This window comes from Poromitra crassiceps (genome assembly GCF_964638095.1).
Source record: "Poromitra crassiceps genome assembly, chromosome: 2".
In the NCBI taxonomy this organism is placed as follows: Eukaryota; Metazoa; Chordata; class Actinopteri; order Beryciformes; family Melamphaidae; genus Poromitra; species Poromitra crassiceps.
Window position 1 is genome coordinate 98360921 of NC_139624.1, and position 144179 is coordinate 98505099.

Below are 144179 nucleotides of genomic sequence, written 5' to 3' on the forward strand. Positions count from 1 at the left end.
GTTCTTACAGTATTATACTTACTCTGTGACTGTATGATGGAGCTTACAACACAACATGAAGGTCTTACAGTATTATACTTACTCTGTGACTGTATGATGGAGCTTACAGCACAACATGAAGGTCTTACAGTATTATACTTACTCTGTGACTGTATGATGGAGCTTACAACACAACATGAAGGTCTTACAGTATTATACTTACTCTGTGACTGTATGATGGAGCTTACAGCACAACATGAAGGTCTTACAGTATTATACTTACTCTGTGACTGTATGATGGAGCTTACAACACAACATGAAGGTCTTACAGTATTATACTTACTCTGTGACTGTATGATGGAGCTTACAACACAACATGAAGGTCTTACAGTATTATACTTACTCTGTGACTGTATGATGGAGCTTACAACACAACATGAAGGTCTTACAGTATTATACTTACTCTGTGACTGTATGATGGAGCTTACAACACAACATGAAGGTCTTACAGTATTATACTTACTCTGTGACTGTATGATGGAGCTTACAGCACAACATGAAGGTCTTACAGTATTATACTTACTCTGTGACTGTATGATGGAGCTTACAACACAACATGAAGGTCTTACAGTATTATACTTACTCTGTGACTGTATGATGGAGCTTACAACACAACATGAAGGTCTTACAGTATTATACTTACTCTGTGACTGTATGATGGAGCTTACAGCACAACATGAAGGTCTTACAGTATTATACTTACTCTGTGACTGTATGATGGAGCTTACAGCACAACATGAAGGTCTTACAGTATTATACTTACTCTGTGACTGTATGATGGAGCTTACAGCACAACATGAAGGTCTTACAGTATTATACTTACTCTGTGACTGTATGATGGAGCTTACAACACAACATGAAGGTCTTACAGTATTATACTTACTCTGTGACTGTATGATGGAGCTTACAACACAACATGAAGGTCTTACAGTATTATACTTACTCTGTGACTGTATGATGGAGCTTACAACACAACATGAAGGTCTTACAGTATTATACTTACTCTGTGACTGTATGATGGAGCTTACAACACAACATGAAGGTGTTACAGTATTATACTTACTCTGTGACTGTATGATGGAGCTTACAACACAACATGAAGGTCTTACAGTATTATACTTACTCTGTGACTGTATGATGGAGCTTACAGCACAACATGAAGGTCTTACAGTATTATACTTACTCTGTGACTGTATGATGGAGCTTACAACACAACATGAAGGTCTTACAGTATTATACTTACTCTGTGACTGTATGATGGAGCTTACAACACAACATGAAGGTGTTACAGTATTATACTTACTCTGTGACTGTATGATGGAGCTTACAACACAACATGAAGGTCTTACAGTATTATACTTACTCTGTGACTGTATGATGGAGCTTACAACACAACATGAAGGTCTTACAGTATTATACTTACTCTGTGACTGTATGATGGAGCTTACAGCACAACATTAAAGTTGTGCTGTACATTGATCGTAATCTACAGGACGAGCAACGAATCAAACAAGTTCTCTCATTGACTTATCGACCCTTAGCTGTCTGTTTTGGTGTGGTTGTGTGTGTGTGTGTGTGTGTGTGTGTGTATATGCAACTGAAAACACGCACACAAAAGTCCATAAATATATCCACCCCCCATGCCATTTCAATTTGAACCACAATAATTCTCTGGAATGCAATTCTTACATTTCACGCTTGATTTCATATTTCTCTCCACACTTATAGAAAAGCATTTGTGCTTGCTTACACAATTGACTTTAACAGCTCTGTAGATTCTTTTGCCGTGGCTAAGACAGCATAATGTGTGTGGGAAGGTGGTCTATAGAAACAGCTGTACTCATTGTTACAGGTCATCTAGCATCATTTCACCAGGGAGATGCCATACTGTGCATAGCATAAAGCAAGGTATTTTAATGACATGTCAACTTTCAAAACTATTACACTATCCAGTCTGTTCAACACTTTATTTATAACCATTAACACAGTTATGACCCCATGTCATTACACACTGAATGCATACAGCCTGTAGTACAGCTAATAATATTTCAATAAGACTACTACTAATAACAATAACAGGCATAATACTACTATTCCTTCTACAACAACAACTACTTCTACTACTAGAATAGAATAGCACTTTATTGTCCACTGCAGTTGAAATTTGCCTTTGGCTACAACACAAAACAAGACAAAACACAAAAACTCTATCAAAACATGTTCAGCAATGAGGAGGAATACTTAGGAGTTCAAGTTCTACCACTACTACTACTACTACTAATAAGAATCATTCCTCATTCCCATCTTGAATCTGCATTTATCCAGGGCATCTTACAATAAAAGCACCAGCAGATTAAGGTTAAATACTATATATCACCAACAAAAGCAACCAAGAGCACAGACTGCAGGAGTCATCAGAGCCACAGCGCCTTGGCAGTCCCTATAGTCAATATTCCTCTGTTCATAGAAGGATCGCGTGATGAGAGACAAGTGCCATCTGACTGGTCCACACACGCTGCCTGGGACGTCCAAGCTGTGTGGAGACTGCAGAAGGGCTGTTTGGGCTTTACCCAGCCAAATTGGATCTTTCCTCTTTTTTTAATGAGTGCTACGCCAACAACTTTAGAATTGATGTGCCCTTCCGAACGCGGTCTGGAGGTCAAGGCGCTTTGGTCCATATTGGCAGGGGCAAATTGACTTCTCTAATAACTTACAACCTGCCCTTTGGTGTCAAAGGTAAGGCGTAAAGTGAATCTGAGGATGACATTTATGGGTGGAACCTGCTGTAAATGACTGGAGGGCCTTTTGTCTTCATGGCTGGAGTTAATGGTTATGTCAGAAAGAAGGTGAGGCCATGTCTCAGAGGTGGAACAGATTGGGGGGGGGGTGTACTGTATGTGTATACTAGCAATAGGACAATATGTTACCTCAGTACATGAAAGGTTGACAATTAGATGATTAGATACAACCCATGATACAATGTAATCAATAAAAGTTCAGTGACAACGACTCGCTTATTCCTGAGCCACAAATCTTTCCAGCCAATGACATTAGCTTGCGTAAACAACAATTTAAAATGTCATTACAAAGTGCAAATATCATTTGGATGGAGAGCTTGTGATGGTCAAGTCGTCTCATTTGTGATTAGCAGAATAAACTGTAGCTAATATCCCTTTTTCGGACCCACGATGTTTAGTATTCTGAAACAGACTGCAGGAAATCAACACAAGGCAAGGGAGGCTATGACCTGTAGTTAGTGTATTCTTCAACCAAACATCACACGCACACACACCACGCGCATGTCCGCGCACGCACACGTGACAAATGTGCAGCTTTAATAAGTATTTTTGCCAACGTCCCAGCCGTATTTATTTAATTATAGATCATGGGCTCTATCGTCCCACTGGCCTTAAATTAGAGCTTAGCGCCAGGCGCAGCTTATATTAGTGGACGTGGACCGGCGCACTGCCTATTTTCGTGTTGGCGCTACACGCGGCCTTAAGCATTATAACCACGCCTTTTAAGTGCAGAATTTCACAACGTGCTCATTGGAGAAGTGCAGTAAACGAATCATAAGCTTCCCTTTTAAGCTCCAATTCCACGGAGCGATCCAGTCCGGTCAGAAAAGCCCGACCAAAGCGCTCTGAGCTCCCCCCTCCCTCTTTCATCCCCGTCTGTCTCCATATCTATTATTCCATATTATTATGCTTCTCAAACAAATCTCACTGCAGTTTAAATACTGCAAGCATGTAAATACGCTACACTATAGCAAGATCAAAGTGAAAAGAATGTTCTAAACGCATCGGCTAGAAAAATATAGCCTATCCCTGGATGTCATGATGAGATTAGATTGGTGAAAGTTTGGGCAGAATGATTTCTTCTCCCCCAAGTAAGATGATGCAACAGCCTCTGAATGACAGAGGCTCAAAACATACGGTATAACAACTTTTTTTTTCATCGGTCTAACACACGAGAGAGAGGGAGTAAGTGAGATGGCAGAGGAGAGCTGCGCGCAATTACGCACAGTAATATCACCGGCGCACTGAATAAGGCCTGGTTTTGAAAAGCGCTAAACGCTAAATTAACACCAGGGGGGAAGATAACGTTAGGCCGAAACGCCCATTCTGGCCTATTCTGGCACTGTGCCACGCCTCTTCGGCGTAAAGCGCATTTCGGGGCCTAAAAACATGATGCTATCTTCCCGAGGCAGGCGCAAATCGTGTTTTTTTGCGTTTAACGCCAGTTTAGCGCCTAAAGCTGGGTTCACACCGGCGACCCAAGCCTTGCCTATGCCTTGCCTTTACCCACGCTTTTAAATAGGCGTCCGTTTTAGTCAACGAGGCTGTGTACACCGGGCGCCTGAGCGTGAACCCTGCGTGTACCCACGCCTTGCCTGTGCCTTGCCGATTTTATCGTTTAGGCGTGAGTTCTATTTTCAAGCCGACAAGGCGCGTGCAGGCAGGCTTCTTCTGTCAAGCCATGAAAGAAAAACGCGACAATATCCGTGGGAAATGGCAAAGTCAACTGAATTTCAAAATAAAATGGAGTTACTACAACAGTGTTGAGCAGAGAGAGAGAGAGAGAGAGAGATTGACGGGTGGCTATCACGTGGGGCTTTCTCCCTGTCTGCAAACAAATCTTCATGAGAGAGAATAGCGACCGAAGAAGCAAGATGGACAATGTTGTTGTGCCAGCACATATTCTTGCAAAATCACCTCTCTAAAATGTCCGACTATAGTCAGACCTGGTTATACATATCCAGCATCAATAGAACATTAAATATATCCGATTTATTTTACCTATGATAATTCGGGACCACACATGAAAAAATACAGTCGGGAGAGAGGAGAGGCGCTTGTGACTCGGCTCAGGTGAACGTGGAATAGGCGTCCAGTGTGATCGCAAAAGCGTGTAATAGGTTCACGCCCAGCTCAAGGTCTGCAGGCGTAGGCGTGGGTTAAGGCAAGGCAAGGCGTAGGTTCTCTGTGTGAACTAAGCTTAGGGCCAGTGGGAAGATAGAGCCCCATGAGTTTGTGTGTAGTGTATAGCCTGGGTTGTGTTTGTTGGTGTCATTTTGGTTTGAATTTTGCTCATCCAGAAATGCAGTAAATAAGCTCTATTAAAAGGAAACATTCTGGACCTCACTCATTTCTACACCCTGGCTAATCACCATGGAAGAGGTCTTATAATACATCCATGGTATTATTAAAGCCCCAACAGTTTCTGAGCAGCAGCAACAGTGGCCTCTGCTGCCACAAGTGGTCATTACAGGATGCTAAATGATGCTACTACTTCCCTGTTTGTACGATCAGATATCAGCCTTATTTTACCTTCTCTGCTCTCCTCTGCTAGCCTCTCTGCAGATAACTCCGCTGAAAAAGATTGCTCCAAATATCCCAAAATGTTGTTGTGTCAACTTGTTTTATTGAAGAATTGCACCGCGCTTAACTCAAAGCAATAAACCCATTTCACTTCCTATATGTCCTTCACAATAAAAGCATCCCGTTAGTTTGCCGTTATTAATTTATGGATCCCACTCGTTTTCCATACAAGACCTGCCCTACTCTAACCATGCATCACCAGGCTCTCTCATAGGGCTTTCACACCGGCAGGGCTCCATGCCGGTTCCGGTTCCCAAACCCAAATTTGAACGTTCAGACCGAAAAAATAATTGGTTCGGAACCTGAAAAGTTGGTTCTCAGCGGAACTAAAAAATAGTTGTTTTTTCCTTTGGAACCGTGACATCATCAGTGGGCGTGTCTCATTCTAGGCTGTGAAAACGAGCAGGAAGGAGAAGAAGGCAGTGACAACATGGAGAAAAATAATTTGCAGTGGTCTCCTGAGGAAACCAAATGTTTAGTGACGATTTGGGCATCTACCGAATCTCAAGAGAAGCTAGAAAGCAGTACAAGAAAGAGCAAGTCGTATGCCGAACTTGCGGAAGAGATGGCCAAGGCTGTGTTCAATCGAACGTCAGACCAAATAATTAATAAACTTAAAAAACTGAAGAAGGACTACCGAATAATGTCCTCCCACTTTGGTTCCGCTTAAACTGGTGTGAACACGGGCTGGTTCGCCAGAAAGCACCAAGGTTCTGAGACTCCAGAACGGAGCCAGAGCCAGAACCGTGTGTGTCTGAAAGCGGTATCGGAGGGGAGAGAGCCTGGTATGCGTTACTACAGGCAGGATAAGACAGAAGAAGACCCGCCCCCGTCTTCCGGTGGCCTGTGCTGCAGTGTTTTCGTTCCCCCACAGAAATGCAACAGTATGCAGTCGCTACGAGTTAGAGAAAAAATAAGAAGCATGGACATACCAAACGAAGTGTTTGTTTTTAGCTAACGCTAGTTACTCGCGTCGCCCATGTTTTCTAAACGGAACGCAAGAATTGATCGGGATATTTTTCCTGGAGCACAGCACAGCCTTCCATAGCCGGAAAACTCGGAGCGAGGTTTTTCAATCAAGGCTAGCCGTACTCTGCCTCCGAATGCCCTACTCTGCCCTTGATTGGCTTACCGTGATATTCTTATCCTAACCCCAACCAATCATCACTCCTCATGCCTAAACTCAACCAATCACCACTCCTCATGCCTAAACCCAACATCTTTGTGCCTAAACCGAAACCAATCAGAGGCAGAGTATAGGGTCTTGTATGGAAAACGAGTGGGATCCATAATTGCGCGTTAGTTTGTCAGAGGAAAGTTTTTAATATGAAGGAGCTGCAGCAGGAAGTGGAGTTACATCCAGATAACTCTGATGCTCCGGCCCGCTCACCAAACTTACATAGTACAGTAACAGGCATTTGGGGAACAGAGAATAAGGCACCATTCTCCCTATTAGAATTCAGTGTACCATCAAAATTATTTTTTAGAAGCTGTTATTCACCTTATGTAAAAGAGGCAGTCTGGCTTGAGAGACTAACAGGAAGCGTTTACACTTCCTGTGACTCATAAACCTAGTCTGACTCATATGAAAGTCAAACTAGGTTTGAGGTGAGTCAGACTAGTTTGAGCAGGTAAAACAGCCAGCGTTTTGAACAGGAAGTCGTAACACAATGGGTCAATTGGGCGGGGCTACATAAGGTGAATATATTAAGGTATACTAGTTACATATTAGGGCTTTAAAATGGCAGTGGTTTGGATTTGAGGGACCCTACTGTAAGTTGCTTAAGGCTCCAATCCAAGGGGGGTACGGTGGTGCAGTGGTAAGCGCTGTCGCCTCACAGCTCGAAGGTCCTGGGTTCGATTCCCACCTGGGACGCTGTGAACACTGAAGGAATGCGTGCCCGTCCGCATGTCCTCGAGTGCCCACCGCCCCGGTGGGGTCGTCAAAAGGGCCTTTCTGTGTGGAGTTTGCATGTTCTCCCCGTGCCTCCCGGGGGTTTCCTTCATATAGGAACCCCCTTCACCAAAACATGCAATATCCTGGTCGCTAATGTGGTTCCTCCTCTGGTGGTTAAGGGCGCCTGTTCAGAGGGAGGGGAACTGGTTGGAATAGCGTGAACCTCCCACGTGCTATGTCCTACCGGTGAAGCTTCCTCTGTCAGGTGAAAAGAAGCGGCTGGCTAACTGCCCATGTCTCGGAGGAAGCATGGAGCCAGTTTCGGCTCTCCCCAGATCGGCAGAGGGTGGAGCAGCAACCAGGATAAATACATTAAATTTGCACTAATGGGGGAGAAAAATGGGAGAAAAAAATCAGGAGAAAAAGAAAAAAAAAGGCTCCAATCCAAAATGTTTCGAAAGAGCCCTGTGTAGACTTTTAAATTCTGGGCAGGTAGAGGTTGAGTTTCTTGCAGGACAGTTTGACAAGGCACATGGCTGTTGATGGCCATATTGACGGGTTATGGGGATTAAATATGTCAACCTTCAGTAAGGGGCTTCACTAACCATGGGGTCAACAGCCTAACCGCTGAAAAGACAGACCTTTATAGACCGCTGCCCTTTCCCACTCCATCATGATCGATTTGTCCAGGAGGCTTTGCTCCTGATTCAGTGAATATCAAGTAAATCTCTGTCCCTGAAATGAGACCGCTAATACACTTAATACACCTTTTAAAAAGAACCTGTTAATTACAAGTGATTAACACCTGTGATGCAGCAACGTCAATGGTTAGTGTGCTGCGTGAGCTTTAATAATATGCAGGCATAATTACTGTGAGAATGCAAGTTTACTGTGCACACATTTGGATGACTGCACCGCTGACTACTACTTTTAGATTTCACATTTTAATTAAAAAAACAATTGGAACGTAACGCTGGGAGGAAATCACTCCGAAATAAGACAGAAATTGTAAACAAAACATTATCTTAAAAATGTCAGCCCCCGGCGTCTGCTCGAGTTCATGCATGAGCATCTCTCACTCTGTGCTCTTTCTCTCTCTCTAAACACAGACACACACACACACGCGCACGCACTCACACACACACACACACACACACGCACACACACAACAGAACATTAGTCATTGCACAGCCCCTAGTTGGACTGACTGACTTACTACTTGAAGGAGCAGCGTGGCCCGAGGGGCCGTGATGCACTGAAGGTCACGTTACACTTCACTTACCACCGAGTCTCAAAAGTTAATTCAAAGTCAACACATTCATTCTTCAATAAATCATCCTCACCCCTAATGATTTTTCCCCTCTGCTCAGGTAGCACCTCCCATCCTCGTGTCCTCCTGGGACAGTAATGCTGCCCTAGTTAACAAACTCAAGTCTGTGTAAGTCTGTGATTAGCCCAATATGATATACGGAATATAATGAAATCTGTGCACACACAAATGATTCCTGGCAATTCCACAATACTGTTTTTTTAAACATGTTTTTTCTGATTTTTCTACCAATTTCTCCCCAATTGTACTTGGCCAATTTTCCCCGCAGTCCCGGTTGCCACTCTACCCCCTCTGCCGATCTGGGGAGAGTTGTAGACATACTTCCTCCAATACGTGCAGTCACCTCTTTCCATCTGACAGTGAGGAGTTTCACCAGACGTAGTGCATGGGAGGATCACGCTATTCCCTCCAGTTCCCCTCCCCCGAACAGGCGCCCCGACCAGGCGACCAACCAGAGGAGGCGTTAGTGCAGCGACCAGGACTCATACCCCACCGGCTTCCCACCCACAGACACGGCCAATTGTGTCTGTAGGAGCGTCTGACCAAGCCGGAAGTACCGCCACCGGGAATTGAACCCGGGTCTCAGTGGTATTCCTGGCAATTTGGAAGAGCCAGGTATGTAAGTTGAGCACAGGCTCGAGCCCTCTGCTGGAATAAGGAGAGTCATTACTGTCATGCATTATGAGCCCTGCAGGTGAGGATGAATTCACTCTGTCAGCTCTACCTCCAACACATCATTATTAATGGACACCTGTCTGTATTGATGGGCCTTGGTTCAAGGATGAGAGGTATATCTTAGTCATGATTTTCACTTAGGCAAAGCTTATGAAATCTATTTGATGGATTGAGATGCCAGAGCCGCCTCCTGACTCCTGCCTAGTCTTTTAGCACCACACTGTGGCTCACTTGGGCAGTACAGCAACAACCATTTAGGTGTGTGTGTGTGTGTTTGTTTGTTTGTGTGTGTGTGACATTTTGCTGATAATTTTTTTAACTGGCTATTTTTGGGGTGGAAGGTTTAGTGGTGAAGGTTAGGGTATGGGTTAGTTAGTGAATTAATTTATGTTCCTCACAAGTATATTTGTGTGTGTGTGTGTGTGTGTGTGTGTGTGTGTGTGTGTGTGTGTGTGTGTGTGTGTGTGTGTGTGTGTGTGTGTGTGTGTGTGTGTGTGTGTGTGTGTGTGTGTGTGTGTGTGTGTGACAAAAAGTGGGAGAAAGAGAGAAATGTAAAGAAATTACAACCAGCAGTAGGCTACCATGACTATGTAAATACTGACACACATGAGGACAGACTGGCCATCTGCTGCTCTCATGTGATGGGCCATCTTTTCCCTCTGCCAATGATGCTATCAGGGTGTGTTAGGCCTACATCCACCCCAAGACAGTATACATGTCATCAGGGTGTGTTAGGCCTACATCCACCCCAAGAAAGTAGACATGTCATCAGGGTGTGTTAGGCCTACATCCACCCCAAGACAGTATACATGTCATCAGGGTGTGTTAGGCCTACATCCACCCCAAGACAGTATACATGTCATCAGGGTGTGTTAGGCCTACATCCACCCCAAGAAAGTAGACATGTCATCTGCTATCAGGGTGTGTTAGGCCTACATCCACCCCAAGAAAGTATACATGTCATCAGGGTGTGTTAGGCCTACATCCACCCCAAGACAGTATACATGTCATCAGGGTGTGTTAGGCCTACATCCACCCCAAGAAAGTAGACATGTCATCTGCTATCAGGGTGTGTTAGGCCTACATCCACCCCAAGAAAGTATACATGTCATCAGGGTGTGTTAGGCCTACATCCACCCCAAGACAGTATACATGTCATCAGGGTGTGTTAGGCCTACATCCACCCCAAGAAAGTAGACATGTCATCTGCTATCAGGGTGTGTTAGGCCTACATCCACCCCAAGAAAGTATACATGTCATCAGGGTGTGTTAGGCCTACATCCACCCCAAGACAGTATACATGTCATCAGGGTGTGTTAGGCCTACATCCACCCCAAGAAAGTAGACATGTCATCTGCATTATGCTATCAGGGTGTGTTAGGCCTACATCCACCCCAAGAAAGTAGACATGTCATCTGCATTATGCTATCAGGGTGTGTTAGGCCTACATCCACCCCAAGAAAGTAGACATGTCATCTGCATTTTTTGTTCTATTGAGCTCCTGCCTTCAATTTCATGGGTGGCTGTCCTCTGTGAGAAGGGGAGACACTTTCAGGAGGCCCCAAGCAAGAGCATTCCTATTGACCTTATTCCCATGGTGGCCATTTTTAATTGACGTCACACTGAGTGGGAAGCTCTACTCAAAGGACTGGCATATAGAGCTATGGAAGTAGTGCTACTTCAACACGAGTGAGGACCTCTGATAGAACAGTTAGCTGGTCATCTTGGGAGGAACAATGCTTGAATTCAACAAGGAGGCTAATAGCTTCCTTTGCTTCTAGCTGTATAGGCTCGATTCAAGTATTTGGTCAAACATCCAGGCTTCCATTCATTCAGTAACACTTGACTTTACAATAAGGGTACCTGTTTGCCCTGTTATTAATGATTTCTGGGTCAAAGTGTGATACCATATTTGAAAAAGATTGACCCTTGACCCTATCTCCTGCATTCTGGGACTACATACGGCAGCATTAAACCTGGATTTCAGACTCAGCTCCAACAGTTGTGCAGTGGATTGGGAGTCCAAAAAAGAAAAGAAAAATACAGTGCACCTGAACGCAACATGCAAGGCACCCGCTGAATAAGTGTCCAAATGTTCATGTCATCCTGGCCAATACTCCACTTCTGTTATAACATTTCAGTCTGGAATATGGAATAGCTTTCAATAATCTTTATGACTAAAAGGCAAAAAGTAATCTCATGTGTAAAAAATTACTGTTCTACATTGAAGTAAAAATTTAAATAATTAACTTGTTGGTTTTGGTTGGTTTGGTTTTATTTAGCTTCAAGAGTGCATTTTTGTTCTTGTGTGACCCTCAACAGGTTTTGAGAATCCCCGGCCACTTACTGATACTTATGCTTAAATTAACGAACTAATATTCTGGTTTATTTCAAGAAAAACATTTTGGCTAGTGGAAATTCTAATTGGCTGGTAACTTTGAAATCTAGCAGCCATATTGGCAGGTGGTCAAAAAAGTTAATTTCAAGCCCTGCAGGGAGAGCAGGTGGTGACATAGGAGTGAGAAAAGGATTAAATATTGGTGGTTAAGACTGAATAATGACATGGTAAATGGCCTGCATTTATATAGTGCTTTTATCCAAAGCGCTTTACAATCAGTAGATAGTCTACATCACAACTGTTCATTTAAAATGAGTTATTCCTCTAAACCTGCCTCAAAATACTCAGAAATTTTCGCCATTCGGCCCCCAGCCCTCGGCCCTCTGTAACCCCTGTGTTAAGGTATTGTGGTTGTGTTGAGGCATGAAGTCGCTGTCTGAGGTTAAGGTTAGAGCAAGCTTATGGTCAATGCTGTTAATTAAGGGTTAGTTATGGCTTATTAGGCATAAGGAATTAACTTAATGTTACTTAATGTAGGCTACTCTTATTGTAAAGTGTGACCGATACTAGCCTACTTATGTCTTTATTATTCTTGTATTAATCTCTTTGAATTGCCAATGTGTATGAAATGTGCTTTAAACTTGCCTTGCCTTATTCCTCCAGCAGGTCATGTCTCAGCTGCCTCCTCTTCTCTTCCCGGCACAGTTTTGCACTCTTGTGATGGAAATTCAAAATGGCTGCCATGGGAATAAGGTCTAACACCTTGTCAGGAGGTTGGAACCTGCTGTGCACCTCTGTTGATAAGGGCCTTGGCAGCCAGCGGGATTGGACCGAATAGTGGGATGTGTTCAAAGTTGCTACAGGGCTTCTTCCCAGATCAGCAGAGGGTGGAGCAGCGACCGGGCCAGCAGGGGGATCAAAGTTGGCCAAGTACAATTGGGGAGAAAATTGGGGGGAAATCAAAAAATTGCTACAGCCCTAATTGGACGAAAAGTTTCCAGAGGGTGAAGTACTGCTTTAATTGGTTCAAAGCTGCATGTGATATCTTCCATACCCTGCCAGCCTCACTTCTTACAATGTGCTGCCCTTGATTTTTGTCCTCCCATTGAATCCTATATTCACTGTTGTTTCAGTCCCTCACAAATATTATGCCAGTCTATATTCACTGAAGCTCATGTACATTTTCTGCAATCCATCATCCACGCCATATTAATCACAGACTGGCTGCCATCACACTCCGAATTAGCTTTGCCGAATGCACCCCCTCTGAGATAATCACTTTTTCATCAGCGGGACGTGACCTGACAAATTCATCTTTAGATGGAATGTGTAAAACAAAGGACAGATGTGTGTGGAATAAGTCTCTTCTTTTAGAGCCACGGGAAATATCATTCCATGGGTGCTGCTTTTGCCATTTGTGGCCCCATTATATCCAGGAGCAGGATGATTGGTGCATCAAGCTTTTCCTAACCCGTGCTGCCCTGTGTGGTTTAACCCGTGCTGCCCTGTGTGGTGTGTGGTTTAACCCGTGCTGCCCTGTGTGGTTTAACCCATGCTGCTCTGTGTGGTTTAACCCATGCTGCCCTGTGTGGTTTAACCCATGCTGCCCTGTGTGGTTTAACCCGTGCTGCCCTGTGTGGTTTAACCCGTGCTGCCCTGTGTGGTTTAACCCATGCTGCCCTGTGTGGTTTAACCCATGCTGCCCTGTGTGGTTTAACCCATGCTGCCCTGTGTGGTTTAACCCATGCTGCCCTGTGTGGTTTAACCCGTGCTGCCCTGTGTGGTTTAACCCGTGCTGCCCTGTGTGGTTTAACCCGTGCTGCCCTGTGTGGTTTAACCCGTGCTGCCCTGTGTGGTTTAACCCATGCTGCCCTGTGTGGTTTAACCCGTGCTGCCCTGTGTGGTTTAACCCGTGCTGCCCTGTGTGGTTTAACCCATGCTGCCCTGTGTGGTTTAACCCGTGCTGCCCTGTGTGGTTTAACCCGTGCTGCCCTGTGTGGTTTAACCCGTGCTGCCCTGTGTGGTTTGTATTCCCTCTGCTGGCTGGATGAATGACTGTGAGACTGATAGCATCTGAGGCAAATTAGATTAGGCAGCCTTTTAATGCATGTCTGAATAGCAATTGCCAACATTTGAATATTTCCTAATATGAGTCTTTGCACTCTGATCCTCCTGACTGGAGAGAAATGATATCTGTGTGTGTGTGTGTGTGTGTGTGTGTGTGTGTGTGTGTGTGTGTGTGTGTGTGTGTGTGTGTGTGTGTGTGTGTGTGTGTGTGTGTGTGTGTGTGTGTGTGTGTGTGCGTGCGTGCGTGCGTGCGTGCGCGCATGTGTGTGTGTGTGTGCATGTGTGTGTGCGTGTGTCTGTGTCTGTGTCTGTGTGTCTGTGTGTGTGTGTGCGTGCGTGCGCGCATGTGTGTGTGCATGTGTGTGCGCGTGTGTGTGTGTGTGTGTGTTGGCAACGGAGAGCAGAAAATACTGGGAAGAAACACGTGCCTTTAGAGATTCAATAGAGCATAAGAAATAATACAGTACTAGTAATGAGGAGCATTTCCACCTTTTGTTACAGTTGGATTAACATTTCTCTGATAAACCAACCTTCTTTTAAATGTATCCTTAAAATCAGATTTACAAAAAAGTTGAGCTATGTAGCAAGATAACACTCATTATAATGGGGGCGGTGTCATTTGAATTGAATGGTGTAAAGAAAGACATCCAATTAACACTAGAAGTGCCAGAATTCCATAACTAGAAGTGCAGTAAGCGGTAATTTTGACCGCTATAGAAACACTATAATCTCTCATGATAAAAAAATACCCAATTGAGAGATTAATGCATTTATCCTGGATATCTAAAGCGCGCGCGCGCACACACACACACACACACACACACACACACTCACACACACACACACACACACACACACACACACACACACACACACACACACACACACACACACACACACACACACACACACACACACACTCACACTCACACACACACAAAATAACTCCAAAATGTGCAATTTAACAAGTTTAATTATACATATATACAATATGTAATATGACTGAAATGGGTAAGAAATTATCATATTTTCTTTGCCTTTTGTGCAATATAAAAATTAATTTAAATTTAAATACAGACACTTTTAGGAAAAGTCAGGTACCAGCAGGATTGTATTTTTTTATTCAACAAACGATCTGGGGAGAGCCGTAGACTAGCACATGCTTCCTCCATCCGATACATGTGCAGTCACCATCTGCTTCTTTTCACCTGACAGCGAGGAGTTTCACCGGCAGGACGTAGCGCATGGGAGGATCACGCTATTCCCCCCAGTTGCCCTCCCCCTAAACAGGCACCCCAACTGACCAGAGGAGGCGCTAGTGCAGGGGACACACCCTTAATCCGACTTCCCACCCGGAGACACGGCCAATTCTGCCTGTATGGATGCCCGACCAAGAAGGCGTTAACACAGGGGCTCGAACCTGCGACCCTCGTGTTGGTACTAACTCAGATTCTTTCCTGTCCATATAATAGCATTCAAAGACTTGTATTACTTCTCTTGGAGAGTTCAAAGCGTGAGTTAAGGCTATAGTAGTCTCGCTTGCCAGACTCTCCCAGCAAAGGGGCTGGGAGAGTCTGGCTGGGGACGCTTTCTATTGTGGACTAGAGGGGAAAAAGGCTGTTTACAGCCATCCACCGAAAGTACCATGCAGGCTGCTTCATTACATAATCCACATCAATCGTTTTCAGCGTGTAGCAACGAGCTAGCAACTAGCGCTGCTGTTGTTATTGTTTCAAAGGCAGCAGTGCAGGCATTTGAGCTCGGCAGATTCAACACGTACAGCAGCAGAGACATACAGATTCAACACGGGGGCGTGGAAAGTAAATCCAAATATGGTCGCAGCCACAGTCAGAGCGGGTCGGAGCCAATGCAGAGCTTGCAGGGAGCGGAATGGGATTTCCATCCGGCACCGACTGAAATGGTCGGCACCAATGAGAGAGCTAAGTCCACCATGCTGCTTCCACCCAATCAGACTAAGACTATAGAAGTCTGTTGGAAGTTGTCGTCCATTGGAATGTGTTGCTTTCTTTCTGACAGTCGCACTGCTCTAAAGCTCTCCAAGTGGAGATTATGTTATCTTGATGTGTGCTGCTATCTTCTTGGCCATGTCTCCCTTGAAAGAGAAATTGGATCTCAGCAGAAGTGCAAAAAAAATAAAAGATCTTTATTTTTATTTTATGGGGGGCAGCTGCCCCCACCCTCTGGAACGCCCTCCCCAGCCATATCCGTCAAGCAGACACTCTGTCATCATTTAAACACGCCCTCAAAACCCACCTTTTCACCCTTGCTTTCAACCCATGAACTCCTTCCTCTCTCACCTTTTATTTAATTTCTTAATTTTTTTCTTCTCTATTCTTAAGTTATGGTATTATATTGTTTTGTATTGTGAAGCGTCTTTGAGCATTTGGAAAAGCGCTATATAAATCCGATGTATTATTATTATTATTATTATTTATGCCAAAATGTGTGTATTGATGGAGTAAAGATTGGTTTTGAGTGAGATGATGGATGACCTGTTACATTTGTCTTTAGTCTGTCATATGATTTTGCTCAAATGCAGATTGACATTCGATGTTGAGACAGAGTCTGTCTCAACATCGAATGTCAATCTGCATTTGAGCAAAATCATATCATGTGTTGCAATGAGCACACACTGCAGGTATGTGATAGTGTGGTGGTGTGTGACATGATACTGTCACCCAGTGGTGTGACCCATGAGGTGACCACATTAATAACTGATCATTTATCATGTAGGCTACACACCATGGACAGGTTCTGCAGACAGGGATTAATCCAAAAGACTAATTCATGGGAGACATCCATTGAAAAACATTATTGGTCTAGGACTAGGCTTGATAACCTGATGCTGCCAGATGGTTTCTTCTCACATAACCATCTGGGAATGAGTCACTCGGGAAACTGTTTCAAAGGGTAGGTACCTTCAAAAAATACCTTGCAGGTGATTGGATGAACCATCTGTCTCTCATTGGCTCGCTCTCGTCACCTCTAACACTGAATAATTGTTCAGATATACTATGAGCGATGTTCAATACTCTCGCATCATCATGTTTGAAGGTGGAGTTGTGCGCGAAGCGTAGCAGAAATAGAGCCAATCAAGCGACATGCCGCTCAGCCTGTTCGGTGACCCACGGAGCAGGTTAGGACAGCTCATTTGGAAAAACTGAAACTATCTGATGTTCACTCGCTTGCTCATCCACATCGCTGCCTCGCAAGGTTGTAGGCAGGGGCGTTTCTACGGGTGGGCCTGGGTAGGCACAGGCCCACCCACTTCTTGCCCTGGCCCACACAAAAAAAAATAAAAAAAATTATTGGTTGTTTTCTAGAGACAAACTTGCTGCTGCCTTGCTAGCTAATGGTTTTGTAGCTTAAAAACGCAGGGCACATCATCTCCAGAGTCTAATGCATGACGACTGCGTGCAAAATTTCGTCATGCAATTGCCCCACCAATTTTATCCAGGCCCACCCAATTTTATCCAGGCCCACCCATAATTGAATTTCTGCCTACGCCCCTGGTTATAGGCTTGATCCATGTCCACGCTCAGGGAGAGCAATTGCAGCAACAGGCATTGTTTGTTCCAACCATTAGTAACAGAATATATGACTATTTTGGTCATGGGTTTCACACATTCTGTAATCAAACATTTAAAAGTGTGATGCCTCTCCCGCTCTCCTTGCCCTGTCTTGCAGTAGCCTGGTGTTGGGATCATTGGGCCTATTTCTAGCGGCCATGATGCCTATGGGTGCTTCTTCCGGTGTGATCCTCCCAGCCTTGTTGCTGACAGCTTGACACCCGTCTGTAATGTTTCAAAGCTGCAGGCGAACGGAGCAAATCACTAATCAGGTCCAGCTTGTCAAAAATCTTGTTGATAAATATCCCTTTAAGAGCGCAATGCATCATGTGTAATCGCCTAATGTTAGCGGCTAGCTAGCTATGTTACATGGCAATAAAACGCCACTGAATGACCAAATTGATATAACTTTTAACCATTTCGAGTAACACTGTTTCCATATGGATTTTTTTTTTTTATGTCGATTTTATTCTCTTCTTTTATTCTTTTATTTTCCTGTCAACCATTTTATGTGAAGCACTTTGAATTGCCTCTGTGTATGAAATGTGCTATACAAATAAACTTGACTTGACTTGACTTGACGAAGGCATGCGTTTCCCAAAAGCTTCTTAGCGCTAAGAAGCTTCTTTGACCCTTTTAAGGCTCCCGTAAGAAGCCAACGAAGCCAATGCGTTTCCCGATTGCTTCTTAGCCTAAAATTATCTTCCGTTAAGAAGGCTGCGTTTCCCAAAAGCTTCTTAGCGCTAAGATGATCTTTCGTTAAGAAGATTTTGTAAGAAGGGTCTGGGGCATTCTTAACACCTTCTTAATGACGAAACACTGGCAGATCCAGCCGCGTCAGGCAAAAGGAGATACTCCTGTCCACTGTTCCTCTTGTGTTTTTCCCTTTTTCCTTTCTTTCATGCACCCTTTAGTGTTTAAAATTGGGGAACACTTGAAAATCTCCCCTGTATGTATGGTTACTTGTGTTTTAAATCTTTTACCGTAGGCTATATTCCTCTAATCAGAATGGATTCCTTTTATAATAAGAATGTTGTGGATTTATATAGCACCTTTCACAGAACCCAAGGTCGCTTAAATTCTGTAGTGTTTCTCGCAATTTTGTTGTACTGTATGCTGTGTATATAAAGCAATTTGAACTGCAGTCCACGTCTGAAATAAATAATGTTTAATAGAAGAAGTTCTTGTTTAACATGACCACGATTAGGTTATTCTACAACAGTGTTTCTCAACCACTGGGTCGTGGCCCACTGGTGGGCTCAGAGTGCCATCTAGTGGGCCGCAGAGGACCTCTCACATCGAGATGGTGGACAGCTCCAGTTAAGATGCTTCTTAAGAGCTTTTTTTTTTTCTCTCTCTCTCTCTTCTGTTAAGAAGGCGTTTGGGAAACACTTCTTTGGAGCCTTCTTAACTCCTTAAGAAGCTTCTTAACTCTTAAGAAGCTTCTTTGTTGGGAAACTCAGCCATTACTGTTTGTTTTATTTGGTATGTTACATACTTATCGGCCAAGTTATGTTAGTTAAATGGGCTAGGAATTCAGCCAGGGTACAAGGGAGTATAGGCGGCCATCTTGCCTGCAGAGTTTTCAAATCAAGTAGAATAATTATTTTACAGCGGGGCATTCGAAAATAAGGTGGATAGACCAGAACTGCGCCGCGTCTTCAAGCGTCCACCGCCAAGGCCGTGCCCCTTTTTAGGGGAAACCCACCATAGTAAAAGACTGCACAAGAAGCCGAAACCACTTCAAACAAACTATTTAAAATGGTTTAATTTTTAGAGATATGCCGAAGAGTTGCTGTGTTGTTAGTTTCACTAACAATAAATAAATAAAAACCGGATCTGTGATATATATTTTTAATAGAGTAGGGGTGACACAGTCAATGTGGACGATGCATGTAACTTGGTGGAAACTGGATACAGCGTTCATATAAATCATATATTATTGCACATTCTATGGCCGGCCGAGTTGAAATATATTGTCATGTCATGGTGTCTTTGGGTCATTTATAAACTAAATTAATTCTGTTATTTTTCTATTGATTTTTGTTTTACTGCTATTTTACATTGAAGTCAACGCGAGTGGTTTGTGTTGTCCCCTAAAAAGGGGCGCGGCCTTCATGTTTTGCAAATTACCCGGATGTGCTGGTCTGGTCTATACAGGGATCAGCTGAGCTGCATTTTGGTAAACAACTGGGTGGCAACGGCTCTCTAGCTGGCTGACGCTGTAAAAACTGCGACAGTTCACACAACCTTAACACGAAATGCATAATACATCAAACTCTTGAGCTAATTCTGCTCTCACTCAGAATGTCAAAATATAAGCGAATTGCTTGCACTGGGGTCCTCATGACTACCCTACACCACTGGCATAGTTACAAAAAAAGACTAAAAAAGCTATGACGTTTTCACAAGTTCCCTATTATATTTGATTTGATCATCTTTATTTTGAACTTGTAAAAGAAGTAAAAAAACAAACAAAAGCAAAAACAGATCAAAACTAAAGAATACAATAAACAAATTCTCATAAAATACACGAATCAAATATTAAGCTACATGTAGGCCTATTTATATAATAAACTGTAAACATGTAGAGTACACATTTACAATATTCCCATAAATGTGCTCAGTTGTGTATTTGTGTAAGTTACATTGTAACATGCTTGTCCACTCTCAGTTGTGTATTTTGTGTATTACAGTTACATTGTATTGTAATGTGCTTGTCCATTCTCATTACATTGTAACAGTCTTGTCCACTCTCAGTTGTGTTGTGTACAGTTACATTATAACATTACAGTTTTTCTGCGGAGTGAAAGCAGGGGTTTCCTTTGCAGGTGACGTAACCGCTGATCTGGATTACGCATACGGGTATCATTGGTTAACACCGACGCACAAGGCCTACAGTTTGAAAGCTCTCGGGGCCCAGGCGAGCTGTAACGCTAGCTACTTTGCGAATAAAGTTCTAATATTTTGATATACATTAAATGAATACTTGTTTGGCCATTTGACCCTAAAAGGCGCGTTCTGTTTTCCTTGACAATGCGGTTGCCAAAAGGAGCACCAATTCGACAGGATACGTGGGAGCAGATGTGTTTTTGAATGGCATTGTTTTATTGCATCTAACCGGAGTTGACTTGAACTCCTCCACGCAAGGAGAAAGAAGGCTAGCTGGCTAAACTGCTAGCCGCTAGCTAGCGGTGGCTATCCAGTCAACTCGCGTGCTAGTCACTTCCTTGTTGCACACATTGGAGTGTGATGGAAGGCGTGAAGAAGTTGATGGGGATGAGAAATAGTTTTTTCCTCCTACTTTAACTTTATTTGGCGAATGGATTTAAATGTTTACGTGAACTGCAACATTTCGAAAGAACTGGCTTTTAAAAGTGGAGGCTCTTTCAGGCCTGTGCTTTGAGCATGAAATGGAATGCGACTGTCTAGCAGGGCACTAGCCACAGCGACGGCTAGCTGGCTACATTGACTAGCATTAGCTAGCAAATCTGGGAGATGTTCAGCCCGGGAATACAATGGTTGATTATGGGTTTGCACCGTAACTAAACACTTTATTGTGGATTTAATCGGACCGTGGACCTTGGTGGATGCGGAGTGTGATGGATTATCATCGGGAATAACACACTTCAGATGGTTAGTGACGAGCCTCCAGCGAGTTAGCTTTGGAATGCTAACGTTAGGCTCGTGATTTAGCTAACGTTAGCTGGCTGGCAATGTAATTGTGCAATTGCTGTGACGTTAGCTAACTAGCTTGCTACCGACTACCGAGCTAGCCAAATGTTTTGTACTACAGTGCAACAGCAACATATATAAGGTAAATATCGCTCCTAAACGTGGCTTTATTTGACATTTCATAGATAAATGCCTAATTCAGAGGTGCTTCGCGAGGGTCGGGGAAGGAGTCCCAATGCACAGAGAAATGCTAATAGACAGGACAGGCGCAGTAAACCTGGAAGCGGTGCTGTTCAGCGAGAGAGACACCGTGACAAGAGGCGGTCATCGGTGAATCGTAAAAAGAGAGGCCGGGGACGGGCCAGGCAAAGAGACAAGTGGCACACCGGTGCGCCAGGCCAGCCTGGTGAACGAAAAGGCACTTTTGAAAGAGAGGGGGAACTTCGGACTTTGGTAGAGTATGATGACGTGAGCTCCCAGTCAGAGCGCTTTTCTGGGAGCCCCTCTCCTAAACTTGACCCACATGCTGATAGGCTCTCGGTGGACCGACTCAGTGATGTTGACTTGGGCGAATACAACGGACCAGCATCCCCAGTCAGAGGTCACCCGAGGGATCGGGGTGTAGTGCACCCCACGAAGGATGAGCAAACCAGGGGACCATCAGAGAGGAGCAGGCAGGAGAAGGAACCAAGAAAAAAGGACCGTCAGAGTCGAGAGAGAGACTCGTCGAAAGCTCGGAGTGGAGGTAGTATAAGTGGCTCTAAAAACAACCGGGACACTACAAGGAGCAATGACAGAAATGGCAAAAAGACTCCTGCAGCTCAGCCCCCGGTGTCTGTGGATAAAAGGGATTCAAAAAGCCACAGAAGTAAAACCAGATCTGAGAGATCTGACAAAGAGCCCCCATCTGCATACAGAGATGCTCCACAATCTTACAGAGAGGACCGTGAAGACCTCAGGGCATACAGGAGGAGTCCTGGTTTGAAAGCAGAAAGTCCCTATGGGACATCATATCCATACAACTATCAGTCTCCTGGTGGTTATAACCAGCTGCTACCTAGAAGAAGCCCGACTTATGGGAGCAAAAGACTGTCTCCTAGTTCAACATATTACGGCCGGGATGCAGAGCTTTATGGGGCCTACAACGTTTCAAAGTCACCCAGTTCATACTCAAGTAACAAAAGAAAGCGGTCCCCTGTCAGCCCAGTGAATTGGCGCAGGTCACCGAGTTATGGCCGACATAGTCCATATGAACAAGGGGAGGTTGCTTCAAGTCCTTATGCAAACCGCAGGAGATCAAGAAGTCCATACAGGAAGTCACTAAGCCCAAGTCCAGATGTCAGGTGAGTTCTTATCATAAAACAAGACTTGTGTGTTTCATCTGTTGGCTATTCTAATTGCTGTATTCACATAATTTGCTAATAACTAAGGCTTACTTGAGATTTGTGTGCCTCGTATATTATAATCAAATTCAAGACAAATTTGTGATTTTGGAAAATTGCCTGGCTGGTTATAGCATTGATTTTCTACATCACTGGCTAATTGTGCGACCAAAACGAGGATAAAGTCAAATAACATTTGTATGAATGAGGCTTGTATGTTTGCTTGCAATATTGCTGGCATGCTTTTCCAAAAGTCTCAGACCAGATGGTCTGTTTAGCTTAAAAAATCTTTGCACGTGATGTGTTACTCAATTCGATGGTGTAATGCTTGCCTTGCTTGATATGCTTATGTTGCCCTTATGTTCTCAGTTCAGGGCACCAGAGACTTCACTGCCTCTATTTTAGTATTCAGTCAGCCGATATAGACATTAGATATCTAGCAATTACATTTTTAACACGAGGCATGGGCAAGTAAACTAAACTGAGACTGAATGCTGTGACTTGATTTGTGATATGATATAGAAACAAAATCTAAAAAGGTATATGGTTGTCTTTCCTGTCCAGGCGATCCGCCAGGTCACGTAGCAAAAGTCCATACTCATCGACAAGGCATTCACGTTCTCACAGCCGCCACCGCCACTCTCGCTCCCGCAGTCGCCCCTCGAGCCTTTCGCCGAGCACCATCACCTTCAAAAACAGTCTCGCCGCTGAGCTCAGCAAGCAGAAGAAGGCTAAAGCTGCCGAAGCCGCTGCCGCTGCCAAGGCCAAGGGCTCCAGCAACACCTCTACTCCCACCAAGGGCTCCTCATCTGCTCACCAGGCCAGTCCCAAGTCTAATCACACATCCAGGAAGGGCCGCCCACCCTCTCCACCGTCACAACCCGAGAAGGGTCCCAGAACCCCCACAGCCAGCCAGCCTCACTCCCCCTCTGACCGGCCCCCCAAGAGGACCGCTGAGCACCAGCCGAGCAGGGACAGAGAAAGAGATGCAAAGGGGAAGGACAACTCTGTACATCGAGACAAGAGGAAAGCAGCAGCGTCTGGACAGGGAAAAGACAAGGAGCGAGCCCCTGGCCCTGTCCTCTCTACACTACCAACTCTACCATTGCCCCCGACAGTTCTAGAGCACATAGAAAAAGGAGAAAGGTATGGCTGCACTGTCATTTGAATGTGCATTTTCCTTTAGACTTGACTGCTGGGGATTAGTCTCACTCTGTTTTGCCTTCTCTCCTCCCCCACCACCACCATCATCAGCCTGAAGGACAGCTCGCTCTCAGGGAAGAAAAAGCCAGAGCGAAAAGCCCGTCAACTTCTGACTGACTTGCCCCTCCCCCCTGAGCTTCCTGGTTGCACAGCGTCTTCCCCGCACAGCCCACCTGAGGAGAAAAAGACCCAAACACTTCGCCGCAGGCCTAAGTATGTCTGTGGTGCATTTTGTGCCATTTCATACTTTTATACTGATGTTACACTCTGTCACTGATTGTTGTTTGGTTACTGTGCGTCCTTTGATCTGGTGTTTTGTTTTTATCCATAATCCCCAGAATTTGCGGGCCGCGGTTTGGTGAGATTAAGGAGACGGAGATCGACTGGGGCAAACGCTGTGTGGACAAGTTTGAGATCATTGGAATCACGGGGGAGGGAACGTACGGTCAGGTGTACAAGGCTAAAGACAAAGACACTGGTGAGTGTGTTAACCCATTGATACCCGACGCAGCATTTGTGTGTGTATCCCTTTAAGACCGCAAACCGCGTCTTAAAGGGATACGCACACAAATGAGGGATATACACGCAAATGCTGCATCAGGTATCAATGGGTTAAAGGATAAATCTGCTTATTTTGAACCTTGGCCTTATTTTCCTAGATGTTGTCATGATTGTGTTCAAACTTTCAACACTTGATTCACTGTAGAGTTTCACCTTTTACCTCAAATTTGCAGGCAGTGCTATCAAATCAATCTCCAACAATTGAAGGAAAACAGCCATTAAACCACATGTGTATTTCAACACACAGCGACACTCATACTACAATGAGACGGTCCTACATCTGATTTTCTCATTTCTACATTGCCTGATGCATTCATGTCATATCTGATTTTCAGTGAATACTAACTGAAACCGATACCCCCCCTTCCCCCTGGTCACAAATCTTCAGAAGTCTTTCAATACAAGCAGTAAACATAGCAGAGAATCCACTGATGTTGGTTGTAATAAAAATCTAAAGTTCAGTTATATTGACACAAATAAAATCTACCATAAAGCAAGTATTTGCAGTAATTTAAGATTTTTAAACATGAGTAAAACAAATTAATGCTTTCAAGCCGAAGCAACAGAATCACGTTTTTCTGCTTCTGTTTCCTATACGATGTGAATACGACGTGAACGCGGCAGAAGACAGGCAGCCAACAAAGTAAACAAGCAAGTGTGTGAGCAAGAGCAAGGCTAAAAAGTATCAAATGGACTAAAACTCAGTCACAGCTATTTAATCACGTGGCATGGCTGTGTGTGGGTGTGTGTTCACTTTTTGCATTGGACTGTTGTAGATTGCTTTGGCCCTCCGGGTGTGTGTATTGTAAAGCACCACGACCTGCAAACTTGTGTTATGTAATGCTACAGTGAAGCAAGTGATGACATTTTTAACACAATCAATTGTCATGATGGCAAAGAGTAGGAGTTGGCATGAATGAGAATCTGTTAAAGACCAGATCATTCCATGATCTATTCTTGACATTCGGTTCCTTCTTCTATCCTGCAGCTGAAATGGTTGCTTTGAAGAAGGTTCGACTGGACAATGAAAAGGAGGGATTCCCAATCACAGCCATCAGAGAGATCAAGATTTTGCGACAACTCAACCACAAGAGCATCATAAACATGAAGGAGATTGTCACAGACAAGGAGGATGCTCTGGACTTCAAGACCGACAAAGGTATGTGCTTTTCCCTACGAGTAAGACACTCAGTGGCTCTTATGCCTGTGTGATCACGACGCACCATACAGTGCTCAGGGCTTTTCCTCCATAGAGGACATTTTGTCACAATCTAAAGAGGTTTTAGCCACCCCCCAAAGGCCCAAGATCAAAAAATCCTGACAATGACTGATATATCTGAGATCAGGGCAACGGACTACACAGTACACACCAACTCAAAAGCAAGCATTTTTTGAGAATTTCAAAGTTCTCACATGTGTACCATCAAATGGTTACCTTTCTGAAACATGGGGTGCTGTGAAAACACATTGCTCCATAAGTTCTGACAATGACTGATTTTGTTCAGGATAACCTCGATTATAATCCAAAAGACAAATGTATCCATAACAGTGTGTAGTCACCCCCCAAAGGCCCATTCTGACTAGGATGGGAATTTTGACTAATTTCCCGCCGACTAGTCTCAAATTGTATTTGCGACTAGTCTATAAGCAAGAAAACTCGCAATTTAATATACATATTAAATTAAAAGTTTAAAACGCAAATGTTTTGTGTATTTAGGAGCTATTTTAGCCCAAACATTCAGTACAAGCTGTTACCGTAATTTAAATTATATTGATGTAACAACAACTGACTGAATAAAGGTGAACAAATTAAAGAGAAATACATTTCTGATAAGTTTGCCAATGCAATGCATGGCATTTATTATGAATAATGTTGTAGGACGGAGTTCCAGCGTGTCTTGCATGATTGTGTAAGCTATTTTTATGAAGGTGCTATATAATTTATGTTTACGTTCTAGACAGCCAATGCACTGTAGGCTCTTATGCTGAAGACAGGAAACGGAAGTGTGTGTGTTGTTGTGGGGGCGCTTGACGCTAGGTTATGCTGGAAGCAGAAGAATAATAGTGCTGGCGTCTCATGCTGAGATTGTTCAAGATTGGAGTTGCCCCGTTTATTGGTTTTTATATCAAAGTATTCACCTTATGTTCAGACCTTACAGTGGGCCAAATTCTTCCGGGTCCTTTTAAGACTTCCGGCGGTCACGGCGCAAAATAAGAGAGTTGTTTTTGGAGCGGACAGTGAAGGGGGTAAAATAAAGAACGTAGCCTACTACTTTGAGCCGGTACACAGCAAGCAAGCGAGTATCCACTGTTAGCCAGGTCAGATAACGTTATCGTCGACAATGACGAGCATTTTCTTGTGAAACATACCTGGACGACAACAAAGAAAGCTTCAGATAGTTTTCTCTCCTCCGAGTTGCGCTCGAGCCACTAACGTCAATAAGACCCGCAGACGTTAATGTAATTCCCTGGAATGCGAGACTTAACGAGCCAGTTACATGGCGTTGCATTCTTACACATTGCCGTTTGCTTTTATTTGGTATGTTACATACAATTGGCTAAATTATTAGTTAATTCAGAGTTAGATGCTGCTCAGCCTGTTTACAACGAGGCGGAGGCGTGAAGAACAAGATGCAGCGTTTAACCGACTAGTAAAATACTAAAGGGTTAATAAATGAGTAGGCGGTTAAACGATTAAACGACTCGTCGCGCACATCCCTAATTCTGACCCAGGCAAAACCCTGCAACTGTCGAAAAGAAAAGAAAATCAACATTTTGTATAACGATACATATTCTTTCTGATAACTAATTTACATCTTTATTCCTTCCATCCCAGGTGCTTTCTATCTTGTATTTGAATACATGGACCACGACCTGATGGGTTTGCTGGAGTCTGGCCTGGTCCACTTCAACGAGACCCACATCAAGTCTTTCATGAGACAGTTGCTGGAGGGTCTTGATTACTGCCACAAGAAGAACTTTCTGCATAGAGATATCAAGTGCTCCAACATCCTGCTCAACAACAAGTGAGTCAACAAGTGAATCCTTCACAACATCAAACAATGCTGCAATGCCTCTTTATTATAGAGTGACAGAAATGTTTCCTCGCCAGATGTGATGGGCTAAATGTTTTTTTTCTTCTTCCTCACCAGGGGTCAGATAAAGCTTGCAGATTTTGGCCTGGCTCGACTATATAACTCGGAAGAGAGGTGAGCCGTCCTATAGGCTATAGACCTGATAGATTTGACTACTGTACTTTAGTGCTGCAATGATTACTTGATTAGGTGTCAACTATTCAATTAATTGGCAACTATTTGAGTTCATCGGTTTGAGTTATTATTTATCTATTTATTTTATGTTTTAACTCCAACTTCTCTGATTCCAGTTTCTTAAATGTGAATATTTTCTGGTTTCTTTACTTCTCTGTGACAGTAAACTGAATATCTTTGGGTTGTAGACAAAACAAGACATCTGACAACGTCATGTTGGGCTTTGGGAAACACTGATTGACATTTTTCACCATTTTATAGACCAAACAACGAATCTATGAATTGAGAGAATAATCATCATTAATCGACAATGAAAATAATCATTAATTGCAGCTCTACTGTACTTTTCCTTAATGTACTACAACTGTAAGCTCTTTTGCCTCATCAAAGATCCATGTACAGCATTATTTGCATTCTTCTGTATGATTGTACTGATGGACAGATTTCCCCTGTGTTCTCCTTTTCAGTCGACCATACACCAATAAGGTGATCACACTATGGTACCGTCCTCCAGAGTTGCTCCTGGGAGAAGAGAGGTACACACCTGCTATTGACGTGTGGAGCTGCGGGTAAGAGCAAGACCGAAATTAACACGGCTTCACTGTGCGTTACTTTATTTTCCATTCTGTGCCATTTTTTGAGAGTGTAATCATAAATGGCATGAATGTTTGATCCATCCTAGATGCATTCTGGGAGAGCTGTTCACAAAGAAACCCATCTTTCAAGCAAATCAGGAGCTGGCCCAATTAGAGCTGATCAGGTAAGTTGAAGCGTTGTAAAGCAGGAAAAATGAGCCAAAACAAGAGGGCAGTTTTGGTGATCTTGTATGTTGCAAAAGCAATCCAGGAGCACATTATTTGGAGTGAGGATGTAATAGAATCTACCACCCTATCCATGAAGCACTGTGCAAGCACTGGTTGTGTGTCGCACACACACAAGTTGTGTGTGTGTGTGAGAGAGAGTGAGTTAGTGATGGCCATACGGCAGGCAGACACAAACAAGCACAGCAGGCAAATGTGTGCCATTACAGTAGACTGAGCCATTAACTAATAACACAATACTTTCCGTACAGCACAATTTTGACACAATTTGCACGGGAACAGGTTTTCCGCTCCATTCCAAACATATGAAAATAAAATAAAAATCACAGTTGTATAATTAGCAAGAGTGCCAGCAGAATCCCATTTTCACAAACGGAATGGTAAAAGTGATAAATTAATTGAAAGGGTATCATTGATTTAGTCATAATCTCATTCTGAAGCAACTGTAACCTCAACGTTTATAAACTATTGCTGGTCATTTTATGTACTGTTATATTCTGCTTATTATTGAATATCTCTCTCCTTTAGCCGAATCTGCGGTAGCCCCTGTCCTGCTGTCTGGCCAGATGTAATAAAGCTTCCCTTCTTCAACACCATGAAACCAAAGAAACAGTACCGGAGGCGATTACGGGAGGAGTATTCTTTGTAAGTTTATGTACAAGCTGTTTGATAACAACAGAGCTCATTCGTTGTATTAAGGACTGGGCAGTTCATTGTTCTAAGATTTTGTGTTTCTGTCATTGGTCAGTATCCCTCCATTAGCCCTGGACCTGTTTGACCACATGCTAAACCTGGACCCCAGCAAACGCTGCACAGCTGAACAAGCACTGGGCAGCGATTTCCTCAAGGACGTGGACCCAGACAAGATGGCACCACCAGAGTATGTTACAGTTCATGTTGTGTCACCATGCTGAGCCTGGTCACCATGTCACCATGCTGAGCCTGGTCACCATGTCACCATGCTAAGCCTGGTCACCATGTCACCATGCTGAGCCTGGTCACCATGTCACCATGCTGAGCCTGTTCACCATGTCACCATGCTGAGCCTGGTCACCATGTCACCATGCTGAGCCTGGTCACCATGTCACCATGCTGAGCCTGGTCACCATGTCACCATGCTGAGCCTGGTCACCATGTCACCATGCTGAGCCTGGTCACCATGTCACCATGCTGAGCCTGGTCACCATGTCACCATGCTGAGCCTGGTCACCATGCTGAGCCTGGTCACCATGTCACCATGCTGAGCCTGTTCACCATGTCACCATGCTGAGCCTGGTCACCATGTCACCATGCTGAGCCTGGTCACCATGTCACCATGCTGAGCCTGGTCACCATGTCACCATGCTGAGCCTGGTCACCATGTCACCATGCTGAGCCTGGTCACCATGTCACCATGCTGAGCCTGGTCACCATGTCACCATGCTGAGCCTGGTCACTATGTCACCATGCTGAGCCTGGTCACCATGTCACCATGCTGAGCCTGGTCACCATGTCACCATGCTGAGCCTGGTCACTATGTCACCATGCCCTGGTCACCATGTCACCATGCTGAGCCTGGTCACCATGTCACCATGCTGAGCCTGGTCACTATGTCACCATGCGAGCCTGGTCACTATGTCACCATGATGAGCCTGGTCACCATGTCACCATGCTGAGCCTGGTCACCATGTCACCATGCTGAGCCTGGTCACCATGTCACCATGCTGAGCCTGGTCACCATGTCACCATGCTGAGCCTGGTCACCATGTCACCATGCTGAGCCTGGTCACTATGTCACCATGCTGAGCCTGGTCACCATGTCACCATGCTGAGCCTGGTCACCATGTCACCATGCTGAGCCTGGTCACTATGTCACCATGCGAGCCTGGTCACTATGTCACCATGCCCTGGTCACCATGTCACCATGCTGAGCCTGGTCACCATGTCACCATGCTGAGCCTGGTCACTATGTCACCATGCGAGCCTGGTCACTATGTCACCATGCTGAGCCTGGTCACCATGTCACCATGCTGAGCCTGGTCACCATGTCACCATGCTGAGCCTGGTCACCATGCTGAGCCTGGTCACCATGTCACCATGCTGAGCCTGTTCACCATGTCACCATGCTGAGCCTGGTCACCATGTCACCATGCTGAGCCTGGTCACCATGTCACCATGCTGAGCCTGGTCACCATGTCACCATGCTGAGCCTGGTCACCATGTCACCATGCTGAGCCTGGTCACCATGTCACCATGCTGAGCCTGGTCACCATGTCACCATGCTGAGCCTGGTCACTATGTCACCATGCGAGCCTGGTCACTATGTCACCATGCCCTGGTCACCATGTCACCATGCTGAGCCTGGTCACCATGTCACCATGCTGAGCCTGGTCACTATGTCACCATGCGAGCCTGGTCACTATGTCACCATGATGAGCCTGGTCACCATGTCACCATGCTGAGCCTGGTCACTATGTCACCATGCTGAGCCTGGTCACTATGTCACCATGCGAGCCTGGTCACTATGTCACCATGCTGAGCCTGGTCACCATGTCACCATGCTGAGCCTGGTCACCATGTCACCATGCTGAGCCTGGTCACCATGTCACCATGCTGAGCCTGGTCACTATGTCACCATGCTGAGCCTGGTCACTATGTCAGCATGTCACCATGCTGAGCCTGGTCACTATGTCACCATGCTGAGCCTGGTCACCATGTCACCATGCTGAGCCTGGTCACTATGTCACCATGCTGAGCCTGGTCACTATGTCACCATGCTGAGCCTGGTCACTATGTCACCATGCTGAGCCTGGTCACCATGTCACCATGCTGAGCCTGGTCACTATGTCACCATGCTGAGCCTGGTCACCATGTCACCATGCTGAGCCTGGTCACTATGTCACCATGCTGAGCCTGGTCACTATGTCACCATGCTGAGCCTGGTCACCATGTCACCATGCTGAGCCTGGTCACTATGTCACCATGCTGAGCCTGGTCACTATGTCACCATGCTGAGCCTGGTCACTATGTCATCATGCTGAGCCTGGTCACTATGTCACCATGCTGAGCCTGGGGCTCTTATGGTCAACGTATCAAAGCTACCAAATGCCAACATGTTCTCTGTTCTCTGTAGCCTTCCCCTGTGGCAGGACTGTCACGAGTTGTGGAGTAAGAAACGTCGGCGACAGAAGCAGATGCCAGAGGAGATGGCAGCACCTAAGGCTCCCCGTAAAGAGCTGGGCCTTGATGACAGCCGCAGCAACACTCCTCAGGGCTTCCCTGCTCCTGGAGGCACCAAAGCCCAGACTGTGGCTGCTTCTGCACTGCTGGGTGAGTGGAGATCTAGTCTGCCACATATCTATGTTGGTCAGGGGCCGGTTGCACCAACTGGTCTTACACTGGTCTTAAGCTAAGTTGGTCATAACTTTACGACCTAACAGCTACACCGGTTGCACCAAGACGGCTTAAGCCTTATTTTCACTACGACCTACGCCTGGTCAGGAGGAGGCGTAGAGCCTGCCTGTAACAGAGATCTCCGCGGAGACCTTTTTGACCGTCATCGTCGTAACACCGCCAGTTCGCCGTCTTTGAAAGCACGACGTTAGATTATAACTAACTAGTTGTGTGGCTTAGCCTTCCAAAATGTTGCCGTTAATTTTTTAGAATGTAATACATAGAATTGGGAACGTTACATTCAATTTAATTCAGACTGTCTTTCTGGCTCAATCGCTGCCATTTTTCCCCCGGAGCGAGGGAGGGTGGGAGGAGGGAGGGTGTTTTACAGTAGTGGCTGAGAGAGCGTAGTGGCTCAGTGCTCCAAGCAGGTCGCGAGGCACATTTTTTGCAACATCATCCAATCAGGGTGCATTCCCTGGCAATTCACATTGCACACATTCGCATTGCTACGACCAGCATAGTTAAGACCAGACATAAGCCGTGTTGGTGCAACAGGCGTAAGTCCATGGTCTTAACTAAGACCGACGTAGGAGTTACGACCAGGCATAGTTAAGACCAGTTGGTGCAACCGGCCCCAGGTTTTCATTTGACATATTGTGGAAACAAATCTTCTACAGTCACAGGTCCATGCAAGTTTCTTTTTAAGATGATTGTTTTGGGGCATTGTCACCTTTATTTGACAGGGCAGTAGGTAGGCAGGAAAGATAAGCGAGAGAGATCAAAGGGCCACGGGTTGGTTTCAAACCCGGGCTGGTCGTGGGAAGGACTAAGGCCTTTGTGGTACGCACTTTACCAGGTGATCGCCCACTCACCCATGAGAGTTTCTTTAATAAAACCAAGCATTCGGTCAAGTAGACCTTCTGGGCATACAATACTGAATTGGGCAAGAATACATGTCCCAGCAGTGTAATCAATAGTAATCTAATGTAGAATGGATGTGCTGCACCATTCTTGTGGCATCCACCATATCAGAGAGGGAAGTGTAGTTCTTTGTTGTTAATGTGTAGTCATTTTAGATATCCATCCATCCTTTAGTCCAATACATGGGGCTATATCAAAGAGTGTAGTGTGAAAAGATCAAACACATTCAAATGTTATTTCCCAGACTACACACACTGACTCATAACATGACTCTGCATTACAATAACCTATTTGTGTCTTTGTGCAGACGCAAAGGGTCCCAACTCTCAGCTGACCCAGGAGCAGCTGACTCTCCTGCTGAACTTCCTTGGCCAGCCCAAGGGTGCAGTCAACACGCCCCAGTTTGTCCAGGCTATGAGCACCAAGGTCAACCAGGAGACCCTGCAGCAGCTCTCCAAAGCCCTCGCTCCCACTGAGCCAGAAAGGCTTGCCGAGCCGCCGCCTCAGCCCGCACCCGCGCCCACCAAGCCTCCCCAGCCCGCCGCTCCAGCTGGGGTACCCCGCACGCCCCCCATGCCCAAGCCTCCTTCTCCTCTGTCTGCCGTCTCTGCACCAACAGGTGTTCCAGACGGAGAGGCTGCAGCCGCCACCCACACAGCCATGACCATGCTGCTGGCTCAGCTGCTGCAGGCTCAGAGGCCGGAGCCCAGTGACATTGCAGAGGGAGCGGAGACCACCATCCCTGCAGCCCCAGGACCACCGCTTCTGCCTCCCGAGGGCAAACAGCCCCCAGAGCCCAGCCCGGTATCGCCAGGTAACTAGAACATACAAACCACGGCTGCAACGAACGTTTATGTTTTAATATCGATGAATCTGTCGTAGGGCTGCTCGATTATGGCAAAATCACGATTATTTTGACTGATAATAAGATCACGATTATTTAACGCGATTACTCATTGACTTTGGCAACATCATGCATTTATTTAACTTGAAAAGATTTCTCTCCTTAATACTGGATGTCTTTGAACGTTCTTTGAATGTATTGGAAGTATTATTGTTTTTAGATAGGCTAACTAAAATAAATAATATGTAACAAATAATAATTGTTTGATCTCGATTGTCTTGTTTTCATAATTGTGGGAATCCAAAATTGTAATTGAGATTAAAATCCGATTAAATGAGCAGCCCTAATCTGTCGGTTATTTTCTCGACTAATTGATTTGTCGTTTGGTCTATAAAATGTCACAAAATGGTGAAAAATGTCAATCACTTTTTCTCCAAAGGCCAAGATGACATCCTCAAATGTCTTCTTTTGTCCTGACCAACAGTCCACAACCCAAGACAATCAGTTTAGTGTCATAGAAGACTAAAAAACCCTGAAAATATTCACATTTAAGAAGCTGAAACGGGATATTTTTTTTCTTTAAAACTAGTCTAAACGATTAACCGATTATAAAAAATGTTTGGTGATTAATTTTCTGTATTTTCTTAATGACAGTCGAAATCTTAGGTATTGCTCTGAAACAGAAATTCAAAATTCGTAAAAAATTGTTTTACTTATTCCTTCTCAAACTACTTATTAATATTACATGTTACTTATTCCTTCTCAAACTACTTTCTACATGATGCTACTGTAGTCCATCAAAATGTCTTAGCTGACATTGATTATGTTGCATAGTTGTTTTCTGTTCTGTTGACAAAATGTGATATTGTAAATCGCTTTGGACAAAAGCGTCTGCTAAATGACGTAATGCAATGTAAAATTCAACTTTGAATCAAAACTGGATTCCACCCATTTTATATCAACCAGTAACCATGATCATATTTCTCTGTCTTTCAGTGTCGGAGGTAAGTGGAGTGTCCATCCTCCCTCCAGACCAGAGACCTCCTGAGCCTCCAGAGCCACCTCCGCATGCCGACCTGGACTACCGACAGCCCCCAACTGAGCCCAAAACGGGCCACGCGCCCCCCATCGCATCTACAAGCGGAGGCGACGGAGGGAGACCCCCAGAGCCAGACTACCCACCTCTCCCCACCGCAGAAGGGCCGGGATATGGAGGAGATTATAGCCATCCGCCTCTTCCCCCCTTCAGCGCTGCAGGGTTTGGGGACAGCTACATGGGTCACATGTTAGGGGGAGGCCTCCCACCTCATGCCCTGAGAGAGGTGTTCAGCGGTCCCGGCCAGGCCGCTGGCTCCTCCTCGGGCCCCTCACACCAGGACCCCTACCCCCCAGGAGCCGCCGGGCCCAGCAGCATGGTGTTCAGCGGGGACAAGGACCACCGGTTTGAGTACAATCACAGCCCCTTACCTGTGGAGGGACAGCCCAACCCCAATGCTATCCACATGTACAACCACGCTATGGGGAGAAAGGACGGTGGACCCCCTCCCCCACCCATCCCGGCACCAGGCCAGTCCTGGGGTTCCCCTCCCCAGGTGGGCGGTCCGCCGCTTCCCCTTGGCTTCGTCCCGCATGTGAACTCAACAGCAGCGATCAGGGGGCGAGGCCTGCCCTACTGATAGACTGTGGAAACGGGATTTGGCAGTTTGTGCCAATGGGCGTAAACTGGAGGACTCCAAATGTTGAGCCCAAAGCCTCTCAGGCCAGACCGGGGGGTCTGGAGATGCACATTCAATTTGTAATAACTTAAATCTGTGTAAGGCAATGTATTCCTCGTCTATCTGGATTATTTTGCTGAAGGACGGCAAAAAGGAGAAAAGGAGCTTTTCTTGCTCATACCATTTTCATATTTTTTGTAATCTATTCTGCTGTCTTTTAAATTAAACTTTTACCTTTTTTGAGTGTACAGTACATTTATCAGGCCAGGTACATTTTAAATCTCTACCTTAGCCTTTCTGTAATTGCTCCAGGGCAGACTAGTATTAATGTTTTGCACTACTGACTCAAGTAGGCGGAAACTATTTTAGCTATGAAAGAAAATGAATCATGTGCTTTATATGCACAATTAGGAATATGACCAGTAATGTAGTTGACACTTTTTTGGCCAAGAATATGTTGAAATAATATTGCTTGCCTCCGTTGATTGGGTTGATGGCTTAGGGTAACAGGATGGGGAGGTGTCTGGTGAAAAGGACTGTGGGTCCCAGAGACTGGTATCACTTGGATGACTGCAGTAAAACTGACGCTACTGAATGACTTGATGGAGAAAGGCTGTTTCACTTTAAATTCCACATGCCTTTTTGCCAATAGCCATTGTAAAATCATAAGCAAAACAAACACATAACCCCAGTTAAAAAAGGAGACCAACAAACGTCTTTTTTTGTACTAAAATGATTTTGTCCCCTCCCCTCCACCCCTTTGGCAAATGTTTATTAAAGAAATGCCAACAACATATTGTAGAAGTGTCTTTCTTTCATTACTGCTATAGTGAAAATAAATTACCCTTTTTCCTGGCCATCCTCTGGAACCACCTCAAGGTTCCCAGACCCCACTTTAAAAAGCACTGTGCCAAACCATTATGTGTGGCATGCTATTTCCACAGTGTATTGTAAACACATTACAGGTCTAACCTGTGTTGTAGAACAAAACCAGGTCAAACTGATTGCCTCCATAGACTGCTTTGTTTATGGTGCGGTCTAATTTCTTGGGCAGTCTTTGGATATAAAGATTCAGCAGCCTATGAATTAAGGGAAGGACAACAAACGAGAGAGCATTGCTTTGATGTATGCAGGATAAAAGTGACATGAACACTTGGCTAATGTAAAATTGTAAAAAATGTAGCGCCCCCATGTGGCCAATATTGCAAAAGAAGCACTGTCATTTTACAATTTTATGTTTCTAGAAAGTGCAATATCACTAAAAAAAACAAGACCCCAACTTCTGAAAAAAAAAAATATATATTATTAAAAACTCCAGGACCTTAATAAAGCCTATTCAGCTACAAGCACACTACAGCAGAAGCTTCCTTCTATCTCAAAATTCAAGAGGTTAGGTTTGGGCATTTATGGCAATCACTTATTTTGAGTCTTGAATTGTGAGATAGAAGGAAGCTTCTGAGCAATTCTGAAGTTCCAAATTTGAATTCCTCATCAGAAGAAATGTATGATTTGACAACAAGATCATCCATATCAGAGATCAGACTAGTCTCCATAACTTTATTGCAGTTACACTTTCCATATGCTGCCAGTCTGGCCACAAAAGATGGGCACCCTCCAAATTCATGATGCCCCCATATCAAACTGTTTTTGGAATGCCTTTGGCTATAAGTGTACCAAATTATATGCTTTTATTGCAAGATGCACAATTGTTATGCTTAACTTCCCCACTAGGTTGCCAGCACAACTCAAGGGAAAAGCAGTCACCAGTCATCAGTTGTGCTGTACTGAAGTCAATGGTGACTGGATTTCTCTCTAGCTGTGCTGCCAACCTCTCTGTTATATGGACAAATTTCACCTGCGTTTCAACTGGCATGAGGGGGAGTAGATGACAGCTTTTTCTTTAACCGTTCCTTTAAGTTGAGACACAACTCTTAACATAAGGACTATTTGAATAGCTTTAGAAAATGTTATTAGTAGTATCAACTTTATTTGATTTCATTTCCAAATAGCTCACAAAAATGAATTGAAATGTATGTTTAATTTCTTGCAGTCACAAATAGTTAGGCTACATTAGTGGTTACGTTTAAAATAAGTAAACATGAAGGAAATAAATGTAACTGATGGCATACATACAACCATCCAATCAGACATAGATATCTATTTTATTCTGAGGGTGTTTACATAAAAAGGTAAAACAAGAATACCCCCAAAGAAAACAAAAATAAGAAAGTGTGCTCATGGCTCACACAAACATCACAAATTGTTGCTGACAACTCTTTAAATATCACACATTTAATCCTGCTGCAAACATTTGGGCCATCAAGTCCATAACCTACACATGGAAAGAAAGAAAAAGTAGGATGATTCTGAATAGTAAATTTGTGTGATTGCTAAATAATACATATTAGAACAAGAATTAGAGTTAAGCCGGTGTTAGAATAAGCAAGAACCATGGCGGTCACCATGAATATAGCCTCAACACTCAAAAATTCACACACACATAGTATTCATCGAATATCCTTAAGCTAGGCAAGGTATGCTATACCATACAAGACTCTTCTCACACTGTATCTCATTTTTGCCATTTTTACTTCCAGCCATTTAAATCATGGTGTACTGTAGGTTAGCCCTTAAAATATATTAAACCAAACAACTTTCTGAACTTGTCTACAATTGTGCATTCTGTTGATTCCGCACAGGCCATCATGTATACATGACATTGCGGGTTCGAGTCCGGCTCAGTCACAACCTGTCATATATCAAACCACCTCTCATTCTCCCACCTCTAAACACTTTCTCGCTCTCACTGTGTGCTATTTAATGAAGCAGAAATGCCATGAAACATTCCTTTGAATTCATATCATTTTGTAGTGTCGGGGAGTGCAATTAAGACCTTGAATTATATTTGACAAAAACTGTTAACGTATCAGTTCAAAGAATCAATGCAACAGTTTAAAATATGTTGATTGAAGTATATTCAAACGTGGCTCATAACAATCTTTGAATAATGTCGTTTTCTATGCTGTTGACAAATTACCGGCATTCAGGTTTAAGTGCTTCTACACTCAAAAGGATACAAAAACAGTGTCACAGACTTAGAAATAATTTTTGCATAGTCTACAGTGTTTTGCATCCTATTGGTTGAAGAAATCCTACGTAAAGTAAATGGACTTTGAAATGTGGACTTTTGCCCTTGGCAGTATGCACCACATTCACCCTAGAGCAATGAACAAAAAAAAACAAAAAAGAGTACAAGGCAACTCTTTGATGAAGATATTTTTTTGTGATGGGTTTTAAAACTACTGGAACGATGAAAATTAATTATTTGAAGGGTTTTCTGTGGTGAAGACAGCTATATGAGTGGCTCAGACACACACACACACAAAAGTTAATGACGAATGTAGGGAGACTTCACAGTGTGCTTTGGTCTATGTATTTAAGCTGTAATCATGTATTGCATTCTCATCTTGCAGATTTCTTACGTTGCTTTAATTGCCACACTTGACTGTAAAATCACTCAACCATGACAGCAAGATCAAATAAACCAACCAGATATTTCAATAAGTTGTGTTATTACAGCGGTATTACACAGGGCAACTTTGCAGTTACGTATAACAAAGCATTAACAAAGCATTATGTCAGTGACCTCTGAAATGTGCATATCATTGGCAATCTAAGAGCACAGACAACTGGGATGAGAAGGGGAGGTTATTCACATTCACAATGGACAGAGCGGCAATAGTGAGCTAGACACTGTACAAGAATAACTAAAGCCCTCTGTATTCATTCCCAGGCTGCATTGAGAATTAAATCCTTTCGCTTCTATTGACTTCCACTGCCATCATCAATCTAGAGGAAAGGACAGCTTTTAGACAAAGTCCTGGGTTGCACTAAAAAGATGCATTGTAGTGCACTCTTCAAGTTAAATAGAGTGAGATGTCATCCGCCTTAACTATGCTATGTTGGCAAAGTGGGCAGTCTTTTGCACTATATAGCATTTTTCTTTGGTGATTAAGTACAACCACATTATACAGCAACCACCTTACTTTTACTTTGATATCGCCCATATCCATCTATCATTTTTGCTCCAAAATGAATCTACCCATTAAATTATTCCCACTTCAATCCCCATAAAAAAAACACTTAAATAAAAAGGGGGCATGCAAGGTTAGTGATTAACGGTCTGAGCCATTGAAAATAAAATTGGGAGAAAAAACATATTTTCTTAAATTACCGGAATCATGATCTATTCCGAGATGCATTGCTTTTCTTCGTCATTTCATCTAAAGATACAGTCTCCACTCACAATAAGCCCGAATAGACTTGTGTGGACTGGAGTTTGAACTCGCTCCGTTCTCTCTCTCTCGGCAGCGAAGAGTCGGCAGATGCGAAGGATTTAGTGTTATGGAATCACATTTTTTAAGAGCACCAGGGATTCCTTTGACAAAAAGCAATGAAAATATTTAACCAAGTGAGGTAAAACTTTTGAAATGTTAGAATGAAATATTTCAAGTGTTGCATGATCCCTCGCAGATTTAAGGGCAACGATAAACGCAGCTTGTGCAAATTGAGAAGGACTCAAAAAGGGTGACTCAAAGAAACATTAGTGCGCTTATCTTACACTGGTTGATATCCTAGTGGAAGAGACAAAATAAAGAACAGCTTGAATTCACAATAAAAGTGTGTTGTTCATATCCTAACACACAATAAAATTGATGTGTAAAACAACAAATAGGAATGGTGTCAAATTTCCAGCCCTGGCTTAAATTATACAATTATGTTTCAATTCAAAATGCTTATCAAGATTCACCAGTGCAAAGTACTGTAAGCTTCCTGGGTGGCACTCAAAGCATTATGGGTTGACATTACACTGCTGAGTCTAATATTAACTTACAATTCCCCCCCCCAAAAGATGAACTAGACTTATGGATTTGGGGCCCTGCAACATCTTCCCCCACGTAAACCTTGGCTTTACATTTCTCTTATCCGTTTAACTTCTGCACAGTCGTCTGAAGGTATCATACACATCGAACTCTACAATGAAGGGTTTTTGTAACATCACCGGGCTTTAGCCTCATCTCAAGCTTAGGCCTAAATTAAAACACCATCCATGTATTACTGAGTGAGAGATCGAGAGAGAAAGAAAGAGGGAGAGAGAGAGAATGTACAATCGTTATTTGGAGTGTCAGCACATAAAAAGTTAAATTGAGCTATAAATGGTGTATGAAGTGCCACCTTACTATTCCTGATGCATGGTCAGATGTCCTGGGAACCAGAACAGAAAGTCATGGACAGGTTTGGGCACAAAATAAATGCAAAAAAGTCTGAGAAATGTATATGTACACAAGCAGTCATCCTGCTCTCTTCTGCCACTATAAAATACAGCATCTCTCTCTAATTCTCTTGGCCAAACTTTTACTCTTCTTCTTTCCATTTTTCTCTTTGCTGTCCTCCATTTTCCTCGCCCGGATCTCTCTCATCAGGTCAAAGAACACCTGTAAAAAATGTTGTGTTCAATTTTGACAAAGCGGTTTCACATTTCTGCATTTGAGCTCAAGTCAACTCTTATCTTCAGCCAAGCAGACTAACCTTGTCAACATTGGCACGGGTTTTGGCAGAAGTCTCCACATAGCACACACCCCACTGCTCGGCACGCGCCTTGGCCTCATCTGCGCTAACCTGCCGCCGGTCCTCCAAGTCCGACTTGTTACCGACCAGGAGGAAGGGAACGTTCTCATCCTCCTTCACTCGCAAGATCTGCTCCCTGCAAAACAGGAAATCTCATTCATCCATGAATTGTGCAAATTAACTCATTGAGTGCCAATGACGACTTTAGTCGTCAATTCGGATAGTAACGTTGAGTGCCAATGACGACTAAAGTCGTCAATTGCGTTTTTTGACGGTGGGACGTGGATCAAAGCCAGATCCATCTCCTGTGAAAGTATGGTGCATGTTGAATGTGTAAATGCTATTTTAGGGACCCATTAGGTGGCGACAGTGCTCTCCAGATTAGAGAAAGGCGAGGAAAAAAGAGAGAAGAAGTCATGGGGAAACGGAAATCGCATCGATCTGCATGAAGCATAACGTTAGCTGTGCCTGTGAACAGCAGTCAATCTGCTGCCACAATTGAGGTCCTCCGTCTCCGCTGCAATAGCCCCTCCATATGATTTAGTTGCCAACACCAGCGTCTTTCTGAAAAGTTACATTATTCTCAGCTGGGAGCCGGGGACACGCTGTGAAAAAGCGGGGGGATGCAGCGCACTTTTCAGTGCAGACAGAGCAAACGCAGAGCAAACGCAGCAGAGCCCCAGAGACACTCCCACGGAGGAGGAGGAGGGGGGTGGGGCACGCAGGGCAGTATACAACCATTGACAGTAAACACAGACCCAGACAGCAGCAGGCTCGATAGACAGAGAGACAGGCAAACAAGCTAGAATATCTGATGCCCACCAGCAGTAAATCAAGACCAGCAAGAAGGTGTAGGGTCTGCGCACGCAGGGGCCAGCGCTGCTGGTTGCAGCTAAAAAATATTATTTGGCCAAACAAAATTCCTTTGTTTTCACTGTTTTATTGAAGGAAATTATTTTTGAGGTGTCATTACATCAGAAAATATTAGCTTCAGAGTCAATGATGTGCTTGAAATGCTTCATTTCACAAAAGGCGGAATATCTCAGCTTCTAAATTGAAACGTGTGTTTTTGCTAAAATCAACCTATCTTCTCCGGCTGATAACTAAAGAACGGAAAATGATATCAATAAACTTTTTTTTTGCAGATGATAGAAGAGAGTCTCATCGTTCTTTGTGCGTGTTCGGGGTTTACATAGTAATATCACACAATATTCTGTGGGCCTCGAGAAATCACTGAAAACGCTCTGAAACTCTGGCACTGGGAGCGTCCGTTCTCCAAAAGTGGCTGGCACTCAATGAGTTAATGGGACCACTGCGTGCAAAAAGTAAATTAATTTGAATTAATCTCAATCAAATGCTATTTTATGTGGCCAAAACAAGTGGCAGAAGTAGGAGAAATCTAAACGATAAAAAAACAAGGCACTCTGTTTGCAGGTACAAAGACTAAAAAGCCTGTATTGCAGTCTCTCCATAGTAAACGGTAATTTTATATGAAGCCACAGCCACTACTATATAGGGTTTTTATGCCGCGTTCCATTTGCAATGGGAACTCGTCTAATTTCCCAGTTGACAGACGGGAACACTCCCCCGGTGACATCACCTGAACTTGGATTTCCTACTTTGAAAGTCGGGAGAACCTCACAAACTCCGACCTCAAAATCCAAGATGGCACGTCACGCAGCAACAATAATGAAAGCTGTAGCAAAGACAATGGGATTTCAAGCAAAACTAACCAACTTCAACTAATTTCCTGTCATTTTGGCACATGGGTTTTTCTCATGGCTTTCCACAGACACGGCCACTAAGATATTTTTTCAGACAGACAGATCAGGAGGAAATTAAACTTGTTCAAGACCTGTATCTATCTCAGCAACACACTCTCGCGAGATTTGGCAACAGGAACTCATGTTAGCAGGGAGCGATTAGCTAAAGCTACATGCAAAGTTTGTTGATGTAGTAGCTAAATCTGTGGCTAGAAAAATATATTTTTGGGATATCTTAGTTTCAACTGTAATGAGCTAATAACGGGCAGCTTTTATGTGTCGTTTGTGCGGAGTTTGGGAACTCAAAATCTCCATTTCAAGTTAGCTTGCTAGGTCAGCACTAACCTCGCTTAAAGCCTGCTTGAAGAAGAAAACAAGTGGGGGCGGAGGGGGGAAAATAACGAGACTTGGAGAGAGGTGACCATGTGACCATTTGCATTTAAGAGACTTGCTGCTACCAGTTGTTAGAATTGGCGGAGTCTGCGGTGAACCATCTGTAATAGAAGATCTATGGCTGTAATGCATTGTTTATTAGCACTTCTGTCTTCCTTATTTGTGTCTCATTGAATCGGTTGTGAACACAGTACTTTCTAACGTCTGTGGACATGTTGCTACGGTGTTTGTATGTGCAAAATACCACGTAATGCATTGTTATCAACCGTTATTGCTAACAATGGCTAGAGCGAACCCTGGCTGGTTTTGCGACTGTTTCACTGGAACACGGACATCTAGGGTGTGACGTCATTCTCAGCTGGAATTTTTAAGTTCCAAGGCAAATGGAATGCAGTTACTCTTTAGCCGTTTTCCCACATGCGTACCTGAAAATTACCTGTAAGTCAATATCGGACATTTCCCGGAATTTCCCTTCACACCTCAGCGCGGGCATGTGGGAATCTAGGAGCTAAATTGCCTGTATGTTGGGGGGCGGGGGAGGGGGGAGCTTATTTGGGGGGTCGGGTTTAGATCAATAAGGTGTTTTCGGGTTGTCCTTGGGCTGCAAACTCATTTAAAGTATGCAAATCGAAGTTGTTTCTGACAAGAATAATGTCACGTTACTCCGGGACTGCTCAACCCATGACAGAGCCACTCTCCCCGGCTTGGCAGAGTGAAGAGCTCCGCCCGCGCGTTCCCGCTGCCTGGAGCACAGCGGCTCGTGCTCGCGCTCTAAAAGGCAGGCTCCCACACGCTGCTGTCTGGCCAGCAGAAAGTGCTCCAGACTCGGTGTGATAATCCTGTAACAGCATTTGAGCTTATTCAGGTAAGATATTAATAATGTAATGACACATTCAGCGATAAACTGTCTACAATGAAGACATGTGTCAAATATGACAACGTGGTGTTCAGTATTTTAAGAGCACGGGTTTTTTTTCATTTCCTGAAAAGTTGGCGATTTGGAGATAAGTGGCTTTCATTGCACAGCGACGAAATGCACGAAGCGAAATGTGGAAGTAGTTTGCTTTGATGTGCGCGAATGACTACCGTAAATTCCGGACTATAAGACGCACCGGTCTATAAGCCGCACCTTCAAAGGTGACTATTTTTTTCTTCTATAAGCCGCACCGGTCTATAAGCCGCGGGTGTTTTGATGTTTAATTACCATATGTAAGGCTTCGTGCACAGAGGGGATTGTCGGGATCGATGGCTGTTTGGGGAAGCTCCCATTTATTAACATTTCAACAAAACAAAAGTCAGGTCACTAATCCCCAGACAAAATCACACATTGTGGTATTTTTTGTTTTTTTTACAGTGCACACAGTGTCCGCGGTGTGGTGAAAAGAGGGCAAGAGAGGAAATTAAAACAGAAGTGGATTTATAGTTAGAAAGAGTGCTAAAGAAGAGAGAATTCCGTTTTTTATTTTTTTATTTTAGTTACTCACAGTACTATTGACCAGTCCAACTCAAAAGATATTCGGCAGTTTCACTTTGAGCTCTTGTTCCGCCGCTGGGCACACAGTGTCCGCGGTGTGGTGAAAAGAGGGCAAGAGAGGAAATTAAAACAGAAGTGGATTTATAGTTAGAAAGAGTGCTAAAGATAGTCCGGTCTGGTTATGACGAGTCTCGCTGGGTACAGTACGCCAAAGCGATATCCATTGACTCGATGATGCTGTTGTATGTTGCGCGTTTCTGTTGCACCAACGCGGAGAGGTCCTGCCGGACGAAAAAGCGAAAAAGCTGCTTCTTCCCCGCAGCCTGGAGGATGAGTTGACGGTCGGGCCAGCGGAGTAGGCAGATGAAGATGGCCCTCGGTGGCAGGCCGGGGTCTGGACGTGGCCGAGGCGCCCGGTGTGCGGGAGAAAGGAGGAGGAGGAGAAACCGCCACCTCCACAGCCAGCCACCTCACACACCCCAACTGTTTAATAGTGCCCGGCTCGCATGCCTCTCGGTCGGCTGGCCGGACAATATGCACCCCGCTGCAGCAGCAGCTTCGGGAGGTTTTCTCACTGTGTTCGGGACTTCGGCTCTAACTCGGCCAGATGGCTGGACACGAGTGAAACTCTTCACGGTTGCATTATTTTCTTTAGTGAGTGAGTGGATGGACTTCTGCACGTTTTCAAACTTGTTTTCAAGCTGCTCAAAACCTCTGAGCGATGTCGGACTTAATCGATAGTGTTTCACGGAGTAAAAGTTTAGCCCAAGCGGTGTATCTCCAGCCTCCAGCAGGTGAGTCATTTCCTCATTCATGGCGTGATTGCTTCGTCTTTTTCTTTCTGCTTACCTGTGTTGTGTTATGTTATGTTATGTTATGTTGTTAAAAGAGGGCAAGAGAGGAAATTAAAACAGAAGTGGATTTATAGTTAGAAAGAGTGCTAAAAAAGAGAGATTTTTTTTTTTTTTTGGAAAAAATCCATAGATAAGACGCACCGTTATATAAGCCGCAGGGGGCAAAAAAGGCCAAAAAACGGGAAAAAAGCCGCGGCTTATAGTCCGGAATTTACGGTAGATGATGCAAGCTGGAAGTGAACGTTAAGCAACGTGTGTACACCTCGCCCATGATGAGAGAAGGACCGGTGTCACGGAAAATGACTGGACCCCTTTCTCACTTCTGTGCCTATCGCGGCATACCGCTCTTCTGACTGGCTCGAAACTGGTGAAATCACCGCGACGACGGGGCCGCGCTTATACCGGCACGACGACTTTCTCACATGCAGGCATTAGACCACGTTCCGGTCATTTAGCGGTACAAAGCGCATGTGGGAAAACGGCTTTGTACGTGCAAACGGAGTGCCCCTTTTTTTTCTTTGGGGGGTGGGGGGGTATATTACTTCCTCCCCCCCCCCCCCCCCCCCCAACCCCCAACCCCCACTGGTCATCTCCTGCAAGTTGTTTTGGTTACTGAGAAACCCATTCTCCAATAAGAATGTGTTTGCCCACATATTGACCAGCTCCAAGCACCTACTTCATCTTTTTCCTGCCATTTCTTTTTTATATTTAACCAGTCAAAGTGTACAAATAGACGTGCCTTTTTGGCATTCCTACATGTCAAAAACACAGGTAAACATTGTTTTTAGGAGGGGGAGAACAGGCTGGCATGGGTAGGCGTTTCACGAAAACCAACTTTACCTGAAGTCTACCGTTGCTGCAAATGATTCCAGTTCTGTGATGGAGAACACACAGAGGAAGCCCTCGCCGCTGCGGAAGTAGTTATCCCGGATGGCTGCGTAGTCTTCTTGTCCGGCTGTGTCGAGGATATCGATCTGTACCTCCTCTCCATCCAGCACCACTTTCTTCCTGTAACTGTCTGCTTTGGTGGGCTCATAGTCTTCCACAAACTATGGAGGTCAAGGGAAAAAATTATGAGAAACTAATCATTAGGGCAAAAATAGTCTGGTAAAAGCATCCTGATAAAGGTCTCATTATGCTTTCCGCATCAGCGAGGAACGCGAGTGTCCGCGTGGAAAAGTGACATCAAATCAGCAGACACGCCCCTCCGCAAGGCTCCGTGCGGACGGTTTTCGACCGGCCGTGCGCATGCCGAATTTTGTAACTACGCGGACGCGGCTAAAGTGGAGTTTTCAAGACTCGCGCTCAATTCCGCCTGCAGAAACCCACACAGAGTATAAAAGCACCACACGTTTCCTCGTCAGGATTCCGTGTCTCTCATTTCCGTGCGGCCGGCCAAAGCGTCAAGCATAATCCAGGCTTAAGTCTGGACTCCAATCCGTCCACAGCGACATCAGTGGGTACTTGCCTTGACAGACAACTCCTTCAGCCAATCAGCATCACCAAGTTCAATCCATTCTTGTTGAATTGTTATCGAGTCTATTTCTGCAATAATGCACTTATGGCTGTGTTTAATCTAATAATTTTAACATTACCGCTCATTGCTTCAGGAACCACCATTACCGCTTTGCCAGCCGGTTGCCCGGTTACGTTGTCAACTACGAGGCAAGTCCCTGATTGGCCCAGGGACTTTGTGATTTCTGGCAATCGCTAGGGGCGGGGCCAAACTGATCCGGAGGACAAAACACTTTTACCAGGCGAGACAAAAACAGTGTGTGTGAACAACCTTGGTCAACTTCCACATCCATTATCCCAATGAGAAAAGATGGCACAGCTCAAAAGTAAGAGCCTCTGTCTATTCTGTGTTTTACAACATAATCAAATCACATATTCATTTGACTTGACTGCGATGTCAATTATTGAAAGCGCACACACACACACACACACACACGCACACACGCTCACCTCATCATACATGAACTGGAGAGTGAGGGCCGACTTCCCCACTCCCCCACTGCCCACCATAATCACTTTGTGAAGGGCTAGAGAGTTCTGTCCTTTTGGCTTTGCAGCTGCCATGGCTCGACGCACCGACTGGTCCACACGTGAGAGGAAGAAATGTCAAGGTGGAGGAGTTGGAAGAGGAAAAGGAGGATTGTGAAATGAAGACAGTAAATTGTAGCACAGATCCCAGCTGGAGTGAGAGGCAGAGTTATTATTCCTGGTGGGAAAAAAAAGAGAAAGGAAATTACAAGATGGCCTTATCGGCATTCCATTTCTGTACATTGCATGGTTATCATTATGTCCCATAGGCATAAATTCCATCGTCATCTATTCACCTTATTCTTTGCCCACACATGGATGCTTCGGCATTACGTCATTTCGTAATAGTATTTCCGTTTTAGAACTGAATGTAGATTATTTGTTCGACCTTTATTTTTTAGACTTGCCAAAAAGCTGCCAAAAACCCCGCAGGCAAGATGGCCGCCCACACGCCCCTCCTAAGCTGCAGAATTACTCCCCCATAAACTAACATTATCTTGGCCAATAAGTATGTAACATACAAAATAAAACAACCCCTAATATCTTAATTTTATGTAGAATGCAGAGGACATGTAACTGTTTAGTTAAATTTGCATTCCAGGAATATTGTACTCTAAAGATGACGTTAGTGGCTCGAGACTGTTTCGTCCTGAAACCCACACGTTTTGCACCAGCGTAACCTATGTGGGATTCGAAATAACGCATCCGAGATAGAAAACGTTATGAATATAGCCACGTTATAAACAACAAACAACAAAAATCAATTTGGTCAGTCAGTGGCATTTTACTGCCATATAACATAACTAACTAGCGGCTAATATTAGCCACAGAAGGCATTACCCATAGATGCACTGGTCTTAAAGGGCTCGCACCGCGTGAACTAGTCAAAATGACCGCCAACTAGCGCTGAACCGGAAGAACAAATACGTTTGCGTCGAACGCGGAAGAGAGAAAAAGTGGGCGTGGTGAATAAGGTGAATAGACAACATTGCATAACTAAGAGACACTGCCATCGCACTAAGATTTTCTGTAACTGGCCTACTGGCATTATATATTGATGAATGTGAACTGCATTTTAATCAGCTTTTTCATTAGTATTCCTCCCTACTCTTTTAGATGTGTATGCAAAAAGGTTCCATATTGAACCAACAGAATAACATCACTGGGGCTTATACTGGAACAAATTTGTACTTTACATTTTGGCATTTGAATGTGTCATCACAAATAATTTCACAGGAGCAGCTTGTATTACTGGAAAAATGTCCTACTCATGGCATTTTAAGCAAGTTCAGTGGCATATGGATAAGCATGCTTCAACATATGACACAGCAGCTAAAGTTCAGTGACTCAGCCAGGAGAAACCTGTGAAAGACATTTTGCAGGGGAAGTAAAATACATTCAAAAGTTTGATTTGTTTGGGGGGGGGGGGAGGTTATTGACATATCAAGGCCTACTACTTGACTGAAGGCCTACAGAGAGCTATGGGGATAGGGAAGTTGCACATTACAAATAATCCTATTACCATTGCTGCGTCATGTTATTGGCTAGCGTTGATAACAGTCACGACAAGAACACAATAACCTGGTCTGGTTAACAGCTGGCTCAAATCACCTTACAGCAGACAGGATCGACATCTATATAGACATTGAATGACGTACAAAACACTAATAACCATGTTAACCTTTTAGCAAGCTGGTGACATGACAGCTGTTTAGTCAACTTACTATAACGTTAAAGGTTAGCTAAGCTGACCACAGAGACGTTATGGCCAACAACAAGACAACCTGTCTAACGCTAGTTAGCCAATTAACAAAGTTCATGACGAAGATCATGGTGCAAACTACTAAAACCAAGCCTAAAAATCTGATACATGGCAACAGATGTTTCGTCGATCGTTTGACACTCAGCAGCTGGGCTGCCTCAGATGCTATTTCGCTAGCAAGCTAGGATGCTAGGAAGCCAGCTAGCGTTAACCAGCAGCTAATCACAACTAGCGTTAGCTAAATGATGCGATGAGGAGTGACCAAACGAGACCAATCATGACCAGCAGCAACCACGGTAACGTTGACATTATGTAAACAATACGAACTAGCGTCAAATAAAAAAGATGCTCACCTTGTCAGTTGGCACAACGTTTGACGAAGGCTGAATAATGTGGCAAAATGACAATACTTTAGCTAGCTACTTGTTAGCTCATGGCTAGTTTCCCTGCTCACTCCAGAGACTGGGCTCGCCTCTCCTCGCAGCTCAGAGGCAGACTGCGCATGTCCGGTGGGCTTGGCTCGTCTGGCTGATTTGACAACGCCCGCCTGCCTGGGACAACAACCACACAAACATAATAGTGTGATGAAATGCGGGGGAGGGACTCTCTCTCGGTGCAGACATTAGCGGGGAGGAGCCCTCACGTACCGGGAGAACTGATTGCGCTGATGACTCTCACCTGTGTTGGGTGGGGGGGGAGAAAACGCCGAGACAATAAAGACAGACAGTATGCGGGCGTCCTGTTGCGTGAGACTGAACTGAACTGCCCGTGGCAGTCATTGAGGCTGGAGCATTCCTGGGGGGAGGGTGCTGTTCGCAACTTACAGTGTTGCCGGCAGTGAAGACAGCAGACAGGCAAGTGTTTCAGTCCCCTGATAGGGAGGAGAGGCCAGACTCTCCTTAGACAGAAAGGGACTGGGAACTAGGGCCACTCACACCGGCAGCGCTATAGCTGGTACGCCTCCGCACGCCATTCCACCACAAGCCGTCCCGTTTCTACACGGCTACAGCAGCGAGCTTCTCTACTGGACAGTCCCATGTTCGATCCCCACGGGGGGGTCTTGTCAGCCCAGGGCGAGCTAAGTTTTAATTCACCCAAGACTTTAATGTTCAAATGTTGTTTTGTTTGTTTGCTTTGTTTATTTGTTGGTTTGGTTAAATGTTGTTTTGTTTGTTTGCTTTGTTTATTTGTTGGTTTGGTTAATTGTTTATTTGCTTATTCATTTCTGCTCATGTCATTCCAGCGGGAGCTCATTTAGAGGCAACGCTGGTAGCTAGAGGGGTTCTCTGCCTCCCAGTATTAGTGAACGTGGGTTAGAGCCAGCCCATAGTTTTGAGTGGTCCTGCTTAAATTGCGTGCAGGGGTTTGCTGTGCTCCTTGTTGATTGCCATACTCTTTTTGATACTGTTTTATTGTGTGCAGTGGTTTGCTGTGTTCCTTCTTGATTGCCATACTCTTTTTGATACTGTTTTATTAGTGTGCAGTGGTTTGCTGTGCTCCTTGTTGATGGCCCTACATTTTTATACGGTTCTATAATGTGCAGTGGGTTGCCGTGCTTTGTACTGTGTGCAGTGTTCTGATGGGCTGTGTCATCTTAACTCACGGGCAGTACTGGCTATTGGGAGGAAGGGGGGCCGCTGGGCTTACTGAGAGTTGACCTCTGGGTGGGGACTTTTGTTGGGGTGTTTTAATTAATTAGTGCCTTAATAAAAACTATATTATTGTACCGTTATCTGTTTCCCGCTTGCATTCTCTTCATCTGACACCGGACCAGACCGGGTAAAAAAAGGTGGTGGCAGCATTACGCTATCTTGACAATACAACAAACCAGGTTTATTACACTGGTGGCAGCGGTGGGATCCAGATAAAATAAAAATGTCAGACGAAGAAGAGAATGTTTTGGCCCAGCTGGCAGAGCTGGGTGCACAGCTGATAAATGAAAACCCCCCTTTAGCTTCAGGTTCTGGTAGTATGGCTGCCCCGATAATGCCAGCCAGGTCAATTTCTCGCCCAGTGTTTATGCCAGCCGTTTTTACTGGGGTGGGTCGGGACTGGTCTGACTGGGTGGAACAATTCGAGCTAGCTGCTAATGTCAATGACTGGGGTGAGCCTGTGAAACTCCAATTTATGTCCCTGTTGCTGTCCGGGCATGCTCGTGATATGTATAATGGGATTTCTGTTGACAATAAAGGGAATTATGCCCGGCTGAAAGTAGCTATGACCAGATGTCTGGAACCTTGTCATAGCGATGAGTGGAGTAGGGTTGCTTTTTCAGAAAGGAGGAGGTTGCCTAATGAGACTGCTCAGGAGTTTGGAAATGCTCTGCGTAGACTGGTGGCTAAAGCTTACCCCACTGTAGATGACCAGACCCAAGACATGTTGGCCAGAGATCAATTTGTGACCCATTTTACGACAGGAGACTTCCGCATTAGCCTTCGGGCAGCAAAACCTAAAACACTAGAGTCTGCCATCCATTTGGCTGTTGAAATGGAGCTCCTTAGGAGCCTGGAACAAGCTCCCACTGTCCCTGATGCCAGAGTAAGGGAGGTCACAGAAAGCACTAATATAACTGATGGACGTTTTGAGGCTTTATTAGGAGCAGTAGAGGGTTTACGCCAGGAGGTCAAGTCTATACAGTCTGCAGTACAGGTATTACAAGTGCCTTCTCAGACAGCAGGTTCTCCCCGTTTCTCCTCAAGTTTCCCCAGGAACCCCCAGATGCCCCCTAGGACACCAGGCCCTCACAGTTTCTCCTCAAGTTTTCCAAGGGACCCCCAAATGCCTCCTAGGACATCAGGCCCGCCTAGTTTTTCCTCAAGTTACTATAGGAACCCCAATGTCGACTCTGGGGCACCCCCTAGTGATATCCCCAGGCGTATTCCTCGCAACCAGACTGGTACCTGTTGGGAGTGTGGGTGTGACAGACACCTGCGTCGTGACTGCCCTTATGTGCAGGGAAACTAGAGGGGGTGGGTACAGCAGGCCAATTGCCTGCCCCCTCATTTGTGACTCAGACTGTGGCCTCTACTAATAGAAAGGGCAGCCATGTTGCTGCCAAAGTGGGGGGGATGGATTTCTTGGTACTAGTGGATAGTGGAGCGGATCGGTCAGTCATCCCCAAGAAATTGTGGATGACTATTACAAAGGGGGCGTGTCAACTGACCGAGCATTCCGGAAATGTGTCCGCCGCTAATGGGGGGGGCATGTGCATAACAGGAGTGTGGCAGACAGTCTGTCAGTTTGACTCACTAGCACTAGTAGCAGAGTTTCTAGTGGCTGATGTTCCCTCCTGCGAGATCCTACTAGGTTTCGATTTTTTGTCTAAGTATGGAGCAGTCATTGACTATAAGAAGAGAGTCTTTACCGTGATGGGAAAAGTCCTACCTCTGCTGTTCCAAGAAGATCCTGTGAAGCCCCGTATTGTGGTCATACAATCGGACACTGTAGTCCCACCCCGAAGTGAGGCTATTCTCCCTGGTGTAGTCACAAGCCCATACAGCCAGTGTATAGAAGGTATGCTGGAACCCTCGTCATCACTGTCGGATCATTGCAATGTCCTGGTGGCCCGGGTTGTTTGTCAGGTAAAACAGGGGGTTGTCCCAGTCCGGGTGATTAACAGTACAGATGATGAGCTGTTATTGAGGGAGGGCATGAAGGTTGGGACCTTACACACAGACATTGAGGTGGGGGGAGTCCTGGAGGAGGGGAATGGGGGCCCCAAACCCTCCTGGTCTGTAGATTCCCTGGTGAAAAAGTTGGGGCTGGATCAGAGGGGGCTGGGGATTTCAGAACAGAGAGCTGTCTATGATCTGTTGTATAAACATTTGTCAGTGTTTAGTACAGGTGACACAGATCTAGGGAGGACCCCCTTTGCAAAGCACAAAATTGATACTGGGGAGGCCCAGCCTGTTAAGTTACATCCCCGCCGTGTTCCTCTGCATTTACAGGGAGAGTGTGCCGATCATATAAAACAGATGCAAGCAAGCGGTATTATTCAACCCTCATGTAGCCCCTGGGGTGCCCCGGTGGTCCTTGTGCGGAAGCGAGATGGGGGGCTTCGTTTCTGTGTTGATTATCGTAGGCTTAATGATCTCACCAGAAAGGATGCCTACCCCCTCCCCAGAATTGATGATGCCCTGGACAGCCTGCATGGGGCTTGCTGGTTTTCAACGCTTGACCTTGCCAGTGGGTACTGGCAGGTCGAGATTGACCCCAATGACAGACATAAGACAGCATTTGTAACTCGTCAAGGGCTGTTTGAGTTCAATGTGTTGAGTTTTGGCCTGTGTAACGCACCTAGCACATTTCAGAGGCTCATGGATGTGGTTTTGGCCGACTTACAATGGACCACTTGTTTGGTCTATCTAGACGATATCATTGTGTTCGGCCGCACATTTATGGAGCATTTGTCACGCCTAGATGAAGTGTTGCTAAAGTTACGTCAGGCCAATCTCAAGGTCAAACCCTCTAAGTGCAACCTGTTTTCTGCTGAGGTGCAATACCTTGGTCATATTATTTCAGCAGAGGGGGTCGGAGCAGATCCAGCCAAAGTGCAGGTAGTAAAAGAGTGGCCCGCACCAAAAAATCAAACTGAGGTGAGAAGTTTTGTAGGGCTAGCATCTTATTATAGACGCTTTGTAAAGGGTTTTGCTGAGATAGCACGCCCCCTACATCAGCTGACTGAGAAGGGTAAACATTTTAAGTGGTCAGAAGCTTGCCAAAAGGCTTTCGAGCAGCTGAAATCCAGGCTAATATCTTCCCCAGTGCTAGCCTACCCTGACCCTACTAAGCCTTTTATTTTGGACACGGATGCAAGCGATGTAGGCATCGGTGCAGTGCTGTCACAGGAGTGTAATGGTGGTGAATGTGTGGTAGCATATGCAAGCAGAGCTCTAATAAAGGAGGAAAGGAAGTACGCCACCACTAAGAAGGAGTTGCTAAGTATGGTGACATACACAAAATACTTTAAGCACTACTTGTTGGGGAAAGAGTTCATGCTGCGTACTGACCACAACTCTCTCAGGTGGCTGCACAATTTCCAGGGCTTGGAAGGTCAGCTGGCTAGGTGGGTGGAGCAGCTGGCTAATTTCCAATATAAAATAGTCCATAGGCCAGGAAAAACACATGCCAATGCAGACGCACTTTCTAGATTACCGGCTTTTGTCGATAAAGCCCCGGGGGTCAGGTGGACAGGAGTTTCCACTGGGGGGCAGTCTCTCCAAAATTCTAGAGTGTGTGCTGTGCAGGAGGAGGGGTCTGGAATACAGGCAGGTCAGGAGTCTGCTGATGAAATAGCAAAAGCCCAGAGTGAGGATGTTGAATTGCAGCAGTTGATTCACCATAAAAAGAGGGGTCTGGCCCTCCCGGAAGATTCTGTTCTGCAGAAGTATTCTCCAGTGTGGGCGCAATTGCAGATGAGGGATTCACGTTTGGTGAGGGTCCCCCCCGCAAACTCAGATGCGGCATCGCAGGTCCAGATTATCCTTCCCCGTGCTCTAGTCCCTAAAGTTTTAGCTCAGCTTCATAATTCCCCTACTGGTGGCCACTTAGGCATACAGAAGTTACAGGGAAAGGTTAAGGACCGTTTTTACTGGCTGGGCTGGTTTGGTGATGTGAAACAGTGGTGCAGGCAATGTACAGATTGTGCCTCTAGAAAAATGCATGGTCGTCTTCCTTGTGCTCCACTCCAAACATCAATTGTATCCAGACCATATGAAAGGGTGGCCCTTGACATTTTGGGCCCTTTGCCAGAGACTGTTGGCAAAAATAAATATATTTTGGTCATAGGAGACTATTTCTCAAAATGGACAGAATCATTCCCCCTGCCCAATCAGGAGGCCTACACCATTGCAAAGGTGCTAGTGGAGCAGTGGGTTTGCAGGTTTGGGGCCCCACGTACCATTCATTCTGACCAGGGGCGGAATTTTGAGTCCACTCTGTTCAGGGAATTATGTCACCTGTTAAACATTCACAAAACAAGAACGTCCCCGTACCATCCTCAGTCAGATGGTCTCATTGAGCGATTTAACCGCACATTGCTGTCCATGTTGTCCCTCTTTGTGGAAGAGAACCAGTCTAATTGGGACACCTTGTTGCCATATGTAATGATGGCATATCGCAGCAGTGTACATGCGAGTACAGGTTTTACACCATATAAGGTACTGTTTGGACAAGAGATGGTCCTCCCAGTGGACATCATGCTGAATGTGGGGGCTGGGGAGGCATTTCCTTCAGTAAGCGCATATGTCAGTCATTTAGTGGAGACATTGTCCACTGTAGTGGAAGCGGTGAAGAAGCATCAGGCTAAGGCCACTAGTCAACAAAAGACCAACTTTGATTTCAGAGTGAAGTTTCAGTATTACTCTGAGGGCGAGTTTGTGTGGGTCTTAAACAAGGCTAGGAGAAGAGGATTGTGTCCCAAGCTTCAGAGGCGGTTTAAGGGCCCCTATAAGATAGTAGAGAGGGTCACAGAAGTTTTATATCGTGTGGCACCAGTAGGAGGGGGGACAGAGACTGTGTTACATTTCAATCGTCTTAAACCCTATTTGTCCCCCTGTCCAGTACCGTTATCTGCCCAGGACGATGGTGTATCAGCCCCGTTAATACAGCCAGAGGGTGTCCCATGCCAAGGCCAAAACGGTGACCCCTGGCAGCAGCGGCCACCCTTGCCAGATGGTGCTACACCTGTCCTGCAGTCTGCAGCGCAGAGGAGGCCATCACCGGGCCAGGCTGGCCGTGTACCTGAACCGCCAACGCCGCTGGTTGGGGTTCCAGACCGGAGCAGAGACGGGAGCGCGCCTGATACCCTCCGGCAGCGGCAACCTTTGCCACTAGATGGTGCTACACCTGTCCTGCAGTCTACAGCGCAGAGGAGGCCATCATCGGCCCGGGCTGGCCGTGTACCTGAATCGCCAACGCCGCTGGTTGGGGTTCCAGGCCGGAGCAGAGACGGGAGCCTGCCTGATACCCTCCGGCAGCGGCAACCTTTGCCACCGGATTGTGCTACGCCTGCCCTGGAGCCACACTATGGGCCAGGCCGGACTCCACCGGGAGGGCGTCCTGTGCGGGAGAGGAGGGCACCCGGGTGGTCACGTGACTATGATTTTTCATCCTAACTCGAGGACGAGTTCTCTCCGCCAGGGGAGGAAGGAGTGTGATGAAATGCGGGGGAGGGACTCTCTCTCGGTGCAGACATTAGCGGGGAGGAGCCCTCACGTACCGGGAGAACTGATTGCGCTGATGACTCTCACCTGTGTTGGGTGGGGGGGGAGAAAACGCCGAGACAATAAAGACAGACAGTATGCGGGCGTCCTGTTGCGTGAGACTGAACTGAACTGCCCGTGGCAGTCATTGAGGCTGGAGCATTCCTGGGGGGAGGGTGCTGTTCGCAACTTACAGTGTTGCCGGCAGTGAAGACAGCAGACAGGCAAGTGTTTCAGTCCCCTGATAGGGAGGAGAGGCCAGACTCTCCTTAGACAGAAAGGGACTGGGAACTAGGGCCACTCACACCGGCAGCGCTATAGCTGGTACGCCTCCGCACGCCATTCCACCACAAGCCGTCCCGTTTCTACACGGCTACAGCAGCGAGCTTCTCTACTGGACAGTCCCATGTTCGATCCCCACGGGGGGGTCTTGTCAGCCCAGGGCGAGCTAAGTTTTAATTCACCCAAGACTTTAATGTTCAAATGTTGTTTTGTTTGTTTGCTTTGTTTATTTGTTGGTTTGGTTAAATGTTGTTTTGTTTGTTTGCTTTGTTTATTTGTTGGTTTGGTTAATTGTTTATTTGCTTATTCATTTCTGCTCATGTCATTCCAGCGGGAGCTCATTTAGAGGCAACGCTGGTAGCTAGAGGGGTTCTCTGCCTCCCAGTATTAGTGAACGTGGGTTAGAGCCAGCCCATAGTTTTGAGTGGTCCTGCTTAAATTGCGTGCAGGGGTTTGCTGTGCTCCTTGTTGATTGCCATACTCTTTTTGATACTGTTTTATTGTGTGCAGTGGTTTGCTGTGTTCCTTCTTGATTGCCATACTCTTTTTGATACTGTTTTATTAGTGTGCAGTGGTTTGCTGTGCTCCTTGTTGATGGCCCTACATTTTTATACGGTTCTATAATGTGCAGTGGGTTGCCGTGCTTTGTACTGTGTGCAGTGTTCTGATGGGCTGTGTCATCTTAACTCACGGGCAGTACTGGCTATTGGGAGGAAGGGGGGCCGCTGGGCTTACTGAGAGTTGACCTCTGGGTGGGGACTTTTGTTGGGGTGTTTTAATTAATTAGTGCCTTAATAAAAACTATATTATTGTACCGTTATCTGTTTCCCGCTTGCATTCTCTTCATCTGACACCGGACCAGACCGGGTAAAAAAAGGTGGTGGCAGCATTACGCTATCTTGACAATACAACAAACCAGGTTTATTACAATAGGCTACTCTAACCACTGCGTACTTTTTCTGCTGCTTATTAAGAATTCTCATTGACACCATTTCAGTGCAAAAAAAAATACTAATTGAGTTTTAGTAATGATATTCATCTTGTGATGATTGAACATAAACTGCTTGCCTTAAATTTAGCCAGCCAAACTATCGGCAAGCATGTTCAAACAATTACCCTTAATCATTCATGGTAATTGTTTAAATGTGCTAATTGGCTATTCCACAGGTTAAATGTTGGCACGTTTGTTCAGGCGACCCTTTGTCAAGAACTGCGCGAGAAAAATGGAATTTCGGAGGCCAGGTAAAGTTCTAGAGCAGGCTATATGTTTTTGATGTAGGCCTACAAAATCAAGATCAACTTAAATGAATGTGGACTGCAAACATTGTGATTATTAAGAGATGCAATCATGCAAGTAGGCTACATTTTGTGAAATTAGGCTGACCTATCACATACCTACACATTTGTGTGAGGCCCAACAAGAGCCTGATACATGTGATCTGCTTTGTGTGATGTGATGTTGCCTACAAACGTATATTGTTAACTGTAGCTATAGCTACTTTAAGTCAGTGGCTAATGAGTTTAGTTGTCAAATAGTTTGATCTTTGTTTGCATTAGAGTTCATCTCAGACCTGCACTTGAAATTTGCAGACAAGAGCTGGAATGACACCTTTCAGCTTGTCCGTAAATGCATGGTAAGACATAAATGCATGGTAAGACACATTAGCCTATCTGATTATCATCTCCCCAAAACTGAAACCTAAAGATGTTTGCCTGTAAGATCAGAATTGCTGTGTAACATCCCCCAATGGGGACCCCCCATCTTGTCACACAGTAGCCTAATAATTATGTTTTACCACTGTTTGACCATCAGTTTTTATTAACAACTTCATCCCCTTTAATACCACACTGCAAATTATGAAGATCACACAAAACCTACTAAGCAAAATCAGGGTGATTTGAATGTAACTAATTCATTTACAAAATGTCCCTTACTTGTTCTTCATGCAGACAAGAGATGAATCGCATGAATAAGTCATTAGAAAGAATTAGTGAATGGTTTCTCTGCTGTGGTGATGTGCTTTGAATAAGCAAACTGGTGCATGGTGAGGCATTGAGAATGAGATCATCATTACTATCCTGGAACACTTAAGTCTTTGTCCGATAAACACTTAATGCTTATTTGACCGTTATTGATCATCTGATTCATTTCTACTGCTGGGCCTATGATGGGTAAAATAGAATCAAAATGGACAGATGTCTTCCGTTATCTTACTGCTGCCTTCAATCGGACCTCTCTTGATTCCTTTGCTGGACACTGTCCTGTTTTAGAAAGACATTGCATTCAATTGTTTGGTTTTGCTATATGTCAATGCACAAATGAATGCCTTTAAGCCCCATTCTTTGTAAGATAGCCCTTTAGCAGATGCTACCGTTGGTTCCAAGTTTCCCAAAACTAGTAATGCCTCTCATTTGTTTTACTTTCAACAGACTGAGGCTAGAAAGTGTGTGACACTGAACTATCCATTGGGGAGGTTTTAGTTTTTTATTTGTCATGGGTGGAGCAGGATGGATACTTTGGCTTAATAAGGAGTTGAGCTTGGCAGGCCTGCCCTGCTTGAGGAACGGGTTTACTCGGTATAGTGGTGTGTGGGCCAAGGGGAGAAGGGAAGGCAGCTGGGGTTATGTAGCTTTTTGCCAGCAGTGATGCTCAAAGGGAGTTTTTGTCAGACTGAGCTTGTCAAGAAGTGGGTAATGAGGGCAAAGCTCTGAGCTTTCCCGACGGTAGCCTACTTTCAATGCACACATTATTTTCAGTGGGCCAGGTGCATAAAGATGGTGTCCCTCTGGTTTTAACAGTATTCCCCTGTCCCTTAGTGCAAAATGTCCACATGACAACATCAGTGCAGACATTACAGCATGCTTGTGTGTTGCACAGAGGGATGAGCCAGGCCAAGGACAGGCTACACAGCTGCTTCATTGTCTTTTGTTTGTTTTTTTGTAGGAGAAATCCAGAGATGACTCTAAACCCCGTGAGTCACTGGTTAGATGCCTGGAAAGGCTCCATGAAGCTCTGAATGGTAAACAAGCAATATATAAATGATTTTAGATTTTCTTCCCCCCCCAACATGTATAGCCTAAGCATTTATATATTCTCTGTTATCAACGTTGTCTTTATGAATTCATTAAATGTTCATATAACAAGACTAGTCATTTAGTTTTCATAACTTGACTTGTTTCGACTGCTGACTTCCTGCAGATCTTCCTCAGAAGTATCACACGTCACATGATGTTGCTGTGACTTGTCCCTTCAGCTGATTTATATAGGTTTGGCCATCCTACCTGGAGTGGTAGGATAACCACCCCCCTGTTGACCGATAGTTTATTAGGGACTGCATCCCAGGTATGAGACAACATGTAGGCCCCCCTCATTACAGTCCCCCGGGCACATTTCTGGATCTCTACTGCCTCCCTGAACAAACAGTGGTATCTGTTGTTTTCCCATCGAATGACCATGGCCCTCTCCCAGGCCATGATGTGGTTCTCTCTTTTGCAGTGATCTGAGATGGCCGATTTCAAATTCTCCTGCTCCGCTTTCTGTTTGATTGCACGTGTGCGCGCACCGCTCCAGATGTTTCCTTTTCACATTCTTTCTTGAGTTCTTTCTTTCGTGTGCCAAACACTCTTTCTCCAATGTAAGTTTTATTGCATGATAGGCATGAGATCTCATATATCACATCACACTTTTTCTCTGCGTCGATTCGGTCCTTAGGATGCACCAGCTCCTGTACCTGGGATGCGATCGGTCAACAGGGGGGCATGGTCATCCTACCACTCTAGGTACTAGGTAGGGTTAGCCTGGGTAAACCCATCCCCCACGTGACCTGCTCTCAGACCTGTTCTCAGTCACTAGTGACTGGGAACTGAGAGAGCAGGTCACGTGGGGGATGGGTTTACCCAGGCTAAGGTAGGGTGACCAAACCTATATAAATCAGCTGACAGGACCCGTCATAACAACATTATGTCACTCTTTTGAGGAAGACTGCAGGAAGTCAGCAGTCGAAACATGTCCAGGTACAAAAACTAAATGACTATATTAACATTTAATAAATAGTTAATCAAGTTTAGACTAAATTAACCTTTTTGGATAGTCTATTGACTATTGTCTTTATGTGCTGAGGATATTTGCAGTTTAAGATTATATCTTGAAAGTACTTGTGAATAAATCCAAATCTTGATGTTTCAGGATCATCTATGAATTTGATGATGTCACGCCTGGAAGTGATTGCTAAACACAGAGGGTAAAGAGGTCTGATTCTGACCCACAGCTGCATTTGTTCCCTCCCCAACATTTGTGTCATTGAAAGCTTTTAATATTTGACGGTTTTGATTTCTTGTTTCTTCTTTTTTAATTACCTACACCTGCCTCTACCTTATCAGCTACAGGGTCTTGATTTAAAGCAGTATTTAATTTTTGCAGAACATTTTCACTTTATGATCAGGGAGCGAATGGGACAACCATAGATCAATATTGTCTGATTGTGCTGTCTGTAGTGTAGTGATGACACTGACTTGCTTCAGTATCCACCTGTCCTCCCTGTAGGATGGGCTTTCACTTCACTGAGGCCACATGCTACCTGACAGCCGACCTGTTCTACCTGGAGGTGGTGTTGCTGCCAGGTGGCGGGGTGGAGGCGGTCAAAGTGGCACTGCACGGCGAAGTGCCTGTGGTAAGGAGACAAGTCTGTTTTCCAGCCATTCCAGTCATCCCCACACCACAAATTATTCTTATTATATTGACAAAATGAAACGTTGTTTTGCAGTCCAGCGAGTCCCTTCTTCAGTTGCTGAGGTCAGTTTATGTTTTGGACATTTTGCTTCACACTGCAGCAAATGGTGACAATGGAGACAAAGTGACAGTGTTATTTGATTCAATTAAGATTTCAGGTGCGTTTCTGCTTATTAACACAGGTCAAACAAATTTGCGGAGTTCTCTATGAAGTTGGCGGGCCTCTGGACCCATTACAACATCCCTGGAGACAAGTGCTGCCTGTAACGTTTGTTAGCCTTCAAGATTTTGGATCTCTTGTAGCCATTACTTGTAGCTAATTCTGTCTTCTTTTTTTCAGTGACGTTAAAATCAAATTGTTTACATCTCTACAGCACCTGGCGAAAGATTTGCAGAAAATGTCACTTTTGCCAAGGTGTGTGACATTAAATGACCAGGCCTAAAAAACCCTGTTGTGTAGCTGTGAAGCAACACTTTGTTCTTCTGGTTTTTTAGGGCAGTAAAGGAGTATGATGCCCGAGTGGACATGATTCTCAATGGCAGGATTGGGTGTCTGATAGCTGGAAAAGAAGGTGCATTATAAGAAGGAAAAATATCAAAAATGCATTCAGTGTTTTGCTCAAACGCTTTAATGGTATACTGAAAAGGAAATGTATATATTTCTCACGCCAGATTGCCCACTGACCATCCAGTTCTATATCAGCCCCACTGATGTTAAGAAAACCTCTGATTCAAGTAAGGTGCTACTTCTCTTAAGCAGCAACAAATGCTGATATTTGTTAAGCCACGGTTGGACGAGTCTCCGAAATGCAGACCGATCCTGAACTGAAATGGCTGGCTAATATTCAGTATACTAATATAGATCATTTTCTTAGTGAGTGTTTGGGTGCAGACTCTGGACTCAGGCCTTCAGGGCTTCGTTAGTGGCAGACCACTTGCTATTTTGTGACTGAAAATGAGGTGGATTTCCATATGCAAATTAAGTCCTAGAGAATGTGAAGCTGGCCTTCAAAATGTTCAGATTTGGAAAAGCTCTTGTGTTTGAAGAGATTGCAGACATGGAGCCAGTTGTCCAGGCGGCCCAGTTGATTGTGGGACTCAGTGATGCGACTCACATGCTGCAGATGACGTCTCTGATCCCACAGCCTCCTCAGTTTGATCCCCAGGGGTAAGTGTCTCCCTGCTGGGGCAACATGTGTTACTGAGCTAACAGGACACCACATTCATATTGGATTCCATAATTAATTTGAAAGTCAATGTTGATGTTTGGTGTTTTTGTCTTGTGACAGTCACCCCATGTTTATTCCTGTGAGTGAGGTGCAGCATGAGACTTTGTCAGCCTGCTTCCTGCTCAAACTCCAGCCAGCGCTGCCAATGTTCTCCTCTTTTGTCAACAAGCTAAGCCAAGTTACAGGTCTGGAAACATTGCACAGAAAATACTTCTACTCAATGAAATTGGATATGCTTGGGCTTGGCTATTCTTCTTTAGCTCACACAGGATGGAAGGGTTAACACAGGGGTTCCCAACCTTTTTTGTGCCAAGGACCGGTAGATGCATGGAAAAAAAAGTTGCGGACCGGTTGTCAATTTTAATGGTTTTAGTTACATATATATTTACTCACCAGGTGGCGACAAAGGGTAAATAACAGCCTTTTGTGTTGTACTGTATGCAGCCTACAGTATTTATGTTTTTGTTTCAACTACAAACATAAATAAATGTCAACTTGAAACTATGTTTCAACTACCACACACAGCCTATAATATTTTGATCGGGCTTGCAGCCCGGTACCAAATGCGTGGTGGCCCGGTACCGGTCCGCGGCCCGGTGGTTGGGGACCACTGGGTTAACACATATTTTACACACTTTCCTTTGGGCCGCTAAATGCCACAGTTTTGTTTTGTTGCCTTGGCTGGACAACTCCAGAGAAGCATTGTGAATTACAATGACGCTTTGCAGCACTTTAAAGGCTATTTAAGGATAGGAGGCTGTTTTTTATTCACTCCCATGGTTTTCTTCTATTTGAACATGCATCCTACAGGCAGGTATTTATGTCCTACCACATGCTCGTCTTTCCTTGCCTGCTGATATTTCCCATAGATGTTACTATACCAGATGTTGACCTGCAGTGGGCACCCTTTCCCAAGATTCTGATGAGAAGTTCACTGAGCACAAACGGTTGTGGGGAGACATTTGATGAGCAGGATACCATGTTTATAGTGGTATGTACAATGTGTCTTGACTGGAGGGGGGGGGGGGGTGGAGACTGGCATCTTTCCAACAACACAGCAACAGTCCTGCTGTAGCTGACCAGCAACACACTTTTTTTAGATACCTCCAAATAAGAAACTATATTGGGACTCACCACATTATGAAAATATACCTGAACATACCATATTCGACAGCCTTGTTCGTCATGACCCTAACATTACGGGATCAATCTCCTTTCTATATTCATTCTTGCATGCCCATGTTGTATTGTCTGATGCTAAATTTAGGAACGTGTGGGCAGAAGAGTTGGGTACTGAAATCACTGGCGATACATGGAGGGACATTCTAACTGAGATACACGACCGGTCACAATGTCATGATCATGTTTGAAGTAATGGACATCCTTGTCTGGTTCAGCTCGACGCACAAAGTGAACAGCCGTAGTTTCATGTTATTATGTAAACCCGTGAGACGAAAGGATTGAACTCTTCTTTTCTTTCTGTCCAGCCTCTTGGTGAAGTGACACACAGTTATGTCTTCCCTGGTGCCGCATGGGAGGCGCCTGCCCAGAGAGGAGCTGTGGTGGACAGTGTTCCCCTCACACACCCCGCCCACGTCCCCGCCCTGCTGCAGCTGCTGCGTCACCAGTGTGCCATCAACACACTGCTGAGCAGCTGTGTCACCTCCGAGGGGGACGCTCCAGGTAAGCTGCTCTACACCATGACTTCTGACCGCTATAGATGATTTTATGATTTTTATGATTTGTGTATGCCATTTTAATGTGTCTGTGTCCTCATGTACTGTGTTGTACAACAAATTGCCTCCTTCGAGGACGTTAAAGTTTTCTACTACTACTACTACTTACATTAGAAAATAGGTTATTATGGAGTACGGCCATCCTATTGTTTTGACATGTTATTAATTATACTTCATTAGTCACCCATTCTGTAATGCTAATTTTTGCTTATCAATCCTGTTGTCAGGCTTAGTTTATGATCTGCACTTTGAAGTCCTGCCGGAGTCTGACACCAGCCTGTCTGTGACCTTCCACCGACCCGACATCGACTCCCTCGCTGTTTGTGAGCATTTGCTGGAGAGAAGTTTTATTGAAGTTAACATGTCATTGCTGATGGATCAAAACCTTATGCACCCAAATGTAGGAAAAATAGCCCTATTTTTAGCTTGACTAGCATGTCTTTTTTTAGTTTATCTAATTGGTTTTGAAAAGGTTTGATAAACCCAATGGTTGTATAATTTTCTCAATCAATAGTTTTCACCCAACAGTGACATTATGCCAAAGTTCTGTCTTAATAGTGTGTTCCTGTCTGCAGTGCTGGTGAACGTTTCTGGCTCTCGTCAGCTTACCTGCAGGCTTTTTGCAGCAGGAGCAGAGGATCCCTCTATGGATGAATACATATCCAGTGTTATGAATAGGTATGGTTTCTTTGTGTACATCCTGTCCTTGTCCCACCACTAGACACTTTAATAGTGTACAGTACACACGTGTAGGTAAACACTGCAGGAGTGTTCAGGGAATGTGTGACCTGTTATCTGGACATCCTTGACACTTTGAAGCATGTTTCCGATTGGTCAGTGAGGATGTGCTTGTCCCACCACAAAGCCGGCATATGCACGATTGCTGTCCTCCAGTACTTTTTAGTCGGGTTCCCACGCTTTTGAAAGTTATCTTTTATTATTAAATTATAGCACCCAAATTCATTAATATGCCGCAGCTCTCTGGACCTCTCCTCGTCCGAGAATCAACACTTCACATCCTGAGGAGAATGATGGATGTTTGTGTGGAAATAGCAGCATTTTTTCTGCCGACGATAGCCGGGCCGGAGCCCGGCTATCGTCCTTCCGATGTTTATTAACACGCGATCTCAGGAACGCCTTCACGGAATTTCCTCAAATTTCGCTCAAACTTCCACTTGGACTCAACGATGAACTGATTTAGATTTTGGTGTTCAAAGTTCAAGGTCACTGTGACCTCACGAATGTCATTTTCATGCACGTTAACGCGATATCTCAGGAACACTTTGACATAATTGTTTCGAATTTGGCTCAAACGTCCACTTGGACTCAAGGATGATCTGATTAGATTTTGGTGGTCAAAGTTCAAGGTCACTGACCTCAAGACTGACATTTTCAAGCTTGTTAACGCGATATCTCAGGAACGCCTTGATGGAATTTCTTCAAATTTGGCTCAAACCTCCACTTGGACGCAAAAGGATGAACTGATTTGATTTTGGTGGTCAAAGTTCAAAGCCACTGTGACTTCATGAACGCTATTTTCATGCTCGTTATGGCGATATCTCGTCAAAGTCAGTGTGGATCCCATCTTTGCATTCTGCACTCAGAACCGCCTTTCTTCTAACTCACGCATCATGTTGTAATGACTCAGGTGCATGTCCATTCCTGTGACCATGAGGGCGTTGTACGATAAACTGGAGAAGATCCCCTCTCCCTCACTTCCTCCTGTGTGTGTGGCCACCACAGAGGCTGGAGCATGGGCTGGAGATGACCACCCAGCTCCCCCTGCTGGCCCTGCGTCTTCCGACCACGAAAACGCTGCTGTCACAGAGTCCAACGGTGTTCCCGCTCCTCCCTCGACCACCTTCTCCCAGAGTGCAACAGGGCCAGGAGACAGCTCCACAGTTCCTGGTTCAGCCTGCTATGCCATGTCTGTAGCCACATCTGAGCTTTTTCGTGAAATAAACGCAAGTCCTCCAGTCAACCCGTACCCAGTTACCGCTGCGGGTGTGTTTTCACATTGGATAACCGGTAACAGCCATTATCCAGAGCTTATCTGACGTTAAGTACATTAAATGTGATTTGAAGTCCTTAAGCCTTAAATTGTTGTATTACTGTTTTTAGAATCAAATAAATATATTGGCAAAGCAGTTGTGGTGTTCATGCATCAGATCAGTATAAATCTATTTGTAATGTAATTCATGTACTGTAATGATTTTGTGTACAGTTGTTACGGCTCAAATTCAGGCTCATTCTTTCCATTTAAAGTTGGTTGTAGTTTTCTTAGTTGGAAAATTGACACACCTTCCATTTAAACTATACCGGTTTTGAATCATGCCCCTTTTTTATAAGCGGTCTAACTTATTTTAGCTAATTTTCAGACTGTGGTCAATGACACAACTGCAGCAGTGTGAGTTTAGCAAACTATATCTCTATTTGTTAATTCACGTATTATGCTCCCATGCATCAATAAAAGTCCTAAACGCAGGATGCAGAACACTTTGTTGGTGTGCATTCCAGTGTGGCAGCCATGTTTGGCTGCAAAGGGGTTTGAGGCTTGGCATTTGACCTCTCTCAGACAGCCAAGAGCCCAGTTGATTGGTACCATGCGATCCAATCAAACATTGTTAAAGTATATGATGCATTTTGGATGGCTCCCATGAGAATGAACCAGAAATCAACACACTGCAAATTTAAATGAGTTTAAATAGTTATGTTGGATACAAGAACATGAGATCAATGTATATTTAGAATAGGACTTTAGGCCCCAAACTTTTGGTAAAAAAAAAAAATCTACAGTTGTATTATAGCAGTTTGTTTTAAATGCAATTCTCACTTGTTTGTATGCATAGCATTTTTACCGCGGCGCTGGACCAGCGGTCCTGCATGGGGTCATGAGATGGAGAAGTCATGACAGTCAGTCACTCGTGGACGTTTAGTGGGGAAATGGCCGTAGCTCAGGATAGGAAGGTGCTAGAGAGTCGGGATTTGAGGTGTTATTACGAAACCCACCGTGATTCTGGCAAAACCACGCCCTGTGCCCGCCTACGCAGGAGTCAAGCGGCGGGATTGGCCAGGAGCGAGTCTTTTGTCTTCTTTTGACAGCTCGAATCTGGCACACCACAAACACTGCACGGCACGCAGCCCAGCGATTTCATGAACCAACTGAATTGCTCTTGATAGTGGACATTGAAATTAATTATGGTCACATACCTTCCTTAGTGTAATATATTAACGCTAATGAAAACGTAACACACAAGCTTTTAACACACAATCGATTTTTAAACATATTTATTTTAAAACATTGTAAAATTCAGGGCTTTAGCCAAAGCTTCAATAATAGAGCTCAGCTGACATTAAATTGATATTCAGTTAAAAATACAATAGGCTACAGCACATAGGCCTAGCCTCTTCTTTTCTTTTGGCACAGCTGTCTGTCTGTCCTTCGCGCATCTCCAGAACCTTTGGTCGGATCGACTTGAAACCCGGGGAGTGCGCTGATTGTGACCCGATGGAGTGCAGTGCCCTGTTTTCGTGCGATTCGGACACGAAACACGATATTTGAATATTTGTCTTCAGTTCTGCTCCTTCAAGCCCTAAGCCCCAGACCCAGCTTTAAGTAGGGTCGTTGACAGTAAGTAATAAGTAAACACTGCTGTTCTGTTTTGTTCAGAAAATTGTAAAATAAAATATTGGAAAAAAAAAGTAAACTGCTGTGAGTACAGTCGTTGAGGGTGAATGGCCTGTAAGTAGAGTCGTTGATAATGAATGGTCGAGAATGAGGGAGGGGGTCTGTCATGAATAAAAGGAGCAGAGAAGGAGAACATGTATTTGTAAGCTGAATAAGAAGCATTCATATTCAAGTCTGTCATGAATAAATTCAAGGGGAAATAATCAGTAGAGCTCAGTGATCTTAGTTAAGTGATATTTCTAAGAGATTTCTACATGGCTATAATGGTAAGATATAATGAGTCACGACTTCAGAAATAATATCCTCTAGGGCAGTGGTTCTCAAATGGGGGTCCGCGGACCCCCAGGGGTCCGTGGCACTTTGCCAGGGGGTCCGCGAAAAGTTTTCAAGTAAAAAAAAAAAAAAGTGTTTTTTTTTTTTTTTTTTTTTTTTTTTTTAAATAAAATGCTACATGTTACTTATTCCTTCTCAAACTACTTCCTACATGGTGCTAGTCTATCAAAATATCTTGGCTGTCATTGATTGTGTTGCATAGTGGTTTTCTGTACTGTTGACAAATTATGATATTGTAAGTCGCTTTGGATAAAACAAAAGTGTCTGCTAAATGACGTAATGTAAATGTAATGTAATAAAAAAAAAAAAAATTATTTTGCAAAATCTTCATAGTTCAACGAAAATAGTTTATGCTTTAAATCTAAAATGGTTCATGGATTACATTCTAATAACAAACCTATCAAATTAAAAGTCAAGCACGTTACCGTGGAAACAATTAAGCTTAGCCCAAAATCACAAATCAGAATGAGGGGGTCCCCGGTATATTTTCTATCTTGTAAGGGGTCCTTGGCTGAAAAACATTTGAGAACCTCTGCTCTAGGGTAGTGATATTCAACTTGCGGCCCTCGGCCAGATGCGGCCCGCGATAGGGTGCAGAGTGGCCCCCTGACAATTTCCTAATTCACAATGAAAACTAAGGTTAAATAAAATTTGACTGAGCTCCAGCTAAATTGTCAAATATGGCTGTCTGCTCGCCACCCAGGCACTTACAGTATATGTATTAACTATGCAAAAGAATGTCAGACTAAACTCACTCTGCTACAGAAAAATTAATATTAATGTTTATTGACTGGCCCCTTGCCTCCTGTCATTTTGCAAAAGTGTCCCCCAGGCAAAGCAAGTTGAGTATCCATGCTCTAGGGCCACGCCACTTCCGGGAACCCCCATCCTGTGAAAGTAGGGTTCCCAGAGTAAAACCTGGCTATTTCCACAACTGCTTATGGATGAGCATCATCTGCTGCATGCCATCGAGAACCGTTAGTCGGATCGACTTCAAACTCTGGGAGTGTGCCCTATTGTGCAGTGCAGTGCCCTGTTTTCATGCAATTCGGCATAGCGCCACCTACTGGCAACATAACAAATGCTGTTTATCTCAAGAACCGTTCGTCTGATCGACTTCCACTTTGGGGAGTGCGCTTAGGGGGACTGAAGGGAGTGCAGTGCCCTGTTTTTGTGCAATTCGGCATAGCGCCACCTACTGGCAACACAAAAAGTGGTTTATCTTGAGAACCGTTCATCCGATTGACTTCAAACTTGGGGAGTGTGCTCGTGGGAACTTGAAGTAGTGCGCCGCTGAATTTCTTGCAATTTGACATAGTGCCACCTTCTGGCCACACAAAAAGCAGTTTATCTCGAGAAACAGTTGTCCGATTGTGACTTCAAACTTTGGGAGTGCGCTGCTCGGACCCCGATGGAGTGCGGTGCCGCATTTCATGCAATTTGGACTTATTCCAGGACTGTCTGTATGTCTGTCGTTCACGTATCTCGAGAACCGTTTGTCGGATTGACTTCAAACTTGCGCTTAGGGGGACCTGACAGAGTGCAGTGTGTGTGCGGGGGGGAAGCGCCCACGGGGTGGTGCAGGGGGGAACGGGCACTGCACTAGTCTATTCACCTTATGTTCAGACCTTACAGTGGGCCAAATTCTTCCGGGTCCTTTTAACACTTCCGGCGGTCACGGCGCAAAATAAAGTGTTGTTTTTGGAGCGGACAGTTGAAGGGGTAAAATAAAGAACGTAGCCTACTACTTTGAGCCGGTACACAGCAAGCAAGCGAGTATCCACTGTTAGCCAGGTCAGATAACGTTATCGTCGACAATGACGAGCACTTTCTTGTAAAACATACCTGCACTCCAACAAAGAAAGCTTCAGATGGTTTTCTCTCCTCCGAGGCAGCGTGAGCCACTTACGCCTATAAGACCCGCAGACGTTAACGTAATTCCCTGGAATGCGAGACTTAACAAGCCAGTTACATGGCGTTGCATTCTTAGACATTGCGTTTGCTTTTATTTGGTATGTTACATACAATTGGTTAAATTATTAGTTAATTCAGAGTTAGATGATATTGGAGCAGCGCAGCTATTTTTTATTTTATTTTATTATTATTTTTAGCCGGAAGTTTTGATACAGCCACACAACCAGGTCAAATGGGCGTGGCTACATAAGGTGAATACTATAATGACGATAGCATCTGTCTGTCTCTCTCTCTCTCTGTCCTTCGCGTATCTCCAGAACCGTTGGTTGGATCGACTTGAAACTCAGGGGGTGCGCTGATGGCGACCCGACGGGGTGCAGTGACCTGTTTCCGTGCGATTCGGAAGCGAAACACGTTCGATATTAATAGATTTGTGTTCAATCAAGCGTGTGGTCCTTCAAGCCCTGGCTGTTCTGGGCTAAGTGAGAAGTGTCAACACTGCTGTGAGTACAGTCGTTGAGAGAGTGAATGGTGCTGTAAGTAGGGTCATTCAGAGTGATTGGTCGAGAAGGAGGGGGGTAAAGTAAACACTGGAGAGAGGGCAGCATGAAAGCAGCAGAGAATAGTAGGAGAACATGTATTTGTAAGATGAATAAGCAGCATTAATATTAAAGTCTGTCATGAATAAAATCAAGGGGAAATAATCAGTAGAGCTCAGTGATCTTAGTTAAGTGAGATTTCTAAGAGATTTTTACGTGGCTATAATGGTAGGCTATAATGAGTCACGCATTCAGAAATAATATCCTCTAGGGCCACGCCACTTCCGGGAACCCCAATCCTGTGTAAGTAGGGTTCCCAGAGTAAAACCTGGCCATTTCCACCACTGCTTATGGATGAGCATCATCTGCTGCATGCCATCGAGAATGTTGGTCAGATCGACTTCAAACTTTGGGAGTGTGCCCTATTGTGCAGTGCAGTGCCCTGTTCTCGTACAATTCGGCATAGTGCCACCTACTGGCAACATAAAAAATTTGGTTTATCTCAAGAACCATTCGTCCGATCGACTTCAACTTTGGGGAGTGCGCTGTTGGGAACTCGACACAGTGCAGTGCCAAATTTTGTGCAATTCGGCACAGCGACACCTACTGGCCACACAAAAAGTGGTTTATCTTGAGAACCGTTCGTCCGATCAACTTCAAACTTGAGGAATGCGCTGCCATAGGGAGACTCAAGGGAGTGCAGGGAGCTGAATTCCATGCAATTTGGCATAGCGCCACCTACTGGCAACACAAAAAGCGCTTTATCTCCATAGCCATTCATCTGATCGACTTAAAACTTAAAATGTGGGGAGTGCGCTTAGGGGGACTCAACAGAGTGCAGGGAGCTGAATTCCGTGCAATTTGGCACAGTGCCACCTACTGGCAACACAAAAAGTGGTTTATCTTGAGAACTGTTCATCCGATTGACTTCAAACTTGGAGAGTGTGCTCCTCTGAACTCAAAGTAGTGCAGTGATGAATTTCTTGCAATTTGACATAGCGCCACCTGCTGGCAACACAAAAAGCAGTTTATCTCGAGAAACATTTGTCCGATTGACTTCAAACTTGGGGAGTCCGCTGCCGCATTTCATGCAATTTGGACTTATTCCAGGACTGTCTGTATGTCTGTCCTTCGCGTATCTCGAGAACCGTTTGTCGGATCAACTTCAAACTTGCACTTAGGGGGACCTGACAGAGTGCAGTGTGTGTGCGGGAGGGGAAGCGCCCATGGGGTGGTGCATGGGGGAACGGGCACTGCACTAGTTTTAAAAACTGTGATAATTGACACAACTTTAACACGACATGCATAGCCTAGGCTCTCACTCAGAATGCCAAAATATAAGTGATGTGATGTAGCTTATAGTTTTTGAGATATTAACATTTGTTTGGCACAACTGAGTTAACTGCCGCGGGGTTCCGCATGTCTGGGTGCAGTGACGTCACGCTGATTGGTCCTATTGGCTGAGTCTCAGTAAATTTAGTCACACTTGTGATGGCATAAAAAAAATGCAACCTCTTTGTCAAGCTGAGTAGAAGCTATACTGTAGTTTATTATAGGCCTACGCCTTATGGAGATGTTTATAATGTACAAAGTAGGCAGCCTACTACGCCACTCATTTCGTGCCCAACTTCACGGCCTCCCCTGTTTTATTATTTTTTTAATCCACATCTCTCTCCTTGGTCTGCGGGCTCTTTAAATCCAAATCCACTGGCCGACTGCTCTGCGTCCTCCAGAAAGTTGCTTGGCCGCTGTGACTGGCCGCACTCAACCTGATAAACAGCTGCTTACCATTTAGGGCAGTTGAGAAAGTTTTCTCCATAGCCTGCTCCGCTCTGCTCTGGGCTTTTGTGAACAACGCTCAGCCCGCTCGGGATGTTGAGATACGAGTCTACATTGTTGGGAGCTGAAGTCTGGATTCTAGGTTTGCGTAATCTCGAGGCGTTCTCTGTGCGCAACATCTGGATTAACTATTTGGAGTCAGAGTCAGCGGCCCAGCACAAAACTCTGCATGTCTAGCCTCTCTCCTCCTGGAACGACTGTCTGTTACTTTGGAATTTAACTGCTTTTGATAACCCGAGGTTTGCGCATAGATTATGTATTCTTTACAATGGGTGCGAACAATGGAAAACAGTATGGGAGCGAGGGTAAGTGCTGTAATTATCACTAAAACATCTGTTTGCTTTTGTATTCATCTTTTAAAGAAGGGTTTGCATATAAATCCATTTGGATTGACCAGTGGTCTTCGTGTGTAAAATATGCGGCGAGTCCGCTTGGTTTGGACAAAATTGAAAATGGCAACGGCAGTAGGCTATATTACATTTCGTTGGGTCTGATAACGTTACTTCAGTTTTTGCTCTTGGATATTATTAGGAAGCTAGTAGGAAGCTATCGACGCTGCTATCAAATTTCTTTATTATTAGCCAGCCTATGATTCTCACTAAAACTTGAACTTCCTACATATTTTCAGCTGGAGACGCCGTTCCAAAAAAAATATTACAGCTTTCTATGATAAGTGCTGACGCGTTAAACTTTTGTTACTCAACTTTTTATAACGTTACTTTTTATAGATATACTATGCGTCTATAGACAATTTCCCCCAATAGAGTTGAATGCTGTAGAGCGAATAGTGACATCTGGTGGTCAACGGTTCAAGAACTCTTTCTAACAAATTCGTCTTTTCAAGATGAAGCAAAATTTCAGCTCGCCCACACTTTATGCAGGAAGTTGACCTTATTGTCCCAGGCAATTATAGTTTCCTCAGTGTCCGAAAATATATTAAATGTATTGTCAAGGCAACACTATAGTAGGCTAAACATTATTTGACTCGTATAGCCCCTTAATAGCACCTATGTTTTGACCAGTAGCCTAGCAGTTAAATAGAAAAAGTGAAGTTTGGTAAAACACTTTATAGGCTATCTCACACATTTACTAACAATATTTTATTCATAATAGTCAACAAAAATTACCATATTCATTAGCTGGGTTAAAGGACATGACCAGTGTGTCATCATCACCATCAATCATTCTTATCTTGATATGAGCTCATTAGGCTACAGAGATTTTTGTCCAAACTCCTTGACAATTAGTTTGATTTGGTAGCCATCTTGTGCTCATTATTCTCTGCCATATGCTATGTTTAGACTCCTTGAAAACACACAAAACGACTACATTATTAATAAAAGTAGTAATAATAATAATAATAATAAAATAACCTGAGAGGTGTCATTCAGAAACATTGTGGTTCTTCAGCTCCGCCTATTGAGGTCTAACTAAATAAATCATTTCAGTCTCCACATTAGAAATGTTTGTATAAATAAAGCTCCAATCTGCTCTCTTCCAGGCCAACTAGAGAGCAAAGATTGGAACCAAGATATAAAATCTGGACTTGCTCCTTCTGGGCCTGACACATTTTCCGCTTCGGAATTTATATTACAATGGAATTAAGCCAATTTAGAAAAAGTCATTGAAAAAAATAATAGAAAAAAGTTATTTCTCCATTTTCTGCTGAGCAGCTCCAGATGGGCCTTACCCAGACTTCATTCATAGCAACTTGGAACTCATGAATTTGTGACGACTGATCTCGGACCAGTGAGCTCCTTTACGTTCAAGCATTAGGTGGAGAGAAAAAAAGTGCTATGGGGCTTTTTTGGTTTGTTGCTGAACAATAGTCGCCTTGCAAGATCTTGACTGCTGCTAGCACAGCAAAGATAACAGATGATTTATAGTTGGCACTTGGCAAGTTTGCACCTCTTGGCACAGTCTTCATCCTACAGATATAGTGCAGACAGCTCTAAAAGCAAACAGCTCACTCCAAGTCATGCTGTTTGTTGATGTGGCATCACTTCACCATGGCGTTAAGATGTGGATATCAGCTCTAAACTAACTTCCCCGCTTGAAACTCGTAGTTTTTGTGTCCACCAAATAACTAATTTAATCTTCTGGGTTTAGTGTAAAGATTTATATAAGTCAACAACAAATATTGACTGGAGTAGCATATCATACACCGTACAACTTTGCAGGGGGGGGGGGGGGGGGGTGACACCTCAGGTGTGAGTGTGTCTTCTTCATCATATGGGGGGACTTTGGGGGGTTTCAAGGTAGGACAGTAGACTGCAGACCTATGGCTGTGATAAAATACCACAACATGGCTACTGGATATCTCAATACTGGAGGAAGATGCTAACCAATATCTGATGTATCAACTCCTGTCTATAAATAACATGTATTTGGACTGCTGTCCATGCCAATAACCTGAAGTGTTTGCATGCATTCTCAAAATAACATAGTGCATAGTCATCATGTTACAGACATCTTGATGTCTGATACCAGTGTATCAAGAGCAAAATACTGCAGTCCATCTGTCCACATCTGTTTTCAAGTCCCACTCCACAATTAATTACACATTGGTCACAAATATGCAGCAACTCTCCTCCAACACATTATATAAGCATAAGACAGGAAGCAAGATATATAAGCATCAGACAGGAAGCAAGAGCTTTTCTGAAAGTTGTTTTTCCATTAAAGACCGCAAACAATTCTGAGGCCCCTCCCCCAGATCTCCATGTGTCAGACCAAAGGCCCGGAGAGGAATCCTGAAAGCATCAAAACATTTGGTCTCAGCTCAAATATTGATGGAAGACTTTCTCTCAAGTGAACATCTGCAAGCTCCTCGTGCAGCCATGAATATCTGACTCATTTCTGAGGACTGTAGTGGAAGCCGGAGCAGATGTGCTGGCTCAGTGATGTCACCACAACATGTCCTTTATACCATACTCATACCATATGAGCTGCTTTGGTTTTAAATCATTCTGTGTGTGTGTGTGTGTGTGTGTGTGTGTGTGTGTGTGTGTGTGTGTGTGTGTGTGTGTGTGTGTGTGTGTGTGTGTGTGTGTGTCTGTGTCTGTGTCTGTGTGTGTGTGTGTGTGTGTGTGTGTTTTGGGGGTTGAGTGTGCATATCGGCCAGCAAGACAGGGTTAAACTTGAAATGTATCAGTCTTGATCAAGTCTTTGGGGTATTTTTCTCCCAAATTGTACTTGACCAATTCCCCCTTCTGTTGTTGCTCCATCCCTATGCTGATCCTGGGAGAGCCGTAGACTAGCACATGCTTCCTCCGATAAAAGTGCAGTCGCAGCCACTTCTTTTCACCTGACAGTGAGGAGTTTCACTGGCAGGATGTAGTTGGAGGAAAAGGTCATGCTTTAGAACAGGGGTTCCCAACCTTTTTTGTGCCAAGGACCGGTAGATACATGGAAAAAAAAGTCGCGGACCGGTTGTCAATTTGAATGGTTTTAGTTACATATATATTTACTCACCAGGTGGCGACAAAGGGTAAATAACAGCCTTTTGTGTTGTACTGTATGTAGCATACAGTATTTATGTTTTTGTTTTAACTACAAACATAAATAAACGTCAACTTGAAACTATGTTTCAACTACCACACAGCCTATAATATTATAGCCTAGGTTTCTTATTATTTTATTTATTTTTTGGACCGGCTCGCGGCCCGGTACCAAATGCGTTGCGGCCCGGTACCGGTCCACGGCCCGGTGGTTGGGGACCACTGCTTTAGAATATAGCCCGCAACTTACAGGGTAAGTACAGGGTAACACAATCCGACAAAATCTCTACTTACAGGGTAAGTAGCCTACAGGGTACGACATCTGCACTTATAGGGTAAGTACAGGGTACAAGAAGTGAATTTACTGCGCCCCTGTAGTTACACTGTAGTTACTATGTAACTACGAGGCAGCTAACGCTGCTTTAGAATACAACCCATGCCCATGTAGTTACCATGTAGTTACTATGTAACTAGGGGAGATTAACACTGCTTTAGAATACAGCCCGTGCCCCTGTAGTTACCATGTAGTTACAGGTGTTAAGATGAAGATGGTGATGCTTCTTGGTAACGCTTTAGAATACAAAAAAAAACATCTTAACATCTTCATCTTAACATCTGTAACTACATGGTAACTACAGGGGCGCGGGCAGTATTCTAAAGCAGTGTTAATTCCCAGTTACATAATAACTACATGGTAACTACAGGGGCGCGGGCTGTATTCTTACCCTGTAAGTACAGATGTTGTACCCTGTACTTACCCTGTAAGTAAAGATTTTGTTACCCTGTACTGTAGGCCTACTTACCCTGTAAGTACAGATTTTGTAAGTACAGATTTTGTTACCCAAGTTGCTGGCTGTATTCTAAAGCGGTACCGAGGAAAACGCTATTCCCCCCAGGTCCCCTCCGAACAGGCGCTCTGAATGACCGACCAGAGGAGGCGCTAGTGCAGCAACCAGGATTCATACCCCACCGGCTTCCCACCCTCAGACACGACCAATGGTGTTTGTAGGAGCGTCTGACCAGGCCGAGGGTGCCGCTGCTGGGAATTGAACCCGGGTGTCCGCGGTGTCTACTCTACCCAGACGCCCCCTGTCAGTCTCGTAACCTTTAGATTATTTGAACTGTTACCAACTCAAATGTATAGCATTTTCTTGGACACATATTATTATATAAGCTGGCTCAGACTGCTTTCTCCTTCACAAGCTTTCATATTTACTACTGTTTTTGGCAGCTGTCGACTCTGTTTAGATGGCTGCACTTGACGTGCATGTGGGTGTGACTGTTTGACTGTTTGAGAATACCTCTCAGCCTGTCCTGCTGGGTAAAAGGCACATACTTAGTCTCAGGAAAGCCACAAAGCCGCATTTATGATCTGACAGAGGAATGAAGTGCAATAAACAACTGCTCCACAGGCAGCTAGCCTGCAGTCCCCATAGCTATCAAGACGACGTTACTCTAGCAGCAAAGACGCGCACACTGAAAGGACATCTTGTTGAAATCCCGCACTCCTATACAAGGTCACCAGTGTTCGCCTATATCTTTAGTTGTAATACTCTGCCTGCGTAGATATAAAGGACTGAAATGGATTAATGCAAGCACAGCTCAAAGTCAAAGTTGTAAATCAATGTAAAGGCAATAAAAGGCACTTTTGAGTGGTTGTTGCAGGCTGAACGACCGGAGAAGTATGCTGTGGATGACACATCTAACTAATCATATGGAGCGATTACTTGTACCTCACTCCGGTGTTTCCTCATTGGTTCCCCGTGGAAGTGAAGGCTAAAGGGGATTTCTGGAACCTTTTCTTCTTCATCCAAATATCAAGAAGGGACACTTACTCAAACAAACCAGCAGAGACTTTGTGCACGTGCCAAGGCTAACTATTCATCCAAAATCGAGGAACATAAAAGTCATGAAAGGAGAGAGCGATGGGGCTTATTTTTTCTTACACTTCATACCTCCTAACCATACTAAAACATCATCAAAGTGAGCTTCCACCTCTTTCAAGTGTAAATATCTCTGCACACAAAGAAATCTTCAGGAATTAAGAAAGGTTGACATGCATTTCTGAAAAATTGCTTTTCAGATGCTCTACGCCGGTAACTAGACCCTTCAGCATGAAGTGCTGTGCAAATGTTCAATTCAAGCAAAGAAAAACAAAATATGACATATCAATCTCAAGTTTGCTATCCTGTGTCACCCTGGTTTTTGTTTTTTCTTGACATGTGCTCCACAGGTAAAGGGAGCTCAAGCATCTCTTCTGACATAAGTTCGAGTACAGATCACACAACAACGAAAGCTCCAAAGAATGTGGCTACCACCGAAGGTAAGGCATCTGGTGCTCATTAACCAAACTCCCCTCCCTTCTTTCCCTCCTTTTTACTCCCGCCCCCTCCCCTCATCCACTCTCTGTACTGCCTATTTTTGGAGAAACCTGTGTGTTCCTGGGATAACCCGAAATCGAAAACAAACTCACAAGCTCCCAATCAGACCCGAGAAACCAAAGGCATTTCTCCTGGCTTCTCATGGTGGAAGAATGCTTATCTAAACTGTGGTAATATCGTAAGTGTTGCCAGCGAGGGAGGTATGTGTGTGAAGAGAGAGGAGAGAGGGGGAGAGTGAGAGAGGGAGCTTGAGTCAAAACTTCACCTTCCAGTTAGACATTGTTGTTCCTGGTCTCCACCGCCCTGCCCAGGCAATCCTCCAACCTGGCAGCCTCCCTACAGGCAACTGCTTGTCTTTGTGAGGCGCGTATGTGTTGCGAATGTAAACTTGATCCGGTAATAGTTCAAAAATACTTTGCGGTTGACAGATGCCTTTTGAAGCCTCTTGTCAACAGCTGTCTTGAATGAGGATCTCTGGTATATTTTTTAACAGCGTGTCAATCAAAGGAGCGTATTTCTCGACAGAACAAAACAAACCATAAAGAATCGTGTTTTCTTGAGTTGGTGCTATGCTTCGTACAACTCTTCAAGGCCTGATCAGCTTTCATAGTCATAGCTCAGAAAGGACTGTAATGCCAGGTGATATATCATCAGTGCAGCCTCTTGGCCAGGTCTCCCCCTGCAGGTGATATATCATCAGTGCAGCCTCTTGGCCAGGTCTTCCCCTGCAGGTGATATATCATCAGTGCAGCCTCTTGGCCAGGTCTCCCCCTGCAGGTGATATATCATCATGCAGCCTCTTGGCCAGGTCTCCCCCTGCAGGTGATATATCATCAGTGCAACCTCTTGGCCAGGTCTCTCCCTGTAAAAGAGACATTGCTTCTCAATGGGACTTCCTGGTAAAATAAATAAATAAAAGAACCCCAGGGTCTTGCAAAACCCTTATATCTCTCGGTAAACTTCTCAGCAGAACATAGCTGATTTTGTCATCAGATCTTCAACGGCTTGGCTTTGAAAATTGCAGTAGGACAGGTAAGACATGACAATATACAACTTATCTCACATTTCTATCACTTTTAAGTTTTACAAGAGCAGTCGAATGTGCAGCTAATCCCAGTTAGCATGCTCAGATTTTAGATTTGTTTAAAAATCCAATTAAATTGGTACAGAAAACATTAATATAAGTTGTTTACCAATGGTGGAACACTTAAAGGGCCATTGAGTAATATATGACTTTTATCAACTTCTATCAGCAACCAGGTGGTTCAGTGGTTAGTGCTGCTGCCTCACAGCAAGAAGGTCCCGGGTTCAAACCCCAGTCCCTTTCTGTGTGGAGTTTGCATGTTCTCCCTGTGTTAGTGTGGGTTTCCTCACACCATCAAAGACATGTATGTTTGGAGTTAATACTCCTAACATCCTAATAACATCTAAGCTTGTGGTCCCCAGGAAGAATAGCTGCTGCAATGCTGTAGCTAATGGTGATCCTAATAAAACTTAAACTTAAACCAAGCAATTGCAACAACAACAACAACAACAACAACAACAACAACAACAACAACAACAACAACAACAACAACAACAACAACAACAACAACAACAACAACAACAACAACAACAACAACAACAACAACAACAACAACAGCAGCTGTTTGGTACAGTTTACGGTGGCCTGTAATTAACATAATAACAACATAATAGTCACATTTTCACAACGGAGACAAATAAGGCAGCTAATCAGAGCAGAGATTCAACAGAAATGTCTAGTGAAGAGGGTAATAATACAAATATATACTATATATACACACACAGGCCTCTCATGCATAGTAACACCAATCTTAAATACATCACAAAATATATACAATACAATACAATACAATACAATACAATACATACAAAAGGCTGTAATAATAATGTTGCTTTGTCATTAGCTTTTTTTGGCTTGAGAAATGACAACCCTATCAACAACCTACAAATATATTATGGTGATTTTGTGATGGGATGGGACATAGAAATCTGTACTTATTGCACCTTTAAAGCAGTGGTTCTCAAACGTTTTCATATAAAAAAAAAACCTAAACTGACACAAATTAGACCACGGACTCACATTTGATCAAATGTTGTCCCAGGGTCCCCCATGTGATACGATTGTTACCTTTAGATATTTTATTACAGAAAGTGTATGAAACCCATGACCAAAATAGTCATACATTCTGTCAATATGTTACGTATGGATGGCATTATAGTGAAAATAAATTGTTCCTCTTTTTGCTGGGGACCCCTGGAACCCCTCCAATGACCTCTAGGTGTCCCCGGACCCCACTTTGAGAACCACTGCTTTAAAGCATATAATAAACTTAGAATATAGTGAAGTAGCTTCTCTGTCTTCCACTGAGATTACCAGCAAAAGCTGAGATGGATATCTTGCCAGCTGGCACTCGTTTTTAGTATTAAAAAAAGAACGCAGCATGCTGCATTCAGTTCTGCACTTATTCAACTATAGTGCACAGCGTTTCCACTCAAGGTTTTCATCAGGTATCTACACAGGTAGAAAAGAGTTGTCCATTTGTAGTCAATCACCCATCATCACTTCCTGACTCAGAAAGTTCTTCCATTGATTTGATACAATACAAACAGATTACAGTTGACACCATACAATCCCAGAATATATATCAACATTATCCAGTGTGGTGGAGAAATCACAATACAGTGTAAACAAATATCAAATGTCTTTTTGAGAGACACAGAACCCTCTCGCCGCTCAGAAAGTTATGAAATTCAGACACACATATCTATCTATATATACACACACACACACACACACACACACACACACACACACACACACACACACACACACACACACACACACACACACACACACACACACACACACACACGCCTCTCATGCATAGTCATCACCGATCTTACATTTGCTTTGAGCTTGATGAATGAGGTATTCCTGTGGTTTACAGCTGACCGCAAGAAAACAAATAGCAGCCATAGCCTGTAGTTGTAGCTGCCAGTCAGCTGGAGATTTCAAGGTGTTGCTTTAGAGAGAACAGAATGGAGCAGAGAGAAGAATGCGTCAGGCAAATTCCTCATATAACATCAGAAGCAATTGTGGTTTCATGCAAAATGTGCGTGAATTAGTATGTTTGCTTTTCCATATGAAGAAGCAGCCGCATGCTGCCACTGGATCAACATCTGCCAAACCCCCGTCTCCACATTTAGTCAGGTTAACTCACTGATGAACAATCCAATTAGCTGTTAGCTGCTGGTCAGTTGAGCTCAGAGTGTGCTTCTTCCAGACAAGGGAGGTTATTGTTTCTCGCGCGGCTCAGTTGAACTGGCGGAAATTAAATGCTGACTCACCGGGACTTCGCCATCGAAAGAGCTGCTGGAACTCGGAGCGGGGGATTATGAGAAATTGATAATTGTCCTGTCTGCCTGGAGGACAACCTGTGTGGATAGATATAGAGTACAGGACTAGTAGACCAGTGGCTACCCTACCATAATTTCCCTCCTGTGTTATGACCGAAATGGTTTTTTTCTTCTTCTCCCTGCTAAGTGGGGGTAATTACATGGTCTGGAACCGCCACAGCCACAGTCAAATCCCCCCTCCTTAAACAGGCACACACACACACATGGATGCACGCACACGCACACAAACACAGATACACACACAGACTGACAGATCATACACTCTGTGCCCACCCAGTCCTGTGGTCCACTAAACTAATCAGGAAGCAGTCTGGTCTGTATCCCCCCACCACACATGGGCAGTATTCAGATTAGGACAGAGGGCTAGCACAATGTTCTGCTCTTCATACTGGAGTATTGTCTTTCTGCTAGAATGAATATTGATGGTCTGGGAGAGTGAATTTGACAAAGTAAGTGTTTTGTAGGAATATGTCTTGTTGCATCAGTATCAATGTATATAGTTAAGACTCATTTGCATCAGTATACAGATGGACAAAAGTAGATCATTGCCCCTCTTCGCTGGCCTGACATGTTCCCCCCCCCCCCCACACCATCAAAACGAGAAAAGATATTCTTATTGGTCCTCATCGCAAAGTTTGAAAACAAGAAAGAGCCGGGGCCGTCATCTGCCATGCTTTCTCAATGTGTCTCTGTTATCATGTATTTATTGTGCAGAAGGGCCTGTGGTGGCCTGACCCAGTTCAGATGATTATTAGCTGCAGACTATAACGCTCAGGACTGTACAGTCAATGGTTCCTGTGGGGACAGAGCTGAGCGTGTCGCAGCAGGGGTTAAACTATGACCCCGCAGTGTCTGGGCCTCCGGGCTTTGCTTTGGCACACCCACACTCAGGGGTACCTCAGGAATGTGCCTCAGACATGGCAAGAGCAGAAGTAACAACAGCCTTCGATGCGTGCCGCCTCTATTTTGTAACCTTTGATCCGGCTGTATCAGCTGGCGTTGGTGTCAAGCTTCGGCCTGCGATGTAACGCAGACTCACAGGGACGTTGATCATGTCAGAGCAGCCACGCTACGGGGTTAAACTCCTTCGGTCATTTGTCACGGCACCAGGAAGGTAGCTGAGAAACAGGCAGTGCTGGGAACAATGCACACGCCTATTTCCTTTCTGTCTGCCAATGAAAGAAGCAAGATAAGAGTGAAGGGGGGATACTTACTCTCTGTCTGCACACCAGAAAACACTGTCAAGAGGATGAGATTACCGCGTCAACATGTCACTATGCAAATTCCAATTAGGTTGAAGGTTAGGCTATAAATCATATGGATCCTAAATATCTGCAGATCTCTGTTCATTTTATGCTTAGAATCAAATACAGTCTATAAGCCCGATGAATCTAATTAGCATTATGTTTTGATTAGCTGGAGCTGCTTTACTAATGAGGGCTATAGAATCACAGACTCAAATCTATTCACCTTATGTAGAAGAGACCAACTGGCTTCAGAGACTAACAGGAAGTGTAAACACAATTGGAAGTTCCGATTGTATTTACACTTCCTGTGACTCATAAACCTAGTCTGACTCATAATGTGAGTCAGACTAGGTTTGACCAGGTGAGTCAGACTAGTTTGAGCAGGTAAAACAGACGGCGTTTTGAACAGGAAGTCATGATACAATGGGTCAAGTGGGCGGGGCTGCATAAGGTCAATAGTAATAATAAATACCCTGCCGTAGGGCTGGGCGATATGGATGAAATGTATTTTTAGGCTGAATGGTGCAAAGCTCGGTATGAAGTGGGCTAAATGTTCAGTTGTAAGCATTTATTAATACACAGGACAAGCTGTTACTATCCCTTGTGCCAAAATGCGAGGTAAAACACATTTAGAAGCCCAATCCAGATGGAAAACTAACAAACAACAAACAAGCTAACAGCAAGCTAACGAACATACAAATCACCAGTTACCTACCCTAGCCAGCAACAGCAGTATGAAGCATGTCATTGGGGTTTTCGAGTGGGCACCTTCCTTCACCAATGTTTAGTCAAAGCCACATGTGAGATGTTGTAAGCACTTTAATTAAAACTATATGGCCAAAACGAACAAATTCAAAAACTGTATCACAATATTTTTGACCAAATACCTCTATAGATATTGCAACAATATTGTACTTTCACAAAGTATTTACACAAGATTTTTTTATAAATACCGTAAATTTCGGACTATAAGCCGCGGCTTTTCCCCCGTTTTTTGGCCCTGCGGCTTATATAACGGTGCGGCTTATCTATGGATTTTATCAGCTAACGGCCGCTCGGGGACCTCCAAAATCTATGGATGTTGGTATGAGGCAGAACGAGAGCAAGACAGACATTACGAGAGCGAGACCCTGATTGGATGATGTTGCAAAAAATGTGCCTCGCGACCTGATTGGAGCACTGTGCCACTACGCTCTCTCAGCCACTACAGTAAAACACCCTCCCTCCTCCCTCGCTCCGGGGGGAAAATGGCAGCGATTGAGCCTGAAAGACAGTCTGAATGAAATTGAATGTAACATTCCCAATTCTATGTATTACATTCTAAAAAACTAACGGCAACATTTTGGAAGGCTAAGCCACACAACTAGCTCGTTGTAATCTAACATCATGCTTCAAAAGATGGAGAACTGGCTGTGTTACGACGATGGCGGCGAGAAGAAGAAGGAAAGAAGGAAATCGAGCAGCAGCACGTAACCTTGGCATCAGGGTGTTGACACAGAGAGCAGACGGCCGAGGTGTGTCCACCGTTCAGATCCGACTGAAGGCTCAAGTTTGCCAGTGGATCCTGACAGCGTGGAGGAGTGTCAAAACATCCACGATAACCAACGGGTTCCGAAAGGCTGGACTGCTGCGTGATGAAGAGGAGGACGCCGCCACAGCTGAGGGCCTTCCGAGGCTGTTCGATTCCGACAGTGACGAAGAGGAGTTCGTTGGTTTTGAGAGCGACAACGAAGGAGAGAGGAGAGTGGCTGACGAAGCCACCCTGAGCCTGTTCGTTTCCGACACTGAAGATGAGGACTTTGGTGGTTTTAGTACGCAGGAAGAAGACGAAGATGAGGATTAATGACTTGACTTTTCTGGTTACAGCCGTGTACTGCACCTTAGCCTAAAAGATGAAGACGAGGATTAATGACTTTTCTGGTAGGCTGATTACCGTATATTTTAAGCAGCCGTGTTACTGCAACTTTAGGCTTACGCGCTTACTGTCGTGTTACAGGCACTTTATTTTGCACTTTAAAAAAAACACATTTAATTTAGCCATTGATATTGCCTCGTCAAGCGCTGTAAGCTTTGTTTTTTGTTATGGTACTACTGTAGGCTATAATGTAGATCAGTGGTTTTCAACCTTTTTCATGCCAAGGACCCCTAAATTTACACAGCACAGTACATGTTCTGTAGCTACTATTGCACTAAATGGTAACACTTGAATACGTTATGCAAATATGCAACTTGTTTTGTTGAAATGTTAATAAATGGGAGCTTCCCCAAACAGCCATCTCTTTCCCGACAATCCCCTATGTGCACGAACCCTTACATATGGTAATTAAACATCAAAACAGCGGCTTATAGTCCGGTGCGGCTTATATATGTAACAAACAGGCAATTTTGCTGCTGCGGCTTATACTCAGGTGCGCCTTATAGTGCGGAAATTACGGTAATTATCAGTAATGTGGATATAATGATTAAGTGGGTAAAGGCAAATAATAGAACGATATCGATGTCTCAAGATTCAAGATTTTTATTGTCACTCCATGGTACAAGTATCACGTGTGAAATTCTTGTGCTGTGGACTCCGTTTACGACATAGTACAAATAGGCAACAAGCAATGAGCAATAGGCAATAAGAATTAGGCATCAATAAGCAATACTAAGCAGCAATAGGCAATAAGGCAGAATAGCGATAAGACAAGTCAGTGGCTTATTCATTGCACATAGGTGCACATGTCATGTGCATACGTTAGACGTGTTCAGACATTTTAAATTCGACGTATTTGACATGCAGGTGCAAATAGCATGTACCTTATTAAACATACAATTAACATTAGGCATTGTGCATACGTTAGACGTGTTCAGACATTTTAAATTCAACGTATTTGACATACAGGTGCAAATAGCATGTACCTTATTAAACATACAATTAAACATTAGGCATACATAATGGTAGCAGCTGCAGTACGGTACGGTACGACTACTACACTATTTGTGTATGTTAAGGAGTCTCGTGGCCTGCGGGAAGAAATTATATCACAATATTGATATAATCTCAATATATAGCCCTCTTAACATTGATCAGCTCCAGGTAAGAGTATTCCCACATGACTATTCTGAGGGCAGAGTGGGGGTCATCTGTGCAGTCTAAACAGCTTCACAGAGAAAGCTCCTGTCTCCATGATGTTCATATTTTTGCCCTCGCAAAGGGCAACAAATCCCCCACACTTCATCTGTAAACTAACCTCACACTCCAATGACCCATTTAGTTGTTTACTCAGCTAGATAGATCGTATTTCCTTGTTGATTTTTCCTATGCCAATTATGAAAGAGCCTGCAATGAGGTGTTTGTGTCTGTCAACGTCATGGCATGCACTGCAGTGAAAATATGTATAAAGTGGCTGTCCTCCACTCAAAAAAAAAGTATCACTCATCTCTAGTAATTATCGCAGTATATCTTCTAAGCCGAACAATAATATGGACACTGGGCAAACTTCAAGCAAGTGTGTGACAAATGTGTCTGTCCAGAGCGTTGGAGAAACTTTGTGCCACATTTGTTCTGCGGGCGGCTCGACAGCTGTGTTGAAAGGTGCTCAAACAGGCTGCAGAGAAGTTTGTTTGGTTTGAAGAGGAAGCCCCACTGTTTCTGCTGGGAAATACTTGGCAGGTGATAGGCTGCCAGTCTTATACATTCCAAATCCTATACAGTTGATTGCTCATGGAAGATTAGAAGCAGCAGTGTTTGAGATTTCTTTCATTTCACGTGCAGAAGTTAAGAGCTTCAACAAGTTCTGTACTTGCAAACTGCGGGCACGACCGCTGGAGGACAAACAGTTTTGAGCATTTCAAACTAGGACACAAAGCAACATGCAGCAGTTATTTTAAGACCTTTTCAACAAGCCATATCTACAGCACCGGTAAACAGAACTACCACTTGTTAACTTCTCTTGCAACCTAAATCTCTTTGGATGTTTTCTATTTGAAGAGAAGAGAGGAAACGAATATGTCAATGCTGTTCCTCCATATTTTCTCCATCAGCTGTCCTGAGCTGGCTCCTCCCCCTGCCTTCTCTCTTAGTTGGAGTGAAAATGCAGAGAAAAGTGCAGCGAGAGAGAAGAGAAAACAAGTGAAAGCTGTTACTGAAGGAGGCGGGGAAGCAGTGCTCCATCTCATAACTCTTCTCTGATTACAGCTTTAGTCTTCTTCTTCTCTGTCTCAGGGAGGAAACCCACTCCCTCTTGTTTTCAATGTGTTTGCCATTTTAGTTTCTTCAACTGAGCCCCGTTTTTCAGTGCTGTTGCCGGAGCATGCTGGACGGGAGTTGGGAAAGACGCCACTTGGCCAAAACATAATGCTTGCTGCCTTCTAAGATGTTGGCTCACGAGTGATGTTTTGACTGTTAGACACCCGGGGCTGTCTGTTAGACACCCGGGTCTGTCTTTTAGACACCCGGGTCTGTCTGTTAGACACCCGGGTCTGTCTTTTAGACACCCGGGGCTGTCTGTTAGACACCCGGGTCTGTCTTTTAGACACCCGGGTCTGTCTGTTAGACACCCGGGTCTGTCTTTTAGACACCCGGGTCTGTCTGTTAGACACCCGGGTCTGTCTGTTAGACACGCGGGTCTGTCTGTTAGACACCCGGGTCTGTCTTTTAGACACCCGGGTCTGTCTTTTAGACACCCGGGTCTGTCTGTTAGACACCCGGGTCTGTCTGTTAGACACCCGGGTCTGTCTGTTAGCCACCCGAGTCTGTCTTTTAGACACCCGGGTCTGTCTGTTAGACACCCGGGTCTGTCTGTTAGACACCCGGGTCTGTCTTTTAGACACCCGGGTCTGTCTGTTAGACACCCGGGTCTGTCTTTTAGACACCCGGGTCTGTCTTTTAGACACCCGGGTCTGTCTGTTAGACACCCGGGTCTGTCTTTTAGACACCCGGGTCTGTCTGTTAGACACCCGGGTCTGTCTGTTAGACACCCGGGTCTGTCTTTTAGACACCCGGGTCTGTCTGTTAGACACCCGGGTCTGTCTGTTAGACACCTGGGTCATTAGACACCTGGCTCTGTTAGACACCTGGGTCTGTGGGCTTTTATGTGGCATTATGAGCGCAGTTGTGGACCAGCCGAACTGACACATTGGACTTATGTAAGAGGGAATGTGTCAGATGTAGATGAAAATAAAATGATGGCTCTCTCTACACTACTCTTCAAGGGGTCTTGTTGGTCCCCGGGCACTTCATTGCCAGCGCTCCTGGCCTGAACCATGGAGGAGGATGAGCCAGGATGGGTCAAACACGGAGGACACATTTCATGGCACCTCCAAAGCATGTGTGTGTACTGGTCGCTGTGCACGGTCCACGGTGTTTGTGACAAATAAAGACGGGATTTAGTTTAGGGGTCCTTGACATGAAAAAGTTTGTGAACCACTGTTGTAGAACCATCACTATTTGAAGAACCACCTCCTGGCCGACCTTCCCTGTAGTACCTGGTCCTTCCATTAGAGCAGAGGTCTTCAAAGTGGGAGGTGGGCCTCCCCAGGGTTGCTCCAAGCAGTTTCAGGGCAGGCTCAGTGAACGGAAGTGAAAAAATATTATTATATTATATATTAGTTTATTACATTAGTTATCAGAAGATCACATAGAATAGCCTAAATGTGTGTGATTTGGTTAAAGAGATATGTCAAGGATACAGTCGTTTTGGAGAATTTGACTGTTTTTCGAGGCGGGCGGCCTTTCCAAGCTTTGTCTGGGAGGAAGCCCACAGTCTCGGACTTTGAAAATCCCTGCAGTAGAGCGAAATGGTTATTCAGTAGTAGTTTGATTTGAATAATGCCTATAACTCCAATGGAACAAATAAACATTTACTTTCACCTTTTGGCGGTCTAAACATCAGCCTTTGGAACAAGTTTACCATTGATGACCCAGGTTTAAACTTTGCTTGAACTTGCACTATTGTGTCTCAATGAAAATAAATGTGCACGACAAATCAGGAGCCTGTATGCTTCTTAAAAACATGCTCATTTAGTTCAGCTGATTTGGAGCAGTTCATGCATTGTCCTTTTTATGACATGTCGGTTCTATGAGGAATCTTTCTAAAAGAGTTTGTGCAAAAATGGCACTGCCACTGTCTGAGACAAAAGAGCCTCTTTTTATAGTGAACCATTTTTGTACAAAGTGTAGCCTCACATCTTTCACTTCCACAGAACAGAGCATGCAGCTTTTGAGTTTCCCAGAAGCCCCTGCACCTCCCTTTTCTGCTGCTTCAACCACATGACATCATTTGCTCCTCATCATAACCAAATCAAGCCTTTGGACTTTGTGTGTGTGTGTGTGTGTGTGTGTGTGTGTGTGTGTGTGTGTGTGTGTGTGTGTGTGTGTGTGTGTGTGTGTGTGTGTGTGTGTGTGTGTGCGTGCGTGCGTGCGTGCGTGCGTGCGTGCGTGCGTGCGTGTGTGCGCGTGCGTGCGTGTGCGCGTGCATGCGCGCATGCGCATTTCCATTCCTATCTGAAGTTCTTGCATGTTGAGCATAGCTAATGATATCCTTCTCGGTCATTTAACATGACTATCACTCTAGTGTACACTTGCGGTCCACACACAAGACTACAACCAAAACTAAAAAGGTTAAACTTATAGAAAGCCAACTCATGCACGCTCAATATCCCCTGCGTAGAACTTTCAAACTCCATTTCCCCGTCTCAACATCCTGATTTAAAACCTGTCAAAGATTGCATCACCTCCTTATATTTCAATGCTGGTGATTTGCAAAAACCCAGATCAGTTTTGTCCTCTGTGCCAAATTGCTGTTGGAGTCTGGAATGTCATCGCCGTTCTGGAGAATTACTGCTGTGATAAATAGATAGGCATTCGGTACACACACACACACACACACACACACACACACACACACACACACACACACACACACACACACACACAGACACACACACACACACACACACACACACACACACACACACACACACACACACACACACACACACACACACACACACACACACACACACACAGGCTCTTCTCTCAAGGAGTGATTTTGAGCAGGTCAAGCCTTTAGCTTGGGCTTTCACATGTCTTGAGTATCTGCAGTCCTCCCCGGCTAACCATTCACAAAGTACAAAGGAGAGCAGAGTGAGGAGATGATTGTGTCCTTGGAACAGACAGTAGGGCCTTCAGAGGGGCACACATTTGGCTGCTTTGAGGAAATTAGTAGTGTTTCGGGGGGAAGCATGTCAGAGGCCCTGGCACACACAAAGAGAAGCCTGGTGCTGCACAAGCTTCAAAAAGCACTTTGGTGTGAGAGACTAGTTGCAGTCCAGCAGTAGTGTGTGTGTGGGGGTGGTGTGGAGCAGCGGTCCAGTAGTGTGTACGGTGGTGCAGCGGTAAGCGCTGTCGCCTCACAGCTGGAAGGTCCTGGGTTCGATTCCCACCTGGGACGCTGTGGGCGCTGGAGTTGTGACCCCCCCATATCTTCAGTGCCTACCGCCCAGGTGGGCTATCTCGTCGAAAGGGCCTTTCTGTGTGGAGTTTGCATGTTCTCCCCGTACCCCCCAGGGGGTTCCTCCGTACATAACCCCCCACTAAAAACACGCAGAAGATCAGAATCAGAATCAGAATCAGAAAGACTTTAATGATCCCCGGGGGGAAATTGGGAGATCGTCATCCGACCAGTGACGACAACATCTGAAGTTGGTCCGATGATGGTCCAATGAAGGTCCCCGGGCGCTGGAAAGAAATAGCGACCACTGCTCCTGGCCTGCCCCCTGGAGGAAAGGACAAGCCTGGATGGGTCAAATGCAGAGGACATATTTCACCGGCCACCGTCAGCATGAGTGTGTGTAGTGGCCACATGCATGTGTTGCAGTGTTCGTGTGACAAGACGGGCTGCCGTCTGAAATCGTGTTTTTAATCGTGTGGGGGTGGTGTGGAGCAGCAGTCCAGCGGTAGTGTGTGTGTGGGGGTGGTGTGGAGCAGAGAAGTCTGTTTCCTGTCCCAGTGTGCACATTGTAAAGGAACCAGCAGGCCCTATTGTCTTTCTAGTTGTCTAGTGACGTAAGGCCTTCCTGCAGTGAAGGCCTTGCTGATAGCCGAGCCGCCGCACTGTACAGTAATATCAACTTCCATGTATTCAGTAAAGCACACGATAGACCCTGATGGTGTTTTGTCCTAATAGCACTCTCTTTAGTTCAGTCTTTAAAAAACACATAAGCACATGGGTTTGCAGACTGGCTGGTGTTAGGGATTTTACATGCATTATGGAACCTGTTCAATCTCTTGTCAGTCAAATGGCCTGATGCCACTGCCATGCCATGGATTAGGAAATGATTGTCACTGATTTCCTCACATATTGTACACCACCCTGTTACACCACCCTATCATATAACCACACTGCATCACATACTGTACACCAGCCTATCATATAACCACACCTCATCACATACTGTACACCAGCCTATTATATAACCACACCTCATCACATACTGTACACCAGCCTATCATATAACCACACCTCATCACATACTGTACACCAGCCTATCATATAACCACACTGCATCACATACTGTACACCAGCCTATCATATAACCACACCTCATCACATACTGTACACCAGCCTATCATATAACCACACCTCATCACATACTGTACACCAGCCTATTATATAACCACACCCCATCACATACTGTACACCAGCCTATTATATAACCACACCTCATCACATACTGTACACCAGCCTATCATATAACCACACTGCATCACATACTGTACACCAGCCTATCATATAACCACACCTCATCACATACTGTACACCAGCCTATCATATAACCACACCTCATCACATACTGTACACCAGCCTATCATATAACCACACTGCATCACATACTGTACACCAGCCTATTATATAACCACACCTCATCACATACTGTACACCAGCCTATCATATAACCACACTGCATCACATACTGTACACCAGCCTATCATATAACCACACCTCATCACATACTGTACACCACCCTATCATATAACCACACCCCATCACATACTGTACACCAGCCTATCATATAACCACACTGCATCACATACTGTACACCAGCCTATTATATAACCACACCTCATCACATACTGTACACCAGCCTATCATATAACCACACCCCATCACATACTGTACACCAGCCTATTATATAACCACACCTCATCACATACTGTACACCAGCCTATTATATAACCACACCTCATCACATACTGTACACCAGCCTATTATATAACCACACCCCATCACATACTGTACACCAGCCTATCATATAACCACACCTCATCACATACTGTACACCAGCCTATCATATAACCACACCCCATCACATACTGTACACCAGCCTATTATATAACCACACCTCATCACATACTGTACACCAGCCTATTATATAACCACACCCCATCACATACTGTACACCAGCCTATAACCTCACCGCATCACTCCCAGTGCATGGAGCTCGGTGAAGACTGCGCAGCAGAACATGTCACAGGCCTAATGGCATTGAGGTAATGGATTGGTCTGTCCTGCCAGATGCAGCGGTCATAATAATCCCGCTAGCTCCAGACAGGGTCTTAGCAGCGCTTCACAGCACTGCAGGATCCTGAATGGAATCCCTCAAGCTTGACTTTATGAGCAGACTGCGTCAAAGTCTGGATTGACCCTGCCTGTGCACTTGTCTCCGTCTCTGGTAAAGTCTGCACCGTCTTTTGCCAATTTATCTTCCCCCTCCTTTTCTCGTTGGAGGCCCACAAATGCTTCCCCCGAACCCTCTCGCTCGTCTGTTTCCCCCCAGGCTTAATCCGCTTGTGTGTATAGCTTTTTTTCTGAAATGTATCAGCCTTTGTGTCATTTACAACACTCAGAACAAACAGCTGCGACTCTCCATCTTGCAGTCATCTTGTCTTTTCCAGTGATCACTCTGATTGATTTACATTAACTTCTGCTATCAAAGGATGCTCCATATGTGTCCCAGAAGTTGGGCTAAGCTGATGTTAATGGGATCCTGCTGTGGGACTGCTGTGGCTCATCATAGATTTCGGCATTAGTGGCACATGATTTCAGCCAAGTATGCCTTGCTGTGGCTATATGCGCACTCAAAACGCATGACTTTTTCATGAGTTTTTCCCACTGCCCCGTTGTTCTTTGTCCAGGGAAAAGACCAGATGTTCGACTATTTTCCCTCTGATTTTCCCAAACCAAAATGAATCTTCCACCATCTGCACTCGCAGCACCTTCAAGAGAAGTTTAACCAGCTGCATGATATTTGTTCTGTTAATGACAGCTTTTCAAGCTATAGCGAGATATAAAACACAACACAACTGGGGTCCGGGTATGTGCAACGGTAGATTCCCTGCCTACCAACATGAGGGTCACAGGTTCAAGCCCCCATGTTACCTCCGGCCTGGTCGGGTGCCCATACGGGCACGATTGTCCATTTCTGCGGATTACGGGGGGGAATCCTGTTCCTTCATTTAAAAAAAACACACATTTCAGCAGTGAGTGAGAGTTATGGAAAAAGCTCATGCTCAGAGTTCAGAACTGCAGGTGTATGTTCCTTCCGTCATTAAAAAAGAAAGAAAAATAGACAGTAGAATAGTTGAAAGGCTACATGTGAAGATGTAGTAGAACAGACTTGGTGTGGTCCTGGATTTTAACCCAAAGAAAGCGGCTCTTCAGACCAAAATGTGCTTCCAGATGTGAGGATTTGAACCTTTAAAGCATCTCATGCATGACAATATTCTTTCTGTACCTAAAGGATTGTCTTTTTTTTTAGGTACAGTAATTTGTTTCATTTGGCTCTTTGTGTTATGCTTGGCAGTTTTTTGTCTGCATACCTATTTTTATTTTATTTTATGTCTAAGGCGGTGGCTCTTTATTTACCTAGGGCAAAAGGCGTGCAGTAGAATAATAATTAATTTAGACGTCTACAGTGTCTACATGGCTTTAAAAGACAGTGCGTGTTTGTCTTACTCTTGGGACTGGATTGAGTTTCTTTGAACACTATAGCAGACAATGTGTAGAACCACAGGGATAAGTTCAACTTTTACAAGCCATGCTCTGGCTAGTGAAGGCTGACTGATCCCGAGGCTGGGATCTTGACTTTATTGTAAAACTCTGTTTGTAATCAAGCTCACCATTTTTCATAACTGTTGAGGTTGGGCTCCATGGCAAACAGTAGTGTGTGTTGTTCGTTGAGAATGTGGGTCTCAGTACTTTTCTGCAAGAGCAGGTTTTGAAAACAGATTGCAACTGCAGCCATGCATGCAGCATCAGTGGCCAGGGGTTGGTGGATAGTGTTGAACAGTAACTTAGTTACAGTAGGCTAACTTAGTTACTGTCATTTTGTTACTTTCCCTAGTAACTAGTAATGTAATGGATTGCAATTTCCAAACAATAATTATATTACAGTTATGAATCCAAATAACCTCAAGTTACTGCATTACTTTCTCCAGCCCTGGCACAGCGCTAAGTGTGGAGATAGGACTGGCTATGCGAGACTACTGCGCTGCTAGAACACAATTTGTTTTTTGTCCTATAGGCAAATGAATAAACAGTTTGGCTGATTGTTGACTCCTCCTGTACATTGTTCTTATAAAGATTCAGTTCTAAGGAGCTGGCTTAACAGGTTGTACATAACTTTTAAGGAAGTAATATAGTAATCTAATGAGTAATGGGCAACAAATTCCCTTTGATACAAAGTAATAACTAAGTAAAGTAATTGTATTACTTTTAAAGGAGTAATATGTTATAAGTAACTTATTACACTTCCTGTGGAACTTGCCCAATACTGCTTATCAGTGGTGGATGAAGTACCTGAAAGCTGCACTTGTGTAAATTAAAGTACAGATATTACCAGAAAATGACTTTGGTAGAAGTTACAAGTCACCTATGAGAATATTACTTGAAATATTACTTGAGATTACTTAAAACTCTTAAAGTACTGTATCTGATATTTACTATACTTAAGTATCACAAGTAATCTTCTGACATTTAATGTGTACTGAATGTAAAAGTAGACCTAGATAATGTTAATAAAAAAGTAAGCAAAAGACATGCCTGCTGATTTTGAGTGGAAATCTTCTTCTTGGGTTTTATAGCAGTTGGAAGACAACGTTATGGTGTATTACTGCCACTGACTGGAATGGAGTGTGAATTGTGATTAACGTAACTTGCAAGCTAGGACCAGTGATTCGCCAAACCTGCTTGCTTGCAGGCTACCAAATACCAAGGGCTCTATCTTGGTACAGGTGATATCCGCTATTTGCGCTTGCGGGCAAGATAGCAGTCCACCTTGCGCATTTGTCCAGGTGTTATGCCGAGTTTTGCACCCCCGCCCCGGCAGCAGCTAAACACATATTGTAATGATTTATACAGAAACATAACTGTTTAAAAATTATATAATTGTTTGGGTAGACATGACCTCCCTGTTTTTAAGTTAAACCACCCCCAAAATATGGTGAGGTTGCAATACTCGTGGGGGAGCATAACTCATCACAACAACGGGCACAACCGCAGATTAGAGGCGTGCCAAATCATTTATGCACGGCGCAAACAGGATTTGGGCAGTGTTAACCACCAGAATTATTCACAGGTGTGGCCTGGCAATGCCTGGACGTTACATCAATCAAACCAGATTTCCGTCTTGCAGTCCCTGTAATACAGTTTGCGTGAAGCATGCTGTAATTCTCCCCATGCGTAATTTGGATAGGTGTAGGCCTATTGACTGTATATATTATCCCTAACTCATAATGACACCATCACATCATATACCTGTTAAACACATCTGTATTTTGATGCAATTCTGGTTATTTTGTTGACTGGGGTGGGACAATAGAACGTGTTTGCAGCGGATAAACGGTGGAGACAAAAGAAAAGATTGGAGGATTTACAGTGGACTCAATTAAAACTCTGTGATATTGAGCTACCAACTCGTGCTGAGGACAGAGATGGAGAGAGCTTGTGACAGATCGGCTGTGGTGCCAACGACCCTCCGGGTTATGCGATAGCATGGTGAAGGTGAATAGCCTATTGCAGGTAGGCTACAATGTACACGTTTTCTCAATTCATTTACCATAACCCCTCCTTGCGATGTGATAAAAGTTTATCACTGAATTATAGTTGATTGCCTCACCAAATAATCTGCTGGTTACCCAATTTTAGCAGTAAATAGAAGAAAGAGGGAGCTTCTTGATGCTTATAGAAGAATTTAATAAAGAAGTAATGTACAGGTATACTTAATCAGTTAATACAGAGTACATCTTCAGAGAAGATACCCAATTTTAGCAGCAGAATTTGATGTCCTGGCGTGGCACGTCCATGCGTAATGACGTTTCTGCGCAGCACTGAGATTATGGTGTGCTCAAGAGCAGTGAGTATTTTAGCGCCTAAGAGGTGCTTTTCAAAGCTCTTAGTGCAAAGTAATTGCGCGCTGCGGATGATAGGATAATGCCATGGTTTCACATGTTGCGCGATGCGTTAAACGAGCGCAAACGCTAAATTACCGCTTTTGCGAAGATAGGGCCCCAAGTCTTTTAAGACAGATGCGTTGGCTCCCACAATTTGCAAATGCTTCCACGGGGAAAGTTGGTCAAAGCGGATGTACTGTAATCCGCTCAAGACGGGACATCCTCTCATTTCTCCAATCACACAATCATGGGTCGTGATTGGGCGAATATCGAACTTCCTTCCAGTCTGAAGCGTTTTTTTCTTTGGAAGATGATCACTTCCTCTGAGCAAATTTTAACGGCTGAAGTACAGACTGTCTCTGGAGGATTTGAAGATTGTGGAAGAGATAGACTACCTTGAAACTGGCTTGAGAGATTAAAGTATTATTACTTCATTACATTACACAATACTGGATATAATCTTTTTGTGCATCCATGTTATAAAGTCATGCTCTTTCTATAAGAAGGTGCTATCTATCCATAATGCATTGAAACAAAGCAAATGGGAAAGCTGTCTTCATTTAACTTTGCACAGCTGTGTGAAAGCATGGCTTAGAGAGTCGGGAAGGGAAGGGGGGGGGGGGTGTACTCTAATTAGTAGCACTGTGATTCTGCGAGCTTGGAACGTTCTTCTGATCAGTGACACATGTAATTACGCAATTTGGAAGTTGCTCCTTGGCCAGTGGCAGCTGAGTTTGTCTCCTGCGTGCAAAAATCCATTGCATTAGCTTGGATTTGAAGAATAAAACGGTGCCTCATTCATCCATCAAAACTAATGGTTCGAGTAATGTGTTTGTGTCAGGCGTGCACATGTGGAAAATCTGATCTGCTGGATGTCATGATTTTGGCACCGCAAGACCCAAACATGTAGATCTTTTTGATGTTTCGATACCATAGGATCGCCCCCTGAATTAGAAGTTAAATAGATATTATTGCATTATCAATACTTGTGTTATTTAGTGAAGCAAAGGGAATAACATAGGCCTCTTTGGACCAGATGTCAAGGATACACTGACTTCCAGTTGTTTGTATAGTGCTGCATTGCACAGTGTGTGGCTTCAGTCATGTTGGATAATATCCACAAACACTAGGTATTAACTCAGGAATCTTCCAATATTTACGAAGTACTTGAATAAACACTCAAGCTCAGAACCACCATTGCTATCATGAAATATTTGTACAGGCGTGTGAAATTTGAAATATTATGAGGTATTTAATCAATTTTGACCTTGGACCATAAAATCCTTACGTATAATAAGCTCTGAAATGTATTATCGTCAGCAAAAGCCATTTTAGAGCAGCACAAGCCAAGATAAGTTCCACGACTTGTCTGGAATAACCCAACCTCTATTGATGCTGGTGTTTAATGCTCAACACGCCGCATATTTCAAGTCGAACATTATTTAAATCGACCACCCACAAGAAAGAGACGCACTCAAACCCCAACTGAGGTCAACCGCCTAGCCCTTGAGAGAACCCTAAAATCCCAACGGCCTCGTAAAAGCAGAATAAAATGTGTTTGTCACAAGCTAAATGACAGATTTTGAGTGTTTTGATGTTTGGACAGTGGCTCTCATGCTTATTGTGTTTGATGCTGTTTGGACAGTCAGTGGCTCTCATGCTTATTCTGTTTGTGTGAGAGAGAGTTTTAAGGCCTACAAGAGGGCGTTTGAAAGTGCTTAGCTGTGAATCTGAGAGGATGAACCTGTGGATGTCATCAGAGGCGCACTGACCCCGCGGTCTGGAATACAGATCCACAGGAGCGTCTTTAGGAGTGTCACTGCCTGCCCGTCACTCCTAGCACACAAATCTATGTGACAGGCAGGATACTGTCCGTTTGTCATGTATTTGCTGACATCGTCGTTTAGAACCAGCTGACCATCCATCTGGAAGCATGCGTAAAGCTGATTGAATCTGCATGACTGGCAGTAGAAATGTATGGTCCTCTGGCCCATTTCTGAATATATGCACATTCTGATGTCTGGTCAGTATAAATGTATTCATTAAGCCCATGGACCTTTTTCACACTAAGGACCCCTAAACTGACACAAATTAGGCCACTGACGGATTTTGTGCCAGGTCCCCCATCTGATCAGATTTTTGCTTTTAGATGTTTTATTACAGAAAGTGTATGAAACCCATAACCAAAATAGTCATACATTCTGTCATTGTGTTACTTATGGATGGAATTATAGTGAAAATAATGTATTTCCCTCGGACCTCACTTTGAGAACCACTGAATTAAGCGACCTAATTTTACGTTAATACACAGTTGACACACTGTAACAATGCAATTAATAATGTTCAAATTCTTATATTAATTAGTACATACGCTCAAAGGTCGATCGATTACCAGCAACATGTGAAATGTGTTAAGGGGAGTCATTTGGGATCATTAAAGAGTAATCAATTCATTCCTAAACGAGATCTCCAACATTTGGAAAATGGAACATCTACAGTACAGTACTCTGAGAAAAGTAACTCACTGAGTTATGAGTTATGCATTATTGAAGGTATTAACTGCCTTAAGATTGCAGATTTTGATTCGATTTTGGTCGTAACATGGGAAGATATATTGTATTTTGTTAATACTAAGCAGCACCAATGTCATGGGAACTTTTGTAAAAAAAAAAGTCCAAAATGGATAATATTGTGTTGAAAGTCTTAACTTGAGAGCAGTTCCCACATTCTGCAAGTTTGTTTTCAAGAAGAGAAAATTGAATTGAAGAGATTCATTCATCCTAAACTTGAACCTACTATCACACAACACTGAGCCATAACATTCCTATTTAGACAGATGCTGATACCTCCTTTTTAGCCGATAAAGCCTTCAGCCTCCCACAATTGGACAGCCGCTGGTGACATCATACTAGCGACTACCTTTCAAAGGCTTTTAGTGATTACTATCAATCCAAGTGAACTCTTCAAGACTGGACGAGGCGAGCTGGAGGGGCGACGAGGAGATGCAGATAGCATCAGAGGAGAGCACTCAGTGTCCCGGGGTGATGGGTCGACCCCGCCAATCAGATCCAACGCCCCGGCCATCACCACCGTCTCACGCCATGGTGATGGGATCCAGCCAAACGCTTCACACGGCCGCGTCTCGAGACGTGGCGGCAATCAGTGCACATCTATGAAGAGGGCCTCAGTGTTTACACAGGACTAACCATACACTGTCAGCTGCAGCACCAAACTGCTCAGCTGCTCGCTTTGAACCCACCGGTTCCTGTGTAGAAGAGGCCCTGTGACTGCTGCCCAAGTGCCTGCAAGATAAACTCCACACTCAACTTTCCCCACAAACATCCCAAAACATGATAAGAAGATCCATGGAAACCTTAGCCCGTAACCATGGAAATGTTAGTTAACTTAAGTTAAGTTATCCTTTATTTATCCCCATGGGGAAATTCATCCTCTGCATTTGACCCATCCTCTACTAGGAACCTTCCTAGGAGCAGCGGGCAGCCGCAGTGCAGGGCCCGGGGACCAATTCAACTCCAGTCCTTTTGCCAGTACCTTGGTCAGGGGCACTGCCAGGACTATTAACCCTAACATACATGTGTTTTGGTGGTGGGAGGAAACTGGAGTACCCGGAGAAAACCCACACGAACACGGGGAGAACATGCAAACTCCACATAGAAAGGACCTGGGATCGGACCGGGGTCCACAGGACTAACCATAGACTGTCAGCTGCAGCACCAAACTGCTCAGCTGCTCGCTTTGAACCCACCAGTTCCTGTGATGAAGAGGCCCTGTGACTGCTGCCCAAGTGCCTGCAAGATAAACTCCACACTCAACTTGACTTTTTTTCCCCACAAACATCCCAAAACATGATAAGAAGATCCATGGAAACCTTAGCCGGTAACCATGGAAACCTTGATTGATTGATGATAAAAGCTGGTGTGGCTATGGCACCTGGTGGCCCAGGTGGGGCACAGACTCAAGCAAGGGTAGCACGTGAGTGCGGCATTTAGGAAGGATGTAGAAAGGTTTTCCCTCGCCAAAATTTTGCCCATATTTGGAGGGTTATGTAGCCCCCTTCCCAACCAGCTAGATGCTAGAATGACATGGTTGGTAGGTAGCAATGGATGCCATAGGTCTTCTAGTTTAATATGATATCAGTATCTTCACTCTAGCTCTAAAAATCAGTGCGCTACAGCCTCTGAAAGACAGTAATGTCGGCCAGCTCCCTCAGGATTTTGGGGTGGCACCTGGGATGGCCAATTAGATTTCAGGTGTGGGCCACACCCCTGGGCTAACCTGACGCTGCCAGATGGTTTGTTTTCACTTAACCATCTGGGAACGAGTCACTCGGGAAACCGTTTCAAAGGGCGGGCACTTTCTAAAAAATACCTGGCAGGTGATTGGATGAACAATCTGTCTGTCACCGTCTATGTCACACATAAAGCCCACCCATAACTGCCTCATATGGACGCTGATTGGTGCGAACCACTGGTGGTTCGGATTCAAACCAATAGATTGGAGCGTGGCAACATGGATTTGTCGTGTGATCGTGATCTCATGATCTTGCGCAAATCCAGCTGCCTCGCAACGTTACTACCTGGCCAAACGTAGACAAGATATCTCCAGTGCAACTACAATGAATGGTGTTTAATAGGAACATCCTTTTCAATGATCTAAAACTTCAACTGTAAACACTGGGTTTTGCTGTCAGTCTATAAGAATCAAAAAGCGAGGACTTAATTCTTTCTAGAATCATACAGGGAGAAATCCATCGTAGACAAGGAAGAGATACCAATTTCTCCACCTCAGTAGCCTCAGTAGACCAAAATGCAATGTAGCCATAAGACATGATATTATATAAAGGGGCACAAAGCTAACTTTTTCTTGACTGGAAGCTCTCACTCTCTTGCTCTTAGTGTATTGCTATTGTTATTGCTGTCTCCACCTATACATTTAAAACCCAAAGTTGAGGGTGTCCGGGTAGTGTAGCGGTAGATTTCCTGCCTACCAACACAAGTGTCGCAGGTTCGTATCCACGTGTTACCTCTGGCTTGGTCGGGCGTCCATACAGGCACGATTGGCTGTGCCTGAGGGTGGGAAGCCGGTTTGGGGGTATGTGTCCTGGTCGCTGCACTATAGCGCATCCTCTGGTTGTTCGGGGCGCTTGTTCGGGGTGGAAGGGAACTGGTGGGAATAGTGTGTTCCTCCTACATGCTACGTCCTACCAGTGAAGCTCCCCCTGTCAGGTGAAAAGCAATCTGGGAACCCATCGGTTAAACAAACAAACAAAAAATAAACATTCTCTAACCTCTGGCGGCAGCCCCGTTTCAATGTGGTGCAACAGGAACTCAAGAGGCACGGTCGGCAGCGTAAGAAAATCCCTTTCCGCTCCCTGCGAGCTCTGCCATTGGCTCCAATATTTTCCGCTCCCTGCGTGTCGCTCTCAAATCCGTTCATCGCTATGAAACAACAATAACAACTCTAGCTCGTTGCTAGTAGCAAGTAGCAACTTGCTATACGCTGAAAATGGTCAGTTTTGACTACACACCGGTCACATTCACTTCATTTTGATAGGGTAAAGCACAGCATGCGTGCGAGCGCTGTTACACCCCTTTTGACGGAGCCTGCCGACAGATTTTCGATGCAAGTCAAAAGTCTGTCTCGAGAGATTAGGTGAAAAGAAGCAGCTGGCTACTGCACATGTGTCAGAGGAAGCATGGTGCTAGTCTTGGCGCTCTCCAGATCGGCAGTGGGTGGAGCAGCGACTGGAGCAGCCAATAGGGCAGCATGGGGATAAATTGGCCAAGTATAATTGGGGAGAAAATGAGGGGAAATCAGAAGAAAAAAAACAAAGTTGAATGCAACAATTCCACACACATTCTTTGGAATTGTCAAAACTCATTCCGTGAAATCTAGGAAATCTAGGAAATCATCACTAACTGAAGTAGCTGGCAGGTTGAGGGAAAATGGGTATCTAAAAAAGTAAATTCCAATACTTCATCACAAAGTACCTCCTGGAATGCAATGACCATCACAGATTGAGGAGGATATACAGTATAACTGTAACAGTATCCGAGGGTGGAATTTTCTTGCAATAGAAGTTGATACAGTAGGTGCCACATTCACAGCGTCTTTGAGAGGTAGAGGAGGTTTGAATAATGACATAAGCTGTTAGATATAGGAAAATAGTTCAAAAACAGAAACTTTTCCAAACAATGATGACTCTACTGGAGAAAATTGGTATCTGGGTTCAAGCATTCCCTTCTTTTTTTAGCCTGAGATTAACCCCCCAACCCCTCTCTCTCTCTCCCTCCCCAATGTATTCAGGTTTGGACTTGAGCACGCGGACTCTGAGCACCCCCAGCCCCGGTCTCATCCTTCCGTCCAAGTCGTCCTCTCTCTCCTCACCGGCGCTCTCCAGCAACGGCCATGAGACCAACTCCTCCTCTTCCTCTTCCGCCCAGGCTGACACGGTCGCCGTGGTCCACCCTCAGCCAGGCACCCACACACGCTCCCGCCAATCAAAGAGCCACCACCACGCCCCCATCGACCTCCTGCCCGACCACGCCCTCCTGCAGATCTTCTCTCATCTCCCCACCAATCAGCTGTGCCGCTGCGCGCGCGCGTGTCGCCGCTGGTATAACCTGGCGTGGGACCCGAGGCTGTGGAGCACCGTGCGGCTAACGGGAGAGCTGCTGCACGCCGACCGCGCCATCAGGGTTCTGACCCACCGGCTGTGCCAGGACACCCCGAACGTGTGCCTGACCCTGGAAACAGTGGTGGTCAGTGGCTGCAAAAGGCTCACCGACCGCGGCCTGCACGTGGTGGCTCAGTGCTGCCCGGAGTTGCGGCGCCTGGAGGTCGCCGGCTGTTACAATATCTCCAACGAGGCAGTGTTTGAGGTGGTGTCCCGCTGTCCCAACCTGGAACACCTGAACCTCTCAGGTAAATAGAATAGCGAATAGCGCCGCTCTCTTACTTCTTATCTTGTGTTTACAGTAAAGACATCTCCATCTTAACAAGTCATTTATCATTGTCCTAAAATTAAAATGTTCTTTAAATAAGTGGGAGGGGGAAGAGATCTTCTAATTGGGATAGATCATTTCACTTTCCAATTTTTCTTGATAGTAGCCCAGTGATTTGCCTTATTCTGACTTGACATTGACACTAATTTCTAGAAAATTCCTGAAACAAATGAAGCTGCATTGGAAGCAGGTGGAGTTATCTCACCTCATTGGCAGAATTCTTCTCTTGTTTTAAGAAAAACAAGATTTGAGGACTAAATGGATGATATTTGCATTTTAGAAGATCTCTTCACTTGATTACTGACTTAAAGTAGGCTCATTCACGGTTTTATTGAGGAGTGGCTCCTACCTTACATCACACACATCTGCAGGGGCGAATTTTCCACTGGGGACAGGGGGGACATGTCCCCCCCCACTTTTCAAAACCTTGATTCTGTCCCCCCCACTTTTTAAACTGAAAAAATCGTGGGTAAACTGAAAAAATCATGCTTAATACGCTACTGTTTGACCAGCCATCATATTATGGCTGAGAATGTTAATTGAGTTGCTAATTATAAGCTATAGGCTAATCCAAAAGATTGCCACGGATTTTCTCGTCTGAAAAAAGTGCCCTCTCCAGACCCTGAATGCATTTCTAATGGCGCTCTGTATGGAAATTCCCCTTTCCAAGCCGTCCCTGAAGGCAGCACTCACAGAGTTTGGCTTTTCTTAAGACTAAATAATGATATCACAACAGTATTGTAACAACAAATTTAACTTTTGTACTAATATTATTCAGTTTGTGGAGTTATTTTTCTGTGACAAGTATCATCCAAATGTTAATTTAAAATGAGATATTCCTCTAAATCTGGCTAAAAACATTAAAACCTTTTTGCCAGCCCCTGCCCCTCTAACATTCTCTGCACGTCCCTGCTGCTGTATAAAGGGTTAGGTGATGAGAGGAAGTGAACATGGTAAGCAGTGAACATGGCTGAATTTAAAATAAAGCACACTAATAATAATAATAATGATAATAATAATACAACCAACATGATTTCAATATGGCTCTGGCTTTCACATCAGTATTGTTCTATGCCTTGTTCATGTCACCTGCTTTCATATCAGAGCTCTGATGAGTTGGAGGAGGTGGTGTCTAAAAGGCATGTACTTAGTGATGTGTGTCGTTCTTCATAGATCTAGCCTGTTAATCCTCCCCTCAGAGTGCACCAAATTGATGCATTTTACTTTAAAATGTAAACAAAAAATCTTCCGGGGGGCATGCCCCCGGACCCCCCTAGAGGGTCTGCGCACCACATTTTATTGTGTCCCCCCCACTTGTGAAACCAGGTATTCACCCTTGCACATCTGTAGACGCACCTGAAAGAATTCTTCATCTCAGTCCTGCTCAGCCATTTCTCCTGAAGCTGGGAAAAGCATTAGAGGCACAGGAGAAGCTCTGCCAGTCTGAAGCTCCCATGTGGGAGTTGAAAGGCTTTCTTTAGCTGAACGTAGGACTACCTCAACATGAGTAAGAGGACCCGTCTGCTGCTTTCATTAAGGACGTGACACAAAAAACATTGACTTGGACTTTGGTGGCAGAGCAATGTCTGCATCATTAGCAAGAGGAAGTAAGCCCTTTGTTGTAAAAATAGCTTCAAACACTTGTGGTTTTTATTTTAAAGGCTCAAAATAATGAAATTAAGTATAATATTTCTTTAACTGGAAACGATGTCGGCATTTCTCTCCCCTGAAAACTGACCCCTTTTTGGTTTTCTTCAAGCTTCTTGCACTCATACGTTCTTCATGCCTTTACTTCAGCTCATTGCAGGCACTTAGCCAAACAGAACAGCTTTCACTCTGGCACCCTCAAGTGGCCTTTCATAGCTTTGCTTAGCCTTCAGTACTGAGTCAGTTGTTGTCACTCAGACTTGTAACTCGACTTGGACTTGAGCACTGATGACACGGACTTGGACTTGGGATCGAGCATTCATGCATTCAAGCTCAGAAGTTGGAGACGAGGACTCTGACTGAATTGATAAAGACTGTTTTTCTTCTTCTTTTTGTTTCTTTGCAATAGGCCCTTTTGGCATAATATATTGATAGCAATTATTCCATTTTGTGAAAGGGCGGGCACGTGTTACACCTAGTTTGCGGATTGACGCTCGTGTTCATTAACTCGGGACTCAGACTCGGGTAATGGGGACTTGACTCGGACTCAAGTTGGACTCTTCTTTGGTGACTTGGACTTGGACTCGGACTCGACTCTTACTCGAGATATAGTGATTTGACTACAACACTGCTGAGAGTATCTGTGAAGACATGAGCAGTCTACATTGGGGAGAGAGTCTTTCCTTCTGTGATTGCTGACTGAAATAGAGCCAATAACACTTTTCTTCCCCTTCTTCCAGGCTGTTCCAAAGTGACGTGCATCAGCCTTACCCAGGAGGCCTCGCTGCAGCTGTCCCCACTGCATGGTCAGCAGATCTCCATCCACTATCTGGACATGACTGACTGCTTCTCCCTGGAGGACGAGGGCTTGCGCACCATTGCCTCCCACTGCCCCCGCCTAACTCACCTCTACCTGCGTCGCTGCACCAGGCTGACGGACGAAGCCCTGCGTCACCTGGCTCTCCACTGCCCTTCCATCCGGGAACTCAGCCTCAGTGACTGCCGCTTGGTGGGGGACTTCGGCCTGCGCGAGGTGGCCCGCCTGGAGGGCTGCCTGCGCTACCTGAGCGTGGCCCACTGCACCCGCATCACGGATGTGGGCATGCGCTACGTGGCTCGCTACTGCCCGCGCCTGCGCTACTTGAACGCCAGGGGTTGCGAGGGGCTGACGGACCACGGCCTGGGCCACTTGGCCAGGAGCTGCCCCAAGCTCAAGTCCCTGGATGTGGGTAAGTGCCCCCTGGTGTCGGACAGCGGGCTGGAGCAGCTGGCTCTGTACTGCCAGGGCCTGAGGAGGGTCAGTCTGCGCGCCTGTGAGAGCGTGACAGGCAGAGGACTCATGGCTTTGGCAGCCAACTGCTGCGAGCTGCAGCTTCTCAACGTGCAGGACTGCGAGGTCTCGCCAGATGCACTGCGCTTTGTCAGACGCCACTGCAGGCGCTGCGTCATCGAGCACACCAACCCCGCTTTCTACTGAGATGGCGGGTTTTTGGCTTGGTCTTCTGACAAGTGGATGTTTTCATATTCCTGCTATGGTGTTGGCAGAGTTTTGGTGGCTGATGTGTCCGGACTTGTTGGAAACTGGTGTGCAATATTCGCCCAAATTGTTCTTTTTAATCTGCATGGTTGTTGATAATGCTGTCCTTTGAAAATACTTCCATAGAATGTATTTAACATATTTATCTGTAAAAAGGTGGAGAAATACAGTACTGTATTTCAGTGTATTACACATTTTGTTCCACGTCACCATGCAATGTAATGCTACATGCTACAACATTGAGCACTGGGTACAGATGTGTTACTATTGAAATGCATTGTAATATTCATTTGTTTTCATCATCACCTTAAGGCCCTGAAACATAATCAATATCATACATTACTACAGCTATTTATAAACAGCAAGTATCTTCAAACTAAGCCACTAAGAATGTAGCTAACCCAGCAACAGAGCAGATCTATAACCAGTTTCACTAAGTACTTCAAATGTTCCTCCTTTATGTTGTGTGCATATGCACTTTAAGCAATTTTATACTGACAATGACAATCACTTCCACTGAGCTCAAAGTGTCATATTTCAGATTATTTTGTCCATTGAAGTACTGTCAGTTATAGTGTATCACTAGCCAGAGGACTCTCATTGCCAAATAGAAAAAAAAGTGGTATGAACAGGAACACATTGCTGCTATAACTGCGCCAATAAATGCCTTCAAAATCTATCCAACTGTGAGCACTTTTATTAAAACCTTATTACCATTCCAGTAAAAAAAGGTTGTAATGATACAAATGTAAGGTGTTTGTGAGCATGGGCATTGATATAAAGTCAAGGAATACCATATATGGATGTGTAAACAAAGTTGTATTCCCCTTTAAGGACTGAAGCGTGTGGGTGGAACGTTTCTTCTTGTTTATTCATTCCATTGGCTGAGTTAAAGGTGTCTGTCACCTGGTCGTGAACACACCTGACTCTAGCTTGTATCCACGCCCCACTGGCACCTTACACATAATTATACGTGGCCCTTTGGCTGTGAGTTAAGCTTGTTTTTGACAGAGCTGTAAGGTGAGAGTCCAAACCGTCCCCGCTTCTGTTTAAAGAATATATTGGTGAATGTGATTGGGGTTTGTCGTTTGATAGACCAGAGAATATTTCCAGGTCTTTACTTGTACCAGACACAAATATCTGTCCACTATGGCAAAGCTTCTGTTAAACCTGTGCATGACTGTGATGCTGGCTCAAGCTGGCAAGTATGACAATCATAAAACAAAGTAAACCATGAAAAGCTCAATTTAAGTTGATCTGAATTGCTTAATTTGGAAAGTAGTGTTGTTGCAAGCAACTATACAGCTGTGAAAAGAGTGCATTTCTGTGTTTGTAGAGAGCTCCGGCCCAGGTGTAACTTGTAACCCTGAAAACTGGTAGTGTGCGTGGTCACTACAGGACAGTGAGGGGCACAGACCGGTGGGTGGAGGAGTACCTGGGCATCCCCTTTGCCCATCCACCCTTTTGACCTTTACGCTTGGCTGCCCCGTAATCAGCTGAGCCCTGGGAAGGGGTGAGGGATGCCACCAAAACACCTAACATGTGAGTGTACATTGGCTCTGGTCATTGGAGTGGAAGTGTGTGTATGTTCCCTCAGCCCTATGTTTTCTTAGGCCACATTTAAGCTTTTTGATATTTAACCCTAGTCTCGCTTGCCAGACTCTCTCCCTACAATGGGGGAGAGTCTGGCTGCTAATACCTCCACTCTGGTATAGCGGCAAAAAAGGCTCTGTTTACCTTTACAACCGTCCATCGAAAGTACCAAGCAGGCACAATCCAGATCCAATCATTTTCAGGGTGTAGCAACTAGCTAGCATTGTTGATGATGTTTCACAGCGGCACAGGCATTTGAGATCGACAGATTCGACACGCACTGCGGCAGAGAAATTTGAGATAGACCGATTCGTCATGGAGGGAGTGGAAAGGAAATCCATATATGGTCACAGCCGGTCAGTCAGAGCAGGTCGGAGCCAATGGCAGAGCTTGCAGGGAGCGGGAAGGGATTTTCTTTCGCTGCTGACTGAAATGGCACCAATGGCAGAGTTCGTACCAGCAGCCTGTTGAAATGTTGAAATGCAACATATTTTTGATTCAGAAAAGTATGGAAGGGCCAGCTCTGGTGCTGAGGGCACACAGGGCTGAAGGAACATATGGATGACCCCATGGGGAAATGTCTTAAGTTTTGGGGTTGCTGGAGGATTTATTTGCTGCCAAACAGTTGCAGTCTGGGACTGTAATAAAAACTGAACAGGAACTGAAACTACTCGAGCCGAACTAAAATTAATTTCCTATAAGATGGAGTAGTTTCATTTCAGTTCAGTGTTTATTACAATCCCAGACTAAGTCTGGGATTGTAATAAACACTGAACTGAACTGAAACTACTCCATCTTATAGGAAATTAGTTTCCCCTTAGACAGGAAGTTTCATCAGACAATGGCCTTATATGGAATGGATACATGTAGCTAGCCTAGTAGCCTCAGATATGTTTTCCATTTGATTTACTCATAAACCAATGATGCTTCAATGTTATGCTATAAATGTTCAGCCTCCCTGTTTGGTCATGTTTAAATCTATGACACCAGACCTGCTCTCTCCCTCTTTATGAAAGATGTCCACAGGAGAGGACGTCTATGGGGGCCTTCTGGAAAAGCTTTTTTGTGAAGTACTCATCAGTAGAGCTGTCAGCACCATGGTGTGTTTGTAACTGTGTAACTGATTGTGAAACCTTTGTATGTCTTGACTCTTTCCTTTCCTGAGTTGAAAAATAGGAAAATCTAGGGTTACAATAGTGACAGATGTTATGTCCAGGTGATGGTGTGGATCCATGGAGGAGGCCTAGCTGCAGGAGGAACCTTCCAGGTGCTGGCAGCCTATCAGAGCGTGGTTGTGGTCCAATATTGTCTCAGTATTCTGGGTCAATACTTCACTGTAGTGAAGTATTGCACTTCACTACAGTGCACTGCACTTCACTGCTTTTTCTTTTCTTTTTTTTTTACTTTTACTTTGGTGAATCTTTACACCAGTACATTGACTTTTATTTAAGTAACCTTCTACTTGAGTATAGGATATTTTAGTACTCTTTCCACCACTAGTAATATTGGTGTGATAGCATCTCTACTCAATGAAGTGACCACTTGCTTGTTTTTGATAAGTCCGTGACAACATAGAAGCCTGCTGGTGGCATCAGTGTCTTGATGTTGGTGGGTATGAAGGGAATTCTCCAGGTTTACTACATGCAATACTGATTTATTTGTCTAATTCGGGATGAAATACAAATGTTTTTGAATTTTTCCAACAAAGCCCACATCTCCTTGGAAAGGTCATGTCCCCTTTGGCTGATGGGTTGTTCCATAAAGCTTTATTGCCATGAGTGGAGTTGCACCACTGGAGGCCCATTACACCAACAACCCACCTGCAATGGCCAAGGTAGCAACATGTACAGATAAAATACTCTGAACCACTGCTTTCTTCACAGCTGATTTCATATTCTGTTTCCCTCTGGCAGATAATAGCCAATTTAACAGACTGATGACAGCAATAAAGAGAAACTTTAGAAGGTAGCTGCTGCAGTGTATCTCAGGTGGGCCACACTGCTGTTTGCTTATTTGCATTATGGTATGTTTTTTGTCTTTACATTTGATGTTTGTCATGATTATGCTTTTTTTGGCCATATTTCTCTTGGAAGAAGATCCCCCCCTGTCCCCCGATTCTCCTGATTTGTTCCATTCTTCCAGATTTTCCAGATTTCTGATTTTCCAGAGATTTCTGGGTGCTGAATTCCATCAGTTACCTCTCGTTGCCATTAGGGGGCACCGACATGCAAAATTGCCTGCTGCAGCTTTAAATACAGGTTAATAAAGCAAAATCCAGTCAAAGCACATTTAAAGAACTTGTGAGAAGTGTGTGTGTGTGTGTTTGTGTGTGCGTGTGCGTGTGCGTGTGTGTGTGCGTGTGCGCGTGCGCGTGCGCGCGCGTGTGTGTGTGCACGCGCGTGTGTGCGTGCGTGTGTGTGTTTTTGGGTTCGGCTACCGATAGCATGTTCCTGAAAGGACCGCCTGAGGACATTTTGAAGAGCAAGGAGTTTCAGAAGGTTCCACAGGTTACCTGAAAAAGCCCATTTAATGGACAGCTTGCACAGATTACCTGAAAAAAAACCATTTAATGGATAACCTGTGGTCTCCGAGCCCTGGGTGGGAGACTCAGGGGTCCCCTTGGGGGGTGGGAGAAGGGGTCTCCTAGGGGCCCAGACTCTAACCTTAAGGACGCAGGGGTCCAACGCCTAACACTAACCAGACCCTAGCCCAGACTCTAACTCTTAGGACCCAGGGGTCCAATGCCTAACCCTAACCAGACCCTAGCCCTAAGGACCCAGGGGTCCAACACCTAAACCTAACCCAGACCCTAAGGACCCAGGGGTCCAATGCCTAACCCTAACCAGACCCTAACCCTAAGGACCCAGGGGTCCAATACCTAAACCTAACCAGACCCTGTGTGTGTGTGTGTGTGTGTGTGTGTGTGTGTGTGTGTGTGTGTGTGTGTGACACAGTCTATTGTTGAGCCTACATCATTCTGTGGGTGAAATACAAAGTATTATAAATGATCACATAATTCACCTTATGTAGAAGAGACAGTCTGGCTTGAGAGACTAACAGGAAGTGTAAACACAAACAGAAGTTTTTTTTTTTTTTTTTTTTAATGCTTTATTTTCACTTTTCAATTTTGTGCATACAAATATATTCAAAGTGCATACAAGTGTGGTCAACTTAGATATAACATATAACAACACCATGACAGCTATGGCAGACCAAAAAGAGAATAAGAAAATAAAAAATAATAAAAAATTGAAAAAAAAAAGACACAGTAATCTCAAAATATAAATCCAAACACAATAAATCAATCAAACAAAAAGAAAAAAGAAAAGGGGAGGGGGAGAGAGGAAAAGGGAAGAGAGGGGAAGGGAAGAAACAGAAGTTCTGATTGTGTTTACACTTCCTATGACTCATAAACCTAGTCTGACTCATATGTGAGTCAAACTAGGTTTGAGGTGAGTCAGACTAGTTTGAGCAGGTAAAACAGCCAGTGTTTTGAACAGGAAGTCGTGACACAATGGGTCAAGTGGGCGGTGAATAGGCAGATATACATAAGGTGAATAGGCAGATATACATAAGGTGAATAGGCTACCTGTATTACTCCATTATATTATTATATGAAAGCTGTACAAATCAATACATCAACATGCACCTGTGTACATATACAAGTTTCAGCATTCATGATGCACAGCGAGACGAGACACAGCTTTGTCAAAGCCGACCACTTTGATGACGCTTTATTTTTCCTTGGCGCCTGCTTTTGTACCGGCCACACATGTGTGTCCCTCATTCATTTAGAGCCTTTGATCAACATAATTCAAGTCAATAGTCTCTGGGCCTTGCCATAAACATTTGTCTCCCAAAGGTCAGGACCTGTGACTGAGGAGGACGAACTGAACAAAACTGCCATGGCGTACATCGCAAACTTTGCACACACCAGGTAGAGTATTTTATTTCATTCTGTGCCTCTTTTCTTTTAGATTATTTTTTGGGCATTTTTGCCTTTAATGAACCTTTGTTATTTACCTTTATTGGACTTTGTGCCTCTTTTTCCCCTGGGGTGCTGTGTAGACGCAAGGGTCACCGTTATTCTGTTCACAGGCCGTTTAGCTCATTATTATTTATTTTTTTAGATCAACAGTTTTTATTGTTTTCATGATAAACAAACCATAATCAAATATATTAATCACACAATATCAAGTTGCCATCGAACATTAAAATAAAATAAAAATAAATGGGAAATCATAATAAAAATACAAACATAACCACAGACAAAGACTAAAAATAATTACAAATATAAAATAAAATACAACAATGATGTACAAAATGCAGTTTACAGCATTGCTTGTCAACCTGTATTCTAACAAAATGTACCCTTCAGTTATTCACATTTTATATGATAAGTTTACATTTTATGAGCTGGAGAGGCAATTAACTCTTATCAAGCAGCCTATGATAATCATTCTATGGCAGCCAGCTGCCCAAGAGAAGTGTGCCACAGAGATGGTGCTTGTGCCGAGGAGGAGGCTTTCCATTCTGTGACCAAAAGTTTCCATCCTAACATAAGAGAGTCAAATCACTTAATGCAGAGGGGTCACCCAAAACAAACAGAGTGGGGGAGAATGGGATTAGCTCATTCTATTCTTGTGTGTTTCCTCATAGGTCGCCCAATGGGCCCGGACTGGTGGACTGGCCTCGATATGACCACAACGAAAACTACCTGAACTGAACCTGCAGGCAGCAGACCGCGGGCCAGAGGCTGAAACACAACAGAGTCCAGTTCCTCAATGTCGTCCTGCCTCATAAACTAACATCTCATCTAGTCAGTGACGAGCTCTAATCATTATTGTACCAAATTGTTCTATAAAGTGCATCAAGAGATTAGGCAAAAGTCAATTATCCATACAATATAACCCCCCCCCCCCCCCCGTTTTTTATTAAATGTTTTCTGTTTTCCTCACATTTTCTCCCCAATTGTACTTGGCCAATTCCCCTGCTGTCCCGGTCATTGCTCCATCCCCTCAACCGATCTGGGGAGAGCTGTAGACTAGCACAATGCTTCCTCCGACACATGTGCAGTCAGCGTCCTGACAGCGAGGAGTTCCACCAGGAGGTTCGTAGCACACGCTATTGCCCACAGTTCTCCCTCCCCTTCCCCGAACAGGCACCCCGACTGACCAGAGGAGGCACTAGTCCAGTGACCAGGGCACATACCCCACCAGCCTCCCACCTACACGGCCTATTGTAGGCAATAGAAGACCCGCTGCCGAATTGAACCCGGGTCTCCACGGTGGTAGGCGAGTGATTTTACCTCTATTCTACCCAGATGCCCAATATAAATTCTAAAGTAATTCTAAAGTATTCTAAAGTAAAACTCTCAAGTAAAACTTCTTGTTGGGTCATAACTCAAACAGAAAGATTGAGGAGGCCATTGAGTTAATAACTCAGTTTCACAGTCTGAAATCCAAAGTGTAGCTATTTATGAAGGAGGTTTGTGTTGTTGAAGTTGGCATTGGTGCTGGGTGTTCGGAGAAGCTCCAGGATAAGTGTTAGCTGTCCTGGGTCGGCTGGTCGGCTCGATGTGATGTGCAGGTACATTTATGGACGGGTTGGGGTGATGATGTGATGTGCAGGTACATTTATGGACGGGTTGGGGTGATGATGGAGTCACCTGGAGAAAGAGACAATCTATGCTGATGAATCGGTGCATTAATGTATCCTGAACCAAAGAGCTCAAACCATTACCCTGTATAGCTTGAATCAATAGCTAAAGCACTGCATAAACACTGCCAGAATGAAGAGATCAAAGTATGTTCTCATGATCCTGTAAGGTGCTTATCTTAAAAAAAGAGGGGGAAACAGAAAAACAGCCTTGTTTATAGCTTGACACTCCTGTATTTGTGAGTTTATACACATTCTCCTCTCCTGACCCTCTCTTGCAGGAGCCTGGTGGTTAGGGTCGTTAAGATGAGTGCACCTGGGCCCGGTGCACTCCTTGGCTTTACAAAAGCAGGCGCCAAGGAAAAATAAAGCTTCATCAAAGTGGTCGGCTTTGACAAAGCTGTGTCTCGTCTCGCTGTGCATCATGAATGCTGAAACTTGTATACGTACACAGGTGCCTGTTGATGTATTGATTTGTACAGCTTTCATATATGTAATAATATAATGGAGTAATACAGGTAGCCTATTCACCTTATGTATATCTGCCTATTCACCGCCCACTTGACCCATTGTGTCACGACTTCCTGTTCATAATACTGGCTGTTTTTTTACCTGCTCAAACTAGTCTGACTCACCTCAAACCTAGTTTGACTCACATATGAGTCAGACTAGGTTTATGAGTCATAGGAAATGTAAACACAATCACAACTTCTGTTTGTGTTTACACTTCCTGTTAGTCTCTCAAGCCAGACTGTCTCTTGTGAAAACCTTGTCCTCCTCCTTCCACACTGATGCACAACGTTTTGTTCTGTTGGTTTGATGTAGTGCGTGTTGTTATTTTTGCCTTAGTTTTAGTAAATAAATTATGGTATAACTTTTACTTTGGCGTGTGACTCCCCCCTTTATTACTTCCTTGAGCCAGGTTGTAACATGGGGGTATACTGTGTGTAACAACCAGACTCAAGGAAGTAACAAAGGAGGGAGTCACACGGCAAAGTAAAAGTTAAAACAATTTATTAACTCGCACTAAGGGAAAATAACTAGACAACACAAAATACATTAAACAAAATAAGTGAACAAAAGGGGCATCGGTGAGGAGGGAGAGAGACTGAAAGGTGCACCCAATCAGCCTAACGACCCCAACCACCATGCTCCTGCAGAGAGGGCCAGGAGAGTGGGCGCACAACATCATAGAATTTTCTCATCCAAGGTTACCTGGTTTTCACAGGACAAGAGAATTATGTTACAGTATGTTGAATGATCCGTAAGTCTCTCTCTACCAGTAAGCACACCGGCTCCAGACATGTACTGTACCTTGAGGTTATGCAGCTCAGTGTTAACTATTCTAAACCTCCTCTCCAGTTCTAGATGCTTCCCCTTAAGCTTCTCTCTGTCTCTCCGCTCCTTCAAAAAGTCTTCTTTGTAGACCTCGGCCTGTTGGCGGACCACAAGGAGACAAGATATGAGGTGAGGATATTAACGGGAATTTGGGAGAGTGTTTCGAATGAAGCTATTGCAGACTACAACAGAGGATATACAGTGAATAGAGATTCCATAAATCTGAACAAAACCCACCTGATGTTTCCAGACTTCCTCTTGTGTGTCACCGCCCTCCCCAACAGGTAGAGGGCTCTGAAGTGCCTCCTCCAGGACCTGAACAACCATATCAAATTAGAAATAACAATATTGTTACAGAGTAGGGTTCATGAACTGAATTGAGAATGCATGGTGAATTCCAATTCAATTCATGGAGTTGGAGTTTGAATTGGAATGTCACTCAGTTCCAAAAACAGACTTGGAATTGAATTGGAATGACAGAAAAACATTCATGACTTCCACTTGAGTTTGTCTTGATTTTCTAAACAGTTAAACAAATCAAATACATTCAATGTTATTATGCATCAAATTCCACCTGATAGGTCTTTCACATTAATGATATTCAGTCTTCCTAATATCTATGTGACACTATGTGAATCAATTGTGAATCAATCATTGTCATTTACAATGACACTATGTGACACTGTGCTGGTCTTGGGGGGAATTTCACAGAATTTCATTTAATTTAATTAAACTTCATGGAATTCCATATAAGTCTAATTCAGATGTTCTTCTCTCTGAATTGGAATTCCAATTCCTCAGTTGAGTGCACAAACATTCAAAGTGAAGTGCCTTGACTGTTATATGGAAGTGTATTGAATAATTAGTCACATTAGCCTATTGATATCTATGTGAGTTAGGTTTGTACAGTAAATAAAGCCAACATGTCCTGTCCTGACTTGCCTTATTAAGCCGTCTGATCTCCTGGTGCTGGTGCTGCCCCCTCCTGGTCAGATTGCTGTTCTGCGCCCTCAGCCGCTCCGCCTCCTGCTCTGCTCTCACTAACTCAGGAGTGACGTCACCGTTTCCACTCTTCGTCATCATTTTCCCATCGGAAGAGAACACAGTGGGTACAGAAATTAATTTGTTCATCATATACACAGTTTACAGGTTTAATCCAATGAAATGCTTTTATTTTATGCTTTATTTAATGCTTGCATTTTGGGTTAAAATCTCAATGCTGCATTTATTCATGTATTCTCTTTATTTTCTTTGTGTTGAATTTTAAATCTTTCCCTAATCCACTGTGCTTGTCGCCTCCTTCACACATCGCCTCTTCAAGGTCATGCTGAGGTAATATTAGCCCCAAGAAAGAAGGGGAACTTCATGAAATTCTACAGAATTTAAACAGCTGAGATGTAGGCCTATTTCCTGGACATATTGTGACATGAAAGTACACTGTTAAAATAAAAGTACAATTTGTTCTCTCCATACCTTCTCTTTGTAATACTGCACCATGGTGTGGTACTCTTTGGCCCACTTCTCGTTAATAGAAAGAAGCTGAGTGAGACAGAAAGATCAGAAAGATTATGAGCCTCTGAAGTCCTGAAGCCTTTTAGATGTTTCGTGATGAACATGAATTTTGGTACAGTATCGAAATTGACTCACCTCTCGTCTCTGTTGCTCCAGGACTGCTATCTGCGCTCTCATTGAGACATCCCTATGGGCAGCAGACATTTCTGACTATAGCAAAATGAGAGAGAAAAAGAGGAACTATTCAAACGCTGTATACATCCATCAGCAGCTTAATGTGTGTGACTGTAATATGTCGACTGACTTCCTTTTACACATTTCTGGAAGTTTTCCTCTAAAGTGTTTCCAGTAACCCAAAGAATGAGGTCACAGAGTTGCGGTTAGGGAATGAGACAGAGGCAGAGGAAAAAGTCTTTTTTGGCGTAACTACCTGTGTGCCTCCCAGCAGTCTGTCACAATGATCCACTGCATCTGTACGGCGCTTCCCTCTAAAGCAGCGGTCTGGCTCTACACCCTCACACCTGATAACAAATGCCTTACATTAGGGTTTACAGCAGTTTCCACCCCTAAACCACACCACACAGGCTAATTCAAATCCCCAGTTGATTACTTCAATAAAAGTAACATTTGGCATTCATAAGTGCCAGGAAGTCTCTAAATCACAAGGAGAGATCTGCAATTCTGCATACAGCATTTGATTAGAAGTCATATCAAATTCAGGTACAAGCGGTATACTGGAGTAGACTATAACAGGTGCTTTGATTTACCTTTGTGTATTCGGCAGTGATGGATAAAGTCTGTTGGACTGTTTATTGCCGCTCTCTGTGCACACCTTGGCAGTTCTGTCAGTGGCCTGAGACCTCGCCATAGGCGTCCTGTCCATTATATTCTCATGTAGGGACTGTCAAAACAAGGAAGAAGACAAGTCTCACAAACTGGAAACAACAAAAACCTTAGGCACAACATCGACCCACAGCATGCTGGATTATCCCAATATTGTGAGATCCCTATTTGTCATTTATGTATTTACCAAAGCTCCCAAATTCCCACATAATAATCAAAATATTTGTTTTGAATGTGTCAGCATGGTACTACGGTCAGTGAGTGTTCCCCTCATCTATAGCACTTTAGCAGTAGCCTAAAGCTCTGCATCATTGTCCAAATGCCTTTGTAATTTAAAGTCATGGTTTATGAAGACCCCAAAATGTTGTTTTGCCAGGTTTGGCTTTACCAGGGTTTTTTAAATGTTTTCAGACCCTCAAACGGTCATGTACAGGTTTCATCAGCTTATAGTTATGACCTTTTATGACCTTTTTAACACCAGCTGGAATGGAAAATAAGACTGATGTCGTCACTGAAAACACAAGAAAATGAAAACAACTGTTGACTGATCAGAAGACAATCAGTATGATTGGGCAATTCTCGCACCAGAGGAATAGCTCACCAAGAAACCAACCCTGTCATGGCAACTGGGCAGTGTCCTTGTGTCTCAAGAGGATTGCCGTCAGCTGGATCCTAATCAGCTGGAGGCCTTTAGATATCTGGCGGGACTATCATTCCATGTCTGATTGTAAAACCGCATAGGTCAGTACGAACGCCTGTCTATGAGCATCTTCCACTTTTTGCCTCGACTCCTTTTTGACGCCTGTCTCTCTCGCCCAGAACCGAACCACAGCTCCTCCTGGACTTGCCACAGCTCCTTCTGGATCCAAGACTGCACATTCTCTGAACATGTAACTGTATTGCCTGTTAGGCACACCTGAAGTTTTCCTTCAGTAAAAGACTTTCAGTTATCCAACCTGTTTCCTGGTCTGTGTCTGCTTCTGGGTTCCCTGTCGTTCGTGACAAAACCACAACATTTGTAATACTTATTTTGAACCTGAATCTTATATAAGACTTAAAATGGTATAGCCTAATGCTTTAACTACTGTATATTCAAGACCCTTAAATAAGGCCTGGGATAGTCTCGCTTGCCAGAAGGGAGGGGAGGCTGGCAAGTGAGACTAGGCCCTGGATAACATAATTTAAGACATTTTAAGACTTTTCCAGGACTTAAGGACACCACTGATCCTCGTTTTGGAACTGAATCTCAGGGTCCAAACATGCGCAGATTTGTGTTGCTGTTGATTTGTTTGAATTGTAGAACTGCTCTGTAGTGAGGGTGAACCCTAATTCAAACATTCATTTTATATATAGATTCCTTATTGGGATCATTTCAAGTGAATTTGGCAAAATTATGGTGAAATCAAATTAGGCCTATTAATTTAGCTGTGGAACCCATATTCAGCTACTACAAATGATTCAATGTATTTGACTAAATATAGTCAAAATGCAGATGTATCATTTAGCCTAACTGTATACACATAATGGACAGGGTTTGGGTGTCCTTGGTGATGTGTCCTGAATAACCCCTGTGTGAACCCACAGTGTCATAAAGGCTACTTACAATGATATCAAAGTGCAAAGAGCTTGTGTTTAAATCATCAGTCGAGGTGTGGGCACTTTTAAAAATAACGATACAGCCAATAAAAGAAAGAAAACACATAACTACAGAAAACGGTGTACATATGCCTTCATTGAACTGGCATAGGTTTTAAAATGTTAATAAATGGGTAGTAACTCACCATCTGACTTGGCTGTGGTTGTTCTCGCGTGTAGGCTATAGCTTCCACAAGCTGGGGTGTGAGGAAGTGTAATTATAGAGAGAGGAGATCCCGCCTTTCATGTGGGCAGAGTCACCTGCGGGGTTCCCTCACTGCACTGCGCAGGCAGAGCCTGGAGCATGCTTACATCACTCTGGGCTGCCTGCCCTCTGCTTGGCACCTGGTGTGCTGTGCTGTCTGACGACCTTTTTACCGAAGGAAAGGAAAGTACAGCAAGTTGCTCAACCCCTCGACCAGAGCGTTATATGAACGGCTGACTAAAAGAGAAACCAAATCACAGCACTGCAAAAAAAAAAAGCAAAGCAAGGGGTTTTAGTTTGTAGGCTATCCTGCAGAATTATCAATCTTATTTCTGGATTTTATTGGGGGCCGGATTAAAGTAGCCATGTGCCCCCGGGGCTATGAATTTTTCAAGGCCCCCCTTCACCCCCAACCAATTTCCTCCCGCTACCCGCATAACAAACTGACAAACAGCCGCTGGATGATTTTAAAATGTTGTTACTGCTGCAAACCGAAGCTCAGAGGGTTAAACAAGCTTCTTAGAAACAGAAAGAGATGACAGAAATAAAAGGGTAAATTGGTGTCTTTGTCCATAAAAATAAGCACTTCGCTCCATACACCACAAACGGAAAAGGTGGCCCACGAAAACATACAAATGAGGCATTCAAAAATATATCTACAGATCCTTTCCAAAAAATATGAATATCATGGAAAAGTTAGTTTTTTCCATAATTCCTTTCAAAAATTGAAACTTTCGTAGATTATAGATTCATTACACACAAAAAAATGTCTAGCCTTTATTTGTTTCATTTTTCATAATTTCGGCCTACAGCTCCAGAAAACCCCCAAAACAGTATTTCAAGAAATTAGAATAGTGTGAAGAAAATCAGCAGTTACTTCTCAGTTATGAAATCTTTGAATCGTCTTTGCTTGACAAGTCGCTGAAGCCCACGGTCATCCATGGTATTTCCATGATATTCTAATTTTTTTTGGAAAGGATCTGTATATATATAAGCCTTGTGGGCCCTTTCACATTGTGGGCTCTGGGGCTTAAGCTCATCTAAGCCCGTGCATTAATCCAGGGGTGCTACAGTAGCTAAAGGTTGTTTTGCACTTCAATAGCTACATGTACCGAAAATAATTATATATCCCCAATAAATGTTAGAAGGATGTTAGTCCCTATATAAGATATGCCTATTTGAATAGCCTTAGTGATAAAAAACAACAACACACACACACACACACACACCCAACCCCAGGTGCTGAAGCGGTGCAGACATACAGACACCACTTAACTAACTAAGAAGAAGACAATTGCTCGAGTGACATCACTGATGACATCACAGTCGAGCAATTGCGTGACATCATTTCCAGTTGATTGACATCACTTCACACAAACACCCTCTTCCTTGTTGCCTCAAACGCACGCACGCACGCACGCACGCACGCACGCACGCACACACACACACACACACACACACACACACACACACACACACACACACACACACAGTCTGTCCGAGTGACATCACTTCCCTGTGACATCACTTCCTCCCTAACCCCTTCCAGGTGAACCTTTTGGTAAGTTGCATCTCAGGCTCATACTGAGAAAATCACCCATAGAAGCGGTTGTGCCGCTTAAAAAATTGCTGAGTGACACACAATTTAAGTCTACAAGGATAGGATGTGAGTTTATTTCACTGATTCAAATGTGGGAAATCCTATCCTACAATAAGATTGCCTAGGCAGGCGGTGTCTCTCGATTTACGTCGTGTTTTGTGTCACTTTTGTGACATCTGCTGGGACATGGCCCCGGCTGACCGATACCACCTGGCGTCGCGGCCCGGGCCCAGGCTGTTACGTGGTTTTAGGTCTGGTTGTGTTTTAGGTCAGGCTGTTACGTGGTTTTACGTCTAGCTGTTACGTGGTTTTACGTCTGGCTGTGTTTTAGGTCAGGCTGTGAACAATTGCTTGTTGAGCGGGTGAGGCGAGCACTCATGGGGTGCGAGCTGCGTCTGCGTGTCCGTGAAGCGGGCAAGACCTCGAGGGCAAACCAGCGAGGCACGGTAGAAATGGGCGATGAGGAGGATGAGGAGGAGGCACGGTAGGAATGAGCACTGCCAGTTCAGCGGGTGTGGCGAGGGATGCTAGAAAGGAGCGCTCTGTTTCTAGTTATTATTAGCCTATTATTAATAATAATAATGATAATAATCATTATTATAATTACAATAATAAAATAATAGTAATATAACAATAATAATAAATATTATATTATTATTATGGTATTAGGTAGCCTGTCAGCAAGAAGAAAACATTTTAACATCTATAAGTCACTATAATATCCAGCACTCCAGAAATCAAAACTTAGGGTGTAGCCTAAGTTACGGGAAAATGTCACGCCATGAACTTATCACTTTACACAATGTTCAATGTTCAAAAGGTGTTGACTCACAGCAGCCTTGTTTCAGGGAAGAAAGAGAAGGGAAACCACTTGCCAGTAACCGGCAGCACTGCACTGCAGGTGACTCAGCAGAAAGACTGGTGGGTTCGGCAAGAGGGAAACCCAGAAACCACGCAGGCTCTGACCCGATTGGCCTGAGGGGGGCGCTCGAGACATAGGAAATCTAATTTATAATGAGCTTGTTGATTGATGAGGATTTGTACAAAATCAGAAATTATCACTAGTTGAAGTAATGTGGTGGGAGGGTTCCTTTTAATTTCTCCAAACAGATTATAAATTATTGGGAAAATAGCATTTTTGTTTATTACAAACCTGTGGAATAGATACAGTCGGTATGTGTGGGAACGCCCACAAAACACAAGTGAGGCAGAGAGGCCCTCATTAATTAGGCTAGTCATGATGTAATAAACAAAAATGTTATTTTCCCAATAATTTATAATCTGGGAAAATTAAAGGGAACCCTCCCACCAAATGACTTCAACTTTTTCCTCTCAGAAAAACTATATTAATTTTAAATAAACGACTGTGGAAGAAATTCAGCAAATTTATTTGGTGACCCAAACGTATATGATGTAACGTAATATGATGTCATCAGTGATGATGTAATCAGTGATGTCACCAATGATTGAAAATTCCTTCCTCAGTTGTTGCTCTAAATGGGCATCCTTTATGCTATTGCTGAAGCAGGTCCTATGGCATGAGATGCAGGAGTACAGAGCTCCCCATGCAATGTTGGCCTTGAAGGCTGAGATGGCTTGAAACAGTGTACGATTTTTCTTTGCTTCACTTCTCTTGATTACTGTGACAGTTTAATAATGTGTCTTCTTCTTTTTTTGCTATTCTGTCATTGTGGTGTATTCTGTATACATGGTCTTGGCCTGAATTTGCCCTTGTTATTTTTGTACAAACAGGAATAAATAACACTTCTATTCACTAGCTGATGACAAGGTCGGAATAATGGCACAAAAAAGTATGTGTGTGTGTGTGTGTGTATGTATATTTCATGTCAAATTGTGGACATTGTATTATGTATTATGTCGTTTCCTGTGTTGTGTACTGTGTATTCTGGTGTTTGTTGCATGTATTGTGACTTTCATGTTTGCAAGCACACCTGTGAAGCCAAAGAAATTTCCACATTGTGGACAACAATACATTTAATTGAATTGACTGCTTATAGGTTTACTAGGCTAGGTAATTCTGTATAAGTCATATCTAACATGAACAATATTGTCACATTTGGGTCTGTGGTCTAACTGACAACACTGCAGAACTTTGCAGCCATCCTCCTTCCTGCCAGCCACAACATGCACGCGCACACACACACACACACACACACACACACACACACGCGCGCGCGCGTACACACACACACACACACACACACACACACACACACACACACACACACACACACACACACACACACACACACACACACACACACACGTTTATTTATGTCCACATGAATACAAAGTACATAAACACTAATAATGCAATCAGATGTTGGGAGTCAGTCAGTTACATGAGTGCAATTGGCGACCACATTAATGCATACACAAAATGATAACACCACACGGGATGACGACAATGGCTGGGTTTCCCAAACGCTTCTTAGCAAAGAAGCTTCTTAACCGTTCTTAAGGCCCCCTTAACACATTCACTGCCAGCCATTTTTTTTTTTACTGTAGGTAGCTTCTGCCAGAGGGTTTTTTTGAGGATTCTGGCTCATCTTTCAAGACCCGAGGATTCTTTTCTGCTAAGATTTTGTGAACACAAAATATCTCAAAAGAACTAATAGAATGTGTGCTTTCTCTGTCTAAAAGAGTTAGTTTGTAGAGTTAGTAGTTATGTAGGCATTAGCACTTGAATACAGCATGGTTTCAGCATCTGAAAATTTAAGCTGAGATAAATAGCTTTTTGTGAAATTCGATAGAACAGTCACTTTAACCATTCATTTTTGGCATCAGTAAGACGTCAGACATCTAAACAATAGTTTTGAACAGTAATTTCCTCCATAACAGCAGGAAACCCCCCTCTACTTCAAACTCCTCCCTCCGTGTGTGTTCTTCTTGGCTGCAGCGGGCGTGTCACAAGCTTGTTTCTGCTGCTGCTCCTGCTGCTGCTCCTGTCTGCTGGCGGCCGCTGGGCGAGGATGGGCTCGCTCGTTTCTTTTGCGATTCTGGTCTTATTTATGCTGCGTGTTTCAAAGTGTGTTGCACCCATAATCTATTATGCAAATTTGCAATCCCCCACCGCCAGCAATCAGCGCGAAAGCGAAAGCGTTTTCGCCAATCCATTTTACAGTATGAGAATGGTTTCATCGCGCGTTCCCCTGCAGTTTTGGCTCTGCTTTTTCTAGAATGGAGAGCACTGTCGCCACTTAGTGGGTCGGTGGAATGGGTTGTACACGTTCGGTGGCTTCAATATTTATATAAGAGATGTAAAAGGGTTAGATCAACGTCCCACCGTCAACATTTTTTTTTTTTTTTTTTTACGTATTAACACGTCATTGGCAGTCAACCGTTGGATTTTTTTTGACGTATCAACACGTCATTGGCAGTGAACTTGTTAAGAAGCAAACGCGTTTCCCAATTGCTCCTTAGCCTAAGATGATCTTTCGTTACGAAGGCATGCGTTTCCCAAAAGCTTCTTAGCGCTAAGATGATCTTTCGTTAAGAAGGTTTTGTAAGAAGGGTCTGGGGCATTCTTAACACCTTCTTAATGACGAAACACTGGCAGATCCAGCAGCGTCAGGCAAAAGGAGATACTTGTGTCCACTGTTCCTCTTGTGTTTTTCCCTTTTCCCTTTCTTTCATGCACCCTTTAGTGTTTAAAATTGGGGAACACTTGAAAATCTCCCCTGTATGTATGGTTACTTGTGTTTTAAATGTTTTACCGTAGGCTATATTCCTCTAATCAGAATGGATTCCTTTTATAATAAGAATGTTGTGGATTTATATAGAACCTTTCACAGAACCCAAGGTCGCTTAAATTCTGTTCTCGCAATTTTGTTGTATGCTGTGTATATAAAGCAATTTGAACTGCAGTCCATGTCTGAAATAAATAATGTTTAATAGAAGAAGTTCTTGTTTAACATGACCACGATTAGGTTATTCTACAACAGTGTTTCTCAACCACTGTGGGCCGCAGAGGACCTCTCACATCGAGATGGTGGACAGCTCCAGTTAAGATGCTTCTTAAGAGCCCCCTTTTTTTTCTTTTCTTCTCGAAGGCGTTTGGGAAACACTTCTTTGGAGCCTTCTTAACTCCTTAAGAAGCTTCTTAACTCCTTAAGAAGCTTCTTAACTCTTAAAGGAACACTCCGCCCATTTTCAACCAGCTTTGTATCATTAGAACATCAGTAGTATGTCAGAAAACTGTAAACGGTTTTGAAGTCTGTCATTTAATTTGACAGTTATTGAGTGTTGAAGTGTGGACCAGTGACATCACTGGTCCACACTAACTCAAATTTATAACCCATTAACTCAAATCAACTCTCAATAACTGTCAAACTATTCATCATTCATCTAGTTTGACAGTTATTGAGAGTTGATTTGAGTTAATGAGTTATTAATTTGAGTTAGTGTGGACCAGTGATGTCACTGGTCCACACTTTAACACTCAATAACTGTCAAATTAAATGACAGACTTCAAAACAGTTTACAGTTTTCTGATATACTACTGATGTTCTAATGATACAAAGCTGGTTGAAAATGGGCAGAGTGTTCCTTTAAGAAGCTTCTTTGTTGGGAAGCTCAGCAATGGCAGGTCAACAAATAGTCATGCTGTAAGACAAGATAACGGTCAGTATCCACTTCATGGGTACAAAAAGCAGTGCCTCCTCCATATTGAGCGTGCGGCTACCAATTTAGCAGATATTGAACAATACCTTGCTAACTGCTTGACCTTCTCTTTGGGAGACCAGCCATCTGAAGGCCTCTCACAACCAGCTTATGGACATGACCTAGGCTACCAAATATGAAAACTAAAAGTTTGCACCTGTAGCCCAGCTGTGAAATGGTCTGCTCCAGCTGTTGATATTTCAGCATCTTGGCTAGGAAGGCTTCCTCTAGTCTAGGCTGTGGTCAAATGTACAGCCAAACTCTAGAACGAACACCTCTCTACGACTTGAAAGTCCGACCACTGCTGCTCATTCAGGGGCTGTACCAAGTCAGAGAAGTCCGTGTGGGGCTCCGCGCCCAACAACAGGTGTTTCGGGGTTGAGTCGTAGGGAAGCCATTGAGGTTGAACTCAACCAATGAGATTATTTCTGCCTGTTTGTAGAACCAAAACAAATGCACCCACTCTCTGGCGAGACCATTCAAAATAAGCCTCCGTTTGTTACCTTGACGATGTCCATGATGTTATTTCACAACGGAAATCATTACCACAGTTTAGTCAAAACCAAAGATAATTTCACAACAGCAGTTTATTTCAACCTTTTATTCCAACATTTTTCACATTTTCGCAAAGTAAGAAGTGTGAGATAGCAGCACTGATATCTAACCTAGATTTTACCAGAGATCCCTTTCACCAAAAAATACAAAAGCTATTGTCATATTATGCATCAATGAGTTCTGTGTAAAAATATATTTTCGAAAATGTAAAATTTCTGCATTGTAAAACAACGCTGATCATGCTAAAGATCAAGTTGGTCCACAAGTACAAAATATATTTAAACTGTACAAAATATCATACAATACATTCATGAATTTGCAAAGTTTGGAATCTAATGAAAACAAACTCTGGACAAACATGACGGAGCCTTCACCAACAGGCTCCACATGACACGCCTGGATCAGAGCCGCAGCCTTGGATCCTGGATCTACAGGATGAGGCGGATTAACAACAAATCAAGCTGCTGTGTAAGGACATGAACTTTGTGTAACACACACACACACACACACACACACACACACACACACACACACACACACACACACACACACACACACACACACACACACACACACACACACACACACACACACACACACACACACACACACACACACACACACACACACTTACTCAGTCACTTCCTTGCAATTGTATTTAATTCCTCGATCCAGTTCTTTCTCTAAGTCCTTTAAAGACGCATTTGTACAGTTTGACCTAAAGAAGACATAAACAGGAAAGAGGATTGACGAGAAAGATGACTTCATTATCAGTTTGCACAATTCAAGCGTGTCCTTCCTCTCCAACCAAAACCACCATTGTGGAAGACTATTTTGGAGTTCCCCAGATGCAGCAGATTCACATACAGTACATACATAATTCATGATTCAAAGAAAACTAATAGTCACAGAAAGCTGATTAGAACGTGGAAAGCTTACACAGTGTTGTCCTGGGTGACCAGCACAACCGTCAGGCTCTTCATGGTGGTGGAGTTGAATCTCTTCACCTCGATGCTCGCGAAAATACTGACAAGAATAAAACACCATGACTTAGAGAGATGACACCAAAGCTCAGTAGGGCTGCTATACAGTTACACACAAGCCGCTTTCACACCGGCCTTGAAAGCGGTAAATGTTACGGGATGTGTAATCCGCGTCTCCGATGTGAACGTGAGGAAAGCGGAGTCGTGGATAATTGTGTTATGCCTTTCGTTCCGCCAGTGGAGGTTGTCATAGCGCCGGGTCGGGCTCCATCCCGCTTCCACCTGAAAGCGTAGGAGTGAAATGCGAATGGCCAGCTCATTCATAAACAAATTACAGGGGGAAACCACCTCACACAGCAAGAAAGGCATAAGTAAAAAAAAAAGTAGCCTATACAATCATGACTGCAACAGGGGTGCCAGGAGGAATGCTCCGTGCCTACACCATATGAGTGAGCAGGTTAGGCCATTTATGCTCAAACGATGTTGACATTAGTAGGCAAAATTAACAGATATAATAATACGCTTCAGAGGATGTCTCAGGCGTGCATCTGTCTGTGGTGAGTCGGTCTGAGGATATATTCCCTCTGTTCTTCAGTATCTCCTCAAAACAATCCCAATTGGGGAAACCAGCTCCAGAACTGCAATCTGTCTAGCCTGTTGTGCGTTCCAAAAACAACTAACATTACAGTAGTCATGTGCATTATAGCCTACTATTCCCCCGACGACGAGTAATGTTATGCAGACTGCAGCTGTTTATGCGGACATCCGCTTTCAGAACGGACGCTAATTAGGCTACTTCATGAGAATAATTTGCTTTACAAAAAACTGGAACCAAAAGATAAGAATTAGCCTTGTACCTAATACATGATGGTGCATCTGTGATCCATAAAGGCGATCAGATGAATATTGATAGCCTTGTTACCATGCTGCATGTGGAGAACACTTTCTGCGTTGTGGGCATACAGTATTAAGGTGGGCACTCATCAGACTCCTCTTTTATGAGTTTTATCCTTTGATGTTCTCAACGACCAGCTGCACGTTGAGAGCTGCTGGCGTACATCGGCGATGTTTGGTTGTTGAATGAATTAGTTCATCATACAATAGCTAGGCTACAATAGCTAGGCTACACTAAGCTATGAAAATATTCATTTAGGGTACTAGGAGGAGCTGGGTGGAAATGCCTCCCCTCCCTTCATTTCAATCCAGGAGGGGTGGATGTAACCTGAAAGCACACCCCGGGGCGGAAATATGGTGGGGCTGCTTGTCTCTGTGTGAAAACAATTTATGTGGCAAGGCTGCCGGCATTGCGGGCCTTCTGAATGGCAATATTGCGCTATCTCTGTGTGAAAGTGGCTATAGACTCAACACTGTGAGGACCACTCTCCTGGCCCTGTCTTGCCTGTATGGATGGAGGCTGATATGAACAAATTATTCTGCACTAATAATGAAACAGCAGTAGGGTTTCAATCCAAAATGTGATACTGTATTAGGAGAAAAACATAAAAAAACAACAGTTTATAACTTCAAAAGTGACATATCTGTTTTGCATGCATGCCATAGAAATCTGACTTGAATGGTAGATGTGTCATTTTGGACTGAAACTCAAATTAAAATTCAAACTAATTCAAACGGGACACCGACATCCGCCCGAAACCAAAGTGCTGTATTCCAGGAAAATATTCCGCTCAATCCTTGCGTTCTGCTCAGAAAACATGGGCGACGCGAGTATCTAGTATCTAGCTACCCTAAAAGCTAAAAAAAAAAAACAAACAACTAAAACCAAATAATGGCATCACCGCCTGACACACAGGTCAAAACGGTAAAATGGGGGAACGAAAACACTGCGGCACACAAAGCGGAAGATCCACAGGAAGAAGGGGCGGGTCTTCCTGCCTGTAGTAATGCGGACCAGGCTCTCCTCTGAGAGAGCCTGGTGACGCGAGGTTACATGCAAACAAGCACACGTGTAAAACACTGTTTAACGTCATCAGCTGACTTGATTCAGTCTACAGAGTCAAAGGAGCGGTTCTATTGCCTCACCCGTGTGTCTTGTCTATGTGTTATGTTTCTAGGTCCTGTATCAGATCTTTCATTAATAGCGCGGCCCCTGCAGCTCCTCCCTCACTTTCTTTTGTCTTTGCCAGATTTGTCCAGTAGTGTGTTTGTGCCCAGCTCTCTCTACTGGCTATCAAACACTCTGCTTTGTCTGCACCCTTTTATTGCCTGTGTTGTTTGCTTGACTGACAGTAACCTCCACTGTTAACTGCCTCAGTGTTTCTGCATCTGGGTTTGAATTTGCCTGTCACAGACAGGTCCCTAAAATGGTGAACCTTCCCTTTTAATAGCCATACGCTTTGTTTATGTTTGTTTTTATGATATTTGTTTTGGGTTCATGGACTGTCGTTTCTAGTTTGTGACCTTGCATCTATGTTATCTTATTTTCACTGATTAGAATTTATTGATTATTATGAGTAGTGACGTGGACAGTTTCCAGTGGTAGATGTAGGTATTGGAGTTGAGAGGCTCACTCGTTGTAAACCATGGTTACGGTGTGAAATGTTAAACCAAACTGCAGATGGTTAAAATATAATCATATTTACAGAAGATCTAACTCCGATGATCAAAAATATGTCATCAGTATTTCTTCTTGTTATTTCTTAACCAAATAAATACTGTGTCCCTGAATCCCAAAATGCTCAAATCAGACTTAGTGTTATGGTGTCTTGCAGCAACTAAAATATTATCTTTAGCTGTTCACTGAGCAAGGACTTCTTCTTAAGCCAACTACTTGCAGCCAGCCCCTGCGACTTGACAAGCTGAATTGCTGGCGACGGCGTCAGCCGGCTGGAGTGGGGATGAGACTGGCCAGGTTACACCACTGCAACTTTCTCTGCAACGGTTTAGTCTCGTTGCGAATCTTTGGTGTAAACTGGGCTTTTAAGCTCAAGACAAATCTGTTATGGGCTTGTTGCTGGTGATTCCCCACATGACAAGAGCCATACAAATATTGTATGAGCTTTGCTCCTGGGCGGCATACTACAGTATCAGATTTTGTAATCATATGTATTGGAATCCAATATATAAGTTATAGAACTTTATTTCTTCTATAGAGCCATATGAAATCGGTTTTATTTTTTTCAAAATTCCATTAATTTGTTTTCCCAAATTCAGTTTTTTCCATTTTAATTTTTCTGAATTCTGTGTTTTGCTTTTTACGCTAATTTTATCATCAGAAATAGTGTCTAATAAGTGGGGATGAATAAATTATTATCACTATTTTAAGTCCTTCAAGTTAGAAATACAGTAGATGACTGTACAAAACATTCTATTAAAATTATTTAAATCTTTTGTTTGTAAAGGGGTTTTAAGCTTCTCATTGTGTGCAACTGTGAACAAAACATTCACTTCAGTTTTTTTTACATCAGAAAATGCTTCAAACATTATTTTCTTTTGAAAGTTATAACAGGAAGTAGTGGTTTTTATGTTTGCTAACTTGACATGGGTCAACAGTCAACATGCAGCTGCTAGAGAACGGGGAAAAAACGTGTAAAAACGGCATGTGTCAACTGAACTGAATAAGAATACACAGCCACAAAGGAAACTTTTCCAGCTTCATCATGAGCAAAAGTGGATATTTCGTCTTTCATTCCTTGGGCCATCTAGACTACGGTCGGAAGGCTTTGACTAGGAACGCTAAAGTAAGATGAACAACAGTAGTCGTGTTTCCATTACCGTCAGAAATGCACAAAACCTAAATATCGCAATAGAAAGTGGGTAATGGAAACACGTAAATTTCGAAAAACCTCCCAAATATCGCGAAACGTTTTTGCGCTCTCATGAGGTGGTTTCTCAGACGTGTCGATATAGCAGTTTATCGCAAAAGTGTAATGGAAACGCATTTTTCGCATTTGCATGTCATGTGACCCATCTTCTCCTTTGGAAAAGATTAGACATTCATAGTGTTCATAGTGTTCACTAGGCACACGCGCATCACGCATTGTGCGTAGGGCCCCAAGTGCCGATGGGCATCATCCAGGGCAGGAATTACATCACTGGGTGTCCCCCAGGGGTCAGTATTGGATCCACTCCTATTCATCACGTACCTCCTCCCCGTGGGTAAAATCCTCCGTCACCATGGTGTCCAGTTTCAATGCTATGCTGATGATACCCAAGTCTACATCTCCACCAAACCCACCACCGCTCTTCCCCCCACCACCCTCAACGCATGCCTCCAGGGCATCAGGAGCTGGATGAGCAGGAACTTCCTGAGGTTAATAAAACCGAGGCCCTGCTCATCGGCTCCAAAAACACCCTTTCCAAAGCTCAAAACACCACTGCCCCTTACATCATCATTGACGCCTTCCCTGTTCCCTTCTCCACCCAAGTCAAGAGCCTCAGCGTCATTCTGGACAGCACCCTCTCCTTTGCACCCCACATAAAAATCATCACCCGGTCTGCTTTCTTCCACATCTGCAACATCTCCAGACTCCACCCATCCCTGTCCCAACACAGCACTGAAGTCCTCATCCACACATTTGTCACATGCCAGATCGATTACTGCAACACTCTTCTCTCTGGCCTACCCACCAAATTGCTCAACAGACTCCAAATCATTCAGAACTTAGCTGCCCGGATCATCACCCGCACTAAATCATCTGACCATATCACCCCTGTCCTCATTCAACTCCACTGGCTCCCCATTCACTACCGGATTGACTACAAAAATCTCCTGCTCACATACAAAGCCCTACACAACTTAGCCCCTACCTACCTCTCTGACCTCCTCCAAGAATACACCCCTTCCCGCTCCCTGCGCTCTTCCTCAGCTGGCCTCCTCACCGTCACCCCTTCTCGCCTCAGTACCATGGGGTGCCAGGGCCTTCAGCTGCACTGCACCCAGACTTTGGAATTCCTTGCCCCCACACATCAGACAGTCTGACTCCATAACCACATTCAAATCCCACCTCAAAACCCACCTGTTCAAACTGGCATACTGACTTTAATCATAATACAGTACATCACTCAATCTATGTTGTCTGTCCACATGTCTTTTCTTTAATCTGTGCTCCTCTTATTTTAAATACTAGTGCCATGCCTGTTCCCCCCTGCACCACCCCATGGGCGCTTCCCCTCCGCACACACACTGCAAGTTTGAAGTCGATCTGACAAACGGTTCTTGAGATACGCGAAGGACAGACATACAGACAGTCCTGGAATAAGTCCAAATTGCCGCACTCCATCAGGGTCCGAGCAGCGCACTCCCCAAGTTTGAAGTCAATCAGACAAATGTTTCTAGAAATAAACTGCTTTTTGTGTTGCCAGTAGGTGGCGCTATGTCAAATTGCAAGAAATTCAGCGTTGCACTACTTCGAGTTCCCAGGAGCACACTCCCCAAGTTTGAAGTCAATCGTATGAACGGTTCTCAAGATAAACCACTTTTTGTATTGCCAGTAGGTGGCGCTGTGCCGAATTACATAGAATTAGGCACTGTTCTATGTCAGGTTCCCAGGAGCGTACTCCCCAAGTTTGAAGTCGATCAGATGAATGGCTATCGAGATAAAGCGCTATTTGTGTTGCCAGTAGGTGGCGCTATGCCCAATTGCACGAAAATAGGGCACTGCACTGCACAATAGGGCCCACAATAGTCGATCCGACCAACGGTTCTCGATGGCATGCAGCAGATGATGCTCATCCATAAGCAGTGGTGGAAATGGCCAGGTTTTACTCTGGGAACCCTACTTTCACAGGATGGGGGTTCCCGGAAGTGGCGTGGCCCTAGAGGATATTATTTCTGAATGCGTGACTCATTATATCTTACCATTATAGCCACGTAAAAATCTCTTAGAAATCTCTCACTTAACTAAGATCACTGAGCTCTACTGATTATTTCCCCTTGATTTTATTCATGACAGACTTTAATATTAATGCTGCTTATTCAGCTTACAAATACATGTTCTCCTACTATTCTCTGCTCCTTTCATGCTGCCGTCTCTCCAATGTTTACTTTACCCCCCTCATTCTCGACCATTCACTCTCAATGACCCTACTTAAAGCAATGTTTACTTTTCTCACTTACTGTCACAGAGCTAGAGAGCTGCGCGGGCCTGAAATTTCGGCCCGAGCCCTCCCCGGCCCGTGACATGCAGACCCGTGCCGGCCCGGAGGAGTTATAAAATTAATTGGCCCGAGCCCGTTGCGAGGCCCGAAGCCAATATTACGATATAATGACACATCTCTCTCCCTCTCTGTTCCGCGTGCTGCGTCGCCGCGCGGCCGTCCTGCGCAGCCTCTCTCTGTCTGTCTCTCTATTTGACTCTCTCTCTCTCTCTCTGTGTTCGGGAGCTGTCTGCTCGCTGTACATGGACGGACACGGCACAAACGGCTTGTTTTTTCTCTCTATCTCTCTTCGGGAGCTGTCTACAGCTACTAACGTCACGTGAGGGTCTGTGTGTGTGACTGTGTGGCTGGGGGAGTGTCTGTGCACTGCTCCTCTTTGTCTGACTGTGCTCTGCTGTGTCAAATCAAGCGAGTACGCTAATACAACATTATTTAATTTAATTATTGAAACGGCCCGACCCCGGCCCGGCCCGGACCTATTAATAAAAAATAAATAAAAAACAAGCCCGGCCTCGGCCCGTTTTGGTCGGCCCGAGGGGCCCGTGAGGGTACCCTCGGGTTTGCAGCTCTCTACACAGAGCGACCCACCCAGATCAGCTGGAGCTTGAAGGAGCGCAGAATTGAACACAAATGTTCAAATATTGAACGTGTTTCGCGTCCGAATTGCATGAAAACAGGGCACTGCACTCAGTCAGGTCCGCCTCAGCGCACTCCCGAAGTTTCTATACTTGTTTTTACCTGAGTATGATCTTTTGTCTCTTTTATGCACTGTACGGCAAACTTGGGTGTTTTCAAAGGCGTCTCCAAATAAAATGTATTATTATTATTATTATTATCACGGTCAAACAGACAGTACCGTGGATGCCCCGCAGTTTAGTCGTAACAGCCCTTCTAAAATGAACTATCCACACGGCCAGTTTGGCATGCCCTGTTTTGAACTAGCTGTGGTGGTGATTCTCCCTGTTTAAAACTACAAGCGACGCAGCAAATAAACAAACAACAGCAGTGCTAAATGCAGTAGCCTGCATGAGGCATTCAGGGAGCATGGGAATATAGCAGATGCTGTGAGGCGTTTAGGGGACATCTGTAATGTAGAGAAAATAACCTGCATTACACTTCCTGTATGTTATTGTGTGTTACTGGACATGTAACAGCATTACACTTCCTGTGTGTTATCGTGTGTTACTGGACATGTAACAGTTTGAGCCATCTTACATTATGTGCTGTATCACTTGCAGCATTTAATTTCTCTATTAGAATACATTTAATCTGTCGATGAAAAAGGAATGAAAATGATTTTAAGAAGGTTTGGGCCTTTTTTCTTTCTTCTTTTTTTACTGTTCTATTCATAGCTTTCAAGGGGCGTTACGTGCTGCCGGGAACGCCCACCTGACGGTCAAAAAAAAAACTTGTTCATTCTGCTGCCCGCCGAGTCGACTAGTTTCTCACGCTGTGTTTGTTCAGCCAAAATGCTGGATACCTGTTGTGCTATCAGTTGCACTAACCGACGAGGAGACACGCCTGGCTTGTGCTTTTACAGAATCCCGTCGGAGAAAGAAAACTCAGAAAGGAGGAGGTTGTGGATTTGTGCAATTAGATGTGGTTCAGTCGCTGGGGAGGGCAAATGGCTTTTTTTCTACCATCAAAGTACACACGTTTTTGCGGGCAACATTTCATCAAAGGTAAGCTCAAGTAATGTTAACGGGGTATTTTAATCATTATTGTAACGTTACTTGAGCTTACCTTTGATGAAATGTTGGCCGCAAAGACGTGTGTACAAACGGCTTAACAAACACAGCGTGAGAAACTAGTCGACTCGGCTGGCAGCGGAATGAACAAGTTTTTTTTTTGACCGTCAGGTGGGCGTTCCCGGCAGCACGTAACGCCCCTTGAAAGCTATGAATAGTTAGTTCTATAGTCTGATATACTGTTATTTCATAGTTCTGGTTGCATTTGTGTGTTTTTCTTGCGAGGAGGGGGGCATCACAGAGTAATTATGCTTAGGGTGTTTTATTCAGGTGCTCCACCAGTCAGTTTATCCCTGTTTGTACTCTACTGTGGATTATGCGCCGTTTTAAATTGCTCCTAAAGTGTTACAGTAATTAAAGCACCCGTAGTCATGTCAAAGCATTATTCTCCTGCTGTGGAACTTCTGAATGGATTTTCCCCCTCACTTAATTTAATTGCAAATTGGTCGGGGGAAGTAACTGCCAAAGGAATCCGTAGCTATAAAAATGATTCATAGCAGGGACATGACAGTTTAAGGCTAATTGGGTACAAGATACTTGTAGACCTTTAGTGACTCCCTCCTACCATATTGCATGAGAGAGAAGGTATATATGAAATGACTTAACTTACATAAAGTGCTGTCAATAAGGGGAATTGTAGTGCAGCTTACCTTGTGGGACTGAACGGTGTGACGATGGAGCCATTCAACATCGCTGTTACGTCACCACAGGCAGTTTCTGCAAACTACGCACATGGAGACAATGTCAGAGAAATGCACAACCCCCTTTGCTGTTAATTGCTTTATGCTATAATGTTTACAATCATATTTAAAAGACAGGACGAGAAATAACTGATTTCTATTTAATTTATTTAACAATTCAAAATTATATTCATAGTAATTCATCCATTTATTTGCCAGATAAAAAAATAAATATTTGTCTTGGCAGAAAGGGTGAGCCCTAGTGTTTGACTAATTTCAGACACCCATTAATCACAAAGTCACATTTACCAAACAGTTTGATCCATCCTGTACACATTTGTATTCTCCCCCCTGCTGTGTTCAAGTCACTGTGATCTTGCAGCCGTGTTGGGCGGAAATATCCTCCCACACTGGCATGTATGAAATGTAAACTCATGTCACACAAACAGTAGCTGTGTTTACATGCACACTTTTTCCTCAATCTGATTGAAATCAATCGGTTTGAAGATTTCAGGTCAACTGTTTACATGTGATGTGATTTCATAGGATCTGGTGTTCACATGCAGCAACGCATATAATTGAACGGCTATGTTACATGCGCAAAAGTGATGAATACAACCTGAGAGGTGAAAAATAAATTCATACCGTAATATTATATCGGTAGCCTGTGTGAATTATGCCAGACATATGGACTGTTGCATGGAAATGAGACGTGGAATCCTGAAAAGCAAACATTTGGAGCTTTCATAGCCTACTCCGTGCGGGGGTTCTCTGGCGTATTGAAAATCTCCACTTTGTCTGTGTGCATATTTAGAAAATAATAATAATAATATATAATAATATGTAAACGTGCCTAGTGTTGTTGCTTTGCATTGCTATCACAACAGTGAATGTGAAAGTGTGAACGTGTGGGACGCTGCTCACTCAGGGGAGAGCTAAGCAATGTGCCTCCATGGAGACCCACACAAAGGCCCATTGATGCAGAGCCAGGCAGAGGGAGTCTTCCTCTCCTCTCCATCACGAGAACGTATAAGCAGGCAGACATCTGCATCACTTTAAGACCTTCATGTTATATATCAGTGTTGTTGGATGACTGCATTGTTGGACACTTACTGCGGCGGAGCCTCTGTTCCAGAACGAGCGAACGGGGTTGTTGTCACAGGCCGACCATCCTGGGCAGTCAGTAGTGAAGGTTTCTAAGATCACACACACACACAGCAACAGCGAGTCTCAGATGGGGCGTGGCCTAAGTGTAACCTACGTTGTAAATCCCCCGCAGCTGGGCATCAAACTTGGAACCTCCGGCATGGGAGGCAGACGCTCTAGCAAGGAGGCTAAAACCCATGGGCTCTAGTGTCTGTCGTAGAGCATCTCTTGAGGTCTCGTGAGGTTTACTCACTCACGAGACCTTAACTCATTGGCTGCCAGCCACTTCTGGAAAACGGATGCTCCCAGTGCCAGCCCTTTCAGAGCGTTTTCAGTGATTTCTCAAGACCCACAGAATATTGTGTGATATTACTACAGTATGTAAACACCGAACACGCCCAAAGAACGATGAGACTCTCTTGTATCATCAGCAAAAAAAAGTTTATTGATATCATTTTCCGTTCTTTAGTTATGAGCAGTAGAAGATAGGTTGGTTTCACCAAAAACAGACGTTTCAAACTAGAAGCTGAGATAATGAGACTTTTGTGAAATGAAGCATTTCAAGCACATCACTGACACTGAAGCTAATATTTTCTGATGTAGTGACACCTCAAAAATAATTTTCTTCAATAAAACAGCGAAAACAAAGGAATTTTGATGGCAAAATAATATTTTTTAGCTGCAACCCTACACCTTCTTGCTGGTCTTGATTTACTGCTGGTGGGCATCAGGTATTCCAGCTTGTGTTTGCCAATCTGTCCATCGAGCCTGCTGTCTGGGTCGGTGTTGTATGGTGCCCTGCGTGCCCCACCCCCCTCAACTGCAAACTCCTCCGTGGGAGTGTCGCTGGTGGCTCTCTGCTGCATGAATTTTCTGCTGCACGTTTCAAAGTGCGCTGGCTGCACCCAGCCTATTTTCACAGCGTTCTGCCGTTTTTGTGCGCCGGCTCCCAGCGCTTCCAGCTGAGAATGATTTGGCTTTTCAGAAAGACGCTGGTGTCGGGTGCTCCTTTTCTGGCAACTAATCATGTGGAGGGGCTATCGCAGCGGAGACGGAGGGGCTCAATTGTGGGAGCAGATTGGCTGCTGTTCACAGCTAACGTTACAGCATGCATCGGTTTCCGTTTCCCCAGGCTTCTTCTACTCTTTTTTCCTCATCTTTCTCTAATCCGGAGAGCACTGTCGCCACCTAATGGGTCCGTAAAATAGCTTATACACCTTCAACATCCCCCATACTTTTACAGGAGATGCATCAGGCTTTGATCCACGTCCCACCGTCAAAAAAAACGCAATTGACGTCTTTAGACGTCATTGGCACTCTACGTTACTATTTGAATTGACGTCTTTAGACGTCATTGGCACTCAATGAGTTAATATCTCTGCTAGTTTTTTTTTTTTTTGCAGACTTCAATCAACTACCAAGTATGAGATCTCAGAACACCACATGGCAGAGACGTCTGTACATTGACTAGCAGTCATAATGAATACAATAATATCAGCATTTGCATTTATACCCATGTCATTTTGGGTGATATTTCCAAAGCATGCAAAGTCAAAGAAGTGCAGAAAGAGTGTTTTGCATAGATCGTGAAAACTAAATTTCACAGCGATTTGATGGACCTTATAGTATATCCGTGGGTATAATAGGCTTCATTCATTCTAGTCATCGCTCTAAGTGATGCACTTTGTCAGATGGCATCTAGATCAGTGGTTCTCAACTGGTGTAGCCTCAGGACCCACTATTTTCCTTGTCATGAAGTCGCGACCCAAATTTCAGATTTTTTTTTAAACCACTCAAATTTATTGCACAAAAAATAGCGCATTAATTTAATACACAATGCCTTCATGCACTGTTATAGACCTCAAATGAACAAAAAAGTGCAACAGAAGTGCAACATGGGCTAAAAACCAATTGAAATAAGGCAGACTTGAATTACAGGCCTATATGTTTTTAAGTCAAACTGGTCATGCTCAGAAAGTCTTATTTGAACTGTATGAAATATGAAATAAAAGGCAGACTTATCTTGAATTACATGCCTATATGTTTTTAAACAAGTTAATAATAATAATAATAATAATAATAATAATAATAAAACAAGTTAACCTGAGCCCTGTACTACGAAACTAGTTTAACAGATCCGCGATAAGTCCCTTTGATCTGGTTTGACTGAACAGGATCAAAGCTATCTAGTTAACTGATACTACGACGCTGGTTTTTTACTAGGTAAGTGGACCTGGGATCTGCCTGTGCACGCGCACGTTTTTCGCTCGTGCACAGGCGCGCGTCCACGCGAAAGAGGTGCGCTGGCCAATCACATTATGAACAGCTGAGTTGATCCACGCCCACACCCATTTCCACACCCATTTCCTCGTTCCATGAAAGCGCAGTGCATGATCAGAGTTTTAGCGGATATTTAATGTATCCGCGATTTAATGTCAGAATGAAAATCCGCGTTGGATAGTCTGCTGAAGGGCTGTCTAAAGCAGCAGCTTGTATTCACATCAGTCATTTGATTTAGGCTACTTTGATCAGCGATTTCTGTCTGATACAGCTGCATACATTGATACAGCAGTCTCAGTCTATACATTTCCACAATCTGTAAGCCTATTTAGACCATAGATTTAGAAACGCATGCTCAATGAATAATGATCTCTATCACTCATGTGTGTGGTTGCACTGATCGAATAATTCATATATAAAATAGCCTAGTATAAAGCCTAATAGCCTACTATAAAAGAGAAAACTGCTGAACTGAATTGAGACGATGCGGGCATATTATCATTGATAAAAACTAGCCTATTTTTGCTCATATATTGGCATACAGCCTACAGGACACTTCCAGCTGAAAGATGCAAGAATAGCCTGCATATTTAGTATTGGGGCTATCCATATTTATCCCATATCTATTTTATATGTATAGGCTTTTCTGGCATGTAGGAGAATATCACCCTCACTCCATTTGAGGGTCCATTCATGATATGCGCCGCGGTGATTAGTGATCATATTTCTCCACGCATCGTTGAGCTGTTAAGACATAAAGTGGTAAGTAGGCTTAATTTAATTATGTAGCATACAGAGCCACAAATGTTTTTCTTGTTATATTCTCAGTTGACTGCAATCTATTTTTCATATGGCGATCTTATATGAACGGTGAGTGACTCCAGAGAGCCGATTATATGGGTCTGTCATGGATTTTGATCTTATCCTCTGAAGCTAACCTGGTCGCGACCAGGTTAGCTTTGCAGCATCAGTTGCCATGGTGATTGAAAGTTAACTTGCTTTGTAGTACGGCTAAACCAGGTTTAAACTCAAACTTACTCGGATAAGGCATTAAACTAGCTTCGTAGTACAGGCTACTGGTCATGCTAATCCAGTTTCAATAGTCTGAATTTAACTAATATGAAATAAAAAGGCAGACTTTTCTTGAATCACAGGCAGGCTATATGCTTTTTAGTTAAACTGGTCATAACTTTTAATTAAACTGGGGCCATGCTAATCCAGTTTCAATAATCTGAATTGAACTCAAATTAAATATGAAATGAAAAGGCAGACTTCTCTTGAATTACAGGCAGAGCATATGCTTCAGCTTGTTAAACAAGTAAAATTGGTCAGGCTAATCCAGTTTCAATAATCTGAATTTAACTCAAATGAAATATGGAAAAAAAAAAAAAAAAAATTGGGCCAATGTCCGCGACCCAATCAAAATGGCCCCGCGACCCACCTTTGGGTCGCGACCCACCAGTTGAGAAACACTGATCTAGAGGGCGTCTTTGACTAAGTTGTCAACTTGGTCAAACTCACTCACTCCGCCGTCCAGCCGACATGTGCGTTACTGTACAGGAGTGGTTCTCAAACTTTTTTCACATCAAATTAGACGACAGACCCCTATTTCAAGATATTGTCCCAGGGTCCCTATACGTATGGATGGAATTATAGTGAATAATTATCCCTCTTCTTGCTGGGGACCCCCTGGGATCCCCTCAAGGACCCATGGGGGTCCCCGGACCCCACTTTGAGAATCACTGCTGTACAGAATCTGTACTTGTTTTTTGTGTGCATTTGCTGCATTTCATTACGCAAATACCGGGTACAAAAACTAAAATGCAAACCTGCAGCACAATTGGTCAGTCTATTTTGCGGTCTATTTCAGAGTCTTACCGTTGCTGCCCTCCTTTCCGCACCAGTTGAGTCCATCCAGCACCGAGCCCAGCAGGGTGTCCTCCATAGTCACAAAGCAGTCTCTCTTCTCAGTGAAGTCATGGACCACATCTTTTGTTTTGCTCCAGAACATCCTCTAAACAAACAAACAAAATGTTCATATTACAATGCTATCATGAAGCTAAAGGAAGTTGTTTCCTTTTTTCTGATTGGTTGGTGTGTAAGAGAGTCCCGGGTCGGCTGATATTTACTCTGTTGCACGTAGGATCAAAGGGTGTTGTGGCAATGAGGGAGTCGTAGGCATCCATTGGGACTTTGCATGGGTCCCGCCCCACATACGCTTGTTCAAACACACCCCATATCTTCTGACAGTCATATCTAGGGGGGGGGGGGATGCAAAAAATAAATGTGAGTTAAGCAGCTGAAATGTGGCTCTGTTTTGAATAGAGAGTAGGACTATTCAAGTGTAGGAGTAAGACCTTTTATCTCTTCCTGTGAAGCGGTGCTCTTCTGTTGGGATCACAGTTTATTTTCCTTTTAAACAAGGATGATTAAGCTGGTTTGCATTTGATGAAAAGATACTTGGGGGGCTTCCTCTTGATGCAAATTAAATGAAACCATTTGGAGATAAAAAGCTCATGTTTCTGCATTCATATTAAGGTATTAGTTCACCAAAAAATGAAAAGTTTAATTCATGTTCTTTTTCATTTAATTTCCTGTAATAATATACTGATCCACATCAGTGTTTACCATTAATTCTTGGCCTTTGCGTCACCTCGCCTGGAGTATCAGGTGCATGGGTGAGGTTGAACTCAGGACAATAGTGTATCAGGTAAGTTAAGAGAAACGCAGCATATTGCCTTTCAAAAGCTTTTCATTGACTCTAGAGCAGGGATACTCAACTTGCTTTGCCCGGGGGCCCCTTTCGTGAAATGATAGAAGGCCAGGGGCCAGTTAATAAACAAACAATATACATTTTTCTGTAGCGGATTGTAGGTTTTTGGGGTGTCAGCCGGAGTTTAGTCCGACAATGTTGTGCACACCGGATAGTTAGTTAGGTTAAGTACATACATAAGTGCCTGGATAGCGAGCAGACGGCGGTATTTGATAATTTAGCATCTAAATCATAGATTATTGAAAGATATTCCATATTCCAGACTGAAATGCTATAACAGAAGTGCGAGTATTGGCCAGAATGACATGAACATTTGGACACTTATTCAGCGGGTATCTTGCATGTTGCGTTCAGGTGCACTGTAAAAAAGAAATTCGGGGGCCGCCAGTTGAGTATCACTGATATAGAGTGATTCCAGTTACACTTTCTGCAACTGGTAGCATTGTGTTATGTGAGAAACCCATCCACTTGCTATTCCATATTTCCAAGGGTGTCACTTTGTATTGACAAGTGATGGGCTCAGATGATTTTTTTTAATCAGTATTTGACATAATAGATCAAACAACATGGTGGGAGTTTGAGTTGTCTCCTACATGTACTGTATGAGTCAGTCAACACTGTGGGTTAACTTCACCAGTGGGGTGAGATGTTTCCAATAGATTACCGCCTGCAAGTTGAACACGTTTGCACACTGCACAGTGTCAGTGTGACATGAAACTCACTCACATCTCTGCCTGTGCAGAAGACATGAGACCATAACACCTCCTTTCATATGCGATTTTAGGCAATGTAATGTGGGGAATCAGTAGCCTAGTGGATAAATACAGCGAGAGAAAAAAAGCATAACGGTGCATCAAAAGGGCATGCCTAGGGATCACAGAGTTGACATTATGAAAAATACTCATAAAACGCACAAGAACGCCATGCATCACTTCAGCTGCAACACCATGTCAATTGAACAATGCCAATATCACATCTAAGCACCAGTGCATGTCAGTCAGCCCAGCCATAACAATATAGCCTACAATGTCACTGCCGTAAATATGACAAAGTACACACTGAAAGGAATAACGTTTTTGACAAATGTGCATTTTTGTTTCTCCTATTGATAGTGTTCTGTTACAACACGAACACGCCATGACCCATCTTGGTAGGAAAATAACAGGTGGTTGTAATAAATTAACAATCACCTGCAAAACACTAATGAGGGTTTCCAGCTTCCATGATTGGAAGTTGGAAACCCTCATTACTGTTTTGCTTGCACCTGTGTTTACCCTGCCGTTTTGACACAAAATGGCCCCTGTGAAAAGGGTCTGTAATGGCGTTTATAGGGAAATACTTGACATTATGGGAATACTATGAATATTCACATTGTATTGTATGTTTTCTTATTGTGCAAATATACCTCAAAACATTCTCATTTGTTATTTAACATTTAGGCTATCGGTGCAAGCTATTTTTGTCGTCGTCCCCCGCCCCCCTCGGAAGAGGGATTACATTTTCTGTGTGTGTGTGTGTGTGTGTGTGTGTGTGTGTGTGTGTGTGTGTGTGTGTGTGTGTGTGTGTGTGTGTGTGTGTGTGTGTAGGCAGGAGAAAAGGCAATCAGCCCCACTTGACAGGATGCAGAGCAATGCAGAACACCTGTGTGAGCACCCTGTTGGGAGAGGCCCCACCTCCTGGGTAATTTAGTCTCTTTAAGTTTTGTAGTTTTAAGTAGGCTACTACTAGGCTTACTGTGTGCCTCACAGTCACCACTCATGTGAGGGGTAGGCAGGGGTGTAGTGGCAATCATTGGTGGCAATACAGAGGTGGGTAAACTATCCAAGATGAGTACTTTACCCACCTTGTTTCCCCTCATTGACTGCTATAGTTAAGTTGATCTGAAAATAGGTGAGTAAACCCAGCCTAATAGACCCTTTTCACGGGGGCCATTTTGTGTCAAAAAGGCAGAATAAACACCGGTGCAAGCAAAACAATTAGGGTTTCCAAATTCCAATCATGGAAGTTGGAAACCCTCATTAGTGTTTTGCTTGCACCTGTGTTTACATTGCCTTTTCGACACAAAATGGCCCCGTGAGAAGGGTCTATTCAAAGAGGTGCGTAAATTAACAGTTAACTTGTGTTTA

The 144179-nt window shown here is 44.0% G+C and overlaps 4 protein-coding genes across 4 annotated transcripts in view; 2 read left to right on the plus strand and 2 right to left on the minus strand.

Moving 5' to 3' along the window:
- Positions 1-20933: 20933 nt before the first annotated feature.
- Positions 20934-35829, plus strand: cdk13 (cyclin dependent kinase 13). Its single transcript, XM_083632303.1, has 14 exons — positions 20934-22335; positions 22939-23520; positions 23629-23790; positions 23916-24055; positions 25127-25297; positions 26975-27164; positions 27291-27347; positions 27875-27976; positions 28090-28167; positions 28757-28873; positions 28977-29108; positions 31341-31537; positions 32832-33338; positions 34365-35829. The coding sequence occupies exons 1-14, from the start codon at positions 21182-21184 to the stop codon at positions 35042-35044; spliced, it is 4269 nt and encodes a 1422-aa protein (XP_083488429.1). The 5' UTR covers positions 20934-21181; the 3' UTR covers positions 35045-35829.
- Positions 35830-37098: 1269 nt separating this feature from the next.
- Positions 37099-49488, minus strand: ralaa (v-ral simian leukemia viral oncogene homolog Aa (ras related)). Its single transcript, XM_083632172.1, has 5 exons — positions 49354-49488; positions 47161-47416; positions 46036-46244; positions 40673-40847; positions 37099-40578 (listed from the first exon to the last, which is right to left on the minus strand). Exons 2-5 carry the CDS (start codon positions 47272-47274, stop codon positions 40456-40458), a joined length of 621 nt encoding a protein of 206 aa, XP_083488298.1. The 5' UTR covers positions 47275-47416; positions 49354-49488; the 3' UTR covers positions 37099-40455.
- Positions 49489-72737: 23249 nt separating this feature from the next.
- LOC310796256 (F-box/LRR-repeat protein 7-like) lies at positions 72738-107302 on the plus strand. Its single transcript, XM_083658413.1, has 4 exons — positions 72738-72796; positions 78225-78314; positions 102823-103440; positions 105908-107302. Exons 1-4 carry the CDS (start codon positions 72760-72762, stop codon positions 106642-106644), a joined length of 1482 nt encoding a protein of 493 aa, XP_083514539.1. The 5' UTR covers positions 72738-72759; the 3' UTR covers positions 106645-107302.
- Positions 107303-126416: 19114 nt separating this feature from the next.
- LOC310792540 (ADP-ribosyl cyclase/cyclic ADP-ribose hydrolase 1-like) overlaps positions 126417-144179 on the minus strand; it is an 18443-nt gene continuing 680 nt past the window's right edge. The window contains exons 2-8 of the mRNA XM_083654229.1: positions 141410-141536; positions 141159-141294; positions 136968-137050; positions 135825-135898; positions 127266-127352; positions 126961-127044; positions 126417-126754 (exon numbers count right to left, since the gene is read on the minus strand). Coding sequence (XP_083510355.1) covers positions 126697-126754; positions 126961-127044; positions 127266-127352; positions 135825-135898; positions 136968-137050; positions 141159-141294; positions 141410-141536 — 649 coding nt within the window. The 3' untranslated portion in view covers positions 126417-126696. The remainder of the gene's footprint in view (positions 126755-126960; positions 127045-127265; positions 127353-135824; positions 135899-136967; positions 137051-141158; positions 141295-141409; positions 141537-144179) is intronic.

Excerpts from the sequence above, each read along its gene's own strand:
- LOC310796256 (XM_083658413.1), top strand. The coding sequence starts at position 72,760 with ATGGGTGCGAACAATGGAAAACAGTATGGGAGCGAGG. Across the intron at positions 72,797-78,224 it reads AAAACAGTATGGGAGCGAGG|GTAAAGGGAGCTCAAGCATC; the intron begins GTAAGTGCTGTA and ends TGTGCTCCACAG. Across the intron at positions 103,441-105,907 it reads GGAACACCTGAACCTCTCAG|GCTGTTCCAAAGTGACGTGC; the intron begins GTAAATAGAATA and ends CCCTTCTTCCAG.
- ralaa (XM_083632172.1), bottom strand. The coding sequence starts at position 47,274 with ATGGCAGCTGCAAAGCCAAAAGGACAGAACTCTCTAGCCCTTCACAAA. Across the intron at positions 46,245-47,160 it reads TCCAGTTCATGTATGATGAG|TTTGTGGAAGACTATGAGCC; the intron begins GTGAGCGTGTGT and ends TGACCTCCATAG. Across the intron at positions 40,848-46,035 it reads GCAGCAACGGTAGACTTCAG|GGAGCAGATCTTGCGAGTGA; the intron begins GTAAAGTTGGTT and ends CCTGTTTTGCAG.
- cdk13 (XM_083632303.1), top strand. The coding sequence starts at position 21,182 with ATGCCTAATTCAGAGGTGCTTCGCGAGGGTCGGGGAAGGAGTCCCAAT. Across the intron at positions 27,165-27,290 it reads AACATCCTGCTCAACAACAA|GGGTCAGATAAAGCTTGCAG; the intron begins GTGAGTCAACAA and ends CTTCCTCACCAG. Across the intron at positions 28,874-28,976 it reads TTACGGGAGGAGTATTCTTT|TATCCCTCCATTAGCCCTGG; the intron begins GTAAGTTTATGT and ends GTCATTGGTCAG.